This window comes from Hyalella azteca, unplaced genomic scaffold (assembly GCF_000764305.2).
Source record: "Hyalella azteca isolate HAZT.00-mixed unplaced genomic scaffold, Hazt_2.0.2 contig9563, whole genome shotgun sequence".
Taxonomy (NCBI): Eukaryota; Metazoa; Arthropoda; class Malacostraca; order Amphipoda; family Hyalellidae; genus Hyalella; species Hyalella azteca.
Window position 1 is genome coordinate 97302 of NW_025939632.1, and position 118009 is coordinate 215310.

A 118009-nucleotide genomic window follows, 5' to 3' on the forward strand; every position below is an offset into this window, starting at 1 on the left:
GATGAAAGAACGCGCCAGTAATAATAGATTGCAGTTTTTTTTATTGTTCGTTGTTTTCCAAATTCATGGAAATGCATTTAGCGCTCTTTAATGTTTATATGCATCCGTATGTAATGCATTGAATAGTGAAGTCCACCGAGAACGGAGAACAAGAATACTTTTTGAAATTACTAAGGGAAGCAAACAATTGACAAAGTTTTAAGCAGCCTGCCAATAAGTAAAGCCAAAATATATTAAATCCCTGCAATGTTAGAAGGACATTATATGTTCTCCTCGTAGACTCGAATCAGTTATACTTCGTAAGAATATTATTAAATATGGTGCCTCAATTATTAATTTCGTATAACAAATGAAATATGTACTTTTCGTTGATTCGAAGAAATCCCTGAAATTCGCTGCGAAATAAAAGTATGCATGCAAGAACGGTATTGACTTGGACTTGGAGGCTATTGAATCTCCATTTTAAAAACTTTGATTTGTCGAATAATGGAAAGGTTTGTCGAAATCACTAAAATCTTTGTTGGAACTACAATGAGGTACCGATTTAAGTCTTCTCAAATGTGACCGCGACTGAAAGTCTGAAACGTTTGTTTACAATCTTACGATCCCTGCATTACTCAGGAATCAGGATTACTGGCGAATACTGATCAGTGTGACACTGGAGTTTGAAGGAACTTTGCATTTCACTGTAACCTGTAGTCATACCATTTGACTTATTCTCGGACCACATAGCCTTGTATACAAGATGTTACAGTAATTATCTACTTGATTTGTTTTGAGATAAAGTAGCGTGCACTTCTCAGTCAAATATACCATATATACGCATAATTTGTAATAGTTAATTGACCTGTGGGCTGTAATCACCTCACAAGAATTGGGAATTTACAATGGCATTGGCACAAAAACGTGGTCAGGTGAGTTCTTACTTTGTTTGAAAGTCAATATTACAGTGTTCAAAACTTCAAGGACCAAGGTGAAATATTTGAAGTTTCTATTATTATTGTGAAGATAATAATAAGTAGCTACCTATTTTGTTGGGGCTCCTGGCACTGGCTCCAAAGGTCAAATTCAAAATTAGGCAGAAACCACCCATGAATTGTACATACAAAAAATGCCAGTTAATCTGGCCAATTTCACCTGTTCCTATGGCCTTTTTTTTTTCCAACATTTCAACTGATAATAAGACAAATGCCTAATTTCAGCCAATTATTGTTTAAAATCACCTGTTAAAGTAGTTTTTATTTGTCTGCAATTTTAGAAAACTTCTGTCCCATTGTGGCAAATGACCAGTGACCAGTGTGGAATCCTAGGATTGGAAGATCACTTGGCCCAGTGGTTAAAGCTTAAAGTTCAGAGTAGCCTACCAGGATTGCCGTAGAGAGTCACGGGGTTCGATCCCAGCTCTGTGCGCCAGTTTCTGGTCAAACATAGTGGCAAAGCAGAGAGTTTTTTAGACTCTCCCTCAAGTTCATTTTTGAGTCCTATAAGTAGACCAGTAAAGTATCATGCATAGTGGCAAAGCAGAGAGTTTTTTAGACTCTCCCTCAAGTTCATTTTTGAGTCCTATAAGTAGACCAGTAAAGTATCCTGGATACCAGCATTATCATACTTAAGAAATTGTTTTAAATCTTGAGTAAATGAGAAATTAAAAATGAACTGATTCTAAAAAAGCCCTGGGGCCTGGTTTGCCACTATGTGGTCAAAATCGGCTAGGCGGCCCAGCAGTTAAGCACAGCAGAATTGTAGCAGTGAGTTGCGAGTTTGAGACCGCAAAATGCTGTGAATGTTCTGCAATGTTAAGAATCGGCGACAGGCCTTTGCCCTAATAAACGCTGAAACTGCTATTATTATTATTATATAAAAGCTTGCCTTAGCTACAGCTCTCTGCCAGGTGACTGACTATAAAGGAAAAGGGAGATCAAAAATGGACAAACCATTTCAATTATGTAGTAACTTTGATTTGTTATATAATTGTTTAGTTGTATCTTGTTCAATTGATATTTTTCTATTTTTCTTTTACTTAATGGACTTTTTAGAAAATTTCCAGGCCCTTTGTTTGTAATGATAAAGTTTAAGTCAAGTAGTATTAATTCAAGTTTATATATTAATTAAGTTAACCAGTAGTCCAGTACACATACCATATAAAATTATAATGAAATATGGGCACAAGCACAACCAATCACAGCTGGAAAAGGTATGACATCACAAATTCAGGCATGGAATATATCTACTTGGCAAGCCGCAACTGAATTTTTTGAGCCGTGGTTTTATGTATTTGCAGCCGTGATTCCATTTCTTTGAGCTGTGATTCCATTTTTTCGAGCCATGAATTTAAAATCTTGGCCATTAAAAGCCATTTACAAGGCGTAAATTTATTTACAAAGTTTATGCCCGTGTTATCCCAAATATCTAATTTTACCCTAAAACAGTCAAACAGCAACAATAACATTTGTCTTTACTATAAGCTGAACACACGCTAATGCAGTCCAACTGCTTTGACTTGACCGCAACTATGCGCAATTTTCAATGAAATGTTTAGGTTGACTTGTTTACATTATGATGATTACATCCTGCAGGATATTTTAGTGGGAATGGTAAAGCAATGTGGATTGCAGAAGTTGAAAATTTTATGAAATGACATGTTTGCGATGTGCGAACCACAATTTTTTCAATCATACAAAAAGTTATGACATTTGAGCCATGAGATTTCAATCCTACTGAAATTATATGATATTAGAACCACAATATTTCAGAGAAAATAGGACTTTTCCAGCCCTGATCACAATCCCACCAAGCACCAACCAATCACAGCTGGAAAGGGATTTCATTAACAGATATGTATACAATGCTATGTGTACTGTTTAATTTAGTTCTTCTCTAAAATTTCACACTGGTGCAGAGTTTGATGAATGCATTGTCAATTTTTGCATTTGTTGACCAATAACCTTGCAAAGGCAAATAGCCATGCATGATTTCCCATACATGGGCTGGCCTTTTCCTGTGATGCATTATAACCAAGGTCTGATAAATGTTAACTTTTTAAAACAAGGAATTATATTTATATATTTGTTATATACATATATAACTATTTGTGCAAAATGACACCTGACAGTACCCAAGATGCATCATTTGCAGGCAGTCTTCAAGATTTCAAGATGCTTTGCAGCAGTCTTTAAGAAGCCTTGCAAACATAATTTTTATCAAAATTCTTACAAAATCAACTTTGATGAGTGTGTCTTTAACACCTCAGGTATTACAGTAGGCAATTACTACATTGCAACCAAAATTCCCAAATTGTGGGTTATGCTTTGCAGCCTGATCCAATGAACAGGAAACCTGAAATTTTAAAAACAATGTAGCCATTGGTGTACCTCTTGTTCCACAGTTAGTGTTACCAAATTTTTGCAAAAATCTAAAATGAAATAATTTAAATCCAAATGAATTGGCAAGACCTTCTGAAGGCATAAATTTTACTGCTGATGTGTCACTGCAGATCTTCAGTTATTCACCCACTTTCTGCATACTGGGCAAATCAGCAAATGAGAATTTTTTTTGGAATCAGTTTATTTCTAATTTCCTCATCTACATAACATTTAATCCAATATCTTATTTATTATATTGCTAGTAGTATCCATGATATTTCTGCTTTGCCACTATGTTCTGCCTGATAGTCCAAAATAGTTGGGACTTCTTCAGAGCACAGATACAATTCTAACTCATTACATTCCCACCCCAAAATTGGAACATTGCACAGAAGTTTCCTAAAATCATGGGTTAAAATGATCATTTCACATAAAATTTTTCAAAAACTGTTGGTAAAAATAAATCCCTTATCTTATTTTTCACAGAAGCTTGAGAAGAGAAGAATACATTTTCACTTTGGTCTTATCCCACCCAAGTCCATAGTGGGCAAACAGTGACAATGCAGAATTTTTTAACTCTTCCTTTATCTTCTGTGGAAAACATCTACTCTTTGACCCTTTTCCACACATTTGACCATTTCAGGCCATGACCCTTTTTTTAACCTGCTAATCTCTTCTCTGGGCATGGGAAGCTATTTTTGAACAAATTACTTTGCCAAAATACAAGTTTATTTGTCAAGCTATGCATAGTACATATTATGTCCAAGGGCAGAGAATTGGACAGAAGTGGTCTTTTCCTAATTTTTTTTTTTCACTGAGAAATAAGAAAAAACGACCCATTTTCACATACAAATTCTAAAAATAACCCATGAAACACTTGTTTTTACCAGCAATTTTGTGAAATTTTTGCCAATATTCCAAATTGGTATATTATTATTAAATTTTTCATTTTACCATCAATGCTAATAATGTTGCCGCAGCACGAACTTTGCAGGCCTTCAATAGCATCTATTGAAAGCCAGCTGAGGCACATCTTTCTAGTGCACACAAAACGGCTTTATATTCAAAATATGAAGCAGAAATACTTGCTAAATGGTGTTATACGAGGAATGAGTTGGCAAGATTTTCTGTAGATGTAGATTTTGATGCTGATGTGTTGACAAAGATATTCAAATATTTGCTCGCTCTCTGCCCTCTTGGCCTCAACTGCGCCTTTCCTGCCATATTTGGAGTGATGAGATTCTTGCTAGATGAATTTTCTCCTATTACAGATGATAAATACTTGCACTTTTTGTGTATTTTTTACTAGTTTTTTTCTCAACTGAATATCTTGTAATGGATTGTTTGTTTGAAGTACCTATTTAAAATTAAGATTCAATTGTTTTAATAGCTGCCAGGGTTATGATTTTCCATGATATGCAAGTATATATGCTGCCAAAACTAAAAGAAATTTCATCCAGTTGCCTAATACTCTAATGGCCGTGAAAAATGGTCTTTGGTATCTAATATATAAATTTATATACCAGCATTTTTGATCAAAGAAATAGCAACTGATTTCTTTTTCAGTTACTGACTTGCATTTTGCAATAGGGCTAACATACTTACAGGATTGAAAAATATGGAAGTATAAGTGTTAATTTTAGTGTTGAACCAACTCCTTACAACTAGATGCCCTGATTGTAATTTAAGAGCATAGCTGCTGATGATTAAATATTCATTATGTATTACTGATAGGCAAAAGCAGGATAAAATGGCTTCAAACACTAATCAGGGCATGTATAAACCTTTTATAAAAAATTACAAAGATACAGTACCTATACTGTATTTGATCACTTTTTCAAAAAAGACTCACAAAATTTCTCTCCTGCAGGTTCGACTACCACCGGAAGTCAACCGAATATTGTACATCAGAAATCTCCCCTACAAAATCACGGCTGAAGAGATGTATGACATATTTGGCAAATACGGAGCAATAAGACAAATACGAGTGTGAGTACTTTGTAAACACTCATTTAATTTAACATCATTCAAACTTGAGAAAATTTCATTGATTTCTGATATCAAACAATGTCGTGAAACTTTTTTTTAGAAGATTGAAAAACAAAATATAAAGTCACCAATTTGTGTGCAGAGGCAACACCCAGGAGACGAGAGGGACAGCATTTGTAATTTACGAAGATATTTTTGATGCCAAGAATGCATGTGAGCACCTCTCTGGCTTCAATGTCTGCGGCCGGTATTTGGTGGTCCTCTACTACCAAGTGAGTTGCCTGGTGTGCTGGTAACAAGCCCACGGCCATTATATATGATCCTGCAGGAACTAAGAGTCAAGCCCACGGCCATTATATATGATCCTGCAGGAACTAAGAGTCAAGCCCACGGCCATTACGTATATATGATCCTGCAGGAACTAAGAGTCAAGCCCACGGCCATTACGTACATATGATCCTGCAGAAACTGAGAGTCAAGCCCACGGCCATTATATATGATCCTGCAGGAACTAAGAGTCAAGCAAGGGACAAAATGATGCTATTTAGTTTACTATTGGAAAAAATACGAACGATTCTGATGTGCTCAAACTATTATTGACAGCGGGCACGTTTTTGATGGGCCCATTTAATAGATTTTCTAGTATCTTTGTACATGCTTTTTGTGATAACTCATTCAAAGTTACGGTAATTATTTATTTCACAATAAATGTTGACCAAGAGCTTATACCATTTATGATTAGTCATCATGATTATGGGTTGTCAAAGAAATACTTTTTTATACACAAAATATTCAGCTTTGTTTCATAGCTCTTAAAGTTGATGTAAACGGTTCTGAAATTCATTTGTAAAATATTACGACACGTCACCTAGAACATCAAGATAATTAGAAGCATGATAACTGAATCCTCTAGCCTGATATAAAGAAGAAGCAATACCTTGAGACAGCCAGTCCACGCCCCCCGGCACACGATCGCAGTTTACGAGCGTCACTGCAGCGTCGTCGTCGCTCAGGACCACCTGCGGCAGACAGTCGTCATCACGTCCTGAACTGTTATCCGCGCTTCGAATAAATTAGTTTCAGTAATGCATTTCACCGATGAATCGGAAGATTTTCTCCCTCTGTTCGGGAGAACTTTACAATTTTCACAAGCGAAGACCAGTCATTCTTAACATCAGCTTTGACTTTTGAACATAATCTATGGCAGGCACTGATTCCCACTATTGCAAAGGCACTTATCATACAAATTGTAATGAACTTTCCTGAATATATTTGTTTTCTTCCATACTCCAGTTAGCATACCTCCTCGCATAAAAATAAACAAAATTCACCATCTTCCAGTAAATATTGAGATTGAAAACAGTGTTAGATGGGAAAAAAACGTCGAGCACAATTTCAAGGGACTGCAAAAATTTGATGTATACGAATAAGAAAGTGCATAACCTCATAAATACAATGAAATAGTCCATGGTTATCACACACTATCGTCAACAGACGATCGATTGCTTGAGTCTCAAATTTAAAAGCAAAAGATATGTCATGAAAAAATTTCTCGGAAAAATATGATATATGGTTGGACATAACGACGGGTTGGGTTCCGATTGCGGCAGGTACTCTCATCGTAGTTACTCGTGAAGGATTTCCAAGTTAATTGAGCAAAATTGTAAACAAATAATACCAGCTCTGTAAAGGAAATAATACCGTAATGTTCATCCTATAATTTGTTGTTTACTCGGTAACCTAAAGCTAAAAGGAGGTACAAACAGCTAGCAGGCAACAGGGCCGTCAGTAGCAGAAGTTCACCTCGGTGCGGTCATCGCTGATGTCTCGCGTGGTCCCCTGGAGCCACACCAGCGGAGCGTCGAAACTGATGTCGCCGCGGCTGTAGCGCCACACGTCGTCTGCCAATTGCAAATTCACGTATCAAATACAGCTTAACACGTTGACTTCGAAGCGGTACATAGACGTACTTCGAAATGCATTTATCCAGGACGTAGAGTGGTACATTATTCATAATAGAACAAAAAAATGAAACAATTAGGCAAGATGAAGCAATAGGATAGGAGTCAAGGTTTAAGAGTTATCTGAGGAGTAACGCTCGAGAGCTAAGAACTTTTATATTCAGAAATAACCGTGCGGTTCAGTAGGGCGATGTCCTTTAAAAAACAAGTCAGCAACCGATTGAAACTTATAAAAAATCAACTGGAACGACCCTTGGAAGCGTGATTTGTTGCTGATAGAAGCATCTGATTGATTATACAGTGGGGGAAAATAAATATTCGTACACTTGAAAAATCGTATTTTAATGTATGTAAGTACACAAACTTAACAGGAAAAGTGATTTAAATTATGTATAGACTGTCTCTTATACACATCTAGATGTGTATAAGAGACAGACTACCAAGTGAGTTGCCTGGTGTGCTGGTATTTGGTGGTATTCTACTACCAAATGAGCTGTGTGGTGTGCTGGTATTTGGTGGTCCTCTACTACCAAGTGAGTAACCTTACTGTTCATATTAGACTGTATGTGCATCATGCTGTATACTCTGCATCCTTGAATATCTAAGTTTAACCCACGAACATTACTTTTGATAAATTGTATCCTGACGCTTAAATATAAAAGTTTTTGCTAGTGGATAAACATTTATAATTGATTGTCTTTTACAGGCTAACAAAGCATTCAAAAAGATGGATCTGGTGAAGAAGCAGGAAGAGTTGGACAAAACAAAAGCAAAGTACAACATAAATTTGAACAACTCTGCATAAGTACACATTTTCCTGAGAATAAATTTAGAATAATTTTCATTTTTTACTAACCAATGTTGGAATTAATAATTTCGAATGTATTGGCAGTTTTAAAGTTTAATTATTAACCAAAGCCAAGCAATACATACAATGCCACAGTTTCGAATCGAAAATCATCATCTTGCTACTTGATTGAAGTTTCTCAGATAAGCAACTGGCGACATATTAGTTGGCTTATATCTAACTTATAACTAATTTTGAGCTCCTAACTATGCCACATCTCAAGGAATGTTTTTCAATTATTCTCCAATGCACTGTTTTCATTCAGTATAAATTTGAGTTCAGTCACTTCAGCGGGCCAGGACAGCTTGTGTGCGGGGTTGTCTGTGAGGTCAGACAGCCGCAGCACTGACACGACCGGCGGGCAGCCCTGACCAGCGCTCATCACCAAGCCCACGGCCATTATATATGATCCTGCAGGAACTAAGAGTCAAGCCCACGGCCATTATATATGATCCTGCAGGAACTAAGAGTCAAGCCCACATGTGGCGGTATTTGAAGATTCAAATTAAGAAAAGGTCCCCAACAAACATTGAGAATCTTAAGGTGGTGTGCCAAGATGAATGGTATAAAATACCAGTCAGCATCTGCAAATCATTGGTCGAGACGTATAGAAATAGACTGGTGTCTGTTGAGCTGAATAAAGGGTATTCAACCAAGTATTAAATTAAAATAATGCGGATTAATTGTTTTGTACGAATATTTTTTTCACCCGAAAAGTGAACATGTTGCATTGTTTTTTGTTGCATTGAGATTTAATTTTTTTATAGTATTTTTGAATACTATGCGTCTCTATACATAATTTAAATCACTTTTCCTGTTAAGTTTGTGTACTTACATACATTAAAATACGATTTTTCAAGTGTACGAATATTTATTTCCCCCCACTGTATGTCAACTTGGACGCAATCTACTGCATTAGGAGATGATCACCCTTTCTTATTATTGCTTCTTTTCTCGTATTTAGTATTCACTATCATTGCGTCATTCTAAATTTTCAGAACACTTGAAAATTTGTGTCTTTAATAATAAATCAGGAGAGACGCTAAAATAATTACGTTAAGAAAAATATTCAAAGTGTAAAATTTTACAATTGCCCAAAAGGCAGTGCACTGAGCTACAGTATTCGGAACAGCGGGTCACTATTTATACTATTATTTTTCATCGGCTCACTCACTTTCATGACTCAATGACGCAAAATCAGCCACTCTTAGCTTCCTTGCAGGCGCGTCCTCTGAGTTGATGCTTAGACTCATAACACGAATATTTCTTCAAGTATCAGGCGTCTGAAATGCACGATACAACGCTACAAAATCATGTGTCGTTTATATTGACCTCTTACTCAAATAAAAATTCAAGTTTTCTTTCAGAGTTAAAGTACAGCGCATATAAATTTTTTTTTGGATACCGGAAGAAACTTTCTCAGAGACGAGAGTAAAAAATTGATATTTACCACGACAAAGGCTGTACGTCTCGGTCGATATAAGGTCGCTGTACGTCTCGGTCGAGGCTGTACGTCTCGGTCGACCGAGATCGACGTCTCGGTCGATCTCGGCTGTACGTCTCGGTCGATCATATCCAAGATTTTTTAATAGCAAAGACTTCAAATACAAGATTGTTTATCAGTAAAGACGTCTAAATGACCGGGGCGTCGCAGCTGGTAAGACGGCAGCAAGGCTAACGGACACATCAAGATGGGTCAACAGATACGAGGAAGTGTTACGTGAACAGCAGCTAAACGAAGACGGCAAGGGCGAACAGTAAATTTTAAACGAAGAATGGAAGGATGAAGAGAAACTGAGACGAAGACTGTAAGGGCGAACAGCAAGTTGAACGAAGAAGGGAAGGATGTAGAGAAACTGAGACGAAGAAGGGAAGGATGAAGAGAAACTGAGACGGAGACTGTAAGGGGCGAACAGCAACTTGAACGAAGAAAGGAAGGATGAAGAGAAACTGAGACGAAGAAGGGAAGGATGAAGAGAAACTGAGACGAAGACTGTAAGGGGCGAACAGCAACTTAAACGAAGAAAGGAAGGATGAAGAGAAACTGAGACGAAGAAGGGAAGGATGAATAGCAACTGAAACGAAGGGAAGGATGAACAGCTCATGACACAAAGAAGAGATAGGTTAGGAACAAGGAAATCAGAAAATTCTAAAATTTACACTGCCAACGTAAACCGTCATAATAGAGGTCGCTCACTCAGTTCTTCGGCCCCTTGGACGACTAACGGAGAAGGGAAGTGAAAGGGATCTTAACCACCAACATACCCAAGGACCGTCGTAAGATTCGACGCGCTCCGTGGCGCATCACCTGAACAACGCATATCGTCAAGGTGAAACACTAGTCTTCATCCCCGCCAAAATATTGAATGAAAGTTATGAAGTGCTTACACTAGTAAAAATTTGTCGAGACCACCAATGTGTCCTCCAGCCAATAAGTAATAAATGAAATGATTCAACCAACACACGATGCTATATGTTCAAAAGCTGTGGAAAAGCAGGAAAGCTGGCTCCTGTCCCCCAGTTTAGAACCTGGAAGCCACCACAACACACCTTACATACACAGGCGTGAGCCAGCTTCGGAATTTGATGGAGCTTTTCATAATTAAATAGAATAACTCAAACTTCAGGTTAGAACATTCCTCCAATTTGGAAGAGTAGCTAAGGTCGCACGTATATTACAAGTCTGCCAATTTTCTGAATCATAATTGCACCACATAACTGGAGGTAAGTACAGTATCCGGCAAATAAAAGACTACATCGAATCGTGCAATGGAAATATCATCTACTAAATCCTCGCCATAGAACTTGTCGCAGACAGAAATGAATCATCACAACGTACTCTTCTTCATATAACCAAACCATTCTGCTTTAATATAAATACGGCAGTATATTGAAAAGGCAAATGAAAAAAAAACTCTCTTTGATATAGTTTAATTAAATGAAAGAGACCTAGACAGATACCATTATAACGAGGCAAAACTCAAGCTATGTTGGCAAGATAGTCGGTGACCTCTGCGGGAGAGAGGCGCCGGAAGCCTGCTTTGTTGCACACGCCGATCTCGATGTTGTCTGACGACATCTGGCCCTCGAAACTCTCCTTGAGCGTCAAGATGGCCGTGTGCACCGCGTCGTCAACTTCAAGGTCTTCATTGTACCTGATACAAACGTTCAAATAATTCACTCGTTCTTAAGGGATTCAAATAAAAAATTTGCTCGTTCGTCAGGGATGTTTCGTAATTACTCCTTAATTTCTAGAGATTACTACAAAAGTAATTCTTCAATCGTCTAGTTATGTAATGACACTAGATTTTCATAGTATTTGTCGTGAAGTTCTTTAATGAATGATGATAATTGATCAATATGACATTAGTACTTAAACCTGTTTATTCTTCATGTGCTTTGGTCAAATTCCGCAAAAAATTGTAAAAATCATAAAGATAAATAATTATCCTATTTGTAATAAATAATAGCGAGTCAAAATTGTGCATCAAACTGACAGAGGACAGTTCTATGGAAACGATCCAAAACAAAATAAAAGAGTGAAAAATACTCGTCTAAGATCTCATCTTCTCTCTATATATATATATATATATATATATATATAAATTTCAATACAAGCCTGTTCATCCTAAGACTGTAAATGTCACCTCTTCTCTAGGAAGGTCTTCCCGTTGATGTAGTTCTTGCCCATGGCAGTTGCCTTCCAGGAGAAATAAGCGCCCGATGGATCGCACTGGAACACGTACGGCCTGTCGTTGTCCCAGCCACAGATGAGCAGGGACACACCGAACGGCCGTACGCCACTGCAACAACAATATCATGTGAGACGTCATGAAGTTGCTTCAACTCTAACAATCTAATAACAAGAAAAGGAAACATTCAGGATGTTGCTTTAACCTTTCAAGTAATTACAAGTAATTGGATGGTCTAAGAAATGGCTCCAAACTTTCAACTCTAATAATGAGAAAGTACATATGATATTCAATTTACGATAATGGACGATAATTAGAATAACCAAGTAGGCATACAAACTATCATGGAAGTTTTCACCTAAAATATTTGCATTTTTATGAGATGTTATGGATCATGAATATGGGTAAAAAAATCAAACTGTTTGACTAACATCAATTCTGGTCAGAGAATTTTTTCACAAATTCATGCTGGATAGGAAAATTTAGAAATTTAGGACACCTCTAATGACCATTTTTAAAAAAAATTTTTATTCCACACACACATGGAAAGTAGAGCAAAAGTGGCATTTTATTCCCCAGCACAATAACTGTTACCGGTACCGCGGGACGGCACACAGCAGCAACAATGTCTAGTTTGCATCAGAGGCAGAGCAGTACGTGACCTAAAGATTTAGTTACCCAGACTGAGTGTACTCCTGCATGACGGCAGCAATTCTCTGCACGAGCTGTGTGGTGGGGATGGGTTCCAGGTAATTACGCTCGTACTGCTGAGCAATCTTGCGAGCCTGGCGCACTAGCAGGCGGTAGTCAGGACCCATACCTGATAGGTTATGAAATCAAAATTAATGTCAACTCGACATTATGAAGGATTAGAATTTGGATACACACAATATTCACATTCAATAGTTTATATTATAAAAACCTTTTCAGTTTAACTTTCCAAGACAGTTTAAAATGGCTACATTTTAACAAACCAAACATTAATTAACAGTATTGTTAACCTTAAGAAAAACGTAAAAATTCATTCTTTATTACAATTACCTTGTACAAAATTATAAGGTGCATTAAATAAAACAAAATTCATCAAAAAGTACTAACAAATATGGATGACTTGTGCAATAATTCAAGCTGACAAAAAAATCAACCATAAATATTCCCTTACAATTACCTAACTGCAGAAACAAAAGACCTATGTGATATGGAAATGCTTACCAGCGTACACCATGCCGATATGATTTGTGATGTTCTCTATTTTGACAATGGAATGCTCTTCTATGAGTATACTCTTGTGCTTCTTCTCAGTGGCAAGGACAGCCCCATCCTTGGCCTTGATGGCAACCGCAGGAGCTCCAGCAGCAACAGCAGCCAAGGCATACTCAATCTGCACCAGCTTGCCACTGGGGCTGCAACACAAAAGATAACATTAAAATTATTATTAAATAAATCATAAAAAATCAAATTAAACTATCAAAAATATATATTTTAGATGGTGATAGAGGATTGTTTTGGTTCCTTGCATAACCTTTATGGGACTTCAAAAAAATACTAGTGATTTTCCGAATACTCAAATACCAACACTAATCACATTTTAATGCACAGTATGATTATATAAAGACTATTCCTTTGAAACTGTTGATATTTTTAGATCCAGCAAGTAACTAGCTGGATTGATAATTGCTGAATACTTGGAATACCATCACTAGAATTACAACCAGCTTGGGTCTGCAAGATTTCCACTACATGAGCTATCTAACTGTTAATAAAAGTGCATGATTGATCCAGAAGATTTCAAATTTCAAGGACTCTGACTTTATTTCTAGTACAAAGTTGCAAATGTATGGTCTTGGAAGATGGCAGTTACAAATTTCACTTATTTATAGACGTCAATCACCACTATTTATGATTAAAATTGATAACGGCAAACTGATGTAGAAAGACTAATACTGCTAATTGAGATTAATGCAGGTAACAGATACAGATCAATATCTTGCTAGTTGAGCAATCATTTCCAGAGTGTAAATTAGGGTGAGATATTGTCATATTTTCAAGCTTCCAATCAATCCATCTCTACATTGAATTAGCATCTGTGTTTTGTTGCAGGTCTATCACTAAAGATCAATTAATTGATAGATGACTATCACATAACCAAGTACCAGTATATATGCGCCTGTTTTTATTGGCCTTCATCACATGCATTAATCCTAATGCAAATGAGGTGGATGCTAATTATTTGCCATTGGCCATATCAAATATCAATGGAGAATTGCAATGAATGGAGAAGCATAATGGCAACCCAAGTGAATTACAATTATGCCTGAACACACCTGGGCCTGAGTGCAATGAATTTTGCATCATCGAAACCTCAACCTACGTGGTGCCTAACTTAGCAGTTTATACACTGTCTGTAATGGATGGATTAATTTTAATCAATCTGAAGTTAACTGAAGATTCCAGCTCAAGTTTAACATGGCTTAAACCAAAGTTTAAGGGGGGCATCTACCCTCCAGAAAAACTTCCATATTTACTAACCTGATCGTTCTGAAACTTCACAAATATAATATAATATAATATAAAACCAAAAAACAAGCACATTTTGTTCACATGATTTTTTTGGAAAATTTGTAATAAATGTGAAATTCATAGAAAATGGTAAAAAGGGGGTACTTTAAACACAATCTAAAAAAGGGCTTTGTTACTCAATAGGTACGGTCTTTCGAACAGTATATCTCTCATTGATGTAGCTTCAAAACTCTAGGAGGAGATAGGTTTGCAGTGACAATAAGTTAACTTTTCAGTAGAGCCCGACTAAGTCCCGCTTGCATTGGAATAGGCACTCAATGTAGCAAGGATACAAAATTAAATGTTATTGGAGCTTGATTCCAGTCAAGGATGGTGGGAATGACTGCATGCACACCACCCCATACAATGCCAGGTGGGTAACTGAAGTGCAGCTCAAGCAGACTCTCTATTTAAAGTGCTCGGCAGCTAATTTCCCCGTATCTTGAATGTTAAAGAACTCCACCACCCCCACCCTTGCGGGATCTCATGAACACATAAATCAACCTACAGAGATGATTTTGGTACTGTTGGATAGGTCAGAATGTCAGCATTAAGACGAGTATAAAACCAAAAAATGAAAAATTCAATGACTTTTAGAGTAGACACCCCCCTTAATTTACACTCCGGCGTCGAGCCACCTATAATTTTCCATTCTTGTGTACAGCAATACTAAATATAGATATATAATTAGAAGAAAAATTACATTGAATTCAATTTATACCATGGCTTTTCATCTTTGAAAATGCAGGCATGTAAAATATCTACTTTAAAAGCCACTACTAAAGTTTTCCTACCACTTAGCAACACCAAGAGTCCTGCAAGATGAATTATTTCCCATCTATTTGTTAACTAAAATTATAAAATGCAGAATCGTCTTTAAATTCCATAATTATTAAGGTTTAGGAAATTCACAATTCTAGTAATGAGAAAGAATTTTTCAACATTTGGAGAAAATAAATCTGGACTACTGGTATTACACAAAAGTTACTAAAAATCATGTGTGAAACCAATTGTTCAAAGAACCCTTTTTGAAAATTAGCTATTTACTGCATTTTTTTAATAAAATAAATTCACGAAGGGTCATAAAAATAGATGAAATGGACTGCAAGTACAGCAGTTTATGTCCCATTAACAGATAGGTTTTGTCCAATTATTCACAATGGGTGGCAAAGCAGCACCATCAACTGGGTAATAAGGCATGGTTTTGAGCATTTTTTGTTAAAAACTTCTTACCATGAAACAGTTCATAAACAAATTTGGGCTCATTTTAAAGGTCTTTGCAAGGGCTATTGCATGGCATCTCTGAAAAATTCCATACAGTATTCCTAATGTGCCAAAAGCAATATAAAAGTGTCCCGAATTGCCCCTGGGAATGGGGTAATCCGAGACCCTTGAAATACCATAACACTTAATTTTAAAATGTTTGAAGCATGCAGAGTGTACTTTTTACAGTAACTAACAGTACTCTCAAGTTCTCATCTTCCTTTGCAGATGATGCAGATGTAGAATATATGACATTTTCTGTGATTTTTATAGGTTTTTGTTTTTTTAACACGTTAAGTGCGGGGGCCGAAATTGCCGACTGCCCGCTGGTGCGGCTATGTTTGGGTTGCTATATCGTCAGTGCCTCTCCAGACATCGAAGCGTGAGGTTGTGTGTGTATGTTTGTCAATGTGCTCTACGTGTTAGCGCAATAAAATTCACGACCCACATGTGGGCGTTTCGCAGCAGAGTGTGAGATTTATCATGTCACTGCGGCACGACCCACATATGGGTCGTGCGACAATTTGCTGATAAATTTATTTTACCTAACTTTCCTGTTTCACAAGTCACAACTCACTCTCATGTATTTTCAAACCATTCATGATGGAAATGTATAGTTTTTAGGGTGATTCTAAGGGAGCGAAACGTGATGAACTATCTTCCGACAGTGATGATCCCATTCCATCAGATGACACGTTCTCACCAGAGAGGACCGATGGTTCAGAGTGTGATGAATTGAATGATGAAAGTGATTTAGATGGTGAAATTAGTGATGACAACAACAAAGGTAATGATATTCAAGCAATAGAAGGTCAGACAGAGCAAAGTGTGTGCCTAAGTGTCGGCTCAAATAAGAAAGTTTCCGTTTTCCGGTAAGGAAGAACTGTCAATCGCACCTAACCCTTCTCATGAAGGGAAGATCTGGCCTATTGATGCTTACTCCCTTTTTTTGACAGATACAATCATAGAATTGATAGTTCGTGAAACAAATTATTATGCAGAACATTTGCGAGCACAACCAAATCTAACAAGGAACTCGAGACTGAATTGCTGGACGCCAACTTTAATTTACAGAAATAAAAAAAATTGTAGGAATCATCCAGTAGCTACATGGGACTGAATCCTCAATATTCCATGAAATCTCACTGGTCAAAAAGTGTTCTAATTGAGAGAAGATGTGACCATGAGATAATGGTAACAGACAGATTTTTTATTCTACTGAGGACCCTTTATTTCAATTATTCAGGCCCTCCTCATAATCCTCCCTAATCTTCAATAAATACTGCAGTGGGCGGCACAAATGGACAATCGTAAAATTCACAGAATCTCTTATTTTTTCACTCTTTTATGGATATCTGATGGAAGAACCATCTAAAAAAGATACGGCAAGACAAGTGCCCATCGCTCGCACGAAGATCCTGGCTCGAAAGGCAAGACAAGAAAGCGCTGTGTGGGATGCTATAAAATGATTTCCCAGTCAGAAGGATCAAAAGTTGCAGAAAGAAAGGTCAAAAATTATCAACATTTTATGAAGGATGCTCTGGAAAACCATTTTATGTGCTGGTCACGTTTCAGTTCAAAACATCATCACTAATTTGTGGGTATTTTCCTCATATTAAAAACTTGCAACTGGAAATAATATATAAGTTTTATTTGGCACTTATATAAATCAGTAAAACTCATTTTCTATCATTTAAAACTTTTATTTAATGATACTAACACAAATATGCTGTATATTTCAATGAAACTAATTTTATGGGCTCTTATCCATATTTGGTATTATTTTTATAAACGACCCACTGGTGGGTCGTTTCGCAGCAGAGGGATATCGGCTACGACCCACCGGTGGGTCGTGCCGCACTTAACGTGTTAATATGATATTACCATTTCAATTGACATGCCATTGAGCATTGACATCAACTTTGTCCAGTGCAAGCTTCATATAAGCAGCCATAGCATTTCTTCTGTATCTGTAAGCTTACAGGATGGCTTGTAATTTTGCTCCAGTTTAATTGGGTCAGGTGAATTCACTATAACAAAAAAAAAAAAAAAAAATTGAAAAAAATTACTGTAACAGAAAATATTTTAGTGACTATCATATTTTTTGCATAAATAAATTGTAGTTTAGGTTAATTACTTTTCAATCTATGTTGCCTGGTGCACAATTCTACCTATGACATTCTATGCAATGAATTTTTAGAGGTGACACTTATTGCCTTGTAGTGCAAAAATGGCTGCCATTTTTTTGGTATGAGCTATGAAAATTCCATCAATCACGTTTTTAAGGGGAGCGTCTACCCTAAAATTTATCTCGGCTATTTACAGACAGATCACTTTGAAATTTGGTACACATATGTAAAACAGAAATCTAAGACTTTTTTGTTCGTGTGAATTTTTCGAAAAAAATGAAAGAAAACGTGAAATTCTTAGAAAACGGCCAAAAAAGGGGGTACCGTAGAAATCCTACTCCTAGGGTTTTAGAGCTACAACATTGAAACACATATCATTCGATGCATAAAGACCATATCTATAATTCATCGTGAACGTTTTTTGAAATTCTCATTTTTGTGGGTGTGGCATTTTTTTGTAAATTTTTCGGAAATTTTTCGATTTTCCCCCCGGGCCCCCCCACACCCCCCCTTTTGGCGGAATAAAATCCAAACTATAACGAAATTGGAAAAACATTTATGATGAATTGTAGATCTTTCTTTTGCAAATTGAACGGTATACGTCTCATTGTTGTAGCTTCAAAACTCTAGGAGGAGATAGGTTTTCCGTGACAATAAGCGTGAATTTTGAGGAGAGCGCGACAAAGTCCCACGCGCACCACAATATGCGCTCAATGTAGCATAGATACCAAACTAAACGTTTTTGGAGCTTGATTCCACTCAAGGATGATGGGAGCAACTACATGCGCATCTCTCCCTACAAAGCCCGGAGGCACACTGAGTCAGACCTCACAAAAACACTATATTTGTAGTGGTGGATAGCAAATTATCTCGTATCTAATTACTGAAAGAACTCACCCCCCCGCTCCCCTTTCATGAAGTGTCGTGTACGTAAAAATCGACGTACAGAGATGGTAGTGGTACCATTGGATAGGCCAGAATGTCAGCTTAGTGGTACCGTTGGATAGGGCAGAATGTCAGCTTTAAAATTAGTATGAAAACCGAAAAAGTAAAAATTTTCAATTTTAGGGTAGACGCTCCCCTTAAGCCAACACCTGGGTGCAACTTTCAAGTAAGTAAAATTTTCTAACATGGCAAATATTTTTTTGCTACAGAGTAGACAGCAGAAGTACTTTTCTAAAATCTCACTTTGCACTCATTTATTCAAGGATTTATTAGGGGTAGTAGATGTACAAGTTCTTAACTTAATTTAAGCTACATAGATTGAAAAAACACTAAACTTAGGGTAAACGCGGTATATTCCAACACATTAAGGACGCATTGAGAAATGAAGAGCTATAAAAAAAACCGTATGTGTTACTCGAGTTCTGTTTTCTTTATGTGACTCAAAACACCGCACAACGCACCAGCAACGATGAAACGTCACAAAATGTTGCCATGTTTATTTAAAAGCCTTTAGAATGCAAACCTACCAAATCCCTATATAATGACACTGTGTGTGACTATATTCGGCACGTGGAAAGATGTATTCCGACCGCGCTTCAAATTGTACCAATACGTAATTCCGACATCCACGTGTTAGAATTCTGATCGCTGTGTGAGCTTTATTGGAATACAACACGGCTTTGAATTAGAACACTATTGAATATTGAGCACTACTTAATTAGGCTTTTAATTACCAGTTATTAAGCTTTTAATTAGGAAAATTTAAATTTTTGCACACAGCTTGGAACAAGCTGTGTGTGTCCAATTCAAGTTGTGTCAGAATTAGCTTTTATGTGTCTAAATCCATTTCTCAACTTAATCATCTATTAATTTATTTATCACTTGAAATCAGCAAATACAAGTATACTTAAAGGATTCCTAATATATTCACAGGCGTATTTAAAAGTCTCAAACCACAATATTCTTTCTACACAAACAGTTTATCACTATTTGGTAGAGCAAGGTCAATTGTCAACTTTGACACATTTTTCAATGATCTCATTGGGTGGCAGGCACTGTCTCTCTTTGGATCTCAACATTTTCCCACTAGATGGCCCAGACCTAGTGTTTTGGCAGTAGTTTGATGCGCAAATGTATGACATCACTATTTCAACCATCAACGAATGCATGGAACTAAAACAAAGCTCAATATAAAGGAAAAACTAGAGAGGTGTTGGAATTACCCACGATGTTGGTGTCGGAATACACCGCGTTTACCCTATGCCACTATTTTTAGTTTTACAATTTAAATTGGTTTAGTTGTTGACACATTTATATAATATGTCAGAGGACTGTCCTGATTTACCCCACATCCCCTGCCTGTCCCTTATTACCTCATTTGATGGTAACTTTTTAGACTTTTTCTTTATAAGTTCTGTTATCTTATGAATAGACATGTTCATTATTGTATGGTAAAGTCACCAAGATTAAACATTCAAGCCATAGGATTCTACATATATTGAAATTATATCTCTTTTTCATCTGCAACATTTCAGTAATAATTAGAAAGATGCAAATCTAGCTCGGTAGCTCCAAACCATAGCAGAAAAATTTGGTAGAAGCCACACTGAATCCAGCCAATTTCTACTATTCTCATGGGCATGGCTTTTTCTAAACTTCTTCACTGAAAAAAAGGGAAATAGCATATTCTCAACTTGAATTTCCAAAAATAATGCATCAAACAATTTTTTTACCCACAATTAATACTTTTACATAACTTCTGCCAGATAGGTATTCCAAATTAGCTACTAAAGGCAAAGGCAGTGCAAAGCAGTTGATAAAAGAATTGGGTTCTCTAAATCAAATTGACCTTAGACTTCCTTTGCAGTTTAAATATATTCAATTCAGAAACATTACAATACCGTCAACCGGGGTAATTCGGGACGATTTTGAGCGTTTTTTGTTAATAACTTCTTACGATGAAACATTTCATAAACAAGTTTAGGCTCATTTTATAGCTCTTTGCGAGGGCTATCGAATGGCATTGTCAAAAAAATTCCATATGCTATTCCTAAGGTGNATTACCCCGCCAGTCCCGAGTTACCCCGGTTGATGGTATGTAATTTTGACCAGCATAATATAGTTTTCTTCAAGCAGCAAGTTCATTGCAGTCTGCATTTTGAGAAAATTGCAGGTGAAAATATGCAATTTTTTCACCATTTTTCTCACTGAAAAATTTTGAAAAAGCCATGCAGATAAGAATGCCTAAAATTGGCCAGATTTTGAAGCATTTTAGTCCAATTTATGGGTGGCTTCTGCCCAGTTTTTCAGTTAGGTAGGCTACCTAGGTGTGCATCTGTTTTGTCTCAGCTCAGTCAGCTGTCAGTGAAATTTTATTGGATAGCCTACCAGTCATAGTGGCAAAGCACAGAGTTTTTTAGACTCTCCCTCAAGTTCATTCATAGTGGCAAACCAGGGCTTTTTTAGAATCAGTTCATTTTTAATTTCCTCATTTACTCAAGATTTAAACCAATTTCTTAAGTATGATAATGCTGGTATCCAGGATACTTTATTTGTCTACCAATGGGACTCAAAAATGAACTTGAGGGAGAGTCTAAAAAACTCTCTGCTTTGCCACTATGAGTTCATTTGTGAGTCCTATAAGTAGACCAGTAAAGTATCCTGGATACCAGCAGTATCATACATAAGAAATTGATTTAAATCTTGGGTAAATGAGGAAATTAAAAATGAACTGATTCTAAAAATCTGTGGTTTGCCACTATGGCCTACCTAGTTCATGGAATCATATGCATATCAAGCATGAAGTTCAACTTATTGCAAAAAAATTATATTGTGAACCGAGATCGGGTAGATCCTGCATCGTGCATGGGCAGCATGGCAACACAAGATTCAACAAGGTCAAGATGTGTGGGCAGTGTGGCACACTGGGAGTGGAGGCTAGCCTACTCTACTGTCAGTGTCAGGTGTCATCGACGATTTGACGTCGACTCTAGCTAGATCTTACAAGTTACACAGAAATGAATAAATTATCACATAAGGAAATAAATAGCGGAAACTTGGTTAGGAATAGAAGTTTCAAGTCAAACGATGATAATGAAAATCAATAAAAATACTCTTCAAGAACATACCTGAAAGTTGTCAACGAAAAACTGTACGGTTCGGATGACATGATTTGAAGCTTGAACCACGTTCTTTAACTTTCTATGTTCTTGTCAGAAAGCAGCACAACTTGACAGGAACTGAGTAAGGTAGAGAAAAGCCGCAACGAAGCACAAAAATGTCATTCTTCCTCAAACAAATTTTTAATCAATGATTGTATTTCTCAGGGAACAATATCAATACATAAATATAATCCATAACAATATCTACTGCACAATTTGTGATCTATTCTAAAATAATATCCAAAATGCCAAATAATATATCATTTTAAACTATTGTTGTAAGATTTCATTTGTTTGTAATTTTAGACTTTGTAAGTTCTATTTTATATCAGATATACCGGTAATTCAATGATCTATCGGTGAGCTCTAAATTTTCGAGTTCAAGGAAAAAATCTGAAGATGATAATAACGAAAATTTACTAAAGTGTAAATCTGATGACGATAATAATTTCGATGATCAACTTTCGAGGTGCTTGAGCATATGAATGAAATAAGGAAATAATTAGTATAATAAAGCAATTTGTATCATTGACGACGATTAATTATTTGGAGTCATATCAAGCAGGAATGTTCAATTCGTTTGGAACACCGTGATTGCGAACTGAGGTCGAGTAGATATTTCATAGCAATACCCAGATTATTAAATTGTCTTATGCATATATAAATAATATTAAATATATACCACCAGCATCATGCAACAAGCTGAAATGAATATCTATCTGGGCCATTTTTTTACAAGCTTTTGTACATGAAGCAAACTGCTAGAAGCAATTACGTTCAATCGAATTTAAAATTCTGTTACGAGAAATCCATCATAAACGGAATAAAATACTGAAAAGGGGTTTGCAATATCATGAACAAATGACGAAATATTTTAGCAAGGCTCCTCGAAAATTATGCCATCACATTTTTCATAGAAATGAGTAATTTGTCTGTGGGCCATTAGGAACTCTACGCTGTATGCGAGCTCCGAGGACGACCGACTTGCGTAAACTTGGGTTATTTTTAAAGGATTTGCAGCTGCACGATAAGGACTTGCGAGAGTGTGCCTTGGAGCTGAGGTTCGGACTGCTCAGTCAGGAAGCAGGCTTCGATGTAGCAACATCAGAAGGACCCCCCGCTCAGAAGATTATACTCATATATATTTACAGGTCAGTTCAGAGTACGGACTGTGTTAGGTTTCTTGAGTTCAAATATTTAAAATAAGGTTAAAAAAATATCAGCAAAAAAAATAAATAAAAATATCAGAATGCTTGCTTTAATATCAATTAATAAAATTTGTAATATCAATATGTACATTTCAAGGCTTGGTCAATACATAACAAGTAATAATATGATAATGGTAAGTTCAATTTCTTTGAAATTGTTCATGCGCTGTTTGCATTTATTACGAAATAACGAGGAAAAATTCCGAAATAAATCTTCGAATTATCGTCATCAAATGCTAACTCAGTAGAAATGTATTTCTGTTAATAATCTAATTAACAAAATAAAAAATCTAATCTAAATAAATAAATCTAATATTAAATAAATCTAATATTATTAAGTAAATAAATCTAATTTTTTTCTTATAATTTATGCAGGTACAACATACTAGTACCAACTCACGAGTTTAAGCCATGCAATGTGCAAGAAAAAAAACTGCAAACAATATAGTATTGTCAATATTTAAAATATTTACTTGGTAATTTTGCTGTCATTCGAAAATCAGTTATTGTCACAGAGTAGAATGTTTTTTGTTTGTTTACCAATAAACATAAGTAAACCTGCTAATGCGCAATAACCGGCTGATCGGGGCCGGGAAGGCGTGGTGGCCGAAACCCGTACTTTTTCAATGGCAGATAAGGTCTAAAAAAATATAACTCAGTACTCACTGCAGTGAGTGACAGAGAGCGCATTTTATCGTCGACGAAAACTTGAGGTCACGGACGGACGGACAGACAGACAGACGGACATGGCGAGCACAATAGTGCATTTTTTCCATAAATGAGAAAACGCGCTAATAAATGAACGTTTGTTAATTTTCTGCAGGGGAGCCTTCACGGGAGAGAATCCAAATCAGAAGCGACAACAAAAACTATTGAAGGATGAGTGCCAAAATTTTGGTAAGCATTTTTGACGCATCTGTTCTATTGCATGCAAAATTTAAATTGTTAAACCCATGCATAGTTGAGTGAGAGATAAGCTGAAGACGATTCTCTCCAGGGATATCGTGACGTGTCGCTATTTATAATTAATACGCTAATTATTAATTTAAAACAAACGCAAAATGAGCGTTGGACATCGACGTAGCTATTGGCTGTTGCGTTGTTCATTAACATTACAAGGCAGAAACTATACATCGCTGCTCGTAGAGACATGAGAATACGATCGCGCGTCAGGCTTAAAGTATTGTTTGCACGACGTTTTTAATGTAATGTTTATCTGACAATGTAACATGTAATGATTACAAAGTTAAGAATAATAAAGTCAAATATTTAAATACAATCTGTTGTGAGTGTCCCATTTCCTACATTGAATTTCTAATTTAACTAGATTTCTTGGTGTCAAACTCCCAAGTGTTTGTATTTTACATTAAAATTATCAATTTTAGACTCAATTTGTAAAAAAAGTTTGGTAAGAGTCTGGGTAAAAAAGAAGTAAAATCTAAGATGTGTCAAAATTATCTACTTTGGCATGCATGAATGTATACTATTTATCACACCTCACATAAGTATTCAATAAGTGTGTTAAAACGTCATGTAACCATTAAATTAAAACCGTCGTATAACATTAAATTAAAAAGTCATGTAAACATTACATTAAAAATGTCGTGTAACATTTCTTTAAAACGTCGTGCAACAATTACATTAAAACGTCGTGGAATTATTACATTAAAACATCGTGTAAACATTACATTACAAAGGTCGTGTAAACATTACATAAAAAACACCGTGTAAACATTACATTAAAACATAAGGTAAACATTACATTAAAAACACCGTGTAAACATTACATTAGAAACATCAGGTAAACATTACATTAAAACGTCGCTTAAAAATTATATTATGAAGTCTTGTAAACTATACTAGCAAAATCCAAATAAAAATGTAGCCTTCAAACGCCCCAAGCGTTACATACTACAGTCTGCTCACGCCATCACCATGCCGACCAACGGACGTCACTATTCGACACAATAGTTTACAATGAGCGATCATATGCGTGAGTAAGCTCTGCTCTAATGACAAACTGTTACTTTCTCAATGCCTTTTTCCTGATAAACTCGGGCGCTAGTTTACAGCGAGTGTAAACTGAAGGCATCACGTATTGGAGCGTCTGTGACGGACCAGCCTCTACAAACACGTTAAAATTAACCCGGCCACCTTGCCTGCTGCGCTCGCTGAATATTACGCGCATTTGCACGGCTCCACTTCCCAACAGCGTAACACTCTAGGTGAACCTATACGCCACTGTAGGTTACTTCTCGGCAGCGCAACACTCTGGGTAAACCTATAGGCAACTATAGGTCTCTTCGTGGTAGCGCAAGGTTCTGTGTAAATTTATACACAACTACAGGTCCCTTCTCGGCAGCGCAACGCTCTGGGCAAACCTCTATGCAACTATAGGTCTCTTCGTGGAAGCGCAACGCTCTGGGTAAATTTATACGCAACTATAGGTCCCTTCTCGGCAGCGCAACACTCTGGGTCAACCCATACGCCACTGTAGGTCCTTTCTCGGCAGCGCAACGCTCTGGGGAAACTTTTACGCAACTATAAGTCCCTTCTCGGCAGCGCAACACTCTGGGTAAACCTATACGCAACTATAGGTCCTTTCTCGGCAGCGCAACACTCTGGGTAAACCTATACGCAACTATAAGTCCTATCTCGGCAGCGCAACGCTCTGGGTAAACCAATACGCAACTATACGCAACTATAGGTCCCTTCTCGGCAGCGCAACACTCTGGGTAAACCTATACGCAACTATAGGTCTCTTCGTGGCAGCGTAACGATCTGGGTAAACCTATACGCAACTATAGGTCTCTTCGTGGCAGCGCAACGTTTTGTGTAAATTTATACGCAACTACAGGTCCCAACCCTGCAGCGCAACGCTCTGGGGAAACAAATACGCAAAAAATTCCATCCCTTTCCCTGATGCTCAACGCTCTAGGTAAATTTATACGCAACACACGCAGTGATGTGTAAGATGGGTCATAGTTCAACGTGTAGCGTCTAATATTGCCTCAGGCACAGTTGTGGGCTCACCGACACTCTCCTCGAGCTGAGATAATATTATAATAAAAAATAACGGTTCCAGCGTTTAGTAAGCCGTAGGCCAGTCGCCGATTCTTAACATCGCAGCTCTGCGCCAATCCTGCTGGTACTCTGACTATAGGCACTGGGCCACCCTGCGATGTATTTTAGGCCATTTTCAGTTTATCCCCTCTCATAATGATGTCGTATACCAGACCAGGAATTAATCATCCTATTGAACTTTGTGCCTGGTACTTAGGCAGTCAGGTCGCATCGTTTGACAGCGGTTGATTTGGTCTACATCCTTATATTTGTTATCACAATTTTAAACATGTTTATGGATATGAAATAGATTCTATGAATTTCCAGGCATTCTCATTTTCAGTGAGAAAAATTGAACAGAAACTATTTTTAATTTAATTCGTTATCACGGATTCACGGATAATACCTCAAGCTTAAATTGAGTCCATAGTGAATAAGTGAATAGAGTCCAAAAGGATTAGGTAAACTGAGTATATCGACTGTCCAACCTAAATCCATGTTATGACTGGTATACCATTTAAAGTAGGGTTCCGGGCAACACAAAATCAACGAAATTGGTCATTTTCATTTTTCTCATTAAAAAAAGACAATTTATAAGCTGGATTATTTAGCGGTAACTTATTATCATTCATTTTCTCCCCCAATTCCGATGTATTTTTTTCTGGAGAAAATTATTGTATAGTTTACTGTGCTCGTTGTAGGTAAGAAGTTTTATATTCGTTTTGGTTTTGAATAAACTAACGATTATTAGAATCACGAGCGATTATACGAAAAAAGTAAGCTGTACAAATAATGTGGTAAAAAAAATCGGTGCGGGATATGAAAATAAATTTGTACTCCCAAATATTCACGAAGAAAATGATTGACGACTAGCTGAAAGAAAACGGTTTTGAGCGTAAACCTAAATATTATTCTGCCTAGATGCTTTTTAAATTTTTTCGTGGAGGAAGATGAATAAATAAATAAATTTCAAAGTAGATTTCATAAATTTACTTTACACAAGACCGATGGGTGACAGATAATAATACAAAGAGTTTGGCTTTCCGCAGAGACATGACTCTTGCTTTGGAAGCCCTACAAACGGTTTGCGATCATGCGATCATTGCGATGCTTCTAATTTATGAAAAGATGTGCACTATTCAAATAAATTTTCTTATTTATTGAACTAAATCAATACCTATGATATGTAATGTAACTTTAATTGCAAACAAATTTGAATTTATATGCGCTTCTGAGGTAATTTCAAACTAACAGCACAGATACCCACACACGTTGAACGTGTGATACGCAAGATACGCAAATAATTAAACACTATTGTTAGTAGATACTTACTGTAAAGGACTTTATTATAGTCTAGTCCTTTGGGAACTTTATGGCTATTCCATTACGCGCCATCATGGCAGGATAAGAACGAACATTCCATGACGGACGGTTACTAGAAAGAAATGACAAATATACATAAGAAAAATATGCCTATAAGAAAAAGATACGCTATTTACATAAAATAATATATGACCTAAGATACATCAATAATAATTAAACAGGATAATCAATGATTCACGAAAGCAAACAATAAATCGAACGAACCGAATAGCTTGGTTCCTCAAGTAGTGCAGGCATCTGTAGTATATCTAAGGCTAACAATGAACGCTGTAACGCTAGTGAAATCAACTGCGTCGAGTAGGCTAATTCTATTGCTACAAATTCCAGAAAAATGGAAATGGCGGCTGCATTATCTCTCTATTGGAGTTTTAATAAGAAGTATGACAACAAAAATAGAATCTTTCAGTCAGATACTCAGAGGACAAGAACTAGACAATGGCGGCAAGTGTGAACTGATTAAAGTTATGTCCGATAGGTGAGGCAACTGAAAGTCCCGACTCTGTTTTGCGTTCGACGTTGATACGTTTCTTTTCAACCGTAGTAACTCATCAACACACCGTTTTTCTTCAGTTAAAGGGATCAGAATATTTCGAACACAGAAACATATTTTCAAGCAAAACACGGCATCATAAAATTCTCAATTTATTGAAAAATCCAAATTCAATTAATAACGACGGCTCAATAAAGTTTGCGACGTGAGTCGCAGAGCAGAGAAAACTTTTATTTTCTTTTATGTTCCCACGATTTGATCAGTCGATATGGACGATATTCTAAAAGAAATGTTAGTTCTTTTATTATCAGAAATTGAAATAAGTACTTACACTCACAATAGTATTCACAATCAAAGATTTATGGGATCATCATTCACTGGGAAACTCATTCCTGATGAGGCATTTACCCTTCGTACAATATACCACAAAGGCCTCCAGGTCCGGAGGAGCTAAAGAAAAAATTTGCGTTTAAAAATTAATTTCTAAAGACAACACTTCTAAAGTGACCTCTGTCTCCGATGTTACACTTGTACAATGAATTTCTTATTTTATATTTAAATATTAAAAAATTATTTTTTAATATTTTTATCAAACAATTTTAATTTGTTATTTAATTATTATTAATAAACAAATTTTAAATTGTCATTTGTTAATTTGTTGTAAATTATTTATTCTGCCAATTGATTCAAGCATTGTCTCCGGCTTTACGCAAGAGTGCAAAATTTCAGATCGATTGGACAAATAGAAGTGTGTTAAATATCTCTTATCGTATTTGTATCAGACAAACAAACAACAAGAAGTGAAGTTAAAGAGAAGCGTTGTAAAAATGACTGCGCGTCGAAGATAAAGTTTTCGAAAGGCACAAATGCAATCCGGAATGAGTCACATCAAAGCCTTGTGCTGCCCTGTTAAGACATACAGCCGAAACGTAATAATTATCATTTGTGAAGGGCTTTCATTGAATTGAAGATACATATTGATTGGTGCCGTGCCGTAACGTATGAGCGAACAATAATAGATCAATCGACAAACACACTGTTTCAATTAATATACAATCTTAATAGGCATAAATGTTACAATCTTTGCCTTCGGTTACTCAATGTAACAGGAAATTTATTGTAACAACAAATTTAAATTCACACATTAAGTAGCATTCATGGATAGAAAACGTTATTGATGATGTAATATATTATTTTTCTCAATGTAGCTTCTTTGTTTCAATTTTATTTGACACATGCCGAAAGCTCATTGCTTTTAGGGGCTGGAAACGTTCAGTAACGTTTTTCGTTACAATCAGCAGTTGAAGTAACAACATATTGATGTAAATCTATAGCTCTAGGTCTACTTTAAAGCATAGATGTATAAGCAACTTATAGTTCTTCTTGCTCAAACGTCTCGAAAATTTGCATTTTATTGAATGTTTTACACCACCGTTTAAAGAAAGAAGAAGAGAATTTCTTCATAAATATATATTTGAAGTAATTGTATTTAATCTGAAGTAATCTTGGCACTGTCATTAACTTATAATAGGCTTTCGCGTATTTAGATCTTCCGTCCGAGTTGAATTGGAGTTCATTATTGGAGCGAACGAATTTTTAAATACAATAATTATAAGCTTGTGTCTTATTGGACTAGACTAGCACAAACTAATTTGACGTTTATAATTAACATTGCTATAGTCTTAATCGTGTTAAAGCATTGCAGCGATCGAATTTTACATGCTGTCGTCTAACAGGCCATGGGCCTATTTCTTCAGCGCCGACACTTCTATTCTATTCTAACAGCACGTAGCCTCTTTTCGCCCCAGTCTTATTTTCAACACGAAAGTTGTTTTTGGCGTTGATGGTTTGGGTCGAGATCGTGCCTGCTATGTATAGTGCTGGTTCTAATGCAATGTATATTGCTGGTTCTAATGCCGCAGCTATAGAGCTACGAATCTCTGTAGCCGATGAGTAAAGCTGGTGGCTCTAGCCCAAGCGAAGCAGCTATATTGCAGCACTGTTCTGCCTCTGCCGCACCTTGACTTACATTCCTCACCTTTGTTTTCTTTCGTTCAACTGACAAGTAACATGTTGAAATTAGGCATTTTTACATTTTTCTTGCCAATAAAAATTAATTTTCTCGTGCAGTTGGTTCATTTGTGTTTACATGAATAAGTTCGATTACATGTACTCTTTGAATTTCTCGATGGGGATTAGAAAAATCTAGTTTATATATAAAGAAAAAAATATTCTCTCGAGGCGTACTAGCCTTGCCCATAAAGAGCAAAGACCTCAGTTACGTCACAGCGTGAAGCACCAACACAGTACAGCGCAGGCCTCAGCATCGACACAGAAGCTCGCGGCCCGAATGCCATACTCGCATGTTTTCAAATTTTCGTTGCTTCGATTCGTTAGTTTTACTTTTTTTAAGATCATGTCTCCATGTGGATTTTCGGTAGAAAATAACTGTTCCAAAAATTTCAATGCTCAAAGTTCTTTCACCGTCATTTTCCGCAACATTCTCGAGGAAACGTTTGAATAGTGCATTCATTTTATTAAATTCATATTAACATTGGAACATTTTAAGCGAGTATTTTAGTCCTACATATATTTAGTTAATCAATTGTAGACAGAATCCAATCGGCAATTAAATCTAGGTATGAATGTTTTTATTACACGGATATATACATTCATTCCATGCTAAGTATGCGTGGTTCCTTTGGAGGCTCGTACATCTGAATCTTAACAAGTAACAACCAATGACTGATAGATATTTACTCCGCTAATGACATTCATAGTTTGTCTCATGTATCCTACAAAGGAACGAATAAATAAGGTATATAAAATAATTAAAGAATAAGAAATGAGATAACATTTTCTTTAAAGAATATAAAAACCATTGGCTTATGTTTTGACATTGGCATCGATCTCTGTGACCTGTTAACAGCAAGCAGGGCCTCGACTGTCTCGAACTGTCAGTCACAAACTCCAGTCATGGCGACGGTGTCTATTTCAGAGCCGTACACGTGGTGCTGTGTTATTAGTGGTTGCTTAGCATCAGGTACGTCCTGTCAAAGACATGGTCGTGAGAGTGACACTCGTAGACTAGCAACGAGACAGAACTATTTTCAGGAAAACCCGGATGAAAAGAGATTGAAATTGAGAGCAGTCTTTATATTAGTAATTTCTTGAATTGAACAGTCATTTATTTTGAAAGAAGGTTTAAGGTTGTCATGGTGCGATTGGAATTTCACTTGAAATAGCAGTTGAATGAGCTGAAATAAAAAATGGGTAAATAGGAACTGTTTAATGTCATTCTGCAGACGCCGACCATGTGCTACCAATGTCGGCTGGTAGCAACGAGATCGGCAAGCCATAAGAAATAAATTAGTATTTGTGATGACGTAGCTAAATCACTGATATATCATATGCCTGAAATAGCAAGAAACTCTAGCTGGTAGACCGTATGCAAATTAACTTTTAATACTTAAATTAAATCAATTAAGCTCACGGATATGATCAAAGTAGATCACGCCCACACTGCGGCAAAAAGCTGACCACAATTCCGTCTCGATATGGCGGGGTTGGCAAGCGGGTGTAAAGCGCTCTTGATCACGAGGCGGTAAATAGAAGCGGGCTACACGCCCCTGGGCTACGAAGACGCGGTTACGTTTCGTGAGACTAGCACTGTGCTTACGAAACGCAGTCGGAGAACAGCTTCACGCTCTCGTTCTTGCTGATAGTGAGCAACATCGTCCAACATGGTACGTATTCACGCTCTCGTTCTTGCTGATAGTGTGAACAACATCGTCCAACATGGTATGTAGAGCGAGAGAGCTCATGCAGTTTTGCAAGAGTGTGATTTGAAATTTGCTGACAGGCAGGTTTGATAAATTTCGTTGAATTAGTGACTTCTGGAAAATTATTTTGAGAACGGTTATTTATCCTCTATAATGGATGATCAACAGAGTGGTTGAACACACACACTCTACAATTCAATGAACTCTTACAAGACCAAATGTCCATCAATGATAGGTCATGTTTCACTACATGCCAATTGAAAATTTAACGCAAACAACGTTTTTTTTCAAAACCGCAAAAACTTGTTCCAAATAATTTGCATCATTATAGTTAACCTGAACATTTTACTCTAATTCCGTACGTTCAAGTGAGGCGGTTCAACCTACAAATGGGGCTAATTATAAATTTGTACAATTAATTGTTATAAATGATTGATAGATACAATTAAATGTTTCTTGTTCATCCTCTATAGTTGTAATTTCATTGATAGAAATTTTATTATCACTGAAGCAGCTCTACTGAATACAACCGTCAGAAGTCATTAATTTCAAAAGCTATCTTGGAATTTTGATTGCTTGCGTCGGGTTCTGGAATGAGCGAGTGCTGAAAATTTAAGTTACATGAATGCAGTGATTTTACGAATGGTGCGAAAATGTCAAGCATGAAAGGAAATAATTTTGTGAATTTACTGAAGATCAGCTTTCTTAACAGGAATTCGCCCGCAACATTTGAAGTAATTGTATTTAATCTGAAATAATCTTTGCCAGGATGTAATAATAAAAGCCACGATGACGCGCTTCTAGCCATTAATCCTGACGCTCAGTCCTGAACTAAAATTCTATGTTATTGTCATCGACTATTAAATTCATTTGATATTTAAATTGTACGCTCTATATATGTGCAAGTGATGGGGATTTACACAAGGTGTACAAATCCCTCGCAAGAAATGTTTTTTTTAGCAAAGTGAAGAAGTTGAAAATAAAAACAACAGCATCGCCCAAAACATTGGTCCCCATATAGAAATTATTAGCCGAAACTGATAAGGAAGGAATTGTTCTGTAGTAGCGGGGTGAAGTTGAGGATTGTATTATATATTTCTTAGGCAAAGTCAATTCTGTTTTAAAACTAATAAATGCCTCCAGGATTAGGAAACTAAGTCTCGCCTGAAAGAGGAAAGAGATAACCCTATTTCTATAGAATATTCAATATGAGAAACGCTCATTATTGGAATCATTGCTCATCGCAAACGCTCATTGGTTCATCATTTAATGTTCTGTTAAGTTACGTTCTATATTAACAACATGCGAAAACGACTGACATGCCATGCTTTCTATTATAAAACTGTGACGGATAACAGTTTCGTAGCGCACAGTTGTATAGAGATGTGAGATGTACGTGAACAGTTGCGCAGTAACACGTACATATCTCACCTTTCCGTTCCGAATAAAATGCTCAGACTTGCATCAAGTTTAGAGGCTGCAAATGAGTTCAGCGAAGAGCAAAATCTTGGCATAGCGCCATGACTGAACGCTGGGCTCACAGCCGAGACCTGCCCAGACCTACAGCGGGCGTAGGGCTTAACATTGAGCCGAGACCTGCCCAGACATACAGCGGGCGTAGGGCTTAACATTGAGCCGAGACCTGCCCGGACCTACAGCGGGCGTAGGGCTTACCATTGAGCCGAGACCTGCCCAGACCTACAGCGGGCGTAGGGCTTACCATTGAGCCGAGACCTACCCGGACCTACAACGGGCGTAGGGCATACCATTGAGCCGAGACCTGCCCGGACCTACAGCGTGCGTAGGGCTTACCATTGAGCCGAGACCTGCCCAGACCCACAGCGTGCGCAGGGCTTACCATTGAGCCGAGACCTGACCGAACCTACAGCGGGCGTAGGGCTTACCACTGAGCCGAGACCTGACCGGACCTACAGCTTGCATAGGGCTTACCAATGAGCCGAGACCTGCCCAGACCTAAAGCGGGCGTAAGGCTTCCCATTGAGCCGAGACCTGCCCAGACCTACAGCGTGCGTAGGGCTTACCATTAAGCCAAGACTTGCCCAGACCTACAGCGTGCGTAGGGCTTACCATTGAGCCGAGACCTGCCCAGACCCACAACGTGCGTAGGGCTTACCATTAACACAGAGCTGTCGTTAACGCAGGATACGGGAACACTATAGACTTTTTAATAGCTCGTCGAGGGAATGCGAATGCACTTCTGATTTGTTATCCAGCTATGAATTTACCAGACGGATGTTTATCAGCATTTACTCACGTGATTTTTTCAACGTAGTATGTAATAATATATTATTATATACTATTATTATAGTATTATTATTATATATTATATAGTAAAGTATATATACTATTAATATAGTATATTATATATTATTAATAATCAAATATATTAGTTTATAATAACTACCTTGATTTAGAATAAACAAACAGAATTATTTATTCACCTTATGATTGCCTTTTTTTTAATCGTGGATTAAAAAAAATTAGTCTTAATTTCTGTTTAAACCTGAAGATTTTTTAACCCTTAGCCGCAAACGACAGCTGTGCTGAGTGTCAAGCTCTGTTTTAGATGCACCACAGCTGGGCTAGTGCGGGATGTGCCAGGGAGCGAGGGCTCTATATATGGTTGGCAATGGGCACACGTTAAATTAAATTAAATTAAATTAATTAAATACGATGTAAATACAAACACGTACAGGCTGGCATAATTTGTTATTTGATGCAAATTCGATTGAAGATTAGAGAATTTGATTAATGTGATTTAATGTGAAATTTCTGGTGTTTTTGCAATAAGCCGAACGAATTTTTTGCGGGCGTTGATATATAGGAAATCAAGTTTCTGAACGACATTTCAATACATTAATAAAGTTGTAAATGCATTCACAATTATGCATTGTTCAATGCATAATTATGCATTGTTCAATGCATAATTGACACATTGAATAATGTAATTTTTATCGTTCAAAAACACGTGTATAGCATAGCATAGCAGCTTCGGCATTAAAGAAAAGGTCTTATTAGCCCTGTCACCGATTCTTGAATTTTTTTGTGACTTGTTCACTAATCTAAAAACTGACATTTTGACCAGATTTTTTTTTCAACTGCCGTTGGTTTGACATCATCACTGAACTTTAACTAGTTCCGCAATGTGCTAGGCATTTTAACACTGGACATATACTTTTGCATATCTTTGTCTATATAGTTTATTCTTGAACGCGTTCTTACAGGGAGTGTTGTCAACGCCATCACGGAGGCTGTTCCGCATGTTGGTGACTCGCGAATAAGTTAATACTAAGAAATCGCAACCCGAAAATCTCTCCGTTCGAAACGTTGCTATCTAAATAAAAATATTAATAATGTCCTTCGAAAACCTGCTTTGCGATCTATTAACTGCAAAAAATTCTTTTTTGACGCAATAAAAACAAGAAAATATTCTACATAATATTTCTCAAAGATATTTTGTATCTTAGAAGTATGTCTCCGTAAATATATACAGGCTATTTTGGCGCTAATCCAAGATACATATTGCATCCATCGGAATATTGCCTAGACTTTCAATTTAGTTCGTTTCTTGAGAATAGAAAATGATTGGAGGAACGGCGGGGTAGGATCGGATTAAAAATTGAAATTATATTTCATAATTCGTTAATATGCTTTCAATTTGTTAGATGCAAAATAGCTTCTCTACATTTTGAAAAGGAAGCAAACTGAAAGTCTTACCTTCAATGTACAAAATGGGTTTCGTTTCATAGGTACTTATTTGATTAGGAAACTTAAATTAAACTATTATTAACGGGATTCGGGGTAACATGATTCCATAATAACAGGAATTTCTCATGTCCTGGCTACGTCGAGCTAAAGTGCTAGTTGTTAATGAAACCCATTCTCTTCAAGTGTATATTAGTATATATATACCTATCTAAACATTACATGAATTAAAATGATTAATTTCACTATAAATGTCATCCTAAGACACATAAAAATATCCCTCACTGTATGTTGGGAGAGAGTGGCCTCTCTGGCAACCTTGGCATGACTGTCACTGGCGGGCGGCCGTTAATTGTCAGCGACTAAATCAACTTCCAAGATTTTTCTGAGCCTTGAATTACAGTTGTATTAAGTCAAGAAAATTATCAGAAATGAACGACTGCTAGACTAAACTGATACACGCGCATATCTTCAGCCTGAGCTTCAATACTCGGTACCTTAAAAAAATATAACTCAGTACTCACTATATAGTGAGTGACAGAGAGCGCATTTTCCCGTCGACGAAAGCGTGCAGTCACGGACGGACGGACGGATGGACTGACATGACGAGCACAATAGTGCCTTTTTTATCCATAAATGAGAAAATGTGCTAAAATATAACTCAGTACTCACAGCAGTGAGTGACAGAGAGCGCATTTTCTCGTCGACGAAAAGTTGAGGTCACGGACGGACGGACAGACGGACGGACAGACGGACATGGTGAGCACATTAGTGCCTTTTTTTCCATAAATGAGAAAATGTGCTAAAAAAAGAGGCTGAACTGGGAAAACCTTCTGCCGCTGAGCTGTGCAGCGGCTTAAAGAGTCGGTGTATTTTGAGACCGAAGGGCGGCGTCACGTGTAGGGGACGGCAGCGTCACGTGTAGGGGACGGCAGCGTCTCGTGTAGGGGACNCTATTCTATTCTATTCTATTCTATTCTATTCTATTCTATTCTATTCTATTCTATTCTATTCTATTCTATTCTATTCTATTCTATTCTATTCTATTCTATTCTATTCTATTCTATTCTATTCTATTCTATTCTATTCTATTCTATTCTATTCTATTCTATTCTATTCTATTCTATTCTATTCTATTCTATTCTATTCTATTCTATTCTATTCTATTCTATTCTATTCTATTCTATTCTATTCTATTCTATTCTATTCTATTCTATTCTATTCTATTCTATTCTATTCTATTCTATTCTATTCTATTCTATTCTATTCTATTCTATTCTATTCTATTCTATTCTATTCTATTCTATTCTATTCTAACTAATAAATTTACTTTCTTCTCCGCACAGGAGGATCTCAGTGAAGATCAGATCAGCGGTGAGTATTGCAGAAAATACAGGCGTAGTAGTATCGGCAGTTACAGGCTTATTTATTTACTTGAATTGAAATTTCTATTACTTCATTTACTTCTACTTCATTTATTGAAATTTCTATTAGTTCTCTGATTTTATCCTGCTAAATTATTAGGTTGCCAGTGCACAAAGATGATACGACAAGAGAATAAACTTTCATTGTTCTCAGCATAATTTTTTCAATCAATAATTCTCAGAATTCGTCTTCACTATACATTATGAGTTTTTGACACTAGGTTAAATAACTGCCTGTATAAATGCATAAGTTATAAATAAATAACTGGTTAAATAAATAACATTATAAGCTCAATGTAGTACTCATAGTATGCACTGTACAGCGCTGAGGAAGGCCTTCGACTCCTTCGACACGGAGAAGTCAGGCTGCATCACCGTCGAGACGGTGTCCACCATCCTGCGTATGATGGGGCTCAAGGTCACTGAGAAGGCCCTTAATGAGATTGTCGAGGAGGTCGACGAGGATGGTGAGTAGCAGAGCATGTATGATGGGTCTGAAGGTCACTGAGAAGGCCCTTAATGAGATTGTCGAGGAGGTCGACGAGGATGGTGAGTAGCAGAGCATGTATGATGGGCCTGAAGGTCACTGAGAAGGCCCTTAATGAGATTGTCGAGGAGGTCGACGAGGATGGTGAGTAGCAGAGCATGTATGATGGGTCTCAAGGTCACTGAGAAGGCCCTTAATGAGATTGTCGAGGAGGTCGGCAAAAATGGTGAGTAGCAGAGCATGTATGATGGGCCTCATTAGGAAATAATTCTGCGCATGAATATATATGAGGTCTTCGAGAAGGCCCTTAATGAGAGTGTCGAGGAGGTCGGCAATGATGGTGAGTAGGAGAAGTGCTCGGCCTGTGAGTATAGATGGTAAGAATTTGCCCTTATATGTGACCTAATGATTGCGATTGGATCTGTTAAGTAAAAGCAGTAGTACTTTTTACCATGTGTTCAGAAGTCAAAGAAAGTGCCCTAATTTGTGCAAAGTAGCGATTCGTATTTTCCATTATCGGAAGTCTGCTGGCGTTCTGGTAACGAAACTTGTCTGCTTGCGTTTTGGTACAAAATTTATCCGAAACTTGTTACGTGAAACACAATTGACTTACGCGAAACACAATTGAAAAGGCATTTTAACTATCAAATTACTGCAAATACAATAAGTATATCGAAAAATACTTTTAAAGTGCAGCTCTGCACTTCCTTGTTATAAATTTTGTTGACTGAAAACCCACCAGGTTCCGGCGAGCTTGAGTTCGAGGAGTTCTGTATCCTGTCAGCCAAGTTCCTGATTGAGGAGGACGAGGAATCCTTGAAGGAGGAGCTCAAGGAAGCCTTCAGGATATACGACAAAGAGGGTGAGAAACGGGGCAATCCTGCCTACATTCAAAAATTACTCCTTGCATTGCTATTTTCATTTATGTTCATTTAAATCACAATTGAATTCTTTGATCAATTATACATCCACACATAGCTGTACTCTACTCAATCACGGTCAGGTTCCCAATTTAAATCATATTCTTAGCTTCACATCATACACACTACAAAATTTCCCATCGAGTATAACTCGTTCAAAGCTCACATCAGCTTATATTCAAACCCTTTCATCGTTAATTTCATTTATATTCATTTAAATCACAATTGAATTCTTTGATCAATTATACATCCACACGATCACATGCACGATAGCTGTACCCTACTCAATCACGGTCAGGTTTCCAATTTAAATCATATTCTTAGCTTCACATCATACACACTATAAAATTTCCCATCGAGTATAACTCGTTCAAAGCTAACATCAGTTTGTATTTACACATTAAAAAATATAACTCAGTACTCACAGCAGTGAGTGACAGAGAGCGCATTTTCCGGTCGAAGAAAACTTGAGGTCACGGACAGACGGACGGACGGACGGACAGACAGACGGACATGGCGAGCACATTAGTGCATTTTTTCCATAAATGTGAAAATGCGCTAAAAATAGTCTCAAAGGATTGTTTTTGTTGGGCAGGAAATGGCTACATCACCACGCAGGTGCTCAAGGAGATCCTTAAGGAGCTGGACAACAGGCTCTCCGCCGAGGACATCGAGGGCATCGTGGATGAGGTCGATGAGGACGGTTCAGGAACCCTCGACTTCGATGGTGAGATTTTTCGCATGAATAAATTCTTATAAAAGTTTTCGCCTTTAATTTACTTAGTTTTATTTGATTTCTAAATAGAAATACCATCACTGATCGTTGCTTGTACAGTTGTTGCACAGGATGGACGGTTGAAAATGATTGGTTTGTTCCGCTTTCGTGTCGATAAATTTTTCGAACTGGTGAAATTTCCTTGCTATGTCCAAAAATGCTGCACATTCCAAAAATTTCGTAAAAGAGATGATTTTTTATCCCAAGGGTAGTGAACTGTGGTCAATCTAAACGAACCTTGCATGCTCCAAATTAAATAAAAAATAGACCAGCGAATGCTCGCCAAAATCAAAGGCATTAAAGCATAGAAGAAAGACATTAATGCGTAGAATTTTGTATTTGTTCCATTCGCATTACATAATTGTGCATGGCAGCATCTGTTACATTTGTATATTATTTGTTTGTAGTTCAGTCCAGTTTGTCGCTTAAAATCTTGATCCGTATCTAAAACGGCAACTATTGTTCTGTTTTGAATCGGTTCAAAGATTTGAATCATTTTCCCCCGCTCGTACTGAGAAAAATCAAGTCTCGTGCGTGTACGGAGCTCAGCACAAGAGAGCTGACACTTTTTTTCTTTTAAGTCAGTGGAATAAATTGAAATATTTTTGAATATTGAATGATATATCGCGGTGTTTTTTATCCTGCCGCACTTGTTTTGTTGCCCATTGCTCCCCGATTACAAAATGTGCAAACTATTTTTAATAATTACTTCTACCAAACTGAGCCACTTTGTTTGGAGAATGTTGTTGTTTTCCTTATTGTATATTCTGATACCTACCCCTTTTTTGGAGCCTTGCCAAATTGTTACAATTTTTGAAGGATATAATCCGAATTTTTTTCCGAATCCTTACGATCACGAGCTCCTTTAACTATGGCACACTGAAGACTCGTGCTTTTTTCTCTTCCAGAGTTCATGGAGATGATGACCGGATAAATTTTTTTGCATGGCCATGCCACTATATGGCCATGCCACTATATGGCCATGCCACCATCATTCACCTGTCGTCGAAGTCTACTCTGTTGCCACATTTCCGGTCTTGAAATCGCGCTATTTTTGAAAGACGCCAAGCTTTGTAATTTGGTTATCCTTTCATATTTCAACCCTTATCCATAGCAGTCTCATTAACTTACGCTACTCATCTTTGTCTACGTCAAAATTAGAACATTTTCCGAAGCTCATAAACTTGCTCTAGTCATCTTACTCTGCGTCAGCTATAGCAAATGTTATTCTTACCGGAATCGCATTTAGTTATAATTAATATTATTTTGTGTTGTCTCCATTACGGGCTGAAAACTCATTCCTTTTTGTTATGTTCGACTGCTGAAATATAGCGAGCATCCTTAGTTACTTCTCAGGATTCGATTATTAAAAAAATTGCCGGGTTAAGTTGATAAATAAATGCTAATTTTGAGTCATTTTTTCACTTTCTAATTTGCTATTTTCTTCGCTACTTTTGCGAGAATATCACGTAAATATCGAGCCTATCAAAAAGATATTATCTCTGATGATTAAGAAGAATAAATTATTCAACTTGGCTGTCCACCGTCGATAAATTAAATGATAATTTGTGTTTTGCTATATTTTCTGCCCTGAGATCCTATGAAATATATATAATTTAGAAAAATACAATAAAAGGAAAGGAATCTAGAATCTTCACGTGAAACAGGTAACGACATAGTCTAATTAGTGTATAGTATATATAGTGATGTGTGATGTCCGTATGTGTGATGTGCTTTCTATACTTTTTCTCCATCCTATAATCACATTGTTCCTGTTGCTATTGATGTGTCACCATTTTCATTACAATGTTTTTTCTTCCCGTTTATATTTACCGATTGCGATATTGCTGCAGTTAACCCTTTGATTATCAATTATATTTTTTGCTTCTTCTCCAGCTCTTTTTTTTCAGATACTTATAGAAATTTCCGAGTATTTCTTCTCCGACTAATTCTATTTCTATTGCTGTATTAATGACGGTGCCTTTGTGATTTCGCTACAGAATATCTTCTTTTCGTAATGCAATCTAAATATATCTTCTTGCATCGTTGTTAATTAGGACAAATTAATACATAAACGATTACACATCATATAACTCCTTTCTAAGTAGCCATTTTTTATGTTTTTAAACTTCTTCGTTTTTCATGATATATTACATTTTCGCTGTCTCAATGAGAGTCATAAAAAATGTCATTAATAAACAAATTAAGAGGGTAGACCTAAGTAGAGGGTCGTGAAAAGACAGATTTCCGGAGGAGGAATCACAAACAAAGTTCATGTGATAATAAAAAAATTGACTTTGGTGATGTTGAACGAGGAACTTTTAATTTTTCTTTCATTTTCTATTCTAATTGTCATGCTTTCGAGTCCGAGTTGATGTAATTATGATTTGAGCAGACATATAAAAATTTATTTGCTTATGAGTGAGCAAAGTTTTACTTGAATAGAAGTTTTCTTAATGTGCTGCTGCTAAATATTTTTGCTGCTCTGCGTGGGCTGCAGATAGAGACGATGCACAGAGTTGACAGTTGTTCTGTGTGTGCAGAGTTCATGGAGACGATGCACAGCTGTCTCTTATACACATCTAGATGTGTATAAGAGACAGCCGCAGTGTTCAGGGGATCGAGAGACGAGTTGGCCGCAGTGTTCAGAGGATCGAGAGACGAGTTGACCGCAGTGTTCAGAGGATCGAGAGACGAGTTGGACGCAGTGTTCAGAGGATCGAGAGACGAGTTGACCGCAGAGTTCAGAGGATCGAGAGACGAGTTGGCCGCAGTGTTCAGGGGATCGAGAGACGAGTTGACCGCAGTGCTCAGAGGAACGAGAGACGAGTTGGCCGCAGTGTTCAGAGGATCAAGAGACGAGTTGACCGCAGTGTTCAGAGGATCGAGAGACGAGTTGGCCGCAGTGCTCAGAGGATCGAGAGACGAGTTAGCCGCAGTGTTCAGAGGATCGAGAGACGAGTTGACCGCAGTGTTCAGAGGATCGAGAGACGAGTTGGACGCAGTGTTCAGGGGATCGAGAGACGAGTTGGTCGCAGTGTTCAGAGGATCGAGAGACGAGTTGACCGCAGTGTTCAGCGGATCGAGAGACGAGTTGGTCGCAGTGTTAGATGCACAGAGTTGACAGTTGTTCTGTGTGTGCAGAGTTCATGGAGACGATACACAGAGTTGACAGTTGTTCTGTGTGTGCAGAGTTCATGGAGATGATGGGCGGCTAAGCGACTCCTCTGATGCTGTCTCCACAACTTTTCAATTCCTGCGTCTTCATAAAAAAATTACACGCATGTCAATGTTTTTGGTAGTTATCAAGTATATTCTCAATTTTATTCTTCAAAATCAACGACCGTGGTCAACATAACTGAATTCATGCGACAGTTCCTCATCTCCCTTCAATGTCGTGAGTGGTAACGAACAATCTTAGTAAATTTTGCTCAACTTTAAAAGTTGTATTACAGAGACCATAATGCACCAATAATGATGTAAAATATATTTACTGCAGTCAAGATCTTCAGAAAAGAATCCTACTTAAGCTTTAAACTTTGTTACCAATGCACCACAATAAAATACTTCACAAAAAAGTTCATTATTTTCTGTCCTGTTGTAATCAAATTTTTAGGTCGTCAAGCAACTATAAATATGGAAAGTTGGAGTGTTGACGTCCGCAGAGCTCAGGTTGAATTAACATGGACAATATTTCCCCTGTTATGAACAAGCTATTGATTAAGAAGGAATTTGATCTCCAATTTTAAACTAAATAAGCATCAAGTCCATGGAGCCGAAGAGAATAGGTATATTTTTATTGGCCTGATTAGGAGGGAAGAGGAGGCATGGTTTTTGCAGATCAAAAAGTTTTACTCTAATTCTTGTACAATTTTCTTTATCACAGTAAAATTCTGATATAGTTCTGATGGAAAATCTGTAGACAACATTAATTGCACCAAAATACAAGCATTTAAGGGGATTAACTCTATTGAGGTGCATTCCTTTCAATAAATATAGTAAAATTCTATGTGAAGATTACATAAATTTTGGGTCCGAAATTCTTCACGAGCTTGTAGGACATGACGGAATGGTACGTAATTCGTTGGCGTGTAATTGAAAGATAAAACAATGAAGGGTTTTTCAATTAACCCTCCTTTGACAACTGTATTTCCAGCACGGTCATCAAAACCATTTGCCAATTTCATTAGAAAACTCAAAAAATATAACTCAGTACTCACTGCAGTGAGTGACAGAGAGATCATTTTCTCGTCGACGAAAACTTGAGGTCACGGACAGACGGACAGACAGACAGACAGACAGACGGACGGACAGACGGACAGACAGACAGACAGACAGACAGACAGACAGACGGACGGACATTGCGAGCACAATAGTGCAATTTTTTCCATAAATGAGAAAATGCGCTAAAAAGAGTAGCATTCTTCGCACTCGAAATCTTCTACAAATGATATATGTTCCAATTGAATAAAACTTTTCGATATTGTGTCACTTACGATGAACTACGACAGTGTTTAATCGACAATCGCCAAAATGGAGATTATTTATCATGGTTCTCGTCAAAATAAATGTATAATGGTTTCAGTAATATCTTCTTCGACTTTTTATTATTTTCCGATCAGCCACTAATCAGAGAACAGTTCTCGAAAATTGGTCTTAATCATGTAAGATATATCAATGATCAGCTAGTATGAAAACGACCGTTCTAATGCAGACTGCAGCTAGTTTAGATGAATAAGCTCATTTGTTTATTTTTATACTTTCTCCAGTCTTTTGTGATGATAAATATTCTGCTTGGCATTTTGTCTGAAATTTTGTGATCGAAAAGAGCTCTATCACTGAAATATATCGAGTTCCCCATTATATGTCAGTCATTGTAAGGCTCATTAGACAATGACATGTAAATGTACTTTGTCAATTGACATTTACTTGATCCAAATGGTTTTTCTTTACAGGCAACTTAAGTTGCAAATTCCTGTAATAAGAGAACTATTGATTAATTTGAAATATCTTGATGATTTATCAATATAAGAACCAACATTAATTAAGTGATATTAATCTCGAGATTGTAATCTGAGCGATATCTTTGCCCCGCAACATGTATATAGCCGCCCCACCGAGCGTTGCCATGGTTGGCAGATGTTTGGTCTCGTATTTTCGTTTATAGCGCCTCAAAGCGTGCTCCAAATCACTCTACTTTTGTCTACTTCTACCTGAATATGGGTGCAACATAACTAGATTGTTGCTATTGCTAATAAGAAAATATTGTGTAATTCATGTTGTCAGCAATTTTTCTACATTTAAGGAGCGTTTCAACTGAAGGTGTCATTTCAACTCAAGGTATTGTTCAATTCAAGGTATTATTGTTTAACTGAAAAATCTTTTCATCACACTAAACATTACATAAAATAGAATAAAGTTGTTATAATATCAAATTAAAACAACTATTCGCTCCTTTGTAGGGGAGATGTCACGGCAGAAATCGAAACAAAATTTAAAGCAATTGTCCGGTTAATTAGCTCATAATCATTTCTTACGCATCACATAGTGTACAAATCTTTTGAATAATTTGCACAATTTTTAAGACCGTTGTAGCGCCAAATAATATGCAATAGAAAAATCCGTGTAAATTCCAGAAATACGTTGAAACTAATTGCTTTATCTCTAACGGATTAATAATCAATGCATTTACAAGAAGGGCTCATCAATATATGAAGGTAATCTTATCATGAGTCATTCGTTGACAAATTTCATTCGTATATAAAATAAATATGAAATGAAGAATAATTAAGCAACAGAAATTATTTATAGAATTTAAGTCTTTATGAAAGAAGTATGGAAATCAGCTTCACGTGAGCCCATGCTTCGTACTAGGGTTCGTCTCTTCCTACATACTGCTGCTAGTGGCTTATGTCTCTTCCTACATGCTGCTGCTGGGGGCCTTTGTCTCTTCTTACATGCTGCCGCTTGGAACTCAAATTTCCTCTATGGGTTTTTTATTTCGTTGGCGACGATGAGTGCTTCGCATCATGATCTCTACAGCAAAGATGACGATGCTCAGTCCGATGCCGAGGAGCAGAAGGACGAAGAGGCTCGACACGTCGATGATGTCGATAACGACGAGGCTGTCGTCCTCACAAAACATTTCCTTGGCCAGCCACTTCTTGGCGAGCTTGTGCAGCAGGCCGAGCTCACGAAATTTCTGCAGGCTATGGCATAATATTAGTAAATATGGAAGAACAATGGTTAGTAATTCAATTAAGATAACTTGTTCATTAGACGATCATTGTGAGTTTTCTTGTTAATTGATTAAGATTGTTTTATATCGTGATTCTTGGAGATAATCTCTTGTAGAAAAACATCAAAATAGACAAGTGACGGCTGCATGGCCGGCATAAGTGCAGTGAAATTTTTCGTAAAGTTCATGTCAGTATTTATAAAAGTTTTAACACCACTTTATTCTCTACTCTCAGTACACACACTCAAGGGACGTCACGATATATACTGTGGACTGCACTTCAAATAACTGACTGGTATTACAAACACGTTGAATACATTTAATATTTTCTTCAATCTTAGAGAAGCGCTTGAATTAGGATTCGAGGAAGATTATACAGAGAGTCTAAGCTCTAAGGAGTACATTTTAATACCAAAATATCATATCAGGTTTACCTACCTTATCCTACTAGATATGTTAAAGAATTATCGAATACTAAAACAAAATGTTTCAGTTACGAATGTTAATTCTGGAAATTTCATTCTGCTGAAGCGCTAAACCTCAGTCTTGAACACGGTCTTGTCCCAAAAGATGTTAGGGAATTATATATCGAATGCCGACACAAAATTTTCACTTACAAAAAGTTAATTCGGGAATTATTTTTCATAATAGTTAAGAACACGGCTATGTCTAAAAAGATGTTAAGGAATTATATATGAAATACGAAATAAAATGTTTCAGTTACAAAAAGTTAATTCGGGAATAATTTTCCTTAGGAGTTAAGCTTCAGACTTGATCACAGTGACACCTGAGATCAAAGGAAGGCTGGAAGGGTGACCGGTGCTGTAGCCCAATAGCGATGCCGACTTGAAGGTAAGTGCCGGGCAGCGCCTTGATCTTGCAGGCCTGTGACGCTGGCAGCTGCCGCAAGAAGTACTGCGTGGTCACCCCCACGCCGATGAACACATACTGACCTGCGATAATAGTGATGAAATAATGTGATCATTATTAAAAATAAGCAATTAAACTGTGAAAAAGCCATTAAATTGTCGCTACTGATGTTTCTGCGTTGTCCCAGTGCTGTGTCTGCACTGATTACTTACCAGGTCAATCGGCAGTAAAAAAATTGGAGAAAAAAAATCGTGCCAATTGCAGCTCATTGTTGTTGCAAATGATCATAGAGAAATAAAAAATCATGTATTTCATATGAGATGCCGCCTTGTGTACCACAGGCGCGAGGTGCTTCACGAGCCCTCAACACTAGCGAGTTACCCTCAACACTGCATGGCGAGTTACCCTCAACACTGGTGAGTTACCCTCAACACTAGCGAGTTACCCTCAACACGGAGGTATCGCATCCAGATTCAGCGAGGGTTAAACTCGCTGGGCTGTTGGTGCTGAGGAATTCTTCTGCGCTATTTTATGCCCAGACAGACAGGCAGAACCTAGCTCATGGCAGAACTAGGACTAGGACTGCTCGCTCACCCTAATGAGATTTGTAACCTAGAATCGAATTCAATTCTCGTTCCTGAAGCCACTACGTTATGTGTCTTACTGATATCGATTACAGGAGATAAGACGGTGGAATTGATCAACAAATGTTCATATTGACCATTGATTTGCAATATCAGTGAGCCCTGAATAATATAAAATATTTGTCACCCTTGAGCGTTTACAAATTTGAACATTTTCTTATGTTTTATTTATATGCCATTGGCAACATTTCCCCTTCTACGTTCAACTAGCCCAACATTATAAAAATTCGTGAACAGCACAGGAGAATTTTTACCTTGGAGAGCCTTGTGTAGTCCGTCTGTGTAATTGGCCGCGAGGTTGCTCGAGTCCTTCGCAATATTATTAATCCAAACGTCGTGAAAAATTTGGCAATTGGGGCTGCGAGGTTCAGGAGTGCAGGTATTCTGTCGAGTAACCAAATGTTCGTAAGTTGCTGCAGCGGTCGTAACTTCTGCTCTGTTTCTAAGATTTGAAGTTTTATGTTTAAAGTTAGACGGGATTGACAGTTAAGTGATTAATTATTGAATCATAGAGAATTGAACAGCAAAGTCTCAGAGATGTAATAATATCAACACAATTACATTCGAAGGGTTCAAGTTATATAATAGAATAAAATAGAATAGAAGTGTCGGCGTTGAAGAAATAGGCCCATGGCCTGTTGCGATTCTTGAACTTTTCGTGACTTGATTCACAAGGGATCCGGCCTTTGGAACCCGATCTTTCAGACATGACAATCATCGAGCAAAGGACACACAAGTACACTGGGGGTTCCATGGGGCGAAAATACGTCAGAACTTTCTTCTGGGTGTCCTCGACCGGCGCCACGAAGAGCTTGTAACTGAAAAGTGCCAGTGGATGCAGGACGTACGTTATTCCTCGGTCAAGTGATCACACATCACGTAGAAATTGAACTAGACGGTTCGATAGAATAAAGCAGTTAATCTATTACTATTTGCTATCACTGCTCCCCATAAGGCTAGTAGTCATAGTGCGGCGAAGTCTGAGAGCGAGGTATTCGTGACCATGCAAGTTGTAATGTCTCAGCTATGTCCATAGATCGGGCAGTTGCTATTCTCGAGCGTTTAGACTTAGTAAAGTGATTTCTGTTCCAGCAAGAATTTTAAGGCAACCAACGCATTTTAGGTGGACGAGGAATTGTCGGTGGTTGGCTAGAGGTAATTGGCTAAGGTCGAGTACTGGCCAGCTCTTTTCTCGTATAGATGCCCAACAACGAGCACCATCGTGCGGCTAACAAGTTATCCACGAAGTTATCTACGAGTTATCTGTATCCTCTCATTCAATCTACTGCGCCGTCATCAAAAGAGTTGGTTTTCAGAATTTTGTCTCCATGCACCTATGAGTCGGCTCGTTTTCCAAAACTAACATTAGGTGACAAAGATCCGTGCTGGAACAGATATAACCTCACAAAGACTACAAGCTCAAGAGCAGCAACTTCCCGATCCGAGGGCATAGCAAAGATCTCACACCGTGGACGCGTATGCAACGATCTCAAACCTCGCCGCACTGTAAAACAGAGTCTTCATATGCTCAAGTTAAGCATTGTCATACAGCATCTGCTGGCCTTATATATCCCATCTTAACCACTTCAGGCCTAACCTACTCAAGATTAGACATTTCTCAACCAAAACAAACCTGAGCGGACCTAACCTAGTCTCATTGGCTGCAGGAAGTTAGAGAGGAGGGGCAAGTGAGCAGGATGAGTCCGTCATTGGCTGCATGAAGGTTGTGAGTTGGGGTAGCAGGAATAGTTTAGGCAACGGGAGGCAAGACCAGAGAAGCGGAGGCTGGATGTAAAACGGGCTTCATATGATTGAGCTCAAAGCCTGTAGTATTGGCTAATGACCTACGATGATATTAACTTTAAACCGTGAGTGTGTCACTGGTCTGGATTGCAATGTTCCAGCTTAGTCTGCGACTTTTAGCTTTTGTGTGGTTTCTGCATGCTGAGGCTAGGCGTTGGCTCCAAGTCTTAGCTAACAGGTAAATTTGTGGCCTACGCTTCGCTTCACTCCCCAGTTAATACAAAATTCCCTATTTAAAACACGGATTAGCATAGCACATTATCCCTATTTAAACGATTAAAACTGATTGATACACGAATTATCACAATTTCACCTTGCAACCCAGAATATCTAAGGTTTGCCCCACGATGATGATTGCAGATTCACCTGATAATCCTGATTTGCTGTGTATATGTTACGACTCTGGCGCGCTCGGCCGTGATGGAGAGCTCGGACACGGTGAGGTCGGCCCTGTTGTTCTGCAGCTCCCCCACCATGCCGTCCCAGTTGTTGGCGCCGTATCGCACTCACGAGAAGTTGTGGGTGTTCTTCAGCGTGGTAACGATGTCACCCACGAACCCCGACACTCCCCCGTCAGGTAAATAAGTCGTGAAGAAATCAAAAACCTGAAGCAGGAAATGTGCTTTGTTTTGATCTGTATTATATTACATCTTGGTACTCCATGAAGCCAAGGTTTTTTGCCTTCAATTAATGCTCACATGATGAGATAAATTGTTATTCACGCTGAGTATGTCAATTACTATATATGCAGGGATTTCCCTACAGGATAACAGAACGCTCAGAAATTACGGAAATAACTACACTGCTTCAACTTCTATTGATTTCCAAAATTCAATTACTCACATTGCACCCAACACCAAGCATTGGATATCCCTTGAAGTCTTGCCGCCGTTTAATTTTATCTTCAAGAAAATTATATTTCATGAATCCTTCTCTGGCGGTCCACGTTCCTCCTTCCTCAACCTGAACCTCGGACACCCGAGGCCCGATCCTGTAGGCGCTTAGCACCTGAAGGGCAAAGGCCCGAGAGTAGTTTGTGGACACCAATCCTTATGTTTTTACCAGCAGACCTAGTAAGCTTTGAGTCCACTGTGTCAGTGAAAGCTTGCTTCAGTCGATAGTTATACAGCATATGTGCCACGAGGCCAAAAACCCCTTGATCGGATGTACGAAATTCTTCTACTCAGCGTACCTCTGCTGCTAAGTTCTCCCGTGTAACATTAGTTAGAGTTACTCCGACCTAATGTTCGACGTCTTAGCCTATACTCGTAATGTATCTCTAGTGTATAACCACCCAGCATAAATAAAATTTATATAAAGAGAAGTGTCGTACTTATCCCTCTTTCACATAGTCAACGGACCTCCTTCCTCAGGTAGAAATTATTATAAACAGTCAGGTGGCGCCTAATCTTGCCGCCTGACACGAGCAGGGGACGCTTACATACGGCGGTAAGTTAAGCAACGGTTTCAAGCTCTTCGCTTACATACGGCGGTAAGTTAAGTTAACTTACATACGGCGGTAAGTTAAGCAACGGTTTCAAGCTCTTAAGTTAACTTACATACGGCGGTAAGTTAAGCAACGGTTTCAAGCTCTTCGCAATGTGGCTAACGGGTTTTACTTAATTCATTCTACGCTTAATCCTTATTTGGGGGATGCGTTAGGTTATTTTCCTCACATGCACGGAGCAGTGATTGTAGCCCAGTAAGTAAACCTCGGAGGGGATGTAAGCCTCCAGCCCCCCAGCAAACTGGGCCAAGTCCAGCACTGAGCTGGGCTCTGCAATCACAGCCCAGGAGGTGTAGCTCAGAGCGTTCTGGGCGCTGGCCTGATCCAGAGATGAGACGGAAAAATGAATTCATATTTTAACTTTTAATTACCGTCAATTTTCAAGCTTTGGATAACATCAAATACCGCAGGCTGAGCACAGAAAAGGACCAATGAAAATTTAAATTTTATCACATTTTAAATAAAAATTCCTGCGATATTTGACAATTATCAGGCATCATTAATAACAAATTGAAAGAAGGAAAATATTTCGTTTGCTGTTTAATGCCCGAAACAAATGATCGCTTCAAAACCTTGCACGCATCAAACAGTAGCCAAAGAGGACCTCCTGCATGAGGTGTCGGGAGGCGTTGGTGTCAGCGAGCAGAAAGTTGCGGCGGCCGCTGACGTCAGGCGGGTAGAGCTGCGTCAGCACCCGGTCGCTGCTCACCAGGGTTGCCCGCCACCCGCGCCCCCACAGCAGCCGCAACAGCCCACCGCGGGGGCCTCGCAGACAGTCGGGGCTCAGGACGCCTTCTGGTGGGGGAAGTGGTGGACTTTTGGCGTTAAAATGTGGGAATTTGAAAGTGGTTTCCTGGCAAATTTCATTCGAAATATTGGTGATAAAAATACGGAATATTTAAAGAGATTGACAGCAATATGCGAAAGTAAATATGTGTTGATGATAACGAGGGAAAATGTAACTTATTGACGCGTGGTCACTCAGTAAATATTCCCGATTCAATTGCCGAATATTGAAGAAAGTTTCCTCGGTTAACATATTCAAATAAAAACATTAATAAAGTAGCGGATTGATTTGTTGAGTGATAAGTGCAAAGCAAAGGGACGGATTCTACAGTCTAAAAAATTTAGTGGAAGAAGATGGGTGCCGAGGTTCAATGAACTCACACAAGCGACGATATTATGCTCGCTAAGCAATGATTTTTTGTGAAAAGAAAGAACTGGTGTTATCAATGATTAAGGGAGAGGCTTACGCTCTAGCGTATGCGACACAATAAAGATGGAGTCCCATTCATGCGCCGCCATGAAGTCCAGCACGAATCTCGCGACACACTCGCAGTCGGAGAGAACGCCATCAACCGCTGGACGCTCCTGAGTTAGGACTGCAGTTGTCACCCTGCTGCGCAAATCATCGCGGTTGGTAGCTCCATTACGACTCAACGAAGAGAAATCGTGTGAGTTGTTCGTGTGAGAACCAAAACTTGGAGAACTGTCGATTTCGCCAGTGTTCAGGGGATCGAGAGACGAGTTGGCCGCAGTGTTCAGGGGTTCGAGAGACGAGTTGGCCACAGTGTTCAGGGGTTCGAGAGACGAGTTGGCCGCAGTGTTCAGCGGATCGAGAGACGAGTTGGCCGCAGTGTTCAGCGGATCGAGAGACGAGTTGGCCGCAGTGTTCAGAGGATCGAGAGACGAGTTGGCCGCAGTGTTCAGAGGATCGAGAGACGAGTTGGCCGCAGTGTTGTGAAGATATTGAGGCGAGTTGGCGGCAGACCTCACAGGTTTGAGAGACGATTTGGCTGCTGTCATCAATGACTTAAACAATTCCTTGGGCTCCACATCTTTGGTTACAACCACAATGAAAAGAACGAACGTTTGGAACTGTGATGGCTTCATCATTCAGTTTTTGCTGAGTCACTTGAATATTACCGCAAGATAGAACATAATAATATTTTTATCATGTTCAGTCTCTTTTCTGAAATGGCGAATGATGTTCAAAATATTGGCAGATAATTTAATTCTAATGATTTTTAGATGCAGTAATGAAGTGGAACGTTAATAGATATTATCTATGTTTTATTGAAAGAACTGGCGACTCCTCTTTTCCTTAATGGAGATATGTGTGAAATGGGTCTATAATATTATATAAAACAGTAAAACAGTATTATATATAAAACAGTAAAATTTAATTTTTTTTATGTCTAATGTGCAGTTGCAGTGACTGTTATGGTAACGCAAAAAATAATGACAATGTAATTAATACAAATATAAAATTAATAAAAAACAATGAAACAGCATAATTTTTCCTCCAGGCATTTAATCATCATAGTTAACTGCACTCAAAAGCATAAGCATTACTCGAAGGTTGCCCCAAAAGTATGCGGAACCTGCCACTGTGGCACCTGCCTCTGTGGCACCTGCCTCTGAGGCACCTGCCTCTGAGGCACCTGCCTCTGAGGCACCTGCCTCCGCCTAACAGCCTACCAGCACAATGACAGCGATTCCAGCACAGTTCCTCTGTACTGGCACTCACGGCGCTCTCATTGGTCCAGTTTTATCTTATAATCAGTACGTGGGCAATACGCTGACTTCCTGGCTCTAGGTTTAGAGTTTAATGATTCAGGAAGATTTTTGAAGAAACACGTGCATTTTTCCCTAAACAATTATTGCGTGGCGTTAGAGTTGGAGTTGTAGCGTTAGAGCTATCAGGCACAACATGGCAGTTATAGCGTTAGAGCTATCAGGCACAACATGGCAGTTATAGCGTTAGAGCTGTCAAGTACAGCATGGCAGTTGTAGCGTTAGAGCTGTCAAGTGCAGCATGGGAGTTATAGCGTTAGAGCTGTCAAGTACAGCCTGGGAGTTACAGCGTTAGAGCTGTCAAGTGCAGCCTGGGAGTTGTAGCGTTAGAGCTGTCAAGTGCAGCCTGGGAGTTACAGCGTTAGAGCTGTCAAGTGCAGCCTGGGAGTTACAGCGTTAGAGCTGCCAAGTACAGCCTGAAAGTTACAGCGTTAGAGCTGTCAAGTAAAGCATGGGAGTTAGAGCGTTAGATCTATCACGTAAAGCATGGGAGTTATAGCGTTAGACCTAGCACAATGTGAAAGGTGAACACCTAAATTATTCAGACTGTAGCTTCAAAGCATTCATCGTTTGTAGTGTAAAATACTGGCATGCAACCTGTGCTTCTTAATAACGAATGTCTTGTAATTTGGCTTGATGATTGCTACTTATTCCTTGGGTAAGCTAATCAAGTTGTTGAATATTCCGCAATTGCGAGACTGTAAACAGACTTTCAAGCAACGTCTCATTTTAAGTTGTTAGCGATCTTTCAAAATTTAATCAAAAGGGCACGCAACGAAATGATTAATTTGCTCATCTATGTCACGAGTGGAGTGACGCACTTCTCAAGACGAAAATTTATGAAAGAATTTTTATTTTACAGGAAAATTTAATGTGTAGCCATAACTCGTTCTAGATTTTGCAGTACAGATTTATTCTAAATGATGGACCCAATTTAATAAATTCGTATTCATTTATGTATAAATTCAAAATGAATCATTTAAACACAAATGAAAAAATATTCAATTTTTGTAACCTATTCAAGCGCGGAATCACATTTCGAGAGTTGGGTAGGACACATGTTTACGTCAAGACACTCTGTTTACGTCCTGCCTCTACTAGCAACTCTGTTTACGTCCCGCCTCTACCAGCAACTCTGTTTACGTCCCGCCTCTACCAGCAACTCTGTTTACGTCCCGCCTCTACCAGCAACTCTGTTTACGTCCCGCCTCTACCAGCAACTCTGGTTGATCTAAAGAACCGTATCACTGCTACGGTGCACTCAGTAACAGAAGATATGTTTTCTCGTGTGTGGGACGAGTTTGGCTACCGTTTAGATGTTTGCCGTGCAGCACAAGGGGATATATTACCAAATTTTCTGTTATAAAACAGATGATAAAATTATGGTTGAAAGGAAAAATCCATTGCAATGGGTTGCTAAAGCTCGGCTACTTGTGTTTATCAAATCAACCGATTAGATATTAAACCTGATACTTTTTCCAGTATCTTCGGTAGAAGAGTCTCCCTGCAGAGTCTACCATTCTTATATATCAAAATAACTGATTCTTCATATCAGATAATAAGGTACGCGACTCAAACATTAATTTGAAGCCCTAGAACACGCTAAGCAAGTCGTCGCGTTGTCTTTGCCACAATCAATTATTCGTCTCGTCGTGCCGGCCTAGATGAAAACCAGGAACAATTCGACTTAAATTACTATATTGCCTACTTGGCCTTAAGTTAGATACCCAATTTATCGGACTGATGGATCACCGAAAATTACTCAACGAGCTTGGCAGCGATGAAAAAGATACTTCACCAGTTTTACTTCAATACCTATAGTATGGCTAGAGAAATTAAAAGAAAATTATGTCTGATTTTATTTAGAGTGACAAGAATATTTCTAATTCATTGCTTTGATCCGATGTCTGAATTAGTAATGTCATGATGTTTTCATGGATTTCATAATGTAGATCATTAAACTCATCTGGCTTTTCGTGTTATGCAGATGTAACGGCGTTATATATCTTATAGTTGCATCTTTTAGTTCATGCTTAAGATATGACGGAGTTCTTAAAAACAAATTTACGGCAGACATCCCGCCGCCATAGATAAGAGTTTGAATATGACAGAGATTATTGAGCATAAAGATGACACGGAGCTGCATGGTCCTGCCTCTGAATATTTCAATATATTAACATAAGTATAGCGTGTGTCCAGCACGCCAAGTCGAGTATTATGTAGTGTCATTGTTCTGTGTTTTGAAATAATAAGATAGAGCAGTTCAGTATACACTGTTAGAAAAATTACCGTTAACGGTATTACCGGCGTTTCAGTGGCCGGTCAGCACGTGAAAAGAAACACCGTGTTGCCGTTTTTATTCTAATTTTACAATAGAAATCCGTAAAACATCTGATAAAAACGGCGAAACAGTTTATTTTCACGGGGCGACCAGCCACTAGAACGCCAGTGGGACCGTTTTTTCACCGTTTTTTATAACAGTGATAGTGAGACTAATTATATTCTTAACAAAGCAAGTTAAACACAAGGCTATGGATGAAGCATGCAAGTGGCTTGGCATAACGGACGTGAACCACGCACTTCAATGTCGCGCGATGAGACTGATGGGACTTTTTGCCATAGGTTTTCTTGAGGAAGTTTGAAACATTGAACGCTTGAAATTCGAGAAGTGTTGCAATAATGGACGAGAAATTCAAATTTCATTCAAAAGACTATTGTGTTTGAGTTCCATTAAAGTCAGATTTAAATGCATTTGAATGTTTTTTGTTTTAAGGGTTTTTAATGAAAATTAAAAAAAAATGTATAAAAATTTGTCATGATAAATTGTTATTATAAATTATTGCCGAAGCAAAAATCGTTATGCTTCTTATTTGCGTAAAGAGCACAGGCTAAAAATATTATATTTTTTACAGAAATTGTCTTCGAAGAGAAATGCCTTAAATTAGTTTTTTAAGAATTTACAAGCCCATTAAATTATTTAGCTTTTTTAGATATCGTTTTTAAGGGGATCGCGAGCGAACCATTTAAACTATCTTAGAAGAAGTGAACTTTCTTCATCCACATTATCGCTGGAACCTAGCGCCATAGTGTGCATCAATACAAATCTATTGTAAGTGTTCATTTCATGACGAATACAATGAATTTTTTTCTAGTTCAATAGCGTGGAACTCAAGAGCACTAAACGCATTTCACACAAGCAAAACCTTATGAAATTTCACTTTTTAAGGAAAATTTCGATGAATGTTGGTTCTTTTAAAACGTTGACAACTTTTTGTGAATACCACTTCATTTTCTGACTCTCTTTAAGAAAAACTCTCAAAATTTATTTTTGCAATCAGAGAAAAAAACTTGATCAATTTAATTTTTCAATCACATCTGTATTTTAACTAATCACCATTTCGAGTGTTGCTCTTGATGCCATCATGATTGGAGCAGTCATAAAGTATATTATTGTTATTCAAGTTGACACAGACTTGACCAGTTGTTCTATATGTGCAGCAGCTCACTGCGCGTGTCGCATAAGGTTACTAATTAATGCACAATTAATTAAATATAATTCGCTGTAATTTCATTATCAAGACATTTGCCCCACAAGATCAATGGCCAATCATGCGCGAACTTAGCTGTTAGCAAGACCCTCGGTTGATACCAACTAAGCTTTTTTTTAAATACAACGGTTATTTGTTTAGATGTGCCGAATGCTTGCTGGCAGTTTCCAAGCGTTCACTATACATGTTTGCACAGCATTTAAATGATGAAATATGGGCACATTATAAAAATTAGGCATGCTTATTCAGTGGACAATAAATCAGAACACTTTCAATACTAATATTATTCATATATTCTATATATCGTATTATTTTTCATACGAGTATACTAAAATCTTCATTTTTTTCATCCGGGAGCAGGTCGAGCTGCAGGTAAACGTCAAATGTGAGGCGCCTCCATGCGTTTTAAAGAACTATAACACTTCTGAACATCTTCGGCACACCTCTAAAAGTTTGACAATAACTTGGCAAATATTTTTCACAACGTCCAAGAAGGCAATGAGAATGAACACCATCATGCACACCAGCCAGGCTGAGAAGCAGCCTTGAACAACAAAAGTTTCACATCCTTCAAATTCGTATAAGCTGCCTTGAACGGCTGAAATTTTCTATTCCTTCAATCCCTAGAAATTGCCCTGAGTGACATAAGTTTTTTGTTGCTACAATCACCAGGCTGGACGCAAAAACAACGATAGATTTGCTCATTATGACTCCATCAACACCAATATATGAGGCAAAATTAGCGCCGGTTCCTTATAAATTGAAGTTCGATGTTAATATAAGTTGTGAGATTGTTTCAAAAAATAATAATAACAGTGGTTTCAGCATTTATTAAAGGCCGTATGCCTGTCACCGGTTCTTAACATCTGACAAAATTCACAGGTTGTTGCGGTATCAAACACGTAAATCACTGCTTCAATTTTACTTTGTTTAACCGCCCGGCCTCCTTGCCGATTCTGACCAGAAACTGTCGCACAGAGCTGGGATCGAACCCGCGCCTCTCTGCGCCAATCTTGGTACTCTGGGGCCATACCTTAAAAAAAAGTTAAGAAATCATAAGTTCATCTGCCAATCATCGCCGGTATTTGAAGCAAAATCCACCAATCATAGACTAGAAAATAGTGCGTAAGTACTTACGTTCACTTAGCGAGTTTTGAAAGTATAGGCCCCTGAACTGTAACCACTGGGCCACCCTGCCAGTGCCAGGCGTCCATTAGGTTACTGTAAAAGCTGAGTGTCACAGCGAAATCGAACGTACCTCATATCGTTGCAGCATACAACGTTATTATTCTTTTATCAAGAGATAAGCAGAGAACATGGGTGGACATAATAATAACATTTCATGTAATTAATCCGCATCTGAAAGTGTGACCTAAGTGTATTTGATGTAAACATTCCGGCAGCATCGTAAAGATTTATCATTTAGGACGCAGCCAAATATAGTTCATTTGATAAAAGGACAAGTATGCGGTTGTCAATAATATGTTCTGTAGATTAATATTTAAAATCAAACATAGGCCTAAACACGAATGACGTCCTCGTCGAATATGCAAGTAACAATCGAATTCCATTATTCAACTTTAAGTATCAGCATTGGGAACCATCCTTAATTACATTCATTAGAGGCTAGGAAAATCAAATCAAGATAAGAACACTTAATTGCACACTTTTATTTTCATTTGAAATTGTAATGGCAGCACCAGAATAATTTACGCGAGGCGTAACAAGAATACAATTTCCCGTGCTGCCGAATACCACACTTAATTACACACTTTTATTTTCCAATGAAATTTTAATGGCAGACCAGAATGCCGTGCGTAAGGCGTAACAAGAATTCAATTATATCACGTGAAGCCGAAAACCAGCTCCGTGATATGAATCTGAAACCCACCTCTCTCGAAACTTTTATTGAATATAATTTTGCGTCAGCAGTCAAGAGGAATTAACATATTTTTATCGTGTAATAGGAAAGTTAAAGGTCACGCGGTGCCATCATTCCTTATAAAATAGTACACCCAGCACAATTATATCAATTAAGAGCTCTCAAAATTATTCGAATGAATAAATTTTTCCATACCATTTATATGCCTGGAATTGAGTGCACGAGTATTATCAATAATCTACGTAAAAATATCTTAAAGTAACAATATAATATCCTCGACATGAATGAGGCTATACATATATAGTCACAAATTTATCACGCTGTATCTAAAGTTTTTCATAACGTCAGAAAAATTTACACTTCTTTCACCGTGTGGCGAGGGCTGTTGTAAATGAACGACTACTGCTCCTCAATATTCATAACAATTATGCATTATTTCATATGGTGACGAAGTGAATTTTAAAATAACGGTCTATTACAATAAGTTTCTCCTATATTTAAAATATTAAAGGTTGAGAGGCGGGGAGGATACTGAAACAAATATTTGTGATCAGACGTCGTTCAATTCGAAGTTCTACACGCACTTGTTGATAGCTAGCTTCTATCATTTCCTCATAAACGGATAACTCTATAAATTTTTATTCACATAATATTCAAGAATGGCGTAAATTTGCCTCGACCGTTTATGAAGACTAGTTCCCCATACCCCAAAATTCAGTGAAGGGAAGCGTGATCGTCAAAAATATAAATTATTGTTCAGAAATTTCGGGGAAAATGGCAAAATATACAGTAAGCAAGCTGCTACATTTTCGCGAAACTTATAATTAATTAAACTCCGTGTTTATTATTATTATTATTATTTATTATTATTGTTATTATTACTATTATTATTATTATTAAACTTCAACCATCACTGCATTGCTGTTTGACCATGCGCTACTCGGGTTAACACGTTGACTCCGAAGTGGTACACATGCGTACCACGGAATGTATTTCTCTAGGACGTAGTGGTGCATAATAATAAAATATGCGTTTAAAAATTACTTTTTTAAGACAACACTTCTAGAGAATACAGTGTCTCCGATGTTACACATCTATATTGAATTTATAATTTCACCTTCATATATTAAAAAATTAATTTTAATTTTCTTTAATACTTAATATATGAAAAAAATTAAATTTCCAAAATTATTTATTGTGTCCATTGATTCATGCATTGTCTCCGACTTTGCGCAAGTGTGCAAAATTTTAGATCGATCGGACAAGTAGAAGTGTGTTGAATATCGATTACAAGATTTGTAGAAGACAAAATTATTTTTTCAATTTTTTTATATTAAAAAAATTTTAATTTTTAAAATTATATATTCTGTCGATTGATTCAGGCATTGTTTCCGACTTTGCGCAAGTGTGAAAATTTTTAGATCGATTGGACAGGCAGAAGTGTGTAATCAATATTATTATACTGATTACAAGATTTGTAGCAGACAGACAAACAAAAAAGAAGTGAAGTTAAAGAGAATTGTAATAATTATACGGGATTGTGAGATGACCTAAAAAACGGCCAAGTCCGCGAACAAAAAAGGCCAAAATGACCTATAACTATATATACTATGCATATTTGTAGGTTCCGGTGTACAAATTCCATTTTTTTGTTGCAGTTATTAAAATTTAATTAGGAAGTTCCCCTATCATATATTTTAGCCGGACAACGCAATTGAAAAAAACTAAGTAGCGGAATTTGTCCGAAAAAAAAAACCGTCTGGCAATCCTTTTTCGAAATAGTACAGAAAATGGAAAAAATGGTACAAGATGAAACTATCGGAGTCAAAGTTTTAAATTATCCCCAAAGAATGCGTAATTGAATATAATCCATAAATAGTATTTGTGAGTAGAAAGTTCGAGACTCCAATTAAACATTTAACTTAATTATAAGATTAATTACTTCGTACTAAAATACGAGACACATTATACATGATGAATAATCATGTTGCAGCCACTCTATGTCATGTTTATCATTTATGATGAACTAATCATTTACGTAATCACATGTGTTCCAGAACATATCCAATCGCGTACAAGAGCTATACGATCGTAAAAATTTTCAATGCAAAGTGAACGAACGCAACTCTTTCTTACTTACAATTACATTATTATTATTATTATTGTAAATATTATTATCATCAGTGTTAATAAATTGTTGTTATTATTATAAACATCATTGTTGATAATATCATTATTGTTACTATTACTATTAGATTATTACTTCAACCAAGCATAAGCGTTTTCAGAATATTGAGCCCGTACGTTGGGGAAAACATCGCTGATGTTATGGCTAGCTTCTGGTGAATGAGAGAAACGAGAGCAATTTACTAAACCGTATTGTAAATTCCGAATCAGTCATGGGTCCATATTCATGTATCAAACCAAGAGCAATATAAATTCGAACTACAACTTTAACTCCATCTCGCATTTATGAAGCAAAATAAATACTAACCAGAACCTAATAATAAAATACGGCGGCGGCTCTCGATCCTCTTCTTGAGTGAAGTTTCGTCGTGGTCACATTATCTGCATTTATTCAATCCAAATTCTACAAGCAGAAATGTAATCTTGGCTTTTGAAGGAAACAGCCCTGCCATACTGAGGAGGATACAGCGCATAGACGCTCACACTTCCAGGTGCTTGATTGCCGGACTGTAAAGTAAATGAAGTTCCAGTTGGAGGTGGATGCTGGATGACCTGCTGCAGCATGATGTCAGAAGCTGCAACTACATGATTATGGTCATTATCATGTATGAAATAGACTTTGCTTATTAGTTTCGGCTTGGGAAACTCGATTTGAATCCATACCATCGATGAGCTAGAGTGGAAACATGGTGTCGTGATATACCCAGCAAATAGTTTGTCTAGTTCGGCTTGTGAATCAAGTCCTGCTACAGCGAATATCTCAGCTTCTTTGAGGTAGCAACCATCGAACTGCGTTGATGCCGCTGGCAAGTGTGAAGCTACATTACTTGCCACGAAAAAGTTGTAACCAGAGCACTCATTCCCTGCAAATAGAAAAGTAATTATTCAAGCATTATTTCTTGTATCTTCCCTATTTTTGGTTCAATTATCACTGGTATAACTCTCACCAACATAACAGAACATTTTGCAGCTATCCATCGCAGTGCACTGTCCACCGCACAACATTTTCATGTTAGGGCTGGAAGTCCATGCAGCAGCGAACGAAAGTATTCGCGTGTTCACAGCGGCAGCGGGCAAGTGTGGGATCTGAAAAAAAAATTATTTTAGGACTTGTTTCTCCCAAGCAAATAAGTCGTTATATGTAAATCTACTATCTAAGTAAGAAAAAATTTATTTTTGCTGATCATCCTAGTAATTGTATTAAAAATTTTTTTAAACAGGTAAAATTCCTATAGTAGAGAAAAATCAATATATATTCTACTCCTATCTCGGAATGTGGCAAAAATTTGTGGCCACCTATTTAGTTAGGTTTAAACAAATTGTAAAGAGCGTGTTTTGAGGGAGTATTATGTAAGTTTCCTCGTGTTTTTAAACTTAATGAATTGTTTTATTATTTATACAAAGTAATTATTTTATACAAAGTAAGAGCGCTAGCGTTGAGACAGTTAGTAATGTGAGATTAAGTGATGTAGTGTTCAAGACCACGAGGACGAGTTTGTTTACTGAGAACTTAGTCAATGGAACGGCGCTGAAAGACATTCGAGAAGCGTTGCCGAAGGACGCTTCGCCTACGATCGAAGGGGCATAGGCCAAGCTTTCAGCGGAAGCTTGGAATATATAAGCGACTAAAATTCGCTCCAGAGAGATATTTCTCTCAAGTCCCGCACACGCAATTAAGAATGGTTTGCAGCTCCACAGACATCGGTGACTACCACGGCCGTCGGCCATCAGAATATTCGCGAGAAATTTCTCGTGAAGCAGTCATAGCATAATTCAGCAGTCATAGTTTTATCTCGTTCTCGATAAAACTATGACTGCTGCTTGAGATAATTAACAAAGCACAAGTTTAGGTCAGAACTTCGCTGTACTTGTTTCCAGACAACGTCAACGCTACGGCCGCGCCGTAGCTGTGAGAAAACATGAAAGACAACAAAACGTGCAGCAGCTATGGAGACGTAACAAATATCTTTTAAGAAACAAGCACAGCGCAATAATTATCCTTCAAAAGTACGGTTACGGCCAAAAGTCGCAGCTTACTGCCACCGAGCCCGGAGCCATCGTAACAATTCTAATTGACGGTAGGCCAATCGTGAAACATCTTACGAAGCAGCGAGATAAAAATATAGTCATGAAGACAAAACGATATGCCGAAATGGCCACGGAGATCCAGTGTATTCGCCGTGGTACGACGTCCTGAAATAATACGGCCGTCAATAAGGCAAAACATGTTCCGAGTATGAACATCTTCAAAAACAGACTAGACGAAGCTATGCAGGAGCATATGTTCAGTCTTAAAATGCCTAGCAAATTACGGACCAGGCACTAAGTCCAGCAGCTATCTCAATCAATCGTCAGCTATGGAAAGATCGGGTTCCAAAGGCCGGATCCCTTGTGAATCAAGTCACGAAAAGTTCAAGAATCGGCAACAGGCCATGGGCCTATTTCTTCATCGCCGACATTTCTATTCTATTCTATGTTCGTGATCGATACGGGTGCGGAATGGCATCCGTACCACTACACGGAATCGTGCTACAAATCAAAGTTTTCTAGTGAAGTAACAAAGTTCGATCAGGGATTAAACACATTTAATATTGAAACAGTTGATTTGAGAATTCTGTAAAGAATTAAGATTGATGTTCGAAACGGATAACTTTCAAGTCATAAATCTAATTACCATATAATGTTTTTTCAATCTTCAGTAATTTTGTTCAGGGATGATTTTCCCACGTTAAATTTTAAATGTACTGGTGCTTTCTTTTGACTTTAATGAATTTTAGTTGCCGTGTTGAAACGGTGGTATCATGAAACTCATTCTATTTAATGTTCTTTCTACTGGTCTTCACAAAGAAAAAAACATTTTTCGCAGCGGAATGACTTGGAGATAAGCTAAGAGAACAAAAATTGTTGGGTGCAATAGAATATACAGAAAAATGTATAGCTTGTACCTAATAATTAGGTATGTACCTTTTTGAAGCGGTCCAGCGCAACAGCAACTTCTCGGTTCAAATGAAACACTGCGAAGAACATCACAGCGGCCTGAAGAAAGACTCCTGAATGCATTTTAATTAATAAAATTCGCTCAAAAAATTGTTTTATTCTGTGAAACAAAAGTAATGTAGTAATATTAGGGATAAGTTTGCTAGTAATTGATACAGTTCTTGAACTTGTCATTCTTTTCAAGTGACGTCGAACAATGAATCGAACCTTTAATGAATACGAAGCGGTGGCTGACAGATCAAACAATGCTTCAAAATGTACTCTCATAAGTATCATATTCATTCAAATATTTTGATCGGAAGTATAAAATGAAAGAATTGATTTTCCTTGACAAAAGCGTTGTATCAATATTACAATATATTATCAGAAAATTTTTATGCGGAACCGCAGAAAAGCGTCTACCATCCTATCCTCATTCAGATCGAAGAAGTCAACTCATAAATTGAAATGTTTTTTTTTTTCAGATATATGCACTTACCAATATTAAAATGAGTTTTGCATGCTATAAGTCAATAATAAATAATTACTTTATTTTATTACAGAACCAAGTGCTTGGATGCAATTTTAATTGTTATTTAAATTTAGTTGTCTGTAGCCTGTGACCAAATCGAAAACCAATTTACTTCTATATTTGATTATTTCTAACTGGATCTGGATTATGCCTGGATCGCTATGCTATGACTTTCACTGGACGCGAGGGCGTAACGGCACTTCAGACTCTGATGCATTCAACTTTCTACGGAAACAAGCTTTCATCTGGCTTTTCTATTACCTATAGTTTGTAACCACCAAATTTTTAGATTTTGAAACTTTTTGTTAAGCGTTCAACACCTTTTACAAAGACTTGTTCTAATAGGAACGAATTATTTTCCTTTTTCGCCATGAAAGACATGGAGTTTAAATCCTTATGAATAACTTAATATTATTTAGGTAAATCTAAGTCATTTTTTGCTGATGATTTCTTCAATTCAATTAGTTGGTGACGATAATTTTTAGTTCATTCACATCGATTGTGTTACAAAATTTTTCTCAGTTGCATGAAACTCGTTTAACTGAATGGGAGTAAATGAGCTATAATAAGATCACCTAAACAGGGCTCGAAATTTGCTTACAAGGTAAATGAAACATGGTAATGTATCAGTGAGTTTTCACTGATTCATTACGATTGCGAAATTTTTTCACAATCGATATTTAGAGCCAGCCGTATGATTCCTGATGGAGAAAGGAGCAGAAAGTGTGGTGGTGTGTGTGACAGTTGGAACGAGTTTTTGAGCGAGGGCTCAAATTCAAAAATTCAAATTTTGAATTTTCTTCTTCTCAGAACCTCATAAGAAACAAAATTTCAAATAAATTCAAACGTGTCGAAATATTCGCGCAAAATGGTGGAATTGCCAATCGTGTGTAGGTTTTATGCTGATATATTTTCATTGGCTTCGCAATACGAATATGTTGCTAAACTGATAAATAGTGATCGACAAATGATCTATCACAATAAATTTATTGAAGCCCATATAAAATTTTACAAAGAATTTCCCAACTCTTTCATAAATTTAATTATCGTTCTTTTTCTACCCTAAACGCAAATGCACTCGAAATCTTCCGATTGGGTTCGCTCCATATCAAGAGTCAGATCCTTGAAGATAGAATTGAACGGAGGTGAAAAAGAGTGAAGTGTCAAGCAGTATAGTTTGGCTGGCGACGCACGACAGCGAGCCTCAATGCTTCCTACCGAGCGACCTACGAAACTTTGTGCGAATTTGTTGTACACACAAAAAACTAAAAACTCAAGTACTTTCAGGTACTTGAGCTACATTAAGTACCTGATTTTTTTCGGCAAAAGTTCTAAGAATATTTCTTCTCTGTGAACACTCAATTTCGAAGATAAAACACCATCAGATTTAACAGTTGAAAATGATTGCAAATTTACTCAAGAAAAATTATGATATCATAGGATTAAACTTTCCAACGAGCTCATCAAAAATACCTGAGTATTTCAACAACCAGTCTCGGTAAAAACGGTCTGAAGGTTTTAACAAGAAGCCACTTCGCACTTGGAGGAGCCTCGAGTCTCAGTGACCTCTGGCGCTCGACGCGCTGCTTTTTGAGGGCTCGGAGCCCTGCCTCCGTTCCCTGGCTACGCCGCGTCAACACCGCGCGTGTCCAGGGGCTGCTCGCTCTGTATCCTGGATACTGAAGATTCTGCCCATGATTGTTTCAGGATTGTACATAATTGTTTCAGGATAAAATTATAATAAAATGTGCCTTGGAAACCTGATATTTGACTTTTCAGTTCCTATCAAGAGCCTAATTCGACGAATAGAGAAAAACAATAAGAAAATTGTCAATAAGAAATACTCTATGGTCTTCAATGAAACCGGCATTAAAGGATTGTAGTTGTTGCAGTTATTATTCATTTTAGGTTTATTTAGGAAATACGGCCAGTCTAGAGGTGCTGCCAAAATATAACTCAGCATCAATATATGTAAGATACAAGCAGGTTAACCCAGCTTTAACCCTTAAGCTGGTTAGTTACCAAATATGGTCACTTTAAATCTTCTTCCAAAAAAGCCCAGAGCAGGTTTTGTGTTTGAGGCTATGTTATCACAGTGTCAATCTACAATCATCTGCCCATTCATACCTATAAAGCTTCAACCCCTGCCATGCTTAAGAATTAAAACAGAATCATTTAAATGAAAGTTTTGACTAGGACAATTGAATTGAAGTTCTTTCCGCATTTTTTGAAAAGTCGGAAGATGTAATAATAATTTAATTAATTTTAAGTAGCCTGAGAAAATTGAATAAAGTTGCAGCATGATGGTTTCCCATTGCATTTGATTTAATAAATTAAAAAATGTTTTATTTCATTTAGCTTTGTGACCTCATTTTGTAAAAACTTAATCTACAATACCTTCCAATATCGTGCAAAATTTAAAAAAAATATATGGGAGTAAATTAATCCTATAATTCTCCATTTATACTTCCTCTTAGTGGCTTCCGAAATTCAAATTTCTGCATATTTCTGTTTTTGCCCTCCCCCCCCCAGATGGTTAAAAGCGCATAAGTTGAAAAGACGAGATTAGTCCGCATTACGAGTAAATTGAAAAGACGAGATTAGTCAGCATTACGACTAAATTGAAAAGACGCGTAGATTAGTCAGCATTACGAGTAAATTGAAAAGACGCGTAGATTAGTCAGCATTACGACTAAATTGAAAAGACACGTAGATTAGTCAGCATTACGAGTAAATTGAAAAGACACGTAGATTAGTCAGCATTACGAGTAAATTGAAAAGACGAGATTAGTCCGCATTACGAGTATATTGAATAGACGAGATTAGTGCGTACTACGAGTAAATTGAAAAGACGCGTAGATTAGTCCGTATTACGAGTAAATTGCTGCCTTTGATAAATTTTTGTCTTCATTAGTGAAAAAGTTATTTTGGAATGATTTTTATTCAATTTTACCAAACTATCTTCAAGTATCCATGTGCGATTCTAAATTCTGTATGGATCACAAATGAGCACAAAATTTTTATAACAAATAAAAAATCTTGATTCTGGGAAAATTTCTTGATTGGAACAGTTACAACTTGTATTTACGGGAATTATGGTTGTACTTATGTTGATTGCATTACTTCAAAAAGCAACAATAAACAAGGAGGTCAGCATGAATCACGAGCCTCATGTTTTCACAGGCAGCCTTCAGTCAGTTTGCTAGAAAACGGGGAGGATAAATAACTTAGAGCGCAACCCATGGTGATTTACAAACCGAACCAAACTTTATTTGCCATGCACAACAATTAAGACAACATACAAGATTGTCGGGATCATCAAAGTTATCCAAAATATTTTATCAGATCAGTTTATGTGGAGTTCTCTCCCATATAACCCTAATAACAGGTGCAACCATACGTTTCACAGCATTCATTATGATAACAAAGGTTGCTCATCGTATCACATATCTATAATTGTACTGAACATCATTTCATCATCGGCCGATAAGATCATTCTTAACATGAATGCTTAGTTTCTATTTCTTCTTCAAGACGCATTTTTGTAAGACCGATTAATCTTCAAGAAAACCCCAAAATCAACTAGTCAAATTATTCGAATTCTTAGTGCCAACACCGATGCGAAAGTTCAACTTTCGAATGAAATGATAAGTTATATTAACAGTTTTTTCCCATTTGAATAAAAATTCTATATATATATATATATATATATATATATAATTAGAACGAAACCGTATACATAGAAGTAATTTCAGTAACCGAAGATGTAGATCTAAATAAATAAGAAATCGTTTCCGCTGCTGTTTTTATCTGCTGAACTGATTTACTTATCCCTTCGTGTTGGCGTGCAGTGAAGATTATCTTTATTAGCTTTATTATTGAGGAAAGCGTGGTGATTGACTGCAAACTACGCACATGCTCGGAGGAATTTTTCAGACGATTGTTGCTGTTGTAAGATTAGGAGAAAAATTCGAGCAATAGTTTAGATGATTCCCTGAACACTTTTCTTGAATAATGAGGTAAACATGTAAGTTCAAAATCAGCTGCCTTGGATAATGCAATATGATATTCACTGCTGGAATCAATCTGCGCATGCAAATGTTTTGATATTAAATTTTAATATTGAAATTTTTTCAAATTATCATTATTGTTAAGGATTTTTTGGCGTGATTTGCAACAATTCTCTTCAAATCATTTAAATATTTTTCAATAAATTCGAGTTTAAGATGAAAGCTTTCTCCTTTAAATTAAAATCTTGTTGCTGGAAATTTAGATAATGAATTTTTTATATATAATGTATATCGTTTTATTGCAGAAACGAGTATTTTATAATGCGGTGCTCAATCCTCGCAGGTGCATTGCTGTATCTGGAGATGAATACTTGGAAATTAATTACTTTGTTGTTTCGGACAATCAACCAAAAACGTTCAAGATTCGTCTGGATAATTAGGTCACAAAGCAAGATTTGTACTTAATGAAAATAAATAAGGGAACGGCTATTAATGGAAAATTCAGGGCATGAAAGTAATGTAGACAACCGCAATTTAATAGTATCTTCGACCATATAAATAGTTCAGGAACGATGCCGTAGCTGAATCTCATTTCTTCCTAAATGTCATTGTACGGTGCACAGAAAATACCCCTGCTACTCAGCATGCTCATGAATTGCTTCAAAATCCCGTGCAAATGCATATCTAAACTCGCCAAACATTCTGTTGGCGTGTAAATCATAATAAAGCCGTAATTGTTGTGTTTTGTGGAACGGATTTCAGGACATTATAATAACTTAAAGAGATTTATGTTCATTCTGAACCAAAAAAAGCCGAACGGTAGCTTCGACGTTTCTGATTCACGGCAGAGAAACCGAAGGCCTAGTAATTTATGAAAATTAATGGTGCACTGTATTGGAGTGACATTGTTCGGCGCATTGAACGCGTGGTATTGTCGAGGCAATCAAGTAATTTCGTGTCCGTTTTTAGTTAACGGCTTTGTGGGATATAATCTAAGGTTTATTTCTGAGAGATATTTGAACATAAAATTTGTATTTCGAATATCAATGGAGGGTTATCCCAAGGTATCAAATAAAATTAACTGCCACGATATGGGTAATTACTTTTTGCATGTACAAAAATTTTCATTCATGATTTGCACCTATTGCGCCAAAACTTTCATCTGGATTTGTCTTGACTTCTTCGTTAGATTTTATCCGTTCAGTTTAAATATATTGATTTTCTAACAATTTCTTTACAGGACACTTGTTTCTTATGAAATCCAATACACTCGATCTAATGAGTTTTTTATTTTTTTGCTGACGATAAATATCTTTTCTTTAAATTTATCCTTTCCAGTGATATTATTATTGTGATCAAGCTTTGAATAATTAAGTTGTTAAATAAAATGAAATGAAAATTAAATTAACAATTAATAATTTATGTTATCCAATATGATTGGATGAGCGCAATGTATTTGAAATATTATCTGATGTGAATTGAGATAGACGCGTCTTCGCGATTGAGATTGCATCCAAAAATTTCAATCAAAAGAATTTCTGAAAAATTTTCAAAATCAAAAGAATTTCTGAGATTGCATCTTGAAATTCTTTTTATATATGATCAACCTCGTTCAATTTGCTTGTTACAAGTGGTAAAATATTAGCATACCTAAGTTAAAAATCATTAAATTTTGTAATGCATTAATTGGATTCCACTAAGCCAAGAATTTCCTAAGCCAAGTGCATAATTCCTAAACCGAGTTTACACAATTCTGCGTTTAAAGTCCTTACATAATTAGTTACAGTTCACATAAGGTTACATAATTCTGCGTTCAATTCAATTCTGTACCATTTTCTTACGGTAATTTTTATTAAATTTTACCTGATTGAACAGATGCTATGAGTTCCTGAGAATGAAATAATGTTCACTCTCTGATATTTTTACTTAGATTGACATTCAATATTAAATTAATTATAAAATGATTACGGTCATTTTTATTAAATTTTAACTGATTGAACAGATGCTATGAGCTCCAGAGAATGAAATAATGTTTATTCTCTGATATTTCGACTTCGATTGACATTAAACATTTAATTAATTTTAAAATGATTACGGTCATTTTTATTAAATTTTACCTGATTGAACAGATGCTATGAGTTCCTGAGAATGAAATAATGTTCACTCTCTGATATTTCGACTTAGATTGACATTAAATATTAAATTAATTATAAAATGATTAGAATCTCATTTGATAAAACATATAAATTACACCGATTTATTTTTTTTAACTATATCCATGAGTGATGAAGCATTACTCAAATGTGTAGGTGAAAAGAAGAGAGGAAATTGTTTTTATTTATAACAACCATAAATTTGAAGAGCTATCAAAAACAGAGAGAGAGTAATTCCCTCAGAACCTCAATCCCTTTCGTTCAACGTTTTTCTGGTATAATTCTGACCATAGTTACGGTATTAACACATAAAAAGTAATCCCCTCAGAACCTCAATCCCTATCGTTGAACGTTTTTCTGGTATGAATCTAACCATAGTTACGGTATTAACACATAAAAGGTAATCCCCTCAGAACCTCAATCCCTATCGTTGAACGTTTTTCTGGCATAATTCTGACCATAGCTACGGTATTAACACATAAAAGGTAATCCCCTCAGAACCTCAATCCCTATCGTTGAACATTTTTCTGGTATAAATCTGACCATAGTTACGGTATTAACACATAAAAAGGCAAGTGAGTCGGAAGTTTTGTGTAAGTCTTCTCACTCGCTCATAATTGAGAATCTAATTCTTAATCGTTATAGACGACTCAGTTGGAAAGTCTGTAGCAGCTGTGAAATATTTATTGTTTCTTTATCGTTTATTGGTCAATATTTATTTTCACCAGCATTTATTGTTCATTAAGCAGATAATTTCTTCTTTGATAAACTTTCTTTCTGCTCTCCAGATACGAATCCGGAGCGTAAAAATTTCAGCTTTTTCAGGTTATGGTTAATATTTGTTTAATTAGTTTTCAATTGATATTGATCTATGAGCTACTTCCTCAGCATAACGATGTATAGTGACGACTTACATTATTTTTAAGCTCGGACATGCAATCTTAAATTTGTTCTTGATTACTTTCATAATTATTCTGTAACTCTGCTTATATATAACTGATTGCAATAAGTCTGGATAAGACATAATATTCTGGATATTATTGATTGTTATAACTCTGCATATATATCATTGATTGCGATAACTTTGCTTATATATAACTGATTGCGATAAATATCGCCATGAAAATATTTCAATCACCCAAAATCCATCATCGATTGATTCTTTGAACTGCTTGACACACGGAGGTGATTTATTTCGTTAATTATATTCGTCGAAGCTAATTGATATAAATACAAGGTTATATATATATATATATATATATATATATATATTAACATGGTTCGTACAATTACCGGACAAAATTAATTACAATTTGTAACATTACCGGACATCGGGTACAAAACCGGACAAAAATCGAGTCCGGTAATTGACGCTAGTACTTATTTAAAAGTGCATTATATATTGTACACTTGCATATATATTAAGTTTTTTTATAATTTCGATAAAATTTTCAGCAGACCCATTATTCTCGATCTTACCGACGCTAAGTCACAAATGCTGTCCTATTTGGAAGTGTCCCATGAAATTGGACGCATATTGGACGAAATTGGACGTATGTTTGACGAAATTGGACGTATATTGGACGAAATTGGACGTATATTGGACGAAATTGAGCCTCGACATAAAGCAAGTATACCTGCTTTGTGCTCAAGCAAAATGAACAAGTTTCAAGGTTACACTTCAGAAAGTTAGTAAAAGCAATTTTTATATCGTAATTAAACCATTCATGTTAAACATCAAGTGCGAGGAAGAGAGCGTCGATTATTGTGCCACTTAACTTATTGAAAAAATTATGAATTCGATCTCGAACCGCTTGTTAGATTTGATTCCCAGAGCCATATAATTGGTTTTTCAAAGTTTTCCTTGCATTTTTGTAACTAGACATGGTCTAAGTCTAAGTCTAACATGGCATTAACTGTTATTCTCACGATAAAATCTGGTTTTATAAATAAAAAGTCCATTAGCAAAATTCAATGCAGTCATCATATAGTGATCACTAGGATTCACAAAGTGACTATTAAAAAATGTTATCGTCGAATTTAAGATAATTATCGACGCGACAGCTGATATTATTTTGCGTTATGCATGCAAATAAAAACGGCTGTGAAGAATGGCAAACAACTGGAGTCTCACTTACGTGTTGCCATCTTCCTGCCTCGCCTGTTTTTCTTATATCTTCTCTTGGAGATTTTGTTCATAATGTTGTTGATGAGGGCATGCTTAGAAGACCCGGGGCCAACGGACGCGGCAGACACTGCTGCAGGAAGCACTTCGTTACTCACAACAAAGTCCCATACTTTCAAAAAAAGTTAGGAGGTCGTAAGTTCAACAGCCAATCATTGATGACCTTTCGAGCAAAATTCACCAATTATATATAAGAAAATAGAGCGTAAGTACCTAAGTTCACTTAGCGAGTTTTGAAAGTATGGCCCAAAGTCATCTTCGTAGCGCGTGTGAGGTCGGCGAGCAGCGGCCGCTGCTGCGCCTCCGCCTTGCTCTACCGCGTAGGTTGTGCGGTCACCTGACGTCTGGTGGTAGACTTAGAATAGAATAGAATAGAAGTGTCGGCACTGAAGAAATAGGCCCATGGCCTGTTGCCGATTCTTGTTCATAGAATATAATAGAAGTGTCGGCACTGAAGAAATAGGCCCATGGCCTGTTGCCGATTCTTGAATTTTTCGTGACTTGATTCACACGGGATCCGGCCTTTGGAACCCGATCTTTCCATAGCTGACGATTGATTGAGATAGCTGCTGGACTTATTGCCTGGTCAGTAATTTGCTGGGCATTTTAAGACTGAACATATGCTCCTGCATAGCTTCGTCTAGTCTGTTTTTGAAGGCGTTCATACTCGGAGCGTCAACGATGCTATCAGGGAGGCTGTTCCACATGTCGGTGACGCGAAGCGAGAAGAAATGTTGTCGCGTGGATGTGCCGCACGGGCGACGGCGACGCGTCGAACTCACGCGCCAGTTCGTACTCACGTACCTGTAACTTTTAGATATTTTACATTAGCTTTACATATGATGTTTTCCAGTCTCTAAGAAGCAAATCATGCATAATATACTAAATAGCCGACTATATACTAAATATACTAAATAGCCGACTAATAAATAGCCGACTATGTAATCGTCTCCAAAATAACAGACTCAAGCACTTGCTCTCGACGCAGAGGTTGAAGTACTCCACGTCAATGAACCAGTCGGGGGAGGGCACCACTCGGGCCACCACCTGCCGCCACATCAGTAAAAAGCAATCGTGAAACATAATACATTGAAAACTCCGAAAAATTCAAATTCCGCAACTATTCAATTCAAATATTATTGTCAATTCTTATCCTAGTCAGAAAAAGCTAACCAAACACCTGCACATGTGAGACAGACAACTATAAACACTCAGAAACGGTGGATGGGCCTGAATCTGAGTGAAACATGTTAGGCTGGAGGAAGCTGATTTAAAAAAAAAAGAATAACTTGAATAAAATTTCAAGCAATTCCTCTATCTCATTTGTGTAATACAAACACGAATCACTCAAATCAAACGTGATAATGATGGGTGATTCGATACTTCTGACATTGTCATGATTTTTATTTTTACTATTAACGCAAATATTATGGAACTCACAAAATCTTAGATAAATAACGATGGCATGAATCAATGATGCTGCTATTCCTAATACTCGCTTGAGTTTGTGCTCGAATGTTTTTTCTGTTAATCAGTTCGTAGAAAACGTGCAAGTGTGATTGGTGACTACAATAAAATGTTCAACAGTTCACAACAACTCAGAGTAATAAGTAACCAATTTTAAAACCCCTAATAAAATTAGACGTGCTCATTGTTTACGTCTGATGAGGTCAAAAACTAACCAATGAATGATTTCCATCGATGAAGAACTCAGCCTCGCCCTGCCCCGTCCCTTCTGTGAAGGGCGGTGCATTAAACTCTTCGAAGACGAGGGCAGGATGGCCCAGTGGTTAAAGTTCAGTTGATGTTTCTGATATATAGAATCAGCGTTTGTTATTCAGTAGCTATGACCAATGACTGTTTGAAAAAATCTAATAAATAATATGTTCCTTGATAAATATTAATTCATAGTAATAGAAAATCAAGTATTTCATTTAAAATATAGTATGGTTGTATAATTGACCATTTGTTATACTTAACCGGTTGTTATAGTTGACCAGTTGCTGTAGTCGACCAGTTGATCTATGTGCAGAGTTCATGGAAATGATGCACAGATTTTACCAGTTACTCTGAGTTTTAGGAGATGACGGGCTTCTAAACGACTCCTATTATGCTTCATCCACAACATCTCATTCCATGCGTATATTTTAAGGAATTTTACACCTTTTATGACTTCTTTAAATAGCTCACCATGAATTTTAACCTTCATTGTTAACGTTTTTTTTATCAAATGTCTTCATGCCGTAGCTCCTGCTTACGTGCCGTCTAGCAAGGGAGCTGAAGATGTTCTGGAGATGGTGTGAAATATTATTTTATAGGCAAAATGTGCCAACTCAATTCCTTATAATTTTTTAGCTTTGTTAACAAATATCGCAAATAAAGAATTCAAAAACAGCTTTATTATTTTGTCCTCTTAAAAATACATTTTCAAGATGAAAAGCACATATAATTTAAAATATTTGACTGTAAAACCCCTCGATTACAAATATCGTGAATTTCTTCCTAACGCTTGCCATTTTTCATCCGGAATACGATTACAGAGTTGACCGTGGCAGACACTGTTTTATAGTCTCCAGCCATAACGGTACAGAGTCGAGGTATGAACAGAAAAACATGATGTTTGGGATAGATGAAATTATACTATATGCCTAGAAGAATTTCTTAAGATTAAATCCTGATATTATTAAGGAGCATTACGCACAGATTCAATTTATAACTTTATTGAAATCGGGAACAAAATGTTTTTCTACTCCCTGCCAATTGTTGCATAATTTTTCGACGTTAAAAATCTGACGCCCGATGAGGCCGAACGAACGTTTTTAACGTTAAGTTTGAATTGTAGGGGAGATTGTCCAAGAATCATTTTGCACACCGCACGTATTTGCATCGATCTCAGAAGCAAATGATTTGAATTCCATACCGGCTGGAGTGGGCTAATATGCTGGTGTGAGTCAGAAGATTTGATTTTTTGATTGGATTTTTAGAAACAAGTTGAAACTTACAGCTATCAGTCCATGTGATAACAGACTTATAAGTCATCAGCGGGACAATCAATTACATATGCTGTACGTCGGTGATGGCCTGAAGTTTTTTATCATGAATCTTCTTCGAAAATTTTATTTATACTTCATTTGAAATTATGAGATATTTATGTAATATTCTGCAAACGTATTATCTAAGCAGATAAGGTGCAGTTTAATAAAACGTCAGAAATTGGCTAGTTTAATGCTTTTATAATCGAAAATAACTGAAAAAACTGAGACTTTGACGGGGATCATACCAGTGTTCACCACTTGTTACATGCGGCTGGGGAAGTCAGGTTCCTTGAGACGTGATGCTAGATTTATGCCAGTGTTCGCCACTTGTTACATGAGGCTGGGGGAGTCAGGTTCCTTGAGACGTTATGCTAGATTTATGCCAGTGTTTGTCACTTGTTACATGAGGCTGGGAGAGTCAGGTTCCTTGAGACGTGATGCTAGATTTATGCCAGTGTTTGTCACTTGTTACATGTGGCTGGGGGAGTCAGGTTCCTTGAGACGTGATGCCAGATTTATGCCCGTGTTTGTCACTAGTTACATGAGGCTGGGGGAGTCAGGCTCCTTGAGACATGATGCTAGATTTATGCCAGTGTTCGTCACTTGTTACATGAGGCTGGGGGAGTCAGGTTCCTTGAGACGTGATGCTAGATTTATGCCAGTGTTCACTACTCATTACATGTGGCTGGATCAGCCGATTTCCTTCAATCAGTTTTTTGTTTTGCCGGCGCCGATGAGATTTACGTTTCATGATCTCCACTACAAAGATGATGATGCTGAGGCCGAGGCCAAAAAGAAGCAAGACGAAGAGGCTCGACACGTCGATGAGGTCCCCAGCGACGATGCTATCATCTTCACAGAACACGTCCACTGACATCCACTTCTTGACGAACTTATGCATCAGGCCGAGCTCACGAAATTTCTGCAAGCTATAACATTTCGTTAGGAAAAGCTCAACGGTCTCTTCGTGCTAATTTATCAATAATGAACATTTATGTATAGTATATGACTGCCATCAATAGTTTTACTTTATTGTTAATTGATTAAGGTGGTATATTTTATTTCAGACATCAGCTCTATTAGAAACGGCATAAATTCAAGAGACAACCATCTGAAGTATAAAATGCACTCAACTATAAACATTCATTAATTTGTAAAAGGTACACGCGTTGTACTTGCGATCGACAAAATTTATCATTGACGGTTCATAGTGTATGGAGGACTGAACCTCCAATGATACTGGAAAACGTTTAAAGCATTTTGAATATCTATATTATTTTCCGTAATACGTATGGAAACGTTCAAATTATGTAATTAGAGGAATATTGTACCGAGAGTTTGAAGGAATAAATTAAAATGAATACCATCATACCACACCTGTCCCACTACGTCATACGAGAAGACTAGCTGATAATTATGCTTATATACATTATGCTTAATTATACATGTAGCCGCCATTTTCCCTTTTTCTGAAACTTGTATAGCAATAGAATTAGCCTACTCGACGCAGTTGATTTCACTAGCGTCATTAGCATTCATTGTTAGCCCTTGATATACGGATGCCAGCACTACCAGGGGAACCAAGCTATTAGGTTCGTTCGATTTATCGTTTGTTTTCGTGAATTATTGATTATCCTGTTAAATTATTGCTTTATCTTGGTTCATATATTTCATGTAATTAGCCTATATTTGCCATTTCCTTTCTAGAAACCGTACATCATGGAATACTCGTTTTTTATCCTGCTATGATGGCGCGTCTTTGGATAGTTCAGTTAACGTTCCCAAAGAACTAGCCAACAAGAAAGTCCTTTACAATACATTAAACCCTTAACTTGACTATTGCGGCACCTCAGGTCAAAGGAGGGCTGGAAGGGCGAGTCGTATTGCAGCCCAATGGCGATGCCGCCTTGGATGTACATGCCGGATAGCTCCTTGATCTTGCAGGCCTGGTACGCTGGCAGCTGCCGCATGTAGTACTGCGTGGTCACCCCCACACCGATGAACACGTACTGACCTGAGAGACAAGTGATGATAGTCCATTTATACATAACAGAAGAAAAATCAATCATATTTGAGCAAGAAACTTCACGAAACGACTTCATATCACGAAAAACACTTTACGATCAATACAACATGCCCACTATAAACACAGTCATTTTAAAGCCAAACCCATGGTTTGAAAAACAGAATAAGAGTTTTTCGGTATGTTAAAGCCAAACCAATGGTTTGAAAACCATAGAATATGACGCATGACGCAAGTAGGAGATTTTTGCCCCTTCAAGTGACCCGAAGTAAATAAAGAATTTCAGTTCATCAGATAATATTTATTCTATTGAACTCCAGGTGCAAGTTCGCGCTTGAGGTTTGATGCGTCAGTTAGGGAATTCCTTCTCCCAGTGCAAGAGCCACGTTTTAACGTAGTTTTCAGATTCGGCCGTAGTCACCGAGGAAGGTAAGGGGTGCGTAACAATTTAGTATTACTCTCTCCTTTCGTTCGGCGAAACAGGACGAAACACAAATTAAGCAGCTAATTTAAGTGCTAAGCAAGCTATAACGGCGGTCATGTACCAGAAGCTGATAGGCGCGTACATTGTTACAAAGAATTTGTTTACATGTCGGTACTGGAAACTTTTCTCACGGTAGGTTTTTTGTGCTATTTTAGGGCCCTGACAGAAAGGCAGAAACTAGTTCGTGGGAGAAAATGGAGTAGGTTTGTCATGAATTTTGAAACACTTTATGCGCAGTAATTTCTCTATAGAAATAATGTAAAAATGTTAAACTAACCATCGCCTTACGATGAGAATGATTCCAGAATGGTATAAATTCTTTCTCTTCCTGAGACCTTCAACTAGTTTCTTGATAAGCTTAATTGAAGACACGACCACATTTTCCTCCTTCACGAATAAATGTCCCAACATTGTAAGAGGGCCTGATCAACATATAGGAATCCCCACCTTCGATTGCTTTGAGTAGTCCTTCTGTGTAGGTCGCCACGAGGTTACTCGATTCTTTCATCACATTTTTATTCCAAACATCATACAAAGTTTGGCATTCGTCGCTGCGCGGCTCTGCAGCGCAGGTTTTCTGTTTAGAAAAAGAGTCACAGTATAGCGAGGCCCGTTTTTAAAACGGATGTAAATTTTGGTTTATTTTATTTGAAAATGTATATGGAGAGCTGTAATGTAATTGGCTGTTGAATGTGTAATGAGCTTCACGCTTCTCTTCAGCAACATCACAGTGACCTAATGTTTGCATCATCGGCCTCAGAAGTAAGTGCGTGTCACCAGCGACTTATTATTTTTCAAACCTCTGTTTCTAACATTTTATTGAATATTTAACTGCCCTATAACTATGTATATGCATGCATCTTCGCTCCATTCTCTCTCTATCCCTATGCCTCCTTCATGCACCGAACCCTAGGGTCCTGTCTCAGAGGGTCAGGGGCACGAACCCATCTTTGCAATCTCTTCTAACTTCATCCTCATCAAATCATCTCCATTCATCATTAACCCTCGAACCACCTCAACAAAGTCAACTTGACTGCCTGCAGCTTACAGAATTCAACTAAAGAAAATCAACCCAAGAATTCCTAATGACCGACCAGCAATATTTCAGACGACTTTCCATGACCTCAACGCTCCACTTATCGGACTTATCGAAACCGCAACTGAATATCAAAAGGAAGAGCCATAAAGAAATTCAAAATCATCCACATCAGTAGACAAAACGCGTCGAAAATGTGGATGAGTCGACAAAGCTCGGCAAAGCTCGCAAAACAATTGCCTTACGAATTTATACAAAATTTTAAAATTTTTAACACCTCCTTCCCAATATTAAATGCCACCTGTACCTTACTTTTGCTAGATCATCTTTCATACACCCCATTACCACTACACCTCCTGTCAAAACCCCGTATCCAAACTATAAATTGCGCAAAATATTTCATAAAAACATTTTATAAAAGCACACTAGAACGACTTCATATCTTGAAAAACACTTTACGATCAATACAACATGCCCGCTATAAACACAGTCATTCGGCAACAAGCTTGCAAAACTTAGTTTGCCATCAAAACATACGACTCGCATGTATTCAATCAATTATCTCTCCTTCCAGACGCCACAGCAAGGCCACACCAGTTTTTAAAAGTTCCAAAGTAGTCGCTCTAGGTCACCACCTCCACCCCATTACAGCTGACAACTAACCTCACACACCCTAACCTTATAATAGGCGTAACGGGCAATCAGTACTCATCCAAACCCCATTCAAGGGACATGGGGGACAACCCCACATCCTCAATAAACAAATAAACAATCCCATTCAAACCCCACACATCTAAATTCAACCTAGTTCAACCCTTTTCCATCTCCTGTGGTCTTATCCACTTCTATTTTTCCCTTTCTATGAACTCAGTTCCTCCTGTTCTTTTCTACATTTCCCTAGTAGCACCATAATAAAAAAATGTATCATCAATGGATATGGATGGTCCTAAAATGGATGATGATGGGGGTTAGAGCTTGCGAGGTGGACTTAACCGTGTTACTCCACGACTATAAAATGCAATCTCTGGATATATGTAAGAAACAATGATAAGTTAACTATGATCTTTCTAAGCATATCTCACTGAAGCTGTGACTTGGAATAGGTCATCCTTAACGCAACCAGCGCCCCACTCGGAGTGCTTGGAGAGTTCGAAGAGGTTGCTGAAAGGAAGCGTGGCAGGGAACACCACCGCCAGATAGCTTGTCAGAGTCGCGGTGTAGGCCGTGAACACAAGCATGTTCTGCAGCTCCCCCACCATGCCGTCCCAGTTGTTGGCGCCGTCGATGGGCTTGCCGTATGAGTACCCCTTCAGGATGCTCAGCGACAAACTTGACGTTATAAAATTAATTAGTAATTTTATTAGCATTCTGTGCTGGTACAAATTTATGTTTGCTGTTCAAATTTGCACGATAACTGAGAACTGAGGCGTTTTTAAGCCGATCTTTTTTTAGCGCATTTTCTCATCTATGGAAAAAATGCACTATTGTGCTCGCCATGTCCGTCTGTCTGTCTGTCTGTCTGTCCATCTGTCTGTCCGTCCGTCCGTGACCTCAAATTTTCATCGACGAGAAAATGCGCTCTCTATCACTCACTGCAGTGAGTACTGAGTTATATTTTTTTTAATAGTATACACTATGCAGCAATACAAAATTATAAAATCTTGAACACCAGAAGGAGAGCAAAAAGTCTTGAAATTGCCTCAAATGCAGGCACCCCACAGGTCGTACGAAACTCATCGAGATACTCTAAACAGGAGGTCTGTTCGTTGGTATCGTAATCGAAATGATGGCGTCACTTGGACACGCTGTTATCTAAACAAGAGGTCTATTCGCTGTTATATCAATCGAGGTGATGTCATTGCTTGTATACACTTTTATTTAAACAGGAGGTCTGTTTGTCGGTATCGCAATCGAAATGATGGCGTGACTTGGACACGCTGTTATCTAAACAGGAGGTCTTTTCACTGTTATATCAATCGAGGTGATGTCATTGCTTGTATACACTTTTATTTAAGCAGGAGGTCTGTTTAATGGTGTTTTGATCTTGGTGACGGCATTGCGAGGATTCATTTCATTTTTATCTAGAAAGGCGCTTTGTACATTGCAAGATATTGCAAGATATTGCAAGATATTGCAAGATATTGCAAGATATTGCTAAATCTTGCAAGATATTGCAATATAGTGAATGGTATTGTAGTTGAGGTGCCGCCGTATAACACCAAGACTCCTGCTTTGAGACCAGTTTTTCGTAGCGAGAATTTACGCTTCTAAGACCGTCCTAAATGCGGTATTCCATATCGTTGATTCAAAGAGAGCCGAACACCAAGAACCGACGGAGAGAATAGAACTTCCATCAAATAGACAAAGACATACTGATACAGATGCATCAGTCGAACCTTATATTTTTTCCGAAGTACTGAAAATTAAATAGCTCCTCCATTTGGTAGTTTCAGACAAAAATTTCATAAGACTAATATTGCGCAATTAGTTAAAATTATTTTCATTACATGAACATTCAAGAAACTCTAGGATGAAAAATTTTGACCATCATTACATTAAAACAGCGTAAAAAATATGCTGTAAAACCTCCGAAATAAAATGAACATATTGAAACAGTCCTAAGAACTTTCTGTTAAGTGTTGTGGCCAAGAGCAGCACAGGCTTTTGTAGTATACTCAAGCAATACTACAGACATATGGAGTAATTCAGATAAACGATTCTTTCGTAACAGTTTCTGGCACAACAGCAATCCATCTTTCCAGAATCTTCTTCAACAGTAATCCATCTGCCCAGATACCCCACAATATCAATCCATCTGTTTAGATAGCGGCACAAAATCAATCCATCGGCCACAAAGAATCCTCAGCAACACAAATCAATCGCTTGCAGTGGATATCATTAAAGGATCGTGAAGGTCGATTTTCGTAGAATATTTCATTTTACGGCTTAATTGAGCCCAGACAAACATGTCCTCGAGGCGCAGCTACAGTGCGTGGCGTGGAAATAGGAAATGCCCTGGCTGACCTAGTCCTCAGTGTAAACATGAATTAAAGGATGAATGGATAGAAAAAGTCAGCACACTTGGTTTAAACGCCATTGAAAATCTCCATTCTGTGAATAAGTTTATGGTGTTAACATTTAATGAAAAATGGCACTCAGAACGATGGATTTTGTGGCGTGAGTCTGACGGAACGGTGAATTTGTTTAGTCTTTCAGAGCAGGGGATTTTGTGGTGAGAGTCTGGCAGAGCGGTGGATTTTGTGATGAGAGTTTGGCACAGCGATGTATTTTGCTTAGTCTGGCAGAGCGATGGATTTTATTTAGTCTGGCAGAGCGGTGGATTTTGTGATTGGGCCGAGAGGTCAATTTTGTATTACAGTAGAATATGACAGAGCTTGTATATTAGCCAATTAGCCAATAATGGCTTGCCTGAATTCTAGCAGCGCAACAAATTCCCTATCTCAAGTCGGACAGCGTAACTATTGTAGATGCAATAATTTATTTATTTAGAATTATTGCCATTTTGTATTTCAGAATAAGAGAGTCTATTGAATATGAAGCGGTCTTCTCTGCACTGCTTGGCTCGCAGATTTGTTCACAATGACTTTGAGAAAGTTTTGAAATTACCGTAGCAGGGCCTATACTTTCCAAAAAAAAAGTTATGAGATCGTAAGTTCATTAGACAATCATTGACGGTCTTTAAAGCGAAATCCACCGATCAGAGACAAGAAAATAGAGCGTAACTACTTACGTTTACTTAGCGAGTTTTTTTTATTAACAAATTTATTTTCTTCGAATCAACATTATTTTCTTTGCATTTTATGGCCACCGAGAGTATTTTCTATCAGAAGTCGTTCCACAATTTCTAACGCTCATTACTAAGCTATGCTCTGCCTTTTTCAATAATTTTCACGTATTACTAAATAATTCCATGCATTTCTAAACTTTGTTCCCGTATTTCTAAGCTATGCCCAGCATTTCTCTATTCTGCCCACGTATTACTAAGCTATGATCTGCATTTCACTATTTTGCTCCCGTTTGCCTGAGAAAATCCCTTGAATTCACCAATTCTACTCCAGTATTCCTAAGCTAATCCCATGCTTGAATTAATTATTTGCATTCCCAAATTCTACTCCCGCATTCTTGAGTTAATCCCTTATATTATCAATATTAATAAAAGTTTCCTTCGCATTCTACATGCAGATAAAACCAAATTTTGACACGCAATAAATACCACAATCTTCACTAAAACTTCGATTTATTCCCCCAATTCTGGTCGCACTCACGAGAAGTTGTGGGTGTTCTTCAGCGTGGTAACGATGTCACCCACGAACCCCGACACTCCCCCGTCAGGTAAATAAGTCGTGAAGAAATCAAAAACCTGAAGCGGGAAATGTGCTTTGTTTTGAGCTGCATTTTTTCGGCGATCGCTTGTTAAAAATGATGCCAAGAATTAAGTACCAGTAATTAAGAGATCATTAATTTAATACATTATCGGCAATCGCTTGTCAAAATTGATGCCAAGAATTAAGTATCAGTAGTTCGACATCATTTTAATACATCACACAGATTAAGCCAGACTTATGAAATAGATTTATTTGAAAAATTCAAATGCAGTGAGAACGATTGGAAAAGATTGAGTAACTTCAAATGTAATTCAGTTATAAACCTCAATTACTCACCCTAACTCCGACACCAATTATTGGATATCCCTTGAAATCTTGCCGCCGTTCAATTTTATCTTCAATGAATTTATATTTCATGAACCCTTCTCCGGCGGTCCACGTTCCTCCTTCCTCAACCTGGACCTCGGACACCCGAGGCCCGATCCTGTAGGCGCTCAGCACCTGAAGGGCGAGCGGGGGAGGCTTACCAGGCAGGCCAAGTTAAGCAACGGTTACAACAGCACCTGGGGCCATACTTTCAAAACTCGCTAAGAGAACGTAAGTACTTACGCTCTATTTTCTTGAAAATGATTAAGTGAACGTAAGTACTTACGCTCTATTTTCTTGTCTGTGATTGGTGGATTTTGCTTGAAAGGACGTCAATGATTGGTTGATGAACTTACGATCTCGTAACTTTCTTGAAACTATGGCCCCTGAAGAGCAAGTCGAAGAGACTTACAAGTTCACAAAACTAAGCAACTGTTACAAGTTTGTTCGTAATACCGCTGATGCATAATTTTTACACGTGTTTTGCCGGGCGTTCAATGCGCGTTTTTAGTTTGGCGAATGCGTTGCACGCGTTTTTGTAGGGCGTTCCATGCTTTTCGCTACAAGCGCGAATAATATTCATTCTGAATTAGAGTTATCACATGTGCGCACATTTTTTTTATATACATCAACTAGCGTATACGCTCAGCCTTAATTGTCCATAGCACCTCCACTCAATTTTTGAATCCGTTAATTCAAATAAAATAATTTATAATTTCAAAGAAGAAGGTTGTTACTGTACATGGACTCGACAACTTTTTTTATGGGAAAATATGGGAAAACTAAGCAAGTCAGCTTACATATTCATTGACTTACATATTCATTGTTATGTTATAACATCAGGTTATTTTTCTCACATGCACGGAGCAGTGATTGTAGCCCAGTAAGTAAATCTCGGAGGGGATGTAGGCCTCCAGCCCCCCAGCAAACTGGGCCAAGTCCAGCACTGAGCTGGGCTCTGCAATCACAGCCCAGGAGGTGTAGCTCAGAGCGTTCTGGGCGCTGGCCTGATCCAGAGATGAGACGGAAAAATGAATTCATATTTTAACTTTTAATTACCGTCAATTTTCAAGCTTTGGATAACATCAAATACCGCAGGCTGAGCACAGAAAAGGACCAATGAAAATTTAAATTTTATCACATTTTAAATAAAAATTCCTGCGATATTTGACAATTATCAGGCATCATTAATAACAAATTGAAAGAAGGAAAATATTTCGTTTGCTGTTTAATGCCCGAAACAAATGATCGCTTCAAAACCTTGCACGCATCAAACAGTAGCCAAAGAGGACCTCCTGCATGAGGTGTCGGGAGGCGTTGGTGTCAGCGAGCAGAAAGTTGCGGCGGCCGCTGACGTCAGGCGGGTAGAGCTGCGTCAGCACCCGGTCGCTGCTCACCAGGGTTGCCCGCCACCCGCGCCCCCACAGCAGCCGCAACAGCCCGCCGCGGGGGCCTCGCAGACAGTCGGGGCTCAGGACGCCTTCTGGTGGGGGAAGTGACGGACTTTTGACGTTAAAATGTGGGAAATTAAACCCAATTTACTTACGGATTTTAATTTTTAAATTAAAATTTGAATTAAAAAATTAAAAATACAAATTTTTCAATTTTACAAATTGAAGTGGTTACCTGGCAATTTTCATTCTAAATATTGTTGTTGAAAATACAGGAAACAGACATATATTTGCTGCCAGGTTTGAAATGAGGAAATGGCGATGAAGGAAACTTCAAAAGGTTGCCTCAGAAAGCCATTGCTAATATTCGTAAAAATATGAAAGTTTGAATTAATTTTAACAGATTAACTTATATCAATGTATAAAACTAAACAACGTGCACAAGTTTTTAGAGATTTCCAGATTTAATTAAAAAAATTTACTTGGAGTAAAGAATTGCCCAATTATATAAGGAAATTTTTTGAATCAAAAAATGTGTCGAGGAACAGCGAAGTCTCTGGAAAGTTGAGCACTACAAAGAGAGTAAATAAAGTTCAGGATTTCGCTTGGTGAAGTGTTTAGAAAATTGTTACTACAGTTATATAACATTACTAAATACTGCATGAAGTTTGAAGGCGATTGCGATTAAAGAAACATTCAGCAATTTCTAAATATTTGCATCGCTGAGGTGACATCGAAATGAAGACAAAAATCTCAACATCAATGAACTCCGTGACCAAATAGTGGTTCTCGACGATAAGAAACCGAATTTCTTCAAAATTCTGTGTTTGCATTCAATAGGCCGAAAAAATTTTAATAAGAATTTAAAATATCAGGGATAAACTACGAAAACATTCAAATCCTTTAGAATCGCTCGATGTAATTTGCCTGGAAACCATTAAAATTTCACTATTTCCACCACTTAATAGGAATTTTTAACGGTTTTCCTCATTTCTCAGATATTATAGTGCTTATGTCGTGTCTGTATAGCAACAAATTACGGACCAGGCAATAAGTCCAGCAGCTATCTCAATCAATCGTCAGTTATGGAAAGATCGGGTTCCAAAGGCCGGATCCCTTGCGTGAATCAAGTCACGAAAAGTTCAAGAATCGGCAACAGGCCATGGGCCAATTTCTTCAACGCCGACACTTCTATTCTATTCTATTCTAATAGCGCGAGGCGTTCCCAACAAAGGACGAGAATAATGTAATCGAGCCGTGACCAAAATAGAACAAAGAGTCAGTTGCAGCGAGATGATGGTAACATATTAAATTTCATGGGGACCCAAGCGCATATCATCAGGGCATAAAAATTACTAGCACAGAAAAGGGTTATCTAAATAAATTTTATGTTGTACATTTTCTCATTACCTCACTCAAACTTCATGCTTTGGTATGAAAACGCGGATCCGTTGCATGATCCCGTAATTACGGTGGCCGTATACGTGCCACAATCGTATTGATTACCAACGCCATGAGAAGTATTGGACGTGTTCCCCGATCTTATGGTCCTCTCTGTTTAATTAGGATTTCTGTCACGCCACTTCGTAATATAACTAACGGCCAGCGTTGCCGTAGAGTTAATCATGAATGTGCGTTGTGAACTTTTACGATGTTACTCCCGACTCGGTGCCGGATTGCTGCTTCTATTGGCCGTGACCGTCCTCCCGAAAATAATTATTACGCCACACTTGTTAACTGAGCGATGTCGCATTTACGAATACTGCAAACATAGCAGCATCTTGTGTTATCTCACGTCACTGTCGGTGCCGCCATAGTTTTAATGTTGGCCCTAATTAGCTGAGCTGTGACGGTGTGACCGAGGTTTTCGTCTCTTTGAAGCTCTTATACAGGATATAGTTAAGGATGTATAGGATATGTAGTTAAGGTTGTCTCAGGTACCCAAAAGTTCTCACTGTCTTCACTGTTCTGACGTCTGCAGAGCTGCTGACCGTGAATACGACACGGGTTCCTACTGTATAACCTTTTTAGCGGGAACATTGCTTATACACCCAGGAGTCCTGCACACTTATGCCTATTTAGGAGACACCGTGCACATATGTGGCAACAGCTTGAAATGTCCCTCATTTTACCCTCGGCTAATATATACAAACTCGCCCTCACGCGATGCCTTCATTTTGCACAACGCCATTTTTAGTATTATAACATTAAGTAGAGCACACTATTACCTGCACATTATTCAGCATTTTCAACAGAGGACGTGCAGAACGTGTTATGCTCTACGAACGCTTCCTAAATAAAAGATGATTACTGAAAAATAATAAATATAAGATTTTTGTTTTGCTATCCAGCTCAGCAATAATTTTGCCTGAAAGCGAAGCACACGTGTTATATATACGTACGCCATGTTTGAGGGTGGGACTTACGTTCTAGCTCATGCGTCACGATGACGATGGAGTCCCATTCATGCGCTGTCATGAAGTCCACCACGAACCTTGCGACACACTCACAGTCGGAGAGACGGTCTTCAACTACCGGTCGATCTTGCGTTAAATAAGCAGTTCTTAACCTGCTGCTCAAACTACAGCGACCGTTGATTTCTTTGCGTCTCAGCGCTGAAAAATCGTCCAAGTTGTCAATAAAAGGTAAAGGAAAATTTGAAGCGCTGCCGATTTCTTCAAGGTCATGCGACATTATTAGGTTTTCTGAACTTTTTTCTTTAATAGCTGCAGTTTTATCGACATGATTTCTTAGACCAGACTGTAGGTTTGCTGGATCAGTGACGGTCTCATTGCCGCCATTTGATGTGAAGTGCGTAACTGAGGCGATTTCGTCACAAGTATTGAATTTGAAATCAATCACGTCCACAATTTCAAACTTTTCACTTGCATTTTGATACTGATTCTTTGATATTTCATTGGCTGTCTCTAAAGAATTTGCATCGTAGGTTGCTTTTATTTCATCGTCACGTGATGAGTTGACCGCTGACTTTACAGGTTCAAGAGACGATTTGGCAGTTGACTTTACAGGTTCAAGAGACAATTTGGACGCTGACTTTATAGGTTCAAGAGACGAGTTGGCCGCTGACTTTACAGGTTCAAGAGACGAGTTGGCTGCTGACATTAGAGGTTCAGGAGACGAGTTGGCTGCTGACATTAGAGGTTCAAGAGACGAGTTGGCTGCTGACTTTAGAAGTTCAAGAGACAAGTTGGCTGCTGACTTTAGAGGTTCAAGAGACGAGTTGGCCGCTGATTTTAGAGGTTCAATGAGTTCGTTTGCCTCTCCGTTTTGGGTTACGATCATTATGAAAATAATAGTTGTTTGGAACTGGACTGGCTTCTTCATTCTGCTTACGCTGAGTTAATTGAATATCATGTCTCTTGTGGGGCCTGATATCCTGCACACAGCATGGTGAGCAACACAGCATGGTAAGCTATACAGCATGGTGAGCAGCACAGCATGGTGAGAAACACAGCATGGTGAGCAACACAGCAAGGTGAGCAACACAGCAGTATATTACAGAGGGAGCTCTAGCATATTACAGAGGGAGCTCTAGCATATTACAGAGGGAGCTCTAGCATATTACAGAGGGAGCTCTAGCATATTACAGAGGGAGCTATATCATATTACAGAGGGAGCTCTAGCATATTACAGAGGGAGCTATATCATATTACAGAGGGAGCTATAGAGTGAACCTTTAACGGGTGTTTCTTTTGATGCATTCCATGGTACGCTAGAAGGTGCTAACAACCTGAATGATCAATACGATAGAAAATAATTGAATGAAGATAAGTTATTGATAAGAAGTTAATAAGATATCAAATAATATTGGATGGTTGGAAGATGTCTTCACTCATGACCCTTATTCTTCAATTATCCCTTACTGAAAAAGATTTAGTAAAAGTCTACGGATTTTAGTTCAAGTATTTAAATGGCAATGCAAAAGTTTACGGTTTTAATGTATATTTCCTTGTTTGCACATCTCTAAAGATAATGGCAACCGAGATGATGAATGATAACTAACCAAATGCATTACATTAGCAGCACTTTTCCAACATTCACCGCAGCCACATGATTATCTACACTCAAAAATACCAGCACTTCAAATCGTCAACAGCGGCGCTGAATGCCGCCTCTGCGTACGCTCGCCGACCAGCTCCATGGCACTGCATTTATACTGGCACTCACGGCACTCTTATTGGTCCCGGCCTTATCTTCTAATTGGCATTCAGAGAACACTCAGCCTTTCTGGCTCTGGGTTTAGAGGTTAATTATTCAGCAGGATTTTGAATGGAGACCCGTGAATTTTACACGAAGCACTCGTTGAGTGGCTTTAGAAACTGCGTTAGAGCTGTCGAGTACAGCGTGGAAGTGCATGCTTGAAATATTCATCTTGACGGGCGTTAATTCTTTGCAAGGAATTCGTGAAATTAGAAACTGAATTCACGAACTGTTTTCTGTTAGAATTAAATTACGGACTGTAATCACAAATGAAAATTAAAAATACCCATCAAGTGTACGGATAATTATTACCCAAGAAAATTAAGATCATAAGAGATATTTTATAAAGACATGTGAGTGTAATTAAGAAAACCTCAAGTTTTCTCTTTTAAATTTAAATTTCCCTAAAACTTCGGAACTGAGCTTGAACTAAAATTTTTTTGCATCTACCACTTTTTATAACGTCAAGCACTTGGTAAAACAGCATGGTTCCCAAGTATTTTTAGATTTATTTTTTCGCTTATAAGACACATATTTTCCTTTAGACATATATTTTCTTTACATTGGTTCACAAATCATCAAACCATGTCGATTGCAATACAACAAAATTTTCGATAGATAATTGCACCAACAATTGGAAATGCCTATTTTAAATAGATTTATCGTAGTTTTCAGGTGTTGTCTATTGTAATAAAACAAAATGGAAATGTTATTTTTAAATAAATTTATTGTAGTTTTCAGGTGTTGTTCACTCGGGCATTGTTAACGGTATGGCGAGCGGACACTCCTGACAGTGCAGACATCGGCACCACATTTCCCGAGGACAAAGAAACCTGGAGCGCCTGAGTTATTCGTGTCGCGTGAGTGCTTCATCGGGTGACATGGCAGCCGACCTGTGCTTTGCCTCTACTTTCAAGAGTCAATTTCATGAATTAATTAAGAGATCTCACTTATAGCTTCAAGGCATTGACACGGCAGAGTGCTTTGCCTCTACTTTCAAGAGTCAATTTCGTGAATTAATTAAGAGATTTCACTTATAGCTTCAAGGCATTGACACGGCAGCCGACCTGTGCTATGCCTCTACTTTCAAGAGTCAATTTCATGAATTAATTAAGAGATCTCACTTATAGCTTCAAGGCATACATTATTTGTAGTGCAAAGTACTGGCTTGTGAGCCTCGTTGTAATTTGCTAGGCTCCCGGGCATCGGATGTCCATTAATATTGCTGAGTAATTGCCATTCATTTAGTGAGAATGTAAAGTAGGTCGTATATTGTCTCTTAACTGCCACACTTCACTACGCATCGTTCATTTTCATGTCATGTCGTACTTTTAATAATGCATTACACGAGTGCGCAATTTAATGTTAAATTGCTCAGCTATGTCAGGATTTGAACTGACACATATCATTTGTGGTCGAAAATGTGTGTCATATGCTAAATCATTGCTCCCTTCTAGGTCCTACTTGATGCATAAGAAATAGCGGCCTCATGCATACATCAGAGTATAGCGGACATCCCGCTATCATCGACAAGGGGACATGATATGCACTAGGAGACATACGCGAGACATTGTTCAAATAGCGATGCGCTTTATACTCTTGAATGGGTCACCCTAACCCAGTTTTGATCCGGTAAAAGGGCGTATCAGTGCCACATCTGCCTCTTACACGTGCTATGGGTAAGAAAGTGTGTTAATATTTTGATAGTATCCCTAATAATTTTTTGAGTGCAGCGACATGTTCTGGATACTGGATCGCGGCGATGCGGAACGCGGACGTCGCGTCTAAATATTTCAGTTCCCCACGAGAACCTTGCGTGTTGCGAGTTTCGGAAGGCGAACGTGGAACAATGGCAGTTTCTGTTCCTATTAATTAATAAACATGAACAGTTCAGTGATTAGGTGTAATTATACTCTTAATGGAGCACGCGATGCAATGAATTTGGTAGAAGAATGCAAGTGCCTGGGCATAACAGTCGGGCACCACGCACGTTCCTGTCAAGCGATCTGACTAATGTGGCTTTTTTGTCAGAGATTTTCTTAAGAAATTTATTGTATGAATGCTTGTTGAAATTCATGGAGAGTTGCGATGTTGGGTGAAGCATTTGAATTTGCATCAACATGTTATTGAGTTCAATTAAGTTAGGTTATAATGCTTCCAAAAAATCCCAATTATTTTGGTTCAAGTGAAAAAATAGAAATTAACGCTATCAGAAATTGAAGCTAGAAAGTTGAAATATTTCTTATATCCGTGATAAATAGTGCCGTACCATTTCGTGAGGGTCACTATGAATATTCTATCTTCCTTGAATATCTTTGATGATGTTGTCCGATAATGACCTGAAAAATTGTAACTTTATTAATTAAACACAGATACTGAGAAATAGCCGCGGACGAGTATGTTTAGATATTATGGAAGCGGTCTATAAAGTCATTCACTTTGAAATTAATAATTCTATGCATGTGTATGTATATACTGAGGCACTATAGATATCCTTACATATGAATGAATACGTAATAATGTATTCATTTGAATTAATAGTTATTTTTAGTGATACTTTCAACACAAAGAACGAATGGAATCCCGTGGAAGATGTCACGAAACAGGTACAATGTTTACCCGCTCCCTACATCAGTTGACTGACGCATGGCGGCCTTCACACTGTAAATAGCACACAGAGACAACGCATACGCAATACAAAGAAAATACAGAGACAACACAGTACTAAAACAATCCTCACACATTACTCAGGACTTGACTCATAAACTTGACTCACAAACAGATCAATTCCATCCAAGGGTCAGGAAAAGAAAGTCAACGTTCCATGGCAATAAGTTTAACGTATGATTGATGCTGTTAAAATTATCATAGACTACCTAATATATGAGAATAGGACTCAAGTGACCGGTGAGTGGACTTCGATGCAAGTCTTCTGGTATGCACTGGAAGAGATGGGGCTGGCTCCGGTGACAGTGGACTTTAAAGCCTGGAAGTTTATTGGTCATGAGAATAGGACTTAAGTGACCGGTGAGTGGACTTCGATGCAAGTCTTCTGGTATGCACTGGAAGGGATGGGGCTGACTCCGGTGACAGTGGACTTCAAAGCCTGGAAGTTTATTGGCCATGAGAACAGGACTCAAGTGACCGGTGAGTGGACTTCGATGCAAGTCTTCTGGTATGCACTGTAAGGAGTGGGGCTGACTCCGGTGACAATGGACTTCAAAGCCTGGAAGTTTATTGGTCACGTGACTTGGACTTAAGTGACTGGTGAGTGGACTTCGATGTAAGTCTTCTCATATGCACTGGAAGGAGTGGGGCTGACAATGGACTTCAAAGCCTGGAAGTTTATTGGTCATGAGAATAGGACTTAAGTGACTGGTGAGTGGACTTCGATGCAAGTCTTCTGGTATGCATTGGAAGAGATGGGGCTGACTCCAGTGACAATGGACTTCAAGGCCTGGAAGTTTATTGGTCACGTGACTTTATGCTTTGTGGACGCTTGGTGTTGGATTATTACACAGCAATAGAAATAGTGCTGAGCTTCTGTAATGGGCTAAACATATAGTGGTCTAATGGGCTGAAATATACAGATCATAATGACTTGAGCCATTTTGGCAATAACGAGCAGGTAAATCTCCTATAATGAGCTGGTACAGCTCCTATAATGAGCCGGTATAGCACATGCAATGAGCCAGTATAGCACCATAGTGAGCTGGAGTAGTAGCTCCTATAATGAGGCGGTATAGCATTATAATGAGCTGGTTTAGCCCTGTAGTGCGCCATGGTATATTGCCAATAATGAGTGTCCTTGTGACCGAGGTGCCTCTATAATGAGCCATAGATCCCTTGTGAATTAAGTCACTAAAAGTTCATGAATCGGCAACAGACCATGGGCATACTGTATTTCTTCAGTGCTGACACTTTCATTCTATTCTATGATATTCTATTGTATAGTGCCCATAACGAGGGCCCTTGTAACCGCGGTGCCTCTAATGATCCATGATATTGTGCCAATAATGAGTGCCTTTGTTATCAAGGTGCCTCTAATGAGCCATGATATAGTGCCAATAATGGCACCTTGCTGCTAAGACGCCTCTAATGATCCATGGTATAGTGTGCCTGTAAGGCTGTTATCCGCTCTACAGTAATAGGCCTACAGAGTTGCTGCAAGACCAGCACCCGTCACCAGCTCGTAGGCCTACAGAGTTGCTGCAAGACCAGCACCCGTCACCAGCTCGTAGACCTACAGAGTTGCTGCAAGACCAGCACCCGTCACCAGCTCGTAGGCCTACAGAGTTACTGCAAGACCAGTACCCGTTACCAGCTCGTAGGTCTACAGAGTTACTGCAAGACCAGACCCCGTTACCAGCTCGTAGGTCTACAGAGTTACTGCAAGACCAGACCCCGTTACCAGCTCGTAGGCCTACAGAGTTACTGCAAGACCAGCATCCGCAAGACTAGCCAGACTAGCACGGTTTTATTACGGTGATCGGGCCTATCTTTATTATTCACACGAGTTATTATCATATAAATCACATCTGGAGCACAATCTACTGTAATCGGTTCTGTCCTATTAGAAGGAACCAAAAAATCCGGTTCGTCCTCCCGATGATGTAATGAGCTAGAATCTGAAAGCAATTCCAAACCACGAAAAAATTGCCGAATATCGAAGTGTAAAAGACGAAAATTGATGGCCGTGGGCAGAAAATTTCATCTTTTCATATCAATTGTGGTCAAAAAAATTGAATAACCTTTGCTGCAGAATAAAAAAAGACCTTTAGGAACCTTCTGTGCTGTCCAGAGCTGAGATAATGAGAAGAGAAAGGACCGAAGAAGTTATTTCAAGGTGATAATGAAATGAATTGAATCACTTTAAAATATTAAAGTAAGTAATACCGTTAATGTCCAGCTCTGTCAATAATTAAAGGTCTACTTCTTTTATTCGAAGGTTGAAATTTGTTCATGGAAACCATAGACATTTCAGAGAACGCCTCAAAATCTTTTTCATAATTAAATAAATAAATAATTTCATAACAAATGTTTGAGCAAATTTTCCAACAACCTTGTGAGAAAACTGTTTTTTTTTGCATTGAACTTACGTATATTACCCTCGTATTATCTTGTGTATCCCACCCTCGTATTATCTTGTGTATCCCGCCCTCGTATTATCTTGTGTATCCTGCCCTCGTATTATCTTGTGTATCCTGCCCTCGTATTATCTTGTGTATCCTACCCTCGTATTATCTTGTGTATCCTGCCCTCGTATTATCTTGTGTATCCCGCCCTCGTATTATCATGTGTATCTCGCCCTTGTATTATTCTGTATATCCTCTCGATTTCATTTATCTCCAGTACAAATCACTATTCTTCACATTAAATAATTTAATCTATAAATATTGATGTTAATGTTATAAATGTTATCAATACCAATCTTAACCACAGATTTACTAACTTACATACGAACCATTGTTTTTAAACTTCAAAATGATAGTTTTCCCATATCATCGAATTATCACTAAAATAATCACAATTACGCCTGGATTAAGATTTGAAAGTTTAAATGATGATATCATTACGTCATGTAATCAGAAGGCAGTCCATCTGACATCTCGCGCTTAATTAAGATCTCGTATGATATTCATAAGGGCGCGTCATGGCCGACCAAGTCCTTTCCATGGCGTTAATTGGATTGTGATTTTTACGCTTCTTGCCCAATCCAGGGGCTCCCTCAGCCACGGGAGTTTTTTCGTGTTGTTTTGTCATATACGAAATTCGCAAATTTCGTATTATTTTGCAAATCATGGAGACGAAGGATGATTGGCGGTTGAACCCGCTGGTGTTTGCAACATATAAATATTATGAGGCAGGGTGATGCAGTAGATGTGTTTGATTGGCTAGCAGAGTGATTGGCTAGTAGAGTGTTTGGCTAGTAGAGTGATTGGCTAGCAGAGTGATTAGCTAGCAGGATGATTGGCTAGCAGGGTGTTTGACTAGTAGTGTGATTGGCTAGTAGAGTGTTTGGCTAATATAGGGTGGTTGGCTAGCAGGATGATTGGCTAGCAGTGTAAGTGGCTAGTAGAGTGATTGGCTTACAGAGTGATTAACTATAGCAGGTTGATTGGCTATATCAGAGTGATTGGCTAGCAGGTTGATTGGCTAGCAGAGTTATTGGCTAGCAGGGTGATTGGCTAGCAGGTTGATTGGCTAGCAGAGTGATTGGCATCGATATTCCTTGCACTGGCGCGCTCAAAGCCTAAGGACGCGCAATGAATTACAAGAACTCTACTGTGACATTCAACGCCTGATGTAACTTCCATTCCTGGGCCTATACTTTAAAAAAAGTCAAGACATCGTAAGTTCATCAGCCAATCATTGACGGCCTTTCAAGCAAAATCCACCAATCATAGACGAGAAAATGGAGCGTAAGTACTTACGTTCACTTAGCGAGTTTTGAAGGTATAGGCCCGGGAGTAATAAAAATATCATATGGGGCATGGATATTGATTCTAATAAGTAGGTTGGTATCGTGTTAGAGTGGCAGCACCGTGGCTCGGGCAATAAAGTGTCATTTTTCATCTTTAAATTGCGTCACATCAATGATAAATGTTTATGACTACGTATATAAAACGGTTTTATTAAGCCTAATATTGCATCGATAATTTTAATTGCAACATCGCATTTCACTCAAGTTTAATAAATTTCATAATTCGTTCATATTCCTGCACGCATTATTTCGCAAGTTGTAATAAAATAATGGGAAAAAGTTTTGTGAATAAGGGTTTGGAGCCCTCACTCTCAACAAACTTTTCCAATGAAATGACATTCAGAAGCGCATTCCCCCACCAGACTGTATGGCGTACATTAGTACTAAATACAGAGCAGAACTTACGTCCGTAATAATGCCTACTTTCCCCGCCAGACGCGTTGCTCTTCAGTTTATCTCTGCCTCGAAGTTACGTAAAATTTGGCTCAGCAATTATGAGGATAAGAAGCCTTGAGCCGCTAGGCCTAGCGAGCCGACGTTTCTCATGGAACTTCGCGTTGGGGGAAACCCGCGGCAGTCGGACGCATGGGTGTTATTTTTTGATAAATATTACTTTTTAGCGCATTTTCTCATTTATGGAAAAAAGGCGCTATTGTGCTCGTCATGTCCGTCCGTCCGTCCGTCCGTCTGTCCGTCTGTCCGTCTGTCCGCCTGCCCGTCTGTCCGTCTGTTCGTATGTCCGTCTGTCCGACGTCTGTCCGTCTGTCCGTCTGTCCGTCTGTCCGTCTGTCCGTCTGTCCGTCCGTCTGTCCGTCCGTCTGTCCATCCGTGACTTCATGTTTTCGTCGACGAGAAATGCGCTCTCTGTCACTCACTGCACTGAGTACTGAGTTATATTTTTACCAATATTATTCACCCATAGCTGGGGTGATACTAATATTACTCACCCATAGCTGGGGGTGATAGTAATATTCCTCACCCATAGCTAGGGTGATACTAATATTACTCACTCGTAGCTTGAGTGATACTAATATTATTCACCCAAAGCTGGAGGTTATACTAATATTACTGACCCATAACTGGGATTGATACTAATATTACCCATCCATAGCTGGGGTGATACTAACATTGTTCATCCGTCCGTGAATAAGATACATTTATTACTCAAGACAACTAAGCAAGATTCTTACGTTCATAGGTGTTCGTTAGTTCACCTCCTATACAGAAAAAAATATTTTGAAGAGAAATATCCCATGTCAATTTTACCTCTTAAATGACCATAGACAGCGAATCTTTATCTCACTAACACTCAGAGTTTCAATTCCCTTAATAATATTATCAGAGTCCCTCATTATGTCCCATTGTCCCAGAGTCCCAGCAAACGATGACCATCAAAAGGAAGGTAATCAGCGTTACCATTACCAACAAATATGGCCATCTTAAGGGAGGTAATCAGCGTTACCATTACCAACAAATCACCCCAGCTATTGGCCATCTTAAGGAAGGTAATCAGCGTTACCATTACCAACAAATGAAGGCCATCATCATTGTTCAGCGCTACCATTACCAACAAACGATGACCATCTTAAGGACGGTAATCAGCTTTACCATTACCAACAAATGATGGCCATTATAAAGAAGGTAATCAGCGTTACCATTACCAACAAATGATGACCATCTTAAAACAGGTAATCAGCGTTACCATTACCAACAAATATGGCCATCTTAAGGAAGGTAATCAGCGATACCATTACCAATAAACGATGACCATCTTAAGGAAGGTAATCAGCGATACTATTACCAACAAATGATGGCCACCATCATTGTTCAGCGCTACCATTGCCAACAAATGATGACCATCTTAAAACAGGTAATCAGCGTTACCATTACCAACGCTAGCACCTCGCATCACGCGTCTGCACTGTGATCTGCTTAGGCCTCTTCAAGGCTCACTGCTCACTCCAGCTCTAATGTCTTCAGGTTCCAGTTGAGTTAGCCCTTAACTGGGCCACATGCTAACGCCAGGTTCCAGTTGAGTTAGCCCTTAAACTGGGCCACATGCTAAGAGGATTGTCGAGTTATTACAGCGCTACTGATAAATCAATGCCTTGTTAGTATAAATTTTATTCGCTTTGAAAAAATGGTCTCTTTGTATAATGCTATTCCTACGGAAATGGAGAATTGGATCTGTCACACTGACAAATTTCTGCTCTGTTGCAACTTCAAATTACAATGAGATTCAGGAACGAATTGTAAATTGCTGTTTTCTTAACAAGGAAGGTACTTACTCGATGCCCATTACTCGATTTTGATTCGCACTGGTAATGAGGCAAAAGATAGTTATATGAAAATGTGTGAATATAAGTGTTTTGCAGTAGGCTCTAAGAATATATTATTTAAATGCATACGGGGATATAGATTCATGTAGATTTCTATCAGACCACAGAAAGTTTACCATTTTGCAGTCTTCTTCCTAGGAGTTATAGAATGTTGATATAACGTAGATTCCGAGCTGACATCAATGCAATGTTAATCAACGAAAAGACAATACAAAATCGACATTTGAGGAGTGACCAACATAGCGTTAGATTCGTGTCGATTTTCGATTGTTGCATGTTGCGGTGGAAATTTCCAATATATCCGACTCTGAAAATTCGACCAAAATAAAGTATAAAGGACAAAATTTCAATTTACTGGTGTCATGTATGAAAATCAGGTCCTTTAATAAATTATTTTGTAGTTCAACGAACTTTCAACGACATTTTTACATTGAATTTCAGCCTCAAATACCACGTGAAAGGTATTTACTTAATCTGAACTTTAAACTGCTAACAATTAAATAGTTGCTATAAGAAGAAGTTAGTCATTAGGATAACTCGACAATATAACTGAAAATTTTCATTCAAATGGGTAAAAAATGTAGTTAAGGACCTTTCTTTGGTGACATATGTTGTTCATGTTCTAGGATAGCAAAAAGGAAGATAAGAATATTACTTTATCTCGCTTTCTAGGCTTCTTTCGAACCGTGTTCCTCATAAGTTTTACTGTCAAATTAAACATGAGTCACTAAACAGCGTTTCCAGCTCAAACGTGAATACATCCGGGACATGAACGATAATTAATTACTTCTAATGAACGAGCATGATAATTGAGCCTATAATTGGCAGGAATTTGAGACATTTACCAGACGCATCCATGCACCTGTTCCTTGCAGTGCACTATTAAATTAAATAGTGCATCTACAGTACAGTACATAAATTGCAGCTAATACCCCTTACAGCGGTTAATATGAATTATAAGTTGGCGGTACGGCGGTTATCACACCTTGTACAACGATCATCAGTTCCTCCTATCAGTTCCTATTTTTTAATTCAATTTCAACCTCATTCCAACGTTAAGTTGAGAACGCTGCCTCAGAGTTGAATTTCGGCTGCAAAAACCCCGTTCATTGCATATCTCCTTGGCCTAAGCATGACATTCGCTTATTAGATATTTGTCACTCCCAAAAGTTTGTTATTATAATCAGTTGTTTTCATCAGTCAATGTTCAATAACGACTGAACAACTGATCAATAACAGTCAATGTTCAATAACAATGTCAATGTTTTCATCGAACTAGAACTCGCAAAATTTAGTTAGAGATGCCCTGGTGGCATATGATCCTAAACATTGTAGAATATGCCACGAACTAATTAGTTAGAGATGCCCTGCTGGCATAGGGTCCTAAATATTGTAGGATATGCCATAAACTAATTAGTTAGAGATGCCCTGGTGGCATAGGGTCCTAAATATTGTAGGTTATGCCATAAACTTATAAGAATCTTGACCGGCAGGTATTTGTGCACCACATCGCTGTACACGACCTGCTAAGAGGTACAATTATTGATATATTGACATGATGGTCTTTTTAAACAATCATACTAATTTTAATGATGTAAAAAAGAATTTAAATAAATCATATCTTTAAAATTTAGTCTCAAAAGGGGTTTTTGCTGAAGAATTTTTGTTGTAAAGAGCTAATTTTAATAAATTTTTTATTATTTACGCCCGCGAACAACGTGTCCTCGTTGGCTAAGGCGTATGACGCACGCAGAGGAGGAAGTCGGGGGGCCTGGTTGAAGTTTGTTACAGCAGAGAGTTGAGGTTAGTGAATTAATTTGGTCCTAAATAGCATAGCTACAATTTCCATTTTGTACTAGCATTAAGCATGATTCTGACGTCCAGAACGGAGATGGTTTATGGTTTCAACATTGATTCAGCCAGAGAATACGCACCCGCCATTCCGCACCCCGTCAGGTGCGCTCTTGTCAGCAAAGTTCTGTTTCTCTCCCCTGCCAACCGTTCAGCTTCGGTTGGAGCGCCAGAGTTATGGGGCCCTACAATCATTACTCGCTCACGTACACGGAGCGGTTGATTTCCCGTCTATGGTTGGTGGGTTTAACTTGAATGGCCGTCAGTGATTAGTTAACGGACTCTCAAATTTTTAAACCATTGTTCAACGCCAGTTTACTCTTGTGAGCGTGGTCCTCCTCAGTACCCCTCCGGACCAGAACCCCTGACCCCTCTACCAGGCGCCGGATCCGTAGGCTGGAAAACTACGTAAAATTACTCCCGCCTATATGAGCCTACCGTAGACAGGATCAGTGCCAGGCCTATAAATGCAGGCCGTTGGGCAACCGCGTCACTTCCGTGGCACCCACCGCAGCCCCAGCACGATGCTCCAGTTCCTCTGCCTCCTCGGTGAGTTTGCTCAGCTCCTTCGGTTACCCCATTGGTAAGATTTCCTTCTGCTATCTTATTTTTTATTTACCACAATATTAATGAATTCCAATTCTATTTTCTAAAATTTAAAGTTAACACAGCTATTATGAGTATGAACGTCGCTAAAAGATTTATAAATCTTGGATACTAATGAAAAACCATGCATGGCATGAGCTTCTACTAATGGGTTATAGATAATTTCATAGTTGGCCGTAGTTATTCGTTCAGCGGCTCTTGGAAAATGAGTGAAAATCGAATAAATATAAAATGCCTGTGCTTGCAGGCCGGGCCAAGTAATCTTCAGTCAGCTGAGTCAAGTGCTCATATCCCATGCGTCTTTACATTACTGCAACCCGGTTAACATCGTCAAAATATATTAAATTTTCGATTTATGCGATTGATGTCAGGGTTTCTTGAATTTCAGCTTTTGGTGGACAACAGCAGAGCAACCAATATGAATATTGTTCGATAATTGCAAAACAATATTTGTTATAGGATTCCTAGACGAAAAAACACGAAAATCCCCACGTGTGACGCCGAGTCTCTCAATTTATTGATATTGATTATTGATTGCATGATGAATGACGTCCTGGTTTTTAGTGAAGTCACGTCGTATCCATTATATATCTCTTCTTACTGTGTCGTACTTTGTTTGATATGGCCGAGGCTTGAGGCTCGTATGTCTCGTCATAATAAAGTATGCTTTCTTGTATTTTATCATGGTTTTTTGTACTTTAATGTACTACATTAAAAAATAAACTTTATATATAAGTTTTACGAAATTACATTTTTAAGCATTGAACCTATGATATTCATTACTATAGTTAAAATAGGATTTTATATTAATTCAATATCATCACCATTAAACCATTGATGATGGATCATGTATCACTTGAATTACCAGAAAATCACCTGATGATTTATCATAATTCACTATCATCAACATAAAGCATCAGTAACATAATTTATTAGCGATTTAATAGCGATTAATTTAATGCTAGTTAAATTTAATAGCGTAATTCACTAACTAGCATCAGTGCCGTAATTCACTAACGTCAGTGCCCCAATTCACTAACGTCAGTGACATCATTCACTAACGTAAGTGCCGTAATTCACTAACGTAAGTGCCGTAAATCACTAACGTAAGCTAGTGACGTCATTCACTCAACACTAGTTTCCAACATTTCAACCATTCGTTTCGTTCGTTTCACATCGACGTTTAATGAGCAGAGATTGTCTACAGAAAACGAATAAACGAAAAGTTCTTTGAATAAACAAATTATGAGTGAAAATAAACAGTTTTAATCGTCATTTTTTGAAGTTGAATGAAAATTTTTTTTAGGGAACGAAATTAACAATATTCCAATAAAATATGAAGGAATTGTGAAAATTTTCATCTCTCAAAAAAAAAATTCTAAATAAACTATTTCTACGTAATTTATTTGCTTGTCTTTAGCATTCTTGGCTTGCTGATTTACTTTTGACATAAAAAGAGGATAAAAGAAAAGTTCCTCATAAACCTGCAGTGTTGCTGGCCAGTGACGGGCTCGCTGGGGCCCCAGGTCCTTCGGAGACAGAAATCCGGTCCATGAGGCTCCCCCAGCACGCCAGGGTCCTCATCTCCTCACAAGAGGACTTTGAGTGAGTGTAGTGGTCTTGGTCGTCCCCCTCTCAAATATTTCTAGTGAGCGTAGTGGCCGTGGAAGAATTTCCCTCGAGGACTTCGAGACAGTTTAGTTGTCATGTTCGTCCCTATCTCGAAGACTTCGAGTGAATGTAGTGGTCATTGTCGTCTGTCTCTCGAAGACTTCGAGTAAAATTAGTGGTCATGGTCGTACTTCTCCCGATAACTTCGAGTGAGTGTAGTGGTCATGGTCGTCTCTCTCTCGAAGACTTCGAGTGAAAGTAGTGGTCATGGTCGTACTTCTCCCGAAGACTTCGAGTGAGTGTAGTGGTCATGGTCGTCTCTCTCTCGAAGACTTCGAGTGAAAGTAGTGGTCATGGTCGTACTTCTCCCGATAACTTCGAGTGAGTGTAGTGGTCATAGTCGTCCTACTCCAGAAGACTTCGAGAGAATGTAGTGGCCGTGGTTGTCCCTCTCCCGAAGACTTCGAGTAAGTTTAGTGGTCATGGTCTTACTTTTCCCGAAGACGTCGAATGAGTGTAGTGATCGTGCTTGTCCTTCTCTCGAAGATTTAGAGTAAGTGTAGTGGTCATGGTCGTCTCTTTCACGAGGAATTCGAGTGAGTGCAGTGGTCATGCTTGTCGCTCCCGCTAAGACTTTATGTAATTGTAGTGGTTCTTTAGCGGTAAGTGTAGGGGCGATTCTCGATTCACGAGAATTGCCCCCAATCATTTCATTTTCATTGCTATTAATTTTAAAATTGACAATGAGTGATTTTGAGAATAAAAATGATAATTGGGAAAAAATATTTTATCTCGTTAAAACTGATTTTTGCTGCAGTTTTCGTGATGCAACCAATTTTAATTGTGGCAGTCATCTCACTCCAGCTGTTTTTACGACTATTTTTCGGCATGTACAATGCCTTTTTGAGGCTCACAGCGAATTGATTATGCAGTTTTGTTTGTTTTGTGATATTGACGTAGTTATGACCAGAACTAAAATTGCATCACATCGCTTGTGTATTAAACATAATCAGACAAACAATGACCAATTCTCCGGCTTACAGCTGCGCAGGAAAGCTCTTCGGTTTTTACCCCGACACGAAGAGCAATTGCAAGGTGGTCCACATTTGTCACCCCGACCTCTCCATCAGAAGCTTCTTCTCGGGTAAAATCTTCTCATTATACTGCGCTGGAGACACCGCATTTGATCAGGTCAATATAATAGCTGGATAAAGAATTAAAGTTCTTATAATTTATTATTCAACATGAATAATTTTGAACGAATTTCTTTTATCACAATTTGTTAATCTTTATTGTTTTATATTGTTCTTTTATAACGATTTTCTTTTAATAAGTCAGTTTATATAGTCTTTAAAGTTGGTGTTGAGACAGAGTAAGTCATTCCAACTTCATAAGATACTGATGAAGTGTAATAATCTCATTAAATTTTAAAATAATCTGACGTCAAATCTTAATGTTCCCACAGAGAACACTGACGTGTCGCCGGACTGATATCGAAATCCCCTGCTTGGGCGTACCGACGATGTTCGAGAACGGCTCCCCGTTTAGCGGTTTTGTGAGGCGCGTAGTGGACCCAATCATGAAAATAATGAACTTCAATGACGTGGAGCGATCTGAAGTACTTCGAGGGTCGACAACGGACGCCGCTACCTCATCTCCTAAGAAGCCATCGTATTTCCCGTTCAAAACTCTTCACCAACTTTCCCAGAACATCTTGGAGAGCGCAAAGACTAAATTCAAAGGCCCTTCAGCTGAAGCCACGGCATTTAATCGCAGGATTGATATTGTCTCGGGTGAGACGAATTCGACTGAAGAAAATAACCACAGCAGCGAGGAAACTATGGCTACGACTTCTTTCCCTGAGGGTGTAGAAGACTCTTTTGAAGTTACCACCTCGATGCCGATGGACTCGATGCTTGATGAAACTGGCGCTTCTTCGGAGACTACAGGAGACTTGCTCTTCAGAAGCTCAAATTTGGTTGATGATTTTCATGTTACAAACACTGGCTTAGTATCTCATCCTACACACAGGGTAGAGAGAAGTGTGACAGAGGGAGGGCTTAATGATATCGGGACCGAGTCGATTGCTGAATCTGAATTCACAACCGCAATGCCTGGCGATCTCTGGATGGATGGGATGTTGGTGCAGATCGACAATTGGAACCCAGTTTACGTCGATGCTCCTCCTGAGTTTATCGAAAAATATTCACAGGAAAGTGATGAAGACGAGGACATTGATAACAGTTCAGAAGAGGTAGTTTTCACGACCCCGGCCAGCGTTTAATTTTTTAGAGAAAACCTTGCAGCCTTGAACCGGTTTGAAAATTGTTCCCATTCAGTACCGAACTGCACTTTCTTTGACACCAGTGCACACATGTTTAATCATCTCTACCTACGAATCGCTTGACAATTATTACCCATTTCCTACTCGCAGATGTACAGTTGCGGTAACGATTCTTTCAGAAGAAAATTAAATTGAAAAATTGTAACGATTTAATGGAACAAACTTAAACGTACAGATTACTAATATTTCTCATAAACTATTATAGTATATTAAATGTACAGGATTCTGCATTTAATTTTTGCAAACACCAGGTTTTAGCATGAAGTACGAAATAATTATGAATTAATTTTCTGTATTTTAATATCTTTTTATGATCATTTCACCATGGAGCTAGATTTATCATCAGGGTCATTATAACTAATCCATAAATTTTCTCATTTCATGGAGAGTCTTAAAGCATAATTTACTAATATATATCGCTAGAGAACAACAATATTGTTTGTGTGGCATTATTTTAATAAACAATTATGCCTATTCTCTGTTTCTATTATTTCTCTATTGTGTTAAAGGCAGTGTTACATCTACAGAATGATCACTTTGGACTTTGCGACTGTAGATTTGACGTATAAATTGCACCGTCTGCACGAGAAAATGCATCGTTGGAACCAACATCCGTGACACTAAGCTCTTTATTGTACTTTTTGTTATGGTACTGCGAGTAAAACAATTTATCATATTGATTTGGAGAAGAATATTTCGAATGTTTATGCTTTAGATCGGCAACATATTGAGAACGTTTCATAGATGGCACATCACCGGCATCAAAGTTGCCAACGGACTCATTTTTTCCAGAAATATTTTTCGTGAAATTTGAGTTCGTTTCCTCAACAAGTTTCGAATCGAATGATTCCTTTTCCTTTATAAACGTATTTCCTACTATGTCATGCTTCTCAGACGACATACGCAGGGCATGCAGGCTGTCCTCATACCCCGCCACAGGGCATGGGTACCACCGGCCACAGGACCGTGGTGCTGTGGTGCCCATGTCACTCGCCGCCACCAGTCGCAGTTTCAGGGCCTCCGGCAGGCGACGATTGTCTGTGAGGGTGTGTAAAATCCTGGAAAAAAGTAATTCAATTAATAATTAATATAAAGTATTTGAGTTGAAATTTTTATAGCTTGTTTGTTCAATTCAGAAAAGTTTTCATAGAAGTTCTGTTTCTTAGATCATCCTTACACGATACTAAACGGCTGATCGAACGTCCGCCTCTACTGCGGAACTTGTGTGTGGACAAGCTCTGATGACAACCTTTGTTAATATAGAGTCTACTTTTATAATAGCTTCAAATAATATCATAATCAATTTTATTACTATTAATATTATTATTATTATCAATATTATTAGTCTTATTCTTATTAATATTAATATTATTATTATTATGTCCAAATACTGATTTTATTTTACAAAATTATTCAAGGACTGGAGCTTGCAATTGAAGAACAATCGCTGAAATCTTCTTTATAATGAAGGCCCCACTTAACCTGTCGATTTGGAATTTTTTTAAATATATATGTTCACAATAATTTTAAATTAATCTAAATTCAACATTTCATTAAAGTTCGATTTTCACTCTATTTTTCGTGGATCTATCTATCAGTCAAAAAAATTTCATGCCTAGGGATATTTCGGAACGATAGATGTTATAAATTCTTGACCAATCACAAATGCAAATGTGCTAACACATAAAATAAAAAAACACATTTATTCTTTGAAGGAATTATGAGGCTCGCTGACTCTACCATTTCACGAAATATTAGACAAAATGAGAAACTAAACTCTAGGAACCTTTCGAATACATTATTTTTATTGATATATTTTAAAGAATAAAGAAAAGTTTCAACACTTCTCTTAGTGAGAAGCTTTGACACGAAATTTTCTGGCGCGTGCCACCTTATCCACTATATTTTTGTGGCGTATACTGACACAGTGGCAGTGGCTCGCTCGTTTGGCATCATAGGGTACGTGGCTCTATATTTGTGTGGCGTATACTGACACAGTGGCAGTGGCGCGCTCGTGTGGCACCATGTGGTACGTGGCTCAGGTACGTGACTCTATATTTTTGTGGCGTTATTTTTGTGGCGTATACTGACACAGTGGCAGTGGCGCGCTCGTGTGGCGCCATGTGGTACGTGGCATCGGCTGTGGCGCAGGCCAGATGTTCCAGGCAGCGGTTGGTGGCCGCCGTGAGGCCACTGCAGCTCAGGTAGCGCATTATGAAGTCGTCCTGTGGGGAGTGTTGTTCAGTTATGAATTTTAAGGTACCCCCTTTTTTCAGTTTTCTGTGAATTTCACGTTTGCTATGAATTTTTCCGAAAAAATCATACGAACAAAATGTACTTGTATTTTGGTTTTACATATATGTGTGAAGTTTCAGAAAGATCCGTTAGTAAATGTGGAAGTTTTTCTGGAGACGATACCCCCCTTTAACCTGATGCAGTATCAGTACTAAGTGATATTATACTAGGGTTAACCTGGTGCAGCAGCCGTACTAAGTGATATTATACTAGGGTTAACCTGGCGCTGTAGCCGTACTAAGTGATATTATACTAGGGTTAACCTGGCGCTGTAGCCGTACTAAGTGATATTATATTAGGGTTAACCTGGTGCTGCAGCCGTACTAAGTGATATTATATTAGGGTTAACCTGTTGCTGCAGCCGTACTAAGTGATATTATACTAGGGTTAACCTGGCGCTGCAGCCGTACTAAGTGATATTATACTAGGGTTAACCTGGAGCTACAGCCGTACTAAGTGATATTTCGTGGACCACAACCAAAAAGTAATAGAAACGAGAGATGTTTTGTTTCCTTTTTCGCACAATTGAAACTTACTTCTATTTTTTTTGGTATTTGTTCTTACGTCACATAATACAAAAAATACAAAATTAAAAGAAATATATATTATATATTTCATTATATTTAAGGGCTTGAAACTGCCCAGTGCCGGGGAATTGCATTCCATTATCACAGGAGCTTGTGACTCCAATGTCGTATAATAATATAAGTCTTATGTCGGAGAATATTGCTAAAATTCATACAATTAAAATTTTTTTACGATATCAGATTTTGATTCAAAATTTGAGGGTAATTAATTGAATTAAATTTTTTTCCTGGTTCCAGAATAACAAACACTACACACTTTTTTTGTAGTATTTTCAAAAATAATTACCTTGATATTACCAATTAGCTTAACTGGACAAGACTCCATCAATCATGACTCAAACAATACTACAATAATTATATTATTACTTAATCATGACTCAAACACAATACTACAATAAACAATACTACAATAACTATTGCTCAATCATGACTCACACAATACTACAATAACTATTGATCAAGCATGACTCAATCAAACAATACTATAATAATTATAATCTCACTAGATTGCTTGAATCTAGTGAATTATTAGTCAATCATGACTGCAAACAATACTACAATAAAAAATACCACAATATACAATCAATACAATCATGACTGCAAACAATGCTACAATAAACAATACCACAATATACAATCAATACAATCCTGACTCAAACAATACTACAATAAACAATACCACAATATACAATCAATACAATCATGACTCAAACAATACTACAATAAAAAATACCACAATATACAATCAATACAATCATGACTGCAAACAATACTACAATAATCAATACTACAATAATTATTACTAAATCATGACAGAAAACAATACTACAATAAACAATACTACAATAAATATTACTCAATCATGACAGCAAACAATACTACAATAAACAATACTACAATAAATATTACTAAATCATTACTGCAAACAATACTACAATAATCATTAACCTAAAGTTATTACAGACCTGAATGTGTTGCTCGGCGCTGAGGCCCACGGTGTCCTCGATGTAGCGCTGCACCTCAGCGAAGTCCTGCAGTTTTTTATTGAGGACTTGCGAGGACTTCACGTCGAGGCTCCTGCGCCGCCTCCCTGTGGTCGTGGCCATCGTCGTCACCACCCTGGGCATTGAAGAGGTCAATTATATAGGCGTTATTTTATATGTTGGAGTTATTTTATCTTTTATCTGTTGGAGTTATTTTATCTGTTGGAGTTATTTTATCTGTTGGAGTTATTTTATCTGTTGGAGTTATTTTATCTGTTGGAGTTATTTTATCTGTTGGAGTTTTTTTTATCTGTTGGAGTTATTTTATCTGTTAGAGTTATTTTTTCAGTCATATTGGAGTTACTCCACTCTACCCCTCTCACTCTAACCTCATGAGTGTTTTTCCTATCATCTTTCTCCCACTCAACTGAACCCCTCAGTGCTACTCCCCACTCACTCATTTGAGCCACATGAATGTTATTCCACTCTTCCCCCACTCACCCGAAACCTATCATTGGAACCAATGATCCCAGTAGTGCCAGTGGCGCAAGTATGGAGCACAAGGTGCAAGCGGCGGCTGCTTTGCTGCTTCCACCTCCACCTCCATAGCCGCCTCCACCACCTCCATGACCACCTCCACCGCTGGCTTTAGCTTGATGAACGATAACAATGGGGTTACCGCCACTTCCACCACCACCTCCACCGCCTCCACCGCCGCTGTAGTAACTTGAGTGACTTCCACCCAGCCCGCCGCCTCCATAGCCACCTCCATAGCCACCTCCACCGCTTAATCCCCCACCACCGTAAACAACTCCACCGCTTAGACCTCCTCCACCTCCGTAACCACCTCCGTAGCTGCTTCCAACTCCACTTCCTGATGAGAAATAAAAATTATTATAATTCACACTGCAATAAAAATTCACACTGCAATAAAAATTCACACTGCAATAAAAATTCACACTGCAATAAAAATTCACACTGCAATAAAAATTCACACTGCAATAAAAATTCACACTGCAATAAAAATTCACACTGCAATAAAAATTCACACTGCAATAAAAATTCACACTGCAATAAAAATTCACACTGCAATAAAAATTCACACTGCAATAAAAATTCANATGCAACCGCGGTTTGGTTGCAGGTTTGGTTGGTGCTTTAATGCAACCGCGGTTTGGTTGCAGGTTTGGTTGGTGCTTTAATGCAACCGCGGTTTGGTTGCAGGTTGGATTGTGGATTCGACGCAACCACAGTTTGGTTGCAGGTTTAGGTTGAAGCTTTGGCATGTTGGGTTGTGGCTTCGAAGCTACCGCGCTTTGGGTGTTGGTAGCATAAAAATTTGTTGTTATGTTCAGACTATTCATGCCATAGTTTATTGTCACTATTTTTATGATAAGTTTATTAATTGCTCAGTCACTCGATTGCCTTCATTATAAGTACGGTATTTTATTCATTTATCTAGAATCTAGATCAAAATTTTCATAAAACAACTTAGATGCAAATTTTAAATTTATAAGTCAATATCATTCTTTTAACAATAGACCTTCAAAAACCTAAGTAATTCTCTAATTTGGAACAACATTCCAAGCCAAAGACATTAGGTTAACCGTATTAACTAAATATTTGGCTAACCGTATATCACGCCGCCGCTGCTGCCAGAGCTTCCCGAGTAGCCTGAGCCTCCAGTCGCTGCAATAATAAAATATCGTATAAAAAAAGTATATATAATAAAATATCGTATTAATTATAAGGCGTACTTTTAAATTAAGTGCCGTTTGACATCATAAACAAGTATATTTTTTCCGAAAATTTTATATTCATTTAAACTGTCAAACTTTACTCTACTTTACTTAATAATTTTCATTAATATTGAGGCATTAATTGAATCTTGGGATCAGCTTTTGTGCGCCATCGTAAGAAAAGCTCGTAGCCTGATTAGACAACCACTGCTTCGCGGTCGTTTTCTCTTCGTCATCATCGTAAAAGCTCTGCACCGCCATTCCGATCATAAAAGCATTTCTAGAGACAGTGCAGTGAACTCTTCAGCTGAGGACGAAATCGCGGTTTTCTTTCACTTTATAGTCCCTTTTTGCATCCTGCTATCGGTAATGGCTGAAGATCATGAATGCTCATCCTGAATGCTTTATCTTTAATTGTCATATACCATTTCGGCAACATTCCATCCTTATAATGTTTGCACCACATACCACTTCACTGATTTTGCGATGAATGTTAACCGATTTAATGCCTTGAGCACATAGAAACAGTATTACAGCAATAAATTTACAGGCTGCAGGATTCTCAATAGATGGAGACATTTAAAATCAGGTAAACAGATGCGGACTCGCTCAGATGGTTCTGTAATGGCGTTTGTGGCTTCGTATTTCCCAGTGATTATATAATAGTTTTATAACAGTTATATCCAGGGCAACCTAAGGGAACCTACTTTATTGCACGTATTTCTACTGGGAGCCTTTTTTTCTAGGAACCAATGCAACCAACTCTCAATAAAGTAGGTTTCCCTAGGTTACCCTGGATATAACCGTTGTAAATAAGTTTCCCAGTGATATAACAGATGTAGCTACAGGGCGCGAATGCGCTAAACGGTGGCCGCAGCGCTGTGGCGGTGTAAAATAAAAACTTTGGTCACTCTAAAAACACCACTTGCATAAGAAATACCATGATTCACTTAATAAATGATTCAGATGTAGTTAATATCAGACTCTTTTTCTCCCACCTGCGATGTAGCCTCGCTCCTGCGCTGCCTCTACGCGTCCCGCCTCAGCAGTGGCCGCCAGCAGCAGCACGGCGGCCACTAAGAAGCCCCACGCTGGACCCATCACTCGGCGAGGGGATCTGGTGGGGATGAGGACAGGGTTAACCCTTGGTGGGGTGACACGGGCAGGGTTAACCCTTAATGGGGAGACATGGGCAGGGTTAACCCTTAATGGGGAGACATGGGCAGGGTTAACCCTTAATGGAGAGACATGGGCAGGGTTAACCCTTGATGGGGAGACATGGGCAGGGTTAACCCTTGAAGGGGATACATGGGCAGGGTTAACCCTTGAAGGGGTGACATGGGCAGGGCTAACCTCTGGTGGGGGCGACACGGGCTGAGTTAATCCTGGGTGGGGTGACTTTTGAATAGTTGGCGTTTTGATGGGGTAACATGGGGAGGGTTAAATCTTCTCAGGGTGACATGGGGTAGGGTAATCATTTCTTGTGTTGACAAGGAAATGGTTAAATTAACTCTTGATTGAGTGGAATGGGCAAGGCTAAGCCTACACGGGGTGACATGGGCTGAGTTATCCCTTCACGTAGTAACATGGGCAGATTTAACCCGTGACTTGTAGAGACTGTTCCGAGTGACTCATGAACGAAGAAGAGGAAATGTGTTTCAGGATTTCTCATTTGAACATGACTGCCAATTTTATAAATGGAATTCCAAGACCAATCGAAAAATAAAGTTGCAGCAAATGATTCGTACCAAATGTCTGTGACAGGCACCACTTACACGGACTATAGTTTCCTTGCGTCAAATCACCGTAGGTGAAGACAAGAGCTACACTGTTTTTACTGGCACCTTCGTAATCCAGAACTAAATTGGATCAACGTTCAACGAATTCCTAATTAAACAAATTTATTCAATATAAATTAGCTGAGAATCGATCTGCTCGGATGCGACTTCCAAAAGTGAATGAAAGAGAGGCGTTTTCTCGAGACCTTTATAACGAACTGCTTTCTGCGGTCAGCTGCTATGCATTCAAAGAAAAATCTGCCGGACACAAAGGCGTGGAAGTTTTCTCAGAGATGCTCGCTTTCTAAAGACGTTGAAGGAATTACGGAACCAAGGCCTATACTTTCAAAAAAAGTTAAGAGATCGTAAGTTTATCAGCCAATCATTGACGGCCTATCAAGCAAAATCCACCAATCATAGACAAGAAAATAGAGCGTAAGTACTTACGTTCACTTAGCGAGTTTTGAAAGTATGGCCCCTGGATCGTCTTCTTCAGTGCATTATGAGGTCAGGTGCGTCTGCGCATGCGCAACTGTGTTGTGATCTCTCGTCATGCTCATTGGTTCGTAGGATTTTCTAAATCGAAAAATTCAAATAGAATTTTCAGCTGTCATGGGAGAAACGGTTACATGGCTGCGCGTTTGCCTTGTATTAGGCAGATGGCAATCATCTTCGGAGTAATTAATAATAATAATAATAATATTAATAATAATAATAATAATAATAATAAATTATCATTATTATTATTAATACTTTATGTGATTTAGGTAAATTATTAGTGTTAATTCAGAAATTACAAAATTCAGAGCATGTGTAATAAAATTCAGGGAAAAAATTAGTTGACTGATAAATAGGCTGATGATGCATCTAAGTAAATACATGTTCTATTATTAATAACGATGGTAGGGAAAAATATTAGTAACGTATCATACCTAAAACAGATTAACTGGAACAAGGAGATATGACAATAAATACAAATAATACAGGCAATTTCCTTGCCTGTATAATTTAAAAAACATATAATAATAATATAATATAATTTTATTATAAAACATATAATAAAAAACATATAATATAATTTAAAATGTTAAAACAGCCCATACTTCGGGCTGTTTTACCATTCAGACTACGTCACAAATACTGATTCTATGAATCAACGATTTTATCAGAGTAGCGACCCACGTACTTGTAAATATTGATTATCTGAAAGTATTACATGAAGAAACAACTATGAATACCACCTTTTACGTATGTATCTTTGCGATTATATATTGTGCAACCATATAAAAAATATAACTCAGTACTCACTGCAGTGAGTGACAGAGAGCGCATTTTCTCGTCGACGAAAACTTGAGGTCACGGACGGACGGACAGACGAAATTTGAACGCAAATGATCGAAATATCTCTATGTTATAAAATTTGAACGCAAATGATCGAAATATCTCTATGTTATATAATTTGAACGCACAGTTAACTGGAGAAGCTGCGGTAGTTCTTATGGCAAATCAAGCTTTCACTTTATGTATAACTAGCGAAAAAAGTATTCAGGTATAATTGACAAAAGGCGCCTGAGCTCCGGCTCGTCAGGAGCCAATGGCTGTTTTCAAATAACAATTATTATTTCTCATCAATACAGCGCGCATATATCAGTTCAAAACGAAAGTGCAACTTAAATAAGAAACGGCCTGTGTTCTGCACAGGCATGGTGCTAACGAAACAGATTTGTTATAAAAGATCTTCGCTGCTTTTCACTACATTTAATAAATTTTGTCGGATATGCTTAGCTTTCGTTTAACAAATATGTTTAATGGCCATTATTGTGAGGCAAAAGTGTGAGAAAATGGTCTCTATTTGAATTTTTTGTCTTGAAAAACCTTTAAACAAAAGAAAGCTTTCTTGAGAATTCTTTCTAATTCAACACATAGGTTCAGAAGAGGAATAGATATATTGTGGTGAATTTTCCATTAGAACGCATTTCGCTTTCATGTTCATTGTTAGCCAGACATGTATCATATACATTGAGAATAGACTTTTCTCTCAAATGAATAGTTCTTAGTTGTTTTCGAAATGATACATTCATTTGAAGTTCTCCATTAATACATAATTTTTAAATTATTAAAATGAGCGCTTTAATCAATGTAAAATTTCTCCCTAAACAGATAACTAATATTATTTCAAATCGAAATTATTTATTTAATTTAACATCAATGAATGCAGACACGAGGAATTGTTGTTCGCTTTTGTCTTTAATAAATAAGCTAAATAAGATTTTAAAAGCAATAAACCTCAATTCATGTATTTCAGTTCATCGAACAAAAATCCAACTCTTAATTTTTACATTTCTTTGAGCATACATTAGTGTGAGTGCACTTTTTATACTTTATTATAAATATATTTAATATTTATTATGTAATGTCATGTTGTACATTATCTTATATCCATTTTTCTATCGTGATGATTAAATATCGAAGAATATTGTAATACAATCAAATTACTGTCCAACCACCCAGCAAATTACATCAACATTACTGTTCCTGGAGTGTGTCGCCCTCAGTAAAAAAGTTTTCAAGCCTTGCTTAATCTTTTTCGCAAAGTAATTGAGCATTGGTATAGTTTTGTATATTTCGTATTTTGATAGCAATAATAAATGCAGAAGAAGACTTGAAGCACCTACATGGGATTTTAAGTAACGTCTGTAATTATGTAAGTAATTTAATGGGCGAGGAGTGGATAATGGTTTCAGACATGTGCACCTAAAGATTTTATTTAACGTTCTAGTAACGGGCGACGGGTGAATTATAGATTTATGGTAAACACCCTCATGAAGGGAATGTTGAAGTTCGCCAGAACGAATAATTGATTTATGGTCTGAGTTACGCAGGCGCTTACATGCAACCGTCACGATGCAGAAAAAGTGAAGGTAATTTTGGAACAGAAAACGTGTAAACTTTCGACGGTGACTTCATAGAATTTAGCGTCGTCTTCCTTTGTGCGTCCTGAAAGGGGAGCCTGTCTCACGCTTTTAGCTGTGGACAAAAAAACCGAGCAGTGACACGAACGCCATACAAACCTGCTCAAAATTACAATTTGCTTTTCACTGAAAGAAGAGTAACGTTCGCATTGCACTGAAAAGACCTCGACATTCATTTTAAAAACTCTGGTTGTTACAGGCTTGCGATCAGTAATCAACACGAGCATTAGCAGCTTCAATGCAGTCAACACGAGCATTAGCAGCTTCAATGCAGAGACAGTCTTAGCAGCAGTTCAATGTTTGAGTACTGAAAGAGAAGCGTTCAACTGCAGTTCTCGAGTCTCAATACAATGAGCGCTTAAAACTGATTTGTTATTTAACAAGAACGAGACAGCTAGAGTGTAATGAGGAGACATTATTCAGCTATGCTCTCCACGCTGGGCTGTGGGCATGTTCAAAATGTGTGGATAATGTCGATCCGTGTGATGGATGATCTAGGAAAGGCATGAATAAATTAATTTAAAGATATGAACAGAATGTTAATTGATTTCTGCTGTGGACATGTGCTGCTTTTAAGAAACTATGCACTGAATGTTATCGTCGAAATTATAATTATATAACTCAGTAATAAAGTTTATTAGGGATGCGTCTGTATAAATGTGGAGCGTAGATGCATGCCTGGCCTCTATGAAAACATATATTTTGTAAGAATTTCGTATATTGCATTCATAATTACGCAAAACTTGGTCAAGCACTGAGCGGTGTTGGCATCACCTATACTTATCCCATATTAATTCAACTATACTTTATCCCTTTTTGTTACTTATTCCTCACCATCAGGACTTTCTGCGTCATGAGTGGACTTTTTCCCTCTAGTTTCATTCTTTCCCATAAAGAAAATTTTGTGTAAAATGATGTTACAATACATAAAACAAATACAAGGATATACGTTGGTGCTGGCAAAGGTTGCAAGTGATGCTGACAATAAGACAGTGTAGGTATTCAGTTATGCAATCACTTATCATTTAATGCCATGCTGCCAGTTTTGTCTTTGCTGCCTCGGGTTTTTATTTTTGCAACACCAGAACATACTTGCAAGCAAGTCACACCTTTTAGGGAGACTATAATTTTGTTTTAGGGAGACTTTGGTTTAGGGAGACTATAATTACGTTTTTACCTGATCAAAAGTGAATTTGAAGGATTTCCGTGAATACCATTCAGAACTATCAAAAATTTCCATTTGCCTTGCAAGATCTCAAGTTTAAACGTTTTACTTCTTATACTACATAGTTAATATTTAGAGAGAGTATGTCTGTGTTTGTCAGAAACGGAAGTGATAAGATATATTTAGATTAAAAGATACTACTTGTATCTGAAGGCGACATCGAGTTGTGAAACAAGCAAGAGAAACGGAAACGCCGGTTGACCGGTCGATGTTTATTCATACGTATTCTGCATCCGAGCCTATACGTACGTTTCTCATACGTATTCTGCAGCCAAGATAATATCTTTCTTATACGTATTCTGCAGTCAAGGCTATACGTTTCTCCTACGTATTCCGCAGCCAAAGTAATACATTTCTAATGCATATTCTGCACTCAAGTTTATACGTTTCACACCCGTATTTTGTAGCGAAGACAGTACGTTTCTCATCCGTATTCTGCAGGCAAGGCTATACGCTTCTCGTCCGTATTCTGCAGCCAAGAAAATACGTTTCTTTTCCGTATTATACAGGCAAGCCGATAAATGCATTTTTTAAATCGTATTCTGCTGCGAGCTGAAGTTCTGATGTCACCGAAGCTCGCTTGGCAAGTCTCGTACTTTCATTTTCACTGCGCTTGCTTGACATGTCCCCTGCACTGCACCGCTTGGCACGTCCCCTGCACTGCCGCTTGACACGTCTCCTGCACTGCACCGCTTGACACGTCCCCTACACTGCCGCTTGACACGTCCCCTACACTGCACCGCTTGACACGTCCCCTGCACTGCCGCTTGACACGTCCCCTGCACTGCACCGCTTGACACGTCCCCTGCACTGCACCGCTTGACACGTCCCCTGCACTGCCGCTTAACACGTCCCCTACACTGCCGCTTGACACGTCCCCTGCACTGCCGCTCGACACGTCCCCTACACTGCCGCTTAACACGTCCCCTGCACTGCACTGCTTGACACGTCCCCTGTACTGCCGCTTGACACGTCCCCTGCACTGCACCGCTTGGCACGTCCCCTGCACTACCGCTTGACACGTCCCCTACACTGCCGCTTGACACGTCCCCTGCACTGCCGCTTGACACGTCCCCTGCACAGCCGCTTGACTCGTCCCCTGCACTGCCGCTTGACACGTCCCCTACACTGCCGCTAAACACGTCCCCTGCACTGCACCGCTTGACACGTCCCCTGCACTGCCGCTTGACACGTCCCCTGCACTGCACCGCTTGACACGTCCCCTGCACTGCACCGCTTGACACGTCCCCTGCACTGCCGCTTGACACGTCCCCTGCACTGCACCGCTAAACACGTCCCCTGCAGTTCAAAGACTTGATGTATAAAAAACCTATTGTCTTATTACAATTTTAACTCATTTCTAGTTAATATAATTATATCTCTCTATTTACTATAAAATTACCGGAAAAATTATGTATCATTTTATTTGTTATGAACATTTTAAGGGAAATAATAACAACAACTTCAAATTAAGCTGCTTCTCAAAACTGAGCAAAATTACATGTCTCCTTCAGCACTCTTCAGGCTGGCGTCCCGGGGATTATTTTGACTTGGATTCTACGGTACACCCCCATACTCTAGATATGTGCTATGGACGTAGCAGTCCCATGCCAAAGTGAATCAAAAAGACTCACTTTCATGCTTTTGCTTCACCATATCCTCGAGTCCATTGCCCACGAGTCATTCTTACTGAGCTAGCTTGTAAAAGTTTAATATCTTGCCTGTCGTTCGTCGATTGATCTTGCTAAAATAAACTTAACTCGTTTTGTTCGTTTTCTGAGTCAGCGTACAAGATATTGGTCTAAATTACCGTTTATTTATACTACTAAATTGTTAACACAGATTGATTACGGCCGATGTCCCCATGACCTGTCGTCCCAGGCTCACGATGTCCCCCTGACCTGTCGTCCCAGGCTCTCGATGTCCCCCTGACCTGTCGTCCCAGGCTCACGATGTCCCCCTGACCTGTCGTCCCAGGCTCACGATGTCCCCCTGACCTGTCGTCCCAGGCTCAC

The 118009-nt window shown here is 38.1% G+C and overlaps 7 protein-coding genes across 11 annotated transcripts; 3 read left to right on the top strand and 4 right to left on the bottom strand.

Moving 5' to 3' along the window:
• The first annotated feature begins 553 nt into the window (after positions 1-553).
• Positions 554-8152, top strand: LOC108666775 (splicing factor 3B subunit 6). Its single transcript, XM_018153699.2, has 4 exons — positions 554-914; positions 5233-5351; positions 5494-5623; positions 8019-8152. The coding sequence occupies exons 1-4, from the start codon at positions 888-890 to the stop codon at positions 8115-8117; spliced, it is 375 nt and encodes a 124-aa protein (XP_018009188.1). The 5' UTR covers positions 554-887; the 3' UTR covers positions 8118-8152.
• A 2922-nt stretch (positions 8153-11074) lies between these two features.
• On the bottom strand, positions 11075-21959 carry LOC108666774 (proteasome subunit alpha type-2). Its single transcript, XM_018153698.2, has 5 exons — positions 21876-21959; positions 13064-13254; positions 12530-12671; positions 11807-11962; positions 11075-11314 (listed from the first exon to the last, which is right to left on the bottom strand). The coding sequence occupies exons 1-5, from the start codon at positions 21914-21916 to the stop codon at positions 11140-11142; spliced, it is 705 nt and encodes a 234-aa protein (XP_018009187.1). The 5' UTR covers positions 21917-21959; the 3' UTR covers positions 11075-11139.
• A 9712-nt stretch (positions 21960-31671) lies between these two features.
• LOC108666789 (troponin C) lies at positions 31672-42664 on the top strand. Of its 5 annotated transcripts, none has more exons than XM_018153713.2 (6): positions 31672-31798; positions 36907-36934; positions 37308-37451; positions 38214-38333; positions 38987-39118; positions 40075-40578. In XM_018153713.2, the coding sequence occupies exons 1-6, from the start codon at positions 31796-31798 to the stop codon at positions 40098-40100; spliced, it is 453 nt and encodes a 150-aa protein (XP_018009202.1). In that variant the 5' UTR covers positions 31672-31795; the 3' UTR covers positions 40101-40578. The 5 variants fall into 5 exon arrangements, with proteins under 5 accessions (XP_018009202.1, XP_018009201.1, XP_047738013.1 ...); XM_018153712.2 differs by lacking the exon at positions 40075-40578 and adding an exon at positions 42359-42664 and having other exon boundaries at positions 31676-31798; XM_047882057.1 differs by lacking the exon at positions 40075-40578 and adding an exon at positions 42359-42664 and having other exon boundaries at positions 31795-31853.
• Positions 42665-45140: 2476 nt separating this feature from the next.
• Positions 45141-49197, bottom strand: LOC125178403. The gene is made up of 4 exons (XM_047882063.1): positions 49120-49197; positions 47173-47302; positions 46192-46357; positions 45141-45375 (listed from the first exon to the last, which is right to left on the bottom strand). The coding sequence occupies exons 1-4, from the start codon at positions 49195-49197 to the stop codon at positions 45141-45143; spliced, it is 609 nt and encodes a 202-aa protein (XP_047738019.1).
• Positions 49198-75568: 26371 nt separating this feature from the next.
• On the bottom strand, positions 75569-88262 carry LOC125178404. The gene is made up of 9 exons (XM_047882064.1): positions 87386-88262; positions 84861-85051; positions 84426-84575; positions 83539-83703; positions 83143-83237; positions 79939-80185; positions 78268-78397; positions 77162-77327; positions 75569-76242 (listed from the first exon to the last, which is right to left on the bottom strand). The coding sequence occupies exons 1-9, from the start codon at positions 88260-88262 to the stop codon at positions 75939-75941; spliced, it is 2325 nt and encodes a 774-aa protein (XP_047738020.1). The 3' UTR covers positions 75569-75938.
• A 12044-nt stretch (positions 88263-100306) lies between these two features.
• On the top strand, positions 100307-104888 carry LOC125178402. Its single transcript, XM_047882061.1, has 4 exons — positions 100307-100403; positions 101951-102065; positions 103115-103262; positions 103537-104888. The coding sequence occupies exons 1-4, from the start codon at positions 100322-100324 to the stop codon at positions 104353-104355; spliced, it is 1164 nt and encodes a 387-aa protein (XP_047738017.1). The 5' UTR covers positions 100307-100321; the 3' UTR covers positions 104356-104888.
• Positions 104547-111959, bottom strand: LOC108666783 (major prion protein-like). The gene is made up of 7 exons (XM_018153707.2): positions 111795-111959; positions 111018-111136; positions 109913-109969; positions 108782-109154; positions 108263-108416; positions 106507-106640; positions 104547-105473 (listed from the first exon to the last, which is right to left on the bottom strand). Exons 2-7 carry the CDS (start codon positions 111118-111120, stop codon positions 104948-104950), a joined length of 1347 nt encoding a protein of 448 aa, XP_018009196.2. The 5' UTR covers positions 111121-111136; positions 111795-111959; the 3' UTR covers positions 104547-104947.
• Between the last annotated feature and the right edge of the window lie 6050 nt (positions 111960-118009).

Coding starts and splice junctions, on each gene's coding strand:
- LOC108666789 (XM_018153713.2), top strand. Junction 36,935..37,307: donor CAGTGAAGATCAGATCAGCG/GTGAGTATTGCA, acceptor TGCACTGTACAG/CGCTGAGGAAGGCCTTCGAC. Junction 37,452..38,213: donor CGAGGAGGTCGACGAGGATG/GTGAGTAGCAGA, acceptor AAAACCCACCAG/GTTCCGGCGAGCTTGAGTTC.
- LOC125178404 (XM_047882064.1), bottom strand. CDS start 88,262: ATGATCGTAACCCAAAACGGAGAGGCAAACGAACTCATTGAACCTCTA. Junction 85,052..87,385: donor CGTGACGCATGAGCTAGAAC/GTAAGTCCCACC, acceptor TTCCCCCACCAG/AAGGCGTCCTGAGCCCCGAC. Junction 78,398..79,938: donor TATTCCAAGTCACAGCTTCA/GTGAGATATGCT, acceptor TTTTCTAAACAG/AAAACCTGCGCTGCAGAGCC.
- LOC108666774 (XM_018153698.2), bottom strand. CDS start 21,916: ATGTCATCCGAACCGTACAGTTTTTCGTTGACAACTTTCAG. Junction 11,963..12,529: donor CAGGAGTACACTCAGTCTGG/GTAACTAAATCT, acceptor TTGTTGTTGCAG/TGGCGTACGGCCGTTCGGTG. Junction 11,315..11,806: donor AAGACCTTCCTAGAGAAGAG/GTGACATTTACA, acceptor CGTTTGTATCAG/GTACAATGAAGACCTTGAAG.
- LOC108666775 (XM_018153699.2), top strand. CDS start 888: ATGGCATTGGCACAAAAACGTGGTCAG. Junction 5,352..5,493: donor GCAATAAGACAAATACGAGT/GTGAGTACTTTG, acceptor ATTTGTGTGCAG/AGGCAACACCCAGGAGACGA. Junction 5,624..8,018: donor TGGTGGTCCTCTACTACCAA/GTGAGTTGCCTG, acceptor TGTCTTTTACAG/GCTAACAAAGCATTCAAAAA.
- LOC125178403 (XM_047882063.1), bottom strand. CDS start 49,197: ATGGTGGGGGAGCTGCAGAACAACAGGGCCGACCTCACCGTGTCCGAG. Junction 47,303..49,119: donor CGGCCGAGCGCGCCAGAGTC/GTAACATATACA, acceptor GTTACTCGACAG/AATACCTGCACTCCTGAACC. Junction 45,376..46,191: donor CAGCCTTCCTTTGATCTCAG/GTGTCACTGTGA, acceptor ATTATGCCATAG/CCTGCAGAAATTTCGTGAGC.
- LOC125178402 (XM_047882061.1), top strand. CDS start 100,322: ATGCAGGCCGTTGGGCAACCGCGTCACTTCCGTGGCACCCACCGCAGC. Junction 100,404..101,950: donor CCAGTTCCTCTGCCTCCTCG/GTGAGTTTGCTC, acceptor ATAAACCTGCAG/TGTTGCTGGCCAGTGACGGG. Junction 103,263..103,536: donor GAGACACCGCATTTGATCAG/GTCAATATAATA, acceptor ATGTTCCCACAG/AGAACACTGACGTGTCGCCG.
- LOC108666783 (XM_018153707.2), bottom strand. CDS start 111,120: ATGGGTCCAGCGTGGGGCTTCTTAGTGGCCGCCGTGCTGCTGCTGGCG. Junction 108,417..108,781: donor GTTCCAATGATAGGTTTCGG/GTGAGTGGGGGA, acceptor TTCAATGCCCAG/GGTGGTGACGACGATGGCCA. Junction 106,641..108,262: donor GCGCCGAGCAACACATTCAG/GTCTGTAATAAC, acceptor CACTCCCCACAG/GACGACTTCATAATGCGCTA.